The sequence below is a fragment of the Callospermophilus lateralis genome, chromosome Y (assembly GCF_048772815.1).
Source record: "Callospermophilus lateralis isolate mCalLat2 chromosome Y, mCalLat2.hap1, whole genome shotgun sequence".
NCBI classification, from domain to species: Eukaryota; Metazoa; Chordata; class Mammalia; order Rodentia; family Sciuridae; genus Callospermophilus; species Callospermophilus lateralis.
This window is the reverse complement of record NC_135326.1, coordinates 10,583,703-10,708,803: the sequence shown is the minus strand read 5'-3', so window position 1 is coordinate 10,708,803 and position 125,101 is coordinate 10,583,703. Positions and strand designations below refer to the sequence as shown.

The following is a 125,101-nucleotide window of genomic DNA, read 5'->3' as shown; positions in this document are numbered from 1 at the left end:
CCTCAACACAAATACAAAGCACAGCTTCTCAGGGAGGCTGAGGCTGGAGGAGCCCAAGGTCAGTGAGACCCTCTCTTAAAATAAAAGGAAAAGAGTGGGGGTGTAGCTCAGTGGTCCAGGTCAAGCCCCACTGGGTTTATTATATATATATATATATATATATATATATATATATATATATATATATATATATATATATACCTCAGGCAAATTAGAAAGACACTGTCTTCAAATTTTTGAAACACTCTTTAAAGCTATCATATATATCCCACATATATGTGATATCTACTAATGAAAACAGTTTGAAAATTATTTTAGTAATTCTCATTACCTCCTGGCCTCTGATCTTTGAGGAGGCAGCCTGAGCTATAAAAGGAAACATTTGGGGTTGAGGCTGTGGCTCAGTGTTCCATCCCCAGCAGAGAAAGGTGTGGGGTGGGGGGAGGCAGGCAGCCCTCTAAAACAGCAATGTGCAGTGGAAATAAAATGGGCACCTTGTGCTCAATGTAGATAGTCTACATTGTACTATTATCAGTTCTTATGTACAGACCTGACTCTGCTGATCCCACAAGTCTGGTCAGCTGTTTGCCCTAAAAGCAAAAACAAAAGTTGTTGATTCAAAGCAGGAAAGGAACTTTGACCAGTGCATCTACACCAAGGAGATAAGGAAACCCTGTCTTACCCTGTGTTTAGGTGCTGACAAGGGCTTTGAGATTTTCTAGAAAGGGAAATCATTGTCGTGAATGAATAGGGAAAATTGTATGTAGGAGTTAGTATTAATTGTAAAAGAATAATATTGTGTTATTATTGCAGTAGGTGATATGCAAATAATATTATAATATGTAAAATTGTATTAGGTTAGGCTTCAGGCATCTGTAGTCTCATAACATGTCTGTGAGCTCAAGCTCATTTGCCTCCTGGAAACATGTCATTCTATTGCACAGACTGACCTCATTATTTTCTCTCAGTATAAAGTCCCCCTCTTGTCTACACTTTCCATGTCAAGGTTCAGATGCACCAAGATTTTCCAGAAAAGCCACAAGCCCATCTGCATCCTGCCTAGGAAGCAATGTACCCCCAGAAGCTGACCCAGCACTCTCAGCTTCCTGGGTTTCAAATGATAGTCAAACCAGAAAGAAATAATAACCCAGCTCAGCCCTGTAAGAAAGCAAACATATAAAACATAAAAATTTGCCACGTGGGGCCAATACAGCCTGTCATATTAACCCCAATAATGGAAAGGATATACAATTTTATTCTCTTCTCTTAAGTTGGACTTTGTGAAGTCTTTCACATCCTGCACAGTGCATCACATTCATTCTACCAAACAATATTGCCCATGGACCAGGGGGGCTCTTGTGTAAAAAGTGTGGAAACATGGGCATATAGCTGCCCAGAGCTGTGAACTAAATCCCAGGTGCTTTTATTGTCCCCCATGTAGAGATTGAATTGAGGGCGGGGGCACTTTAGCACTGAGCTACATCCCCAGCCCTTCTTTTCATTGTGGTTCAAAGAAGGTGGGTGGGAGAATAACTGTGATGGATCTGAGAAAATAACCCCAGATGGTGACTCCAACCTGTTATCAGACCAATGAGGAAATAAGAAGTACAAACATGGTGGTACAGGACTGTAATCCCAGCCTCTCAGGAGGCTGAGACAGGAGGATTGCTTGCTCAAGTCAGCATCAGCAAAAATAGGGTGCTAAGCATCTCAGTGAGATTCTGACTCTAAATAAAATACAAAAAAGGGCTAGGGATGTGGTGAAGTGGCCAATTGCTCCTGGATGAATGGAAGGATGGGTGAATGGGTGGGAGGATGCATGGACTGATGGGAAGATGTATGTATGTCTGAATGGATGGCTGGATGAATGGGTAGATGGGTGGGCAAATAGACAAATCCATGATGCATGGGAGAGAAAATGGGCAGATGGGTGGAAGCAGGGATGGCTGGTACATAGACAGAAGGATAGATATATACACAGATGCATGCTGATGGATTTGAGTAATAATAGTGATTTGCTAATCCTGAGAATAAAGGGCTCAGAACAGAGTACAGTTCTACAAGCCTGTATGACATCATGTACACAGTTTAACAAGAACAAAAAAATTCGCCGCACTCTCTAAGGTCCTTTGCCCTTCAAAGTCCCCCACTCAGACCATCTCTTTTGCCCCATTTTGGCCCTGTCTCCCCCACACCCCACTAAGACATAATTTTTTCCCTAGTCCCCAGTCATACTGGGGATCAGGGTTTCTGTGAACTCAGGATATGCAAGTGTCTTTTGGACCCATAGCTTTCAAATCCTTTGGGTCCAAACCCAGCAGTGGCATTGCTGGGTCATATTGTGATTCAATCCTAACCTTTTGAGAGGCCACCACATTGTTCTGCCAAGGGCCACCTGGAGCCCCAGGAGCTGGGAGAGGCAGGAAGGAGCTTCCATGGAGCCAGTGGAGGGAGCTGGACACCATTGTAAGAGGTGGGTCCTGTCCACATCTGCCCCTTAGAACCCCTGAGTGGGATCTTGTGTGGAAACAGGGTCTCTGCAGAGGTAGTTAGTGAAAGGTCCTGAGATGGGTTCCTTCTGGGCCAGGGGGCCCTTATGCAATGGCAGTGTCCTCACAAGAGACAGAAGAGAGGACACAGACACAGAGATGGAGCCACATGGAGACAGAGGCAGAGACTGGAATTATGGGGCCACCTGTAGCCCCAGGAGCTGGGAGAGGCAGGCAGGAGCCTCCCTGGATCCTGTGGAGGGAGCTCATCCTTGTGACCACTGGTCTCAGTCCTTTGCTCTCCAGGGCTGGGGGAAGGAGTGGTGGTTCCTGGATCACTTTTGATTTCAGTCTCTTTGTTTTGGGTTATTTAATATAACAGTCCCAGGGAAACCCTCACAAACTCAGTATACTCTAGTTTTACAGTTGGAAAATTATCATTTCTGGAGCTGAGTTTTGCAGCACTAAGAAATTTTACCTGCACTGGTTGATTTTAAATACATTTTTCCAATAACTAGACACACAGCACCACCCCATCCACAAAACTGCACTGTATTTTAGTGTATCATTCCCATAGCAACCAACATCCCCAATGCTCAATTCATCAGCCAAGATTATCCTAGATTAGCTGCCCAGTAGGTTGTTTTATCTTCATTTTATTTTATTTTATTTTTTTTGGTACTGTAGATTGAACCCAGTGTGCCTAACCACTTAGCCACATCCCCTTTTTTATATCTTATATATAGAGTCTTGTCCAATTCCTTAGGCCCTCACTACATTGCTGAGACTGGCCCCCAAATTCAACCCTCCTGCCTCAGCCTCCCAAGCCACTGGGTTTACAGGCATGGCACACCACAGCAGATAACACTATGTTTTTTGAGGAGACCTTTCGTCCTGGGAGCAGAGATCTCTAAGATCACAGGAAGAAAGCAAGTTGGGTGCTGCTGGGCAGATTATCAAATAGACTGAGCACGATCATGGGTTAGAAATGGTCTAGGGCCATGGGAGTTGGCTTCCTGGGGAGCAGAGTTTGAGGGAGGTTGTGTGGGTAGGGGCAGCTGGGTGGGTCCTGATTCTGCTGTTTCTCATTGCTCCAGACAGGGAATACCCATAGAATGTTAAATAGAGTATATAACATAGAATTTCATTATTTAATAATAATGGTATAATTATAATGTAATAACAGATAAGCTCTAAATTATAATTTCCAACCTGTTAATGCACCTGTGTCAATATTCATTTGAAGTGGCACACACCTGTGATTCTGTGACTTGGGAGGTGAAGCAGGAGGATTGCTAGTTTGAGACCAGCCTCAGCAACTCAGAAAGTCCCTAAGAAACTTAGAGAGAGTCTGTGTCAAAATAAAATATAAAAAAAAGATTTAGGGATGTAGCTCAGTGGTTAAGCACCCCAGGTTGAATCTCCAGTACCAATAGTAATAATAATAATTAAAGTAATAATTTTGTTGATACATCTGCAGAATTGAAAGCTTGACACCTAAGAACATGGAGCTTCTGTGAGGACCTGGGCAACAAAGTCAACAGAGTCAAGGGTGTGGCTGGGTCTGAAGAAGGTGACCCAGCCCAGAGGATGCTGAAGAACTCAGAGGTTACAAGGGGGGCTGGTGACAAGGGACACAGCTGGCCCACTGTGCTGGCTTTCTGTTCCACACAGCATGAGTGATGGGAAGGAAGCAGGGCTCCTAGTGATGGCCAGCTGCCATCACTTTCCTTATCCCAAGATCCACTGGGCTTGAAATGGGTTTGGCCATCAGGCAGAGGTGGAGTTAGCTTGGGTGGTGGCCTGAGGTCATCAATGAGCAGTCAGGGTCTGTGGTCTGAAGGCCCCAGGCTGGGTGTTTTGTTACAGCAGCCCAGGAAGACTAATACAGTGACCAGCAGCCCTCTGACCAGTGCAATGACCTGAGTGTGTCTGGAGCTGCCACATTGGAACTGAGGGTCCCTTAGCTCTGAGTGATGAGCATGTGGAGATGTGGCAAGCCAGCCATGGGTGGGTGTGAACTATGAGCCTGCTGAAACCAGGGATCCGAGTCAGGCATGAGAATGTGGGTCTCCCAAGGGTCTCTGCAGAGGTCAAAGATTAAAGGCAGGTCAAGCTGGACCACTTGTCGCCAAAGTGTGGCAGACCCCTCCCCCTTGGCAGGCTCAGGTGCCCTCTGGCTGGAAGAGCAGGGTCAGGAAGTGCCTGTTCCACAGAGTTGCTCCTGTGGAGGGACAAGGATCACAGAGAGATGACTGAGGACAACAGCAGGACTCAGCCAGGTGTCCTCAGGTGGTGAACAGCACCAGGGGTGGTGGCCCGTGTGTGGGTGGGCATAAGCTGTTCTGTTCTCTCCAGAGCAGAGAGAAGGCGGCCTCCAATTAGATCCCCCCAGACACATTCACTACAATGAGACCTGAGAGTGTGACATCCAGAGAGCAGCTACTGCCTGAGGATCTACACCTCAGACAGGAAAAGCCACCCATCAGGATGGACCCCAGCCATGACTGACGTCTGTCTGTTCAGCCTGCTCTGTCCTGGCGCCCTCCATAAATAAATAAATAATATACAATACTATGAAAATAATAATAAAATAAATAATACTATGAAAAAACTGACCAAAAGAGCCCCCCCCCCCAAAGAAACCCTAGACACAGAGAAAACCTAACGTAGCTCACAAGCAAAAGTGATGGCATGTGACACCCTCTTCTGCAGGTGGGAAGTGATTGCTGTGGCAGAAGCTGACCTCACGCCCTGAGCATCTCCCCTCCTCCACGCCCTTCCTCCAAGGTGATGCTCTGCCCCCAAAGACCCACCCAGGGCAGTGGCCTTGGCTGGCCATGGACTAAGTCTCTGAAACCATGAGAACAAATTTGCGTTCCCCTTCTCAGTGGTTCTCGCCAGGTGTCATCACCACAGCATCCAAAAGGGAACGCAGTAGACTCAGGGGGCCTCCAGAGTGGGGTGACATGATGTACCCAGAACACGGATGAGGGTGCTGCATGCTGCAGTGAGGGACGGTGGCTGTGTGAGGACCGCACAAGGGGAACAGAACTGGGCCCATGGGCTGAGCCAGAGGAGGCCTTCAGGAGCCTCGGCCTTGGCCGACCCTTCCCACGTGGGTGCCTTGGAGAGAAAGAGGAATCAGCCCAACCTTGAGGCTCACCACAGGCCACCCTGAATTGTGACTCCAGGAGACCAAAGCAGGCCCCCAATATGCCCGCTGATTCCAAGGTTGTTCTTTTGGGCAACTGTGGGCACAGGAGTGGCTCTGAAGACCCCGTGTGTGAGGGCATCTGTGCTAGTGAAGGAGTCTCAGGAAGAGGGCTGCTCCCGCCAGCTCGGACACCCCGAGACCTGTCTGCACAGCAAGGCCCTCTCCTCCCCCACCCATCTCCCTTCCCTCCTGTCATCCTCTCCACCATCCTGACACCCGCTGGTTCCATTCTGTACTCCAGAGGCTCCGCAGTCCTCAGCAACCTGGCCCTTCTCTGGGTCTCTACTTGAGGGAGACGCCCCTGCACATGCAAAGGACTGAGTAGCTTCTCTCCCTGAATCCCTCTTACTGCCAATTTAATCCCTAGCTGGCCTACAGGCCCTTAATGGGGACAGTTTCCTTGCCAACACCTCCTGAGACCTCTCTTTCACGTCTCTGCAGTCACACTCTGCTCTCTGTACTGTCCTCCTGTGCAGAGGCTTCATCCAGTTTCCTGAGTTTACAATCCTGTCCTTGATGCAGGAGGGGTGGGGGTGTGTGTGCCTGTTTTCAACACTTTGCAGTGAGCAGAGTGCCCCCTGCTGGCCGACCTGCGTGATGACCGCTGGCTTTACAAGCCTCCTCTGTGGTGTTCAATCTTCAATCCCCACGTGGACGTGTAAGGTCTTTATAGTCTGATGCACTCTTCCAAGTGTGTGTCGTGCATTTGCTGCTGTACATGGCTTCCAGGGGAAATGGGCCCTTTTTTCGAGTTAATGGACCTGTATAGACATCTTCCTTTACCCAATGATGGTTGTAAAATGTTTTCTGTAAATTATTTCTCCATAAACTTTTATTTTTTTTAAGAGACAGACAGAGAGAGAGAGAGAGAGAGAGAGAGAGAGAGAGAGAGAGAGAAGTTTTTAATATTTATTTTTTAGTTTTAGGCAGACACAACATCTTTGTATGTATGTGGTGCTAAGGATCGAACTCGGGCCGCACACATGCCAGGCGAGCGCGCTACCACTTGAGCCACATCCCCAGCCCAATCTATAAACTTTTAAATTGTTAATAAATAATAAAGGGCCACTTGTAAGTGACACTGCATCTTTCCCCTTCCAGCTGTTCAGATCTTATATGGCATATTTTCTCCAGGGTCTCTGGGAGAAGGCTTTGATATTTTTTACATTATTTTTATGTCATTTACTGAGAAAAAAATATTCAATGATAGATATTAACGTGCTGTAGGAAAACAATAGACAAGGACCACTGTGCTGGGCCTCTGGACTCAGTCCTGAGAGGGAGTGCAGCACGTGGGGATGGAGTGGTGCAGGGCCAGTAGAGGAAGGTGGCTAAACCGAGCACCAGTCTCAGAGAGCTCTGCTAAATTGACCTGAAGCCTGCCCAGGATGGGTAGTTGCTGCCTGTGGGATGTGCAGGACAAGGACCCTGATAAGGGACTCGCCTGGGAATTTCTACAAAATAAAAAATGAGGTAGCAATGGTTCTTTGCTCTAAGTGTATTTCATAAAGGTGAGTCATTAGGTTGTTTAAAGTTTGGCCAAGCAAACATTTATGTCACCTTCAATGGAGCTGTAACATCGGGGCTTCACATCAAAGCTGAGCCCAGGGACAGCTTCACTGGCACACCTATGATCAACCCGACTTACACAACCTGTGGGCTTGCAGGAGAATGAAGAAAGCTAAGGGAAGGGTTCACTTCTTGAGCAGCGGTCCCCACCACTGTGTTCCTGATGACGCATCACAACTTCTAGGTCTGATCTGCATTAGAAAAGTGAGAAGGCAGATGGGGACAGGCAGCTACCTCCAAGTCACACCTGCTGGTGGTGGGATGAAGCGCTATCTTCACTGCTTCCTCCAGGGGGCAGTGTCGCACAGCTTCTGGCCACAGTCGTCCTCTCTGAGGGCCAGCGTGTCCATATGAATGCTTCTGAGTCTGGAGTGATGCAAATGTAAGTGTGAGGTCACAGCATTGTCTTTTTGTTCCTACTATGTGAAATCAAACTCTTTGCCACTTATTGCCCATGAGCAGGCAATAACTAATATTTATCAGTGTGCATGCATTACTCCACCCAAGTATAAGCTCTTTTATCCAATATGCTTGTCCATGTCCACAGAAGGCCTCCTTAAGTAGAGTCAAGTCCAGCCCTACAATAAAAATGTGGAGAAACATGAGGGCTTTTCTCACTTTTGCCTTAATTATCCTCATTTAGTAACTGGGATTCAAAATGCAGATGAGGTTATAATATTCTTTCAGCTGGTTCAAGTCAGACCTCTTTACCTGACACAAATTAGCCTTGATTTTATTTTCTTGGTGAGAAGAGCTTAGACGGCCCCAAACATTCGTTAGTCCTAAACTGGGATGCACTGGCTGTATGCACAGGTTTCTGCAGAGAAGCACAAATTTTAGGTTTTGGCCTCTAGTAGGCACAGCATATGTGCCCAGCTGGTTCAACATGTTCAACATTAGAGAAGCACACCAAGACAAGCATTTAAGAAAGGTTTATTTTAAAAGGAGGAGGTATACTGCTCCCAGTGAAGCCAGAAATAGACAGGCAGTTGGTCTACATAGGTAAACCAAGTCAGGTCAGGTCAAGGAGGCCAATTGGAGTGAGTCTGTGAAGTTGGAGAGAGCCCTTCCTCCACCCTCACCAAGGTAACCTGCCCCTGCTCCCACCTGTTGCTAAGGTAACCTGTCCCAGGAATTGCCTCTCCCTGCAGGGAGCTGGGAAGTTATTAATTAACCTGTCCTGCGCTGCTCCATCCTGCCCTTTCCTGTCCATCTGGTCCTCACATTTTGGCCACCTCATGGACAATCTCCTGGGCCTCATCACGTACACAGGATGGAGAGACAGACCAGGGGAAAGAGCCAGAGAACAAAGAAAGCCTAAGACCTATTAAAAAAAAAAGGCAGAACACCCCTTTCTTGGGATTCCAAGAAACCAGCTACGGCCCCCTCTCCCTCTTGGGAGAGGAACCTTTAGACTTATAGGTTACTTTTATTAACATAAACTCCACTTCACATGCTTGCCTTGGAGAGGTTCACTACTGTTATGTCTCAACACGTGAGGAAGCAGAACTCCTCACAGGTAAGTTGTTCTATCACCAGGAGGGCGAAGGGGGCCAGGACTTGTATCCTGGTGTCCCAAGAAGGGGGGTGCTCTGCTGTTTGTAGGGCTTAGGCTTGCTTTGTGCCTCTGCTCTGTCCCCCTCATCTCTCCTCCCTGTGTTATCTTGATAGGGTGGGGGAAGGGCTCTGAAGGCATTTCCATCCCTCAGGGGACAGCCTCCAACTTTCTGGACACACTCAAATTGGCCTCCTTGATGCCACCTGACTCAGTTTACCCACCTTCCCTGACTCCTGTCTAATTCTGGCTTCACTGCTACCTGCCTTGGCCATATATCTTGGCATCCCTCTGTCCCTACTACTGAAAGGACACTCACACAGTGTCCAAGGACCACGCAATGCACCTGAATCCCACTGGAGAGATTGATTGCTGAGTTTCTGTTCACAACTAAAAGGCTCAGGGGTCACTTCAGGTAAACTGGGCTGATTCAGATGCACAAAATTACCACACACAAGACACAAATACCTTTTTGTTTGGGGTCACTGTGATGGCTCCTCTGACCTTAAGGGTCCACAGGAAGAGAGAGAGAGAGAGAGAGAGAGAGAGAGAGAGAGAGAGAGAGAGAGAGAGCACTGATCCCTTTTATTGAGGAAAAGCCATTCAAATGAGGCAAGGGGTCAGGTTTCAGGGGGCTGAGTCTATCTTCCTGATGTCCACTGTCAGCAGGTTGACTGACAACTGGGTAAGCCACCCCCAAGGACACAGTAAGAGAAGGCGACCACCCAAGGCACTTCCATGGAAGATTCTATCCTAAACAGGGGAAGGGGTTATATTACAAAGGAACAGGTGAGTGTGGCTCCACCCATGGGGCTTTAGCAAGACACACCTAGCCACTGGAACCCTAGAAGAGCAGGGCAGTCTAGCAACATGGGTGTCTGACACCACATTGCCCAGCAAAAGAGTTAACTCACTCATGTACGAAGTTGGTCTCCCACAATTTATTGCTACAGCATGGGGCAAACTGACAAGGTTGTACCTTTGAGGAGAGCACCAGCCTGTGGGCACTCACAGGGCAGCTTTATGGCCTGCAAGAGGAATGTCACCAGCATACTTAGGGGTTATGTCATCTGCTGGAGTGAGGACAACTCTTTAGCAGGCACATGTTCTTAAGGGAGGCTAAGCAGCATTGCCTCAGGGTCTGCAGATCAAATGGCTCCTCCTAAAATGGTGGATCTGATGCCAACATTTGTCCCTTTTTGTTTTTATACATACCGAGGGTGAGGACAATGGTCTTTCTTCTGTTGCTTGTTTCTGCTGATTAGGGGCAAAGAATCTCACTCCTCTAAAGGGATAAGGTAGGGTTTTAGGTAGGGCTGAGTCTCTGGAGTCAGAGGACTTGACCATGAGTCGTAGGTCTTGGTGTTGGGCATCAGGGCTTGGAGTCTTGAAGGAGAAGTAGTTGATTGACTGGCTGATTGGTGAGTTTCTTTTTCTGATCTTGGCTGTAGGCAATTGAACAGGCATGGTCCTATTAGGAGAAACATAGAAAACTAAAAGGGGTTCTGTGGGGGGGAGGAGCCAAGGCCATACTTGACTGAATGCTCCCCAGAGGTCTGTATTCCTAGATGCTATCTAGCTGCTCTTGGACCTGTTTGATCCTGTCCTTTACTACCCCTGACTGGTTGACATAAAAACACCACTCCCTCTGTAGGTATAGGCAGAGGTCTCTTCTCTCTGCTGTTAATAGGTCCAGTCCATGGCGGTTTTGTATGACAAAAGTGGTTAATGAGTCCACTTCATTCTGGAGGACTAGTATAGACTTGGCTACCTGTTGGGTGTTCCCTATTAGCTGATAGGGGAGCTGAGGAACATAGGTAATGAACATGGTTATTCCCGGTGTTCCTGAGGTTGGGCCTGCTGTATCCCCAGAGCAGATACTAGGGAAAAAAATCAATAGCCAATTGTGTCAAGGGCTCATATGAGTCATAAGAGGGATAGGGACTTCCCCATTCCCTGAGACACTGTCTGTAGAAGGCAATAAGAGAACTAAAGCACATAGACCCTTCCATCTGGGGGCAGGCAATGATATATAGCTGTCCTGCACAGGAAGAAGGCCTTGGGGACTGGTCGGCAGTGTTTGAGATATTGTGTATGAGATGATCTGTCCACAATGACATTTCTGCAAGTCCCCAAAGGACATATTTCCATATGAGTTAAAACCAACTGGACAAATTGGAAGAGGGGTATTCCTGAAAGCTCAGGTGAAATGTCAGTGGAGTCTGGGGAGGTCTCATGGAGAATCAATGAGCTGTTCAGGCCTAGAGGACCTGCTATTCAATGAGAAAAACCAGCCTTTAGGCATATTCAACATCCCTGGGCCAGGAAGTCTTAGTAAGGTTTAGCAGATGGTGAGTGGTGTTAAGTATCTGAATTAAGAAACTCTCCTTACATCAGGGTTCCCATCTGATTGATAGCCTTAGGGCTCGGCCACCTTATAGGGAAGAACACATTAGAAAGTACTTGGGGCAGCTCAGTAAAGTGGTGTTCCTAGTGAGACTGATCCTGCACCCCACCCCCATGTGACATTCCCAAGTCAGTCTGGGCAGTCTAGCAGTATGTCTTGAGAGTGGCTTGATCTGACTAGGGACATTGAGATAGAATTTGACTGTCCTGTTTAATACTTAGCCTGATCTCATTTGCAGAGGGTTGGCTGATCATAGCATTCCTCAGGGACATGGCTATAGGCAGCAAATGAACCCTAGGAAGAGCAAGCCCTAGGACACTCTGGGAAATCAGCTAGATTTGGTTTAGGAGACACTGGGTCTGGCTAGAGGGTAAGTACAAAGGTTTCTGCCATGGGGGTAGAGGGGGAAGACCCATCTGGGTTTTTTATCCTTTGCAGTAGCCTGGCCTCCTCCGTCCGACAAGAGCCTCCATCAGGAATCCACCAGAAACTTTGGAAGGTTAAAAAGCCAAATTTTGGAAATGCCAAAGATAGAGGGGGTTGCCATAGAGTGAGATGGGGTGAACAGTTTGAGATGGGAGTTGTGAATCCAGTATGGAATGCCCTCGAGTTAGGCCACAGAGGGGTAGGTAAGATAACCCTGAATGGTCCCTTCCATTTGAGGTTAGTAAAGAGGAGGAGGTGTGGGGGGAGAGAAGAGGACTCAGTCTCCCGGAGTCAGAGAAGAGCATGAGGCCTTAGGATTGGGCAGCAGTGGGTCAGCATGGGCTCATGGGAAAGAGTGTAAGAGAGGGGTCTTTAGATAAGGTAGGAGGTGGGGGGAGGTGAGCTAGAGTAGGAGGGAGCATGGGGACGCCTGACATTAGCTTGAGGGGGAAATGGCCTCCTCTGTCTGACAAGAGCAGGGCTGCAACCCTAGTGGGGCCAAGGGAGGAGTTTGAGCCTGTCTAATGTAACTCTGTTGACAGCTTAGTCAAGGTTGGTCTTAGGGTTTAGTTTGTTCCACTTTTCCAGACAACTAAAGATGGTAGGGAATGTAAAAGTGCCCAGGAAGGTTTAGGGCCTTTGAAATAATTTGGGAGATTTGAAATGTAAATTCCGGGCCATTATCAGTCTGTGGTGAGCAATGTGACCACAAGTGGGATTTTTTTTTTTTTTCTATTAAGGTGTCAGCTACTTCTTGGGCCCTCTTATTAGCCTCTGTCCAGCTGCTGAAGGTTTCTAAAAAGATGTGGTACGCTAGACACCACGTAGTCCTGAAAAAGAGGCTTGGGGAGTGGAAGGACAGAAGCCACACTCAAGGTGAAGCAACTGCAACTTTATTCAGCCGTGCTGCATATTTATACAGTTTTCACACTAAGGAACCTTTGTGCACCATATGGTATTTTAAGATATCATAAACAGAAACAAAGCAAAGAATAGTTTACTTATGAGCTCCTTACAATGCACCGCCAAGTTTCCCAAGGACAGAATAACATCTCATTATCAAGAGAACATTACAGGGAAGAGCTATAATGAGAATCAGAGCTATGTTCCTCAAGCAATGAACTGACTGAACAGGCACATGTCCTTACAGGAACCCTGCAGGAGCAGGCAGCTCCAATTAACTCATTCCCAGACAGGCAGCTCCTCACAGAAAGACCAGAAGACATTTAAATGTCCTTACTGTGGGCATGTGGGTGAAGGCCATCTGGCAGTCAGATGCAGGCAAATGGCCTCAAGCCTGATGGACTGGGAAGGCAAGTGATGAAGTTTTATGTTGGGATTGGGCCTTGGGCAGATGTGGCAAGAGACAGAGAGGGTCTTTAGAAATTTTGCATCCTCTTGGAGAGGGGGATGGAGAATTAATGTGTTCTGGCAGGGCAGAGGTGTTGGTGTGGAGGAGGTTCTGTAGGTGAGGCAATATGTCTGGAGTGGTTGGGGTCGGGGTCTGGGTGGGGAAGAGAGTGTCACGATGGGGTCTCTGCAGGGGGACCCTAGGCTGCCTGCCTTGCTGCCTCCTCAGTTCTGTTATTTTCCTTGGAAATGGTGGCAGTACCCCTCTGATGGGGTCTGCAGTGAGTTTTCCAATCGCAGTGGGGAGGTGGCAGGCCCCAGCAGGGGGGCAATGTAGGAGGCATTAATGACTGAGGTCCCCGGGAGTGTGAGAAGAGAATGTGGAGAGCATACTTGGAGTTGGTAAAGATGTGAAGGGCGTAGCCCTGAGCTAGGGGAAAGGCCCTCGTGAGAACAGTGATTCCAGCTGTTGGTTGGAGGTGTTGGGGGTAGAGGCTTGGCCTCAGTGATTTCATGAAGGGGTACTATGACAAATCCAGGCCTGCAGGTGCCCTCAGTGAAGAAAAGAGCTTCAAACCAAGGGTAGGTGTCCTGTGGCAGGGGCACCTTTTGAATGTGAGTGGGGTGAGGGAGAGGGTCCTCTAGGGTCTCTGTACAGTAGTGGAGCAGAGGATGAGAGTGTTTTGAGGAAGAAAAGAGAAGACTGGCCAGATTAATTGATGGAAAGTGTTGAAATGTCAGTGCAGAATCCTCTACGAGGCATCTGGAGGGGAAGTCATCCTGGAGGGAGAAATATTTTGAAGACCTTTGTAGGTGAGGAGTTCAGGGAGGTGATGTGGAGACAGGACTGGGAGAGGAGATGCAGAGGTTTTCTTTTTAAATTTATTCCTGTTCAAGGAGGCCTCTGAGGCTAAAGCTCTCAAGCAGGGTCCCAACCTCGGATGGTTATGCCTAGATATTTTGACAGGTATGCCACTGGAGCAAAGGTGGGTCCCAGTGAGTTTCCCAAGTCTCCAGAGCGTACCCATCCTCTTCAATGATGGACGAAGAGAATGCTGAGGAAGGTCAGGAAGATGAGGGTAGGGGTTGGAAGAAGGGCTTAATGAAGCCTGTGGAAATGTGGTGTGACTGGATTCAGGAGGGTTCAGAGAGAGGGGGCTGTGTGCCGTGTCTTAGAGAGGGCAGGCCAAAATTCGAGAATCCACGAGTGGAGGAGTCCTGCCATCCCCTCAAAAGACAGGACTTCCTCTTTTGTAGTGGGAGATGATGGGAAAGAAATTACATTCCTTTATCAGTGTGATTGCCTCGTGGGGTGGCGTAATAAGAAAACACAGATAAGTGAGTTGGGGGGTCGAGAGCTGAAGCTGTGAAGGGGAGACCAGAGAGCCTGTGAGCTAGGAAGTGGAGGAGGATGTGGGGTTAGTGAGACTGATATGGAAAGAGGGGCTGTAGAGGAGGAGTCACCCCATATTTGATAAGTTTAGATTGGGGGAGGGAGGGGGAGGTGGACAGATCCCTAGACAGGGATTGACCAAAGAGATGGGGACTATCTCTAAATCCCTGGGGTAGGACAGTCCAAGTTAACAGGGTGGAGGTATGAGTTTCTGGGTCTTTCCAGGCAAAGGCAAAAATGTCCTGGGATTGGGGGTGTCAGGGAATGGAAAGAAGGCATCTTTTAAGCCCAAAACTGAAAAATGAGTGTTGTGTGAGGGAATGGCAGAGAGCAGAGTACACGGGTTGGGAAATACTGGGTGGATGGGGATTCCAGACATATTGATGTCCCCCACCTAGGCATACTGTTTGGGTTAAAAGACCTGGAGCCAGGGCCGAGAATCCTAAGGGGCTTAGCCCCAGCAATAGCCCTAAGCAGCAAGAACACCAGAGTGGTTACCTCCTCCTCATTTTGTATAAGAGAACACAGAGGGATGCCTCTCTTTGTTTCATGCAACCAATGCACGAAATAAAAAAAATCCCCAAATTTCAGACCAACATTTTACTATAGAGAACCATTCACTGTGTCACACAGGCTGCTGAACGGAGGTACAAAACTTGTGCCCAACTGTCAAAAATTTTCTCTTCGTGATTTTCAATGTGTTCTGATTATCAAAATAATTCCTTTTGAGATAAAATTGGATTTGGCAGGCACTTACATTACAGCCCTGAGCCTAACTTGTTTTGAAAGCTAAATAACTTATTTTTTCTTTATAGCTGTATTATTAAGAAAAATTACAGAAATAATGTAACAATTATAATACATGTGCTTCTTTACATTTTGCTTTTAATTTTGGAGATTATGAGGATGCATTTTCTTGCCACAGGAACAAAAGCCAGCAATGCTCCTGTGATGATCAAAAAACCTTTATTCTCATTCCTGACAATATAATTACAAAAAATCAATAAATGTATAGACAAGAATCTTATTTTGTAACATCACAATTATTAAAAAAAAAGTGCACTACTAATCCAAGGAAAATTAAAATGGTTGCAAATATATTAAGGACCACGTGGTGCCTGTGTTGGGGCACACCTGTAATCCCAGTGACTGCGAAGGCTGAGTCAGGAGGATCCTGAGTTCAAAGCCAGTCTCAGCAACTTAGCAAGGCATTATGCAACTCAGTGAGTCCCTGACTCTGAATAAAATACAAAATGTGCCTGGAGACGTGACTCAGTGGTTGAGGGGCCTGAGTTCAATCCCCAGTACTAAAAAAAAAAAAAAAAAAAAACCACAAAATAAAGTTTATGCAATTATAAGTTATGCCCTTATTCTTAGTACATATTTTTAAGGCATTTGAATAACCTATAGTTGTTAATGAATAAAAAATTAACATGCGTGTCCAATTGTTTAGTTTATATATACTTATATAATAATTTTCCTTCAACAGAAAACATATATATAATCTATATATACGTTTATGTAATGCTCTGCTTTTAGTAATTAGGAATATTTAAGATAAATGTATTTTACTATAAATTTACTTTCAAGAGATTATCAAGTAATTTTAATTTTCAATGATTGTACAAACTTTATAAAATAATAAACAAATATAATTCTGTGTATAGAAATATCCAAGGGCTTTAACTATATTCTCATTGAGATGTTTCTTCTTATCAAGGTTCAATAATATTTTTAGATTCTAAGATTTTCAGAAATTGTTCCAAAGTATAACAAGGAAGAATTCTAAAAAACAAAAGAAGATACTTCCACAGAGAGAAAACACATATTGGACGTCCTAAGCAGAACAAAGAAGTCATCTTTAGGTAAAATTTGATCTTTGTATTCTAGATTTTAATGATAAAGATATTTTTCTATATAGGAAACCTTTATACTATTATCTAGACAAATAATATTAAAAAGTTAAAATAATTATAAAATAGATTTATATATTACTGGACTGATTATTAAAAATTTGAACTTATTCATTCAAGGATATTTCAGGCTATTTCCCTGATTTTATTACCATGATATAAGCTAAGATTTTTGTCCACATTCTGACATGACAGAGCTTATTATTAAGCTTATATCTGATGACTCAAACTGTTTAAGAGAAGGATTAATTTTGGTAAATAAATTCACATCCTTGATTAAACACTAAATTTATTAAACTGCTGATTTAGATTCCAATTTTGACAGTTCTCCATAAATTTGATTGATTCAAAGACACTTCTGATTCTTGCATATTACTTTTGTCTGTTAAATAATTATGAGATTTGAAAAAAAAATTTTATTAAGATTGGTTTTCTGGGGCTGGGGTTGTGGCTCAGTGGTAGAGTGCTTGCCTAGCAAGTGCGAGGCCCTGAGTTCGATCCTCAGCACCACATATAAATGAATAAATAAAAAAAAAATAAAAGATTTAAAAAAAAAAAAAGATTGGTTTTCTCTAAATTAAAGTTCTGTTAGTCTGTTAAAAAGTCGGGATGGCGCCTGGCATTTTGCCAGGGGTAGTGGTTTGTGGGGTAGCGCCAGAGAGCCATTAAGTGTGGAGATTCCTTATTGGTTGACTGCTGTATCTAGACTATGTTAATTAAGATAAGCTGTTGGAGTGTATATATACCCCTCCTGGCCTACAATAAATGGCTCCCACTCCTGCTGTATCAATGTACACAAGTTCCTCGTAACCCCCTGGTTATTTTGCTGCAGCCGGACTGCGGCAAAGTTCTACATTGATTTTAAGCAATAAAGTTTGCAAAGCTAGTTGGAAATTCATTGGCATTATATAAGTTCTCTGAATGGACTTATTATTCATAAAAAATATGGTAAGAATTATATACTACTCTATCCACTGAGAATCCTACAGGTAAACAAAATGCCAAGAAAATAATTTTAGTAAGCTTTTAAAATATTCTACCATTTTCATGGAGAGACTTAAAAACACAGTATAGTATACTAATTTTAGAGGGGACTGCTCATTTTCAAAAGATGGGCTTATCATCCAGTTAGACCTAGGCATTCCAAGAGGTTTTCACAGGTTAATGGAATCCTAGCCAAGTTAGATATTACACCATAATTAAATGGAGCCCAAACAAACAAATAAATTAAAAAGGCAAATGTACAGAGAGAAATTAAAATGTTAATCTTATCCAATGAAAAATAAGCTTCCTAGTTAAAAATTTCAATCCACTTCTAAGTTATAAACAGATTTTAGAGATCTCTAAACATTGAAACAGGGCCTTACTTTGAGCCCCTGTCAACAGTTTATCACTGAGAAAAATAACCCTAAACATAATTACACCAAAAATAGTAGGCAAACAGCCACACACAAAAATCAGCTCAATAGCCAATAGCTCATTTCAATAAGAAACTTTTAACATGATAGATATTTTCTCAACTTTAATAATATGAGATAATGCCCTAGGTACATTGATATTCTTTTGTTTGTTTGTTTGTTTTACATTGATATTCTTGAAATCAGTAAAGTCACAAATTATACATGTAACAAGCTAATTTTGCTACATTATATAAATTTAGGAAAGATGCTCATAAAGCTGTTGCTTTCTACACAAAATTGTTTTAACATATATCCCTCAAGGTTACTGCTATTTGAATGCCATATAAAATTTTAATTAAATCACTATCTGAAACAATACTGTTGACTTATTTTTACTCATTGATATTTGAGACACAAACTCTCCTACTTACTAAGTTTGATAATTATAACAATAGTTGTTCATGGGTTCATAGAAAAAAGACTATTAATTTCTCTATTTCATTTTTTAATTAATGGTAAAAACCAAAATATCTATTCTAGGCTTATTTAACATATGGACTTTATATTTTAGATAGATGTTTATATTTTACTCATGCCCCTAGGAAAGATCGTGACTCCTAAGTTATAAAACTTGTCTTACTTCATTCCAAATTACAATAACTATTTAAGTTTATCTAGAACTAAATTCAAGGTACAAATTTTATATACAACTTACTGTATTTATTTTTGGTAATTCCATTTTTTAAATTTTTTTCTTTAATTTTTATTTTTTGGATGTTCAAAACATTACATAGTTCTTGACATATCATATTTCACACTTTGATTCAAGTGGGTTATGAACTCCCATTTTTACCCCATATACAGATTGCAGCATCACATCGGTTACACATCCACTGTTTTACATATTGCTATACTAGTGTCTGTTGTATTCTGCTGCCTTTCCTATCCTCTACTATCCCCCTTCCCCTCCCCTCACATCTTCTCTCTCTACCCCATCTACTGTAATTCATTTCTCCCTCTTGTTTTTTTCCCCTTTCCCCTCACTTCCTTTTGTATGTAATTTTGTATAACTATGAGGGTCTCCTTCCATTTCCATGCAATTTCCCTTCTCTTTCCTTTTCCCTCCCACCTCTCACCCCTGTTTAATGTTAATCTTCTTCTCATGCTCTTCCTCCCAACTCTGTTCTTAGTTTCTCTCCTTATGTCAAAGAAAACATTTGGCATTTGTTTTTTAGGGATTGGCTAGCTTCACTTAGCATAATCTGTTCTAATGCCATCCATTTCCCTGAACATTCTATGATTTTGTCATTTTTTAATGCAGAGTAATACTCCATTGTGTATAAATGCCACATTTTTTTTTATCCATTCGTCTATTGAAGGGCATCTAGGTTGGTTCCACAGTCTTCCTATTGTGAATTGTGCTGCTATGAACATCGATGGAGCAGTGTCCCTGTAGCATGCTCTTTTTAGGTCTTTAGGGAATAGACCAAGAAGGGGAATAGCTGGGTCAAATGGTGGTTCCATTCCCAGCTTTCCAAGAAATCTCCATACTGCTTTCCAAATTGGCTGCACCAATTTGCAGTCCCACCAGCAATGTACAAGTGTACCCTTTTCCCACATCCTCACCAGCACTTGTTGTTGTTTGACTTCATAATGGCTGCCAATCTTACTGGAGTGAGATGGTATCTTAGGGTGGTTTTGATTTGCATTTCTCTGACTGCTAGAGATGGTGAGCATTTTTTCATGTACTTATTGATTGATTGTATGTCCTCCTCTAAGAAGTGTTTGTTCAGGTCCTTGGCCCATTTGTTGATTGGGTTATTCGTTTTCTTATTGTTTAATTTTTTCAGTTCTTTGTATATTCTGGATATTAGGACTCTATCTGAAGTGTGAGGAGTAAAGATTTGTTCCCAGGATGTAGGCTCCCTTTTTACCTCTCTTATTGTTTCTTTTGCTGAGAAAAAACATTTTAGTTTGAGTAAGTCCCATTTGTTTATTCTAGTTATTAACTCTTGTGCTATGGGTGTCCTATTGAGAAATTTGGAGCCCGACCACACAGTATGTAGATTATAGCCAACTTTTTCTTCTATCAGACGCCGTGTCTCTGATTTGATATCAAGCTCCCTGATCCATTTTGAGTTAACTTTTGTGCACGCGAGAGAAAGGGATTCAGTTTCAATTTCTTGCATACGGATTTTCAGTTTTCCCAGCACCATTTGTTGAAGATGCTATCCTTCCTCCATTGCATGCTTTTAGCCCCATTATCAAATATAAGATAGTTGTAGTTTTGTGGATTGGTTATTTTTGGTAATTCAATTAAAGTCAAAATTAAATCTAATATTAGAAACAAAATGAATTTCTTTTTTGCCATAGTCCCTTTAAATAACTTTTGTCAAAATTAATGATGACAAATCTTTTCTTAGTATTTAAATACTTGTACTATTGTCTATAACTTAGCTGATGATACTATGGCTGATGGCAGGCCTTTACTCAATTTTATTAAATAAAAAAAGGGGAAAAAAAGAACCACATAGGATTCACTAGATCTTACAAATATTTCAAAAATTTTCTTAACTGTGATGCTGAGAGTCTTACTTCTACTGAATATGATTTAGTAAAGTATTCAGATTTTGTAAGAGAGGTTACAACTGTCATCATGATAATGATTGAAAAGTCTGACACAGAAAGGAAAATTTTCAGCTGCAAAATTTAGAGCCCTGAAGCTTCACAAGCTTGTCAGGTATGTAAAAATTATGACCAAAATCCTATGGACCCATTTCTCTCGTCCTCCTTTAATATGCTTTGCAGTGTATACTGGAAAAGTCCACCCATGTAACCAGATTAATTGTATAGCTTATAATGGTCAGTTATACTTATATGTTGATCCTATGGCAAAAAGACTCTCTGCAAGTATCTTTACAGAAGAGGACAGCATATAAAAAAAGTAAACCAGCAAATTATGCTGGTCTTCAGGAATTAAGACTATATATCTGCACAATTGTCAGAAAGATAATTAAAACAGATTTTTTCCTATACAGGAAAGTTATTTACATAACAGATCCAAGAAGGTATTGTTGCCCTAATCATTCTACAATAGAAATTGGTACCTTTCCTAAGTGGACCGATTGTGCAAATATCTTGCCAGTGCAACATAAAATGTCTAGAAATAATGGTCATATTTTAGAGTGGTCTCCCAGAACTGACAAAGATGATTAGACAAGGATGCCATAACACCTGGAGGTTTATTGGTAATACACTAACCCTCAGTGAGATGGCACTCAAAAGGATGTTTTGATGTTTGTCTTCAACCTTCAGAATGTTCACATCACTGACAGACCTAATAGACTCCTTAACTGTGAGAATTAACAGAAAGGATGATGAATATCCTGTAGCCTGTATGAATACAACTTATCTGATTATACACTAGTTATTGCGTGATGATATTTCAGAACTATAAAATGCTGAAGTTAATGTTCAGGTTTGAAACAGGTGAATGCCAATTGACCAGACCTAGTCCAGCTCCTAGTCTCATGATCCTTGAAGTGACTACTTTATATTATTCCTGGTTCCTACAATTACAGGCTTTATGGCTATATCTCAACTTACAACATATGGATTTTCTTAATAATTTACAGATAAATGCAGATAGAAGGATTGAAACTAAGTTAAAATGCTCTAGAATCCACTGTAATGAATATTGCAAAATAGCTCTCTGCTCCATGGATTGTGGAAAGGCTTAAATGCCATGCGAAATAAAAATGTCTATGTTACTATTGCCAAACACAATCTTCACAATAAAATTGAAAAAAAAGATTAAGAATCTTCTGATGAGTTTGATAGAAGAATAATAATAACTTGGATCTTCTAAAGTTATGTTATTGAAATCACATGTTTTCTACTAATTCTTTTTGTGTTTCAATAGTAGGTCATGATGACCTTGGTCCAAGAATCCAGTGGCTGAACGATACAATTCTTCAGTTCCCTTTTTTAATATGTATATGTATATATATATATATATATATATATATATATATATATATATATATATATACACAGAGAGAGAGAGAGAGAGAGAGAGAGAGAGAGAGAGAGAGAGAAAGGGGAGAAGCCACTTGGAATAATCACACCTTCCAGTCCTGAAGCAGCAGGTTCTAACCAATCACTACATTTTGTAGTGACTTGGGGTGTTGTCCCAGCTTGGATAGCAAAATGTGTCTTCAGGTGTAGTCACACAATAGGTTGAACGACACTCACCTGCTCTATTGTAATCCTACCCTTTTGCCCTTTGTGTGATAGAATGTTCCATGGACCCTACCCTTGTGTTTTCCCAATATGCATTTAAAGAGGTCCAGCAGTTCCCTCTCTTCCTAAGGATCCTTAATGTCACAGAGCCATGTCTGGAATATTGAAAATGGTTCTTCTGTATGGATGCATGCTTTCTTTGTTGTCTTGTTGAATTATTGGAAGAGTCAGATGTTGTGAACTCAGCATTAGGTCACCAGCGAGGAGAGTTGCAAAAACAGGGGTTGAAGATTCTCTGTCTTCCTGAAGATGACTGAATTCTGAACACAGCTCTGATCATGTGGCCATAGAAGACCAAGATGAAGACCAAGGGAGAGAGCAAGATGCCCATGGCCAGGATAAAGGTGATGCCCTCCACAGCAGTGCAGATGTAGGACAAGCGGACACAGGTGGGCATCTCACACAGGAAAGGAAGTGGTTCACCATGTTGTGCAAAGACATTGGGGAAATGATCAAAGAGTTGGCCACCACAGAGCCAAGGTAAGACCAGGCAGAGTTGTGGATGCATAATAGTCATATAGTGCAGAAACTTGCAGATGGCCACAAACCTGTCATAAGCCATGATGGCCACCCGTAGTCACTCCACTACATGAAGGCCCAGGAACAGGAAGAGCTGGACTTTGCAACCTCCATGTCTGAGTGTCCTGGCCACTCAGGTTGTGGAGCAGCTGGGGATGGAGCTGGTGGTGAAGATGAGGTCCAGGAAGGATGGGGAGATGGGAAAGAAGTATACAGGTGTGTGGAGGTGAGATTCAGCTGCGACACTAGGATGATGGTGTGTGGCCCAGTAGAGTCAACAGGTAGGCTACCAGGATGACCACAAAGAGGACCCTTTCCAGGTAGAGGGTGGTCAGAAAAACCCAGGAGGAGGAAGTGGCCCTGGGGGTGCCATTGTTTTCATCCATCTCTACTGCACCTGAGGAGAGGTGTCAACACCAGTAATGACAATGGCTGATGCTGCAGTATGGACTCCCAGCCAGGATTAAAGAAGCACAATATGGGTTTATGTACTCACAGTAAATAAACAGTGGTGTGGAGGCTCTGCTAGGGTTATTATTATTATTTCCAAGTTCCAGAAAGAAACAGGCACCCATGTGCTAAGTAAATGTCACCTGTAGAGAGGCAGAGTTGGTCAGCACGCAGGAAATGTGGCTGACATCTTCATTTTTATTCACACCTGGTATTCTGTCATTCCAGAGAGGTAAGACCCACACCTGCCAAGTTCCAACCTTTGCTTCTTCACGAGGCACCAATTTCTGAGCTCCTGTCAAAACCTCAGAGGCACAAAAGAAGACCCCAAACAACCTCCCAATAAGTAGTAGGAAACACCATATGCAGCTGATCTTTGAACATCATGGGTTTCAAGTACAAGGGCACACTCATACAGAAATCTTTTTAGTAAATTGAACATGTTTAGAGATTTGCAACTATTTGATAAACTCAAAGACAAAACATGCGACTAAATATATAAAGTTTTATCACAAATCTAGGATGTCATTATTGCATAACATCTGTGCAGTTATTATGGCATTTTATCATTTACTAATATAAAATATACAAAAAACTTATATAAAAAGTTAAAATGTATCAACATTTCCACCAACAGAGACCATGCATTGTTCCAGTTGTAAAGAAGAGAAATGGAAACCAAAGCAAAGCTGCAGCAGGCATCATCGCTGCAGGAGAGGAACTCAGGGAGCCTGGCCCTGTGCCCTGACCTCAGCCACCCCTGTGGTGGGAGACATGTGTCCTCCTCTTAAGCAATGGGGAGAGGATTCTAAACCTCTGGCACATGTGTAGAGGTTACCTGCTCAGGCTTCTGACTCCCAAAAGGAAACCCAGGCTCCTGGGAGCACCAACAGTCCTGACACCTGTGACTCTCCCCTCATAGTGGAGAGGAACTGGCCTAGCAAATACCCCCCACAAAATGCATCCTGCACATTGAACTTCACCTGCAGGATGCAGGGATGTGCTCAGAGGAGCTTCCTGGGTCCTCAACCCTAGGGAGCCCCTCACCCTCCTCACCCAGCATCCAGATTGTTCTGTTGTCAGATAAAATATTTAAAAATCTACCATAAAATCAAGTTAAAAATAATTCAAAAATGAGACATTTTCTATGGTAACACATTCACCATCATCTTATCCAATTTCCAAACTGGGAAGTAAATAGCAGTCATGTAGTTGTACTCAGAGTCTGAGCCTGAGATGGACAACTTCAAATAACACCCACTTAAAGCCTCTGATGTGCCCACCCTAGAGCTTGGACGGGGGGGGGGGGCGAAAAGCAATTTTTGCTTCTGTAGACCATGGGACAGTGGGGCCCAGTGAGCACTGCTGAACATGGACATTGTCTGCCTCATGTTCGTCCCACAGCTTTACCCAAGAGAAGTGATTGCATTTGTGCTGACTGCTCAGGAGACAGCCCCCTGGGGTGCTCTGACCACCATATGATTTGCAGCTGGCCTCCAGGTTCACCCTGAGCTGTGAATTCTGTTTATTTCTAGAAATCCTTCTCCTAGTGATTTAGGAGTTTAGGGAGCTGGTTGCAGGGAGGGTGCTGGTACAGAGGGAAGATCCAGCATGTAGGGCCATGGTGCCTGCTGCCCCCGACATCCATGGTACTAGTTTCCTTCAGAGGCTAGTGCTTGGTCCAGTTACTCAGCAGATCTGCTGAGAGCCTACTATGCCACAGCCCCTGAGCCAGGGGTTAGACAGGTGGTTCAGTAGGTCCCAGCTTGTCCCTAAACAGCACTCAGCCATGCTGATGGGCCCAGGCCTCAAGGGTTCCTAGTTGTTTGGGGTATTTTGCTAACGCCATGGAAGCCCCAGCTGTTCTCAGTCACCATTGTCCACTCTCCACCCTGGGCTCCTCTTCTCAGCTCTCTGCTCAACCTGAGCCCACTGTGGGAGCTCCAGAAAAGACATGGCCTCATGCCACACCCACTGTCCTCTCCCCTGGTCCAGACAGAGCCTGAGTCCTCAGTCCTCCCTACACACTTGCCAGGGGGCATGAGCTTCTGGAACCTTCTTCTCTCTGCTGCTGCCCTGATGACCCAGCAGGCTCCCTCCAGGGCTGGTCCTGCTGCTCAGTCTTTGCAGAGTGTTCCAGAGCCTGAGGGCTGCGGTAGCATCTCCTTGGAGTGACATCCTCAGTGCTGCTGCCCAGCTGTCCCTCTGTCCTTCCTCTCTGTTCTATTTCCCTTTCTGCTACTATTGCCTACATAACCTCATGGCATACATTTGATCTTATTCTAAATCAAATATAAAGAAGAGCTGGGCATGTGGATCAGTGGTTAAGTGCCCATAGGTTCAATACTTCATGCCAGAAAATTTAAATTAAAAAAAAAAATAAAAACAATGTTGCTGATTGTACCTTCAGTATAATTTCTAAGACACCTTTTTCTCTCCCAAGATCATCAACATTTCCTTTTTTTTCATGTTGCCCTGTGATTTTAGTAATTTCAGTATTTGCATCTATGTGTGCTTCATGAGCATATTGTTTTCTCACTTTTTAAAATGTGTTCATTTTTGATGTATGTGTCATTAGAGTACATTTTGACATATTATACATACATGGAGTATAATTTATTAGGAACCAGGGTTTTGGTTGTACATGATGTGATGTTACCCTGGTCTTTAGTCATATATTAACATAGAAATATTTTGTCCCATTCAGTCTACTCCCTTTTCTATGCCCTCTGCCTCCCATCCCATAATTTCCCTTTGTCTAATTCAATGGAATTTTATTTTTTCCTCCCCACCCTCCCGTGTGTGTGTTTGTGAGTGTGTGTGTGTGTATGTGTGTGTGTGACATTTTCTTTAACCATTCATCTGCTAAAGGTCACAAGAGCTACCATGAATTCAGCTGCTATAAACATCGATATGACTGAGCTACTGTAGTTTGCTGATTTTATTTCCTTTTAGTTATAAATTGAGGGGTGGAATAATTGGGTCAAATGATGTGTCTCTTCCAAGTTTTCGGAGGAATCTTCACACTCTTTTCCAGAGTGGTTGCACCAATCTGCAGTCCCACCTGTAATGTTTGAGTGAATCTTTTCCCCACATTCTCACCAATATTTACTGTTCCTTGAATTCCTGGTAAGTGCCTTCCTGACTGGAGTGAGATGGAATGGCAAGGTAGTTTTCATTTGCATATCTCTAATTGTTAGATATGTTGAACTTTTTTTTCTATATTTCTTGACCATGAATGACTGTATATTTAATGTGTGACTGGTGCTGGGACTCCAGCTTCATCATTTTGCAGGACAACTTTTGCATTTTATAGAAGCATTTTAGAAAATAATTCTCTCTTCATTGATGTTTTAAATCCATTTGCTTAAATGAACTGTTCAAACTGTGTGCTTCATTCTATCTTCAAATGTTTTCATTGGTTTATAAGAATCTTTTCTTATGGAAGAGCTTGGTGGGAGACACCTCATACCAAAACTTCATAAATTTTGGAGAATAAATCTGCCCAAATCATTAAAAATTGTTGCCAGTTTCATAAAAAGATGCTAAGAACAAAACACAGAGTCTTAAAGACAGCAGGCTGATTCTATGACCTGCTGGGAAAATTGCTGATAGAGTTGTTTGTTTTTCTTCTGGCATCTGAGGTCTAACTTAAGTGGGTATTAGAAGAGTCCAGTCTGCATGTTGTTTCAGTGGTGCCATTACTGATATTATGGGCAAGTGCTGACATTTGCTTTCAAGCAAACTAAGTTCAGAGAGATGCAAAAGTTCTCCAAGGAGATGGGTGTGTGAAAAAACAGTGCACCAGGGTTCTGGTTGCCTCCACCATTTGCAGCCTGGAATGAGGTCAGGGCCTGCACTCAGCACCTCTGATTAATTCAGTGTCCTTCAGGGCCTTTTCAGGGAAAGCAACTGACAAGAACAGCAGAGATTGTACCTGAGTGCATTCAATCTGTGATACCAAGGTACCTTAAGGTAGAAAGCGTATATAAAATGTAAACCTATTCCTACAGATTCAGTGTCTGGTGAGGGCTGCATTCTTGTTTAACATGGTGCCTTCTTCCGTGTCTTCACTCGGTGGAGGGTGAACAAACTCACTAGGAACCATTTTTCAAAGGTCCTGATCCAATTGAAGAGTCCCTACATTCATGACATGAGAGTCACTTTCCACAAGTTTTACCTCTTAAAACCATCAACACAAGGTGATGATTATGATTCATGAGTTTTTGGAGGGAACAGTCATTCCCCCCATCGCACATTCCCACCCATTTTCATATCTGAATTCTGCATTTTACCTCCTACACCCTGTACTCGCCTTCCCAGGGCTGCCTTGGTGAACAGACCTCTGCACATTCACAGAGTTCCAACGAGGCTATGCTGTGCTGTGTTGGCTAGTCATCATTTTATATCTGAGCATGCATGAAGGCTGAGGATCTTAGCAGGGGACAGCATTATTAGAGTTCAGTTTAGCAGCAGGGCTCACACATTTGCTCTATGTACAGGTTTGTACACAGAGATATTATTTTGTCCTTCTCACAAGGTGCAAACACACTTCTTGGACAAACTCAGGGTTCCTTGTTGCCAAGGGACCAAAGGATGGACTGAGTTCAGATACAGTAGTTATGGCAGCAGCAGCAGATGTAACAGAGGAGTCAAACATTTTCCCAGGAGAGATATGAAGCTCTGGTGGCAGTGGCCATGGAAGTAGCCAATGTGAGAAGCTAGTTTTCTCTCTTGTTTCAGAACACTTCCCTGTGGAATCTGCAACAGGCTTACCATCTCATATGAAAGACAGGATGTTCTTGGGAACTTAGGTATTAGGCTTCACTAGGTACTTATAACTAAAGAGAAGTTCTCACATGATCATTGCAAGAACACCTAACAAGGATGTATTGCAGATCACACATTTTGAATTCTAAGGATGGGAGCACTCTTCCTATGAGATGAATATTCACAGGTTGAGATACAGAAATAAAATTTAAAGTTTAATGAAAGATTTTAGAGATAAAAAGTAAGTAAGATTTGGCTTCAAAATGCTATTGTAAAGAGACAGATGAACCATTAAGAGTAGAAATCATTAAGACTAAAGAAAAAATCAAGGGTACTTTGTAATTCAAGATAAGATGTAAAACATAGCTAGGCTGAAGCATGCACACATTCAATTTTTTGTATAAATTTTACAAGTTAGAAATACTGTGAGAATCTTTTGAATGCTGTTGATACATTTTGTATTTAAATTTAAATGAGAGTATAACTTAGGGTGGGAAATTTGCCTTATAGGTGCATGTCTGTGGTTTGGACACTCAATACTGCCAAAAAAAGTGTGTGTGTGTGTGTGTTTCTTTCTTTATCAATTCTTTTTTTTAATGTTTAAACCCTGAATGATACAAAATTCATTTCCAGCAAGAGTTACATAGTATTTGAACATAAATTACTTCTTGAGAATTGTAAATTTTGCAGATTCATATAATTTTTATGAGAATATTATACCAAATCATTTTGAAAAACTGAAAAAAACTCAGTAAAAAGAGCTGAAATTTTTCTCAAGTAAATATTATTAACATCACCTTGTAATATGTGCTAAGTATGACTGAAACTCTTAGTGCATCATTGCTTTCCATAACCCATTTCAGTCACTGTATGAGATGTGGCAAGTAAAAAGGAAACCCTCATTTGGCAGACATTGTGGGATTCACTAGGAATAGAGGTCATGTGAGAAGTCAATGGCTTCTGTGTGGTGGGTGAGGAGGATGACAGAAAGGGCTTCATATTCCTAACTCCACTCATTAGACTGAACCCTGGCTTGTACATCTTATGGCTCACCTGTCCTCACCCTTGATCTCTGCTTGAACTTCCCAGTGCTCACTGATGTTTATTTCCTTAGGAATAAGCCCCTATAAAGTAGCATTAATTTGACATGTGATATTTAGAACGAAGACTTCAATATTCCAAATGAGTTCTCTGCTGTATCCTATAATAATTTTTTTAAAAGTTCAAAGAAAAATAACTGATGATTAGATTTATACAATGAGAGGAAGAATATACAAAATTTACTGCTTTTGATTATAGAGTTATTACTCAGAAAAAAATGATTCTTTGTTTTGAATTTGCACAAACAATAAATAGAAAAATATAAGAAGAAAAATTGAATAAAATTTTATTCTAATGCCCATCCAGGTAGACAATTTCCAATCTTGTTTCAAGAGACCAAGAAAAAAAATCTCCTTATTGATTGCAAATTAGCAGAAAATAAACACATTTATATTTAGTGGGCAATGCAAAATTAATGTCTTACTTCAAATTACACATGTTTATAAGACAATTTTATAAAGACCTCAGCAGGGTATTTATATTCTAGATTGATTTTAGTCTCTAAACTCTTGGTACAAAATAAACTTTTTCAATTACTACATATTGCTGAATGGACTTGCAGCTAAGTCCTGGGAAAAGAGGCAAAATGTTTATATACAGTACATAAAACAGATCCACTGAGTCTGTCTGTTCAGGTTCCAACCCCTCCTTGTTTCTCAGGCTGTAGAAGATGGAGTTGAGCATTGGGGTGAGGGTGATTTGAAAGACAGTCAAAATTTTGCCCTCTGCTGAAGACCAGAGGGATCTTTGCTGTGGGTTAGAGTTAGCAAAGTGTGCTTATCAGAAAGCCACCACAGTGAAGTGGGTGCTCCGTATAGAGTAGGCCCTTTTTCCTGCCATGAATATATAAGGCAGGGATCAAGAAAGACTTGACCACAGGAAGAAGTGATACCAGTTAATTCAAACCTAAGGTAAAGGGTGGTGCTCACAAACACTGTGTGCTTTTGGACCTAGATGTTTATTCAAGCCAAAGCCAACATGGTGAAAATATTGCAGAGAAAATGATTGATGGTCCTGAATCAGCAGCAAGAGATATGGAGTGCATATGTGGTGTGAGCATGTGATAGTAAAGCAAGAGTGACTCCATTTTGTAAAACACCATGCCAACTGTAAGGGTCATGACAGGGCAAGATGTTCTTTTCCTTTTGCTATAGAAACCTTTCAGAACAGAGAACTTGGGCTGGAGATATGGCTCAAATGGTAACACGCTCACCTGGCATGCAAGGAGCTTTGGATTTAATCTTCAGCACCACATAAAAATAAAATAAAGATGATCTGTCCACCAGAAACTAAAAAAAATAAATATTAAAAAATTCTCTCTCTCTCTCTCTCTTTAAAACAAAGAACACAGAACAACCTAATGGAACGTTGTTTCTGTAACCAGGGTAACAGTGCTGTTTCTGTAACTGGGTGACTGGACTAATTGTGATTGGCTAAGAATCCTTCCACATGACTACACTCCTCCGCTTCTGTAACCTGGCTTGATTGCATTGCCTAGACCCCCAAAGGTCCCTTTTGTGGTTTTCAGGCTTATAAGGAGTGCCATTGCACTTGTTCAGGGCTGATCAGGGGAACAGCTTTATTATCTGGTCAGTATCCACTGGTGTGTTTCAATAAAGGCTTGATTTGATTGTGAGTGGTGTGGAAGTCATTTGATGAAACCCTGGGATGATGTTTTAACTTTAACAAGCACAGAAGTTGATAAATCTCTTTATAAAAAGACCCAGTTTCATAGGATGCAGTCATGCAGGCTTGTAATCTTGAAAGCTCCAGAGGCTGAGATGGGAGTATCACCAGTTCAAAGCTAGCCTCAGGGAGATTGAAGTGCTAAGCTAGTCAGTGAGACCTTGTCTCTAAATAAAACAAAATTGGGCTGGGGATGTGGCTCAGTGACTGAGTGCCCTTGAGTTCAATACACAGTAAAAAAGCCACAGATATCAGGAATAGTGTGTCTCCACTTATTAAAGAAAAAAGAAGAAACACTAAACTCCACATTCAGTGAAATAGGAAAGCCAAAGTCATCTTGGGGACATTTGTGGAGATGTAACTTAGATCAATGGGCAACAGACAACTAAGCAGGGAATAGAGAAGTATGTGGAGGAGATGGATATCCAGGAGGATGAAAATGATCATGGATAGGTTGTCAATTATTGCGATTAGGAAGATGAGAATAATACAAACAAACAAAACCCACTAAATCTGTTTTTATATTTTTTTATTATTTTGAATTGGAGATTGAGCAGGAATGCACAACAACTGAGGATCATTTCCAGACCATTTAGTTTTTATTTTGACAATGGGTGTCCCTAAGTTGCTCAGGACCTCACAAAGTGATAAGGCTGTGAAAGGGCGCAATCCTTCTCCCTCAGCCTCTTGGACCAGTGGAAGTATATGTGAGTGACAGTGTGCCCAACAAGACTAACTCTTAATGAGGGAAACAATTGCAACAAGATGAAATCAGTTGACACTCATCATAAGATGCTACAGACCTTTAATATGGTTCAACATAAAGTGACCCACAAGAATCAGTATGTTAAGTAATGATTATTAAGTCAATTTTGAAAATTTCTTTGTGGAATCAGACTGTGTGTTATCCATTTAGGGTATACATCAGAAATGAAGAACCAGATTTATGCATTTGAGAAAAGGAAATCTCAAGTTCTTCCGTAGAGATTAATATTTTCTGAGATAAATTATGACAAAATTGTTTTGTAAGAAACTTCAAAATGTACAGAATAAAATTTTTCTAACTTCAGTAGAATAAGAATGTCTTATATCCATAAATAAACTTTCAAATTATTATATGCAATTGTTTTCCCAGAACATAGACATAAAAAATTTATGTAAATGCATCCTATAAAGGTCCATATTACAAAATTCTTTAAAAATGTTCACAGTGGGATCTATTTTTCCATATTTATTCATTAAGATTTATTACCAGAATTTCACTTTTCTTATTCACTGTAAGGAAATATGGTTTTTCCTCTGCAAGTGGTGCTTTCTCAGCACTTCCAGGTGCAGGACATCTTAAGTCAGGAAACATATTTTTTTTGTTCTAAAATTTATACTGAATTTTTACTGCCAAGACCTCACATATTTAGTCAGGAAATTCATACTCTGGCTTTTCACTGTTCACCTCCATCTAGTCTCCTTTTGGTCTTCATCCAATCTCCAGAGTGATGTAGAATGTCATTCCCATATCTGATATTTATCCCCATGTTCACTTCAGATTCCCAGCTGTGCCCAAGCTCTTCACAAACAGCATTTGTGTTATGTCTCTGTGCTTCTGTGATGCTTATGCACCAAAACCACAGATTTATGGGCCCTTCAAAAAAACATGTGACAGAAAACCTTTCATTTGCCTAAGTAGAAGAAGGAACTGTCATCCTGACAATATGCAGATCAGAGGACTATAGGGGATTTTGTTCTTCATGAAGTGGATCATTGGACAATTTTGAGAGGTACTCCCCAAAATTCTGTGATTTTTTGGCTTATGTATTATGTTAGAGCTGAAGTTTAACAGACTTGAGTAAAGCTCACATAATGAAACCTAAAGATGCAAACAATTAATCTTGTGTGCACATGCATGCACAAACACACACACTCTCTCTCTCTCTCTCTCACACACACACACACACACACACACACACACACACAAACGATACTCTCACTATCACCCAGCCACAAACAAGTGTATTTGCTAGGTTGGAAGTGACTGAAAGAATGCTCACTTTACAGGAAATTTCACAACTTTGGGGAAGAATCAGCTGTCATTAAATCAAAATACCATGTCTGTTTAATTTTTCCCTTTATTTTATTTATTCATATTTATATGCTGCTGAGGATTGATCACAGGGTCTCACGCATGCTAGGTGAATGATCTCCTGCTGAGCCACAATCCCAGCCCCATGTCTTTTTAATTTTAAGGGATAAAGAGAAAAGTCTATTGGAAAATTAATTACAATGATTGGCAAAAATATGAAATAAAATTTTATAGGTCAAACTGGATAAATCTAACAAAAGGAAGATGAGCCAGAAGCAACAGCATGAGATAATTGACGTTAAGAAAAAATAGAAAAGAGGAGCTGAGGCTGGGGCTCAGTGGTAGAGCACTCGCCTAGCACGTGTGAGGCCCTGGGTTCAATCCTCAGCACCACATAATAACAAATAAATAAAAGAAAACAGAAAAGAGAGAAATAATAAACGATAACTAATGGATGCTTTCAGACAATCATAGAAATATGTATAAAAATAATAATAGATTCTACACTGTAAAAGAAAAAAATTCTCAGAAATCAAATATCTTTGCTATTATATGAGAATAGCATAAAAACATCAACAATAAATGAGAAATGTTCTATTGAAAGTATTTTCATTAGAAATACTTCTTGGGTCCAAGATCCTAAAACATCTGAAAGAAAACTAATATTAATAATTAGCAGGATGGAGTCCACATGCCATTTGCAATGGGGAGGGATAGAGCACTTGAGAGACTAGGACGAGGGTGAGCACCAAGCAGTGTGATGTGGCCAGGAGTCACGGAAGGTAGGCAGAGTGTGAGAACTGAGGTAGAAGAGAAGCATTATCTATGAAAGAGTAAAACAGAAATTTTTCTAATACTGTATTTGACAGTGTACTAGGCAGTGACTTCCTGATATGACACCAAAATAAAAATAACATGCAAAATATCAGTTGGATATTATCAAAATTAAAACCTTTTTTTGCATCAATGGACACTACAAAGACAGAGAAGAGGCAGTACCTGTAAAGCAGGAGAAATATTTTCACAATCATACATATGATTAGAAATAATATGCAAATATGAAGGAGACCTACAGCTGAATCAAAAAGGCAACCAGAAAATGAGCAAAGAACTTGAAGTCTGAATTTCTACAAGGAGAATATCTAAGTGGATAACAGAAACATTACAACATGCTCTGCATCATCAGGGAAATGAAGATCAAACCCACAATTAGAAGTCATTTCACATCCACTAGAAAAACTGTGATTCAAAAATTAATCACAAAATGCATTTGGACAAGGAGTTGTATAACTTAAAGCTTTGCAAGATTTTGTGGCAATTTCAAACAGTGAGGTCACTGTGGAAAAATACACTGATTCCTCAAAAAAAAAATTATCCCTGAATGAATAAATGATTCAGCATTTCCACCACTGGTGTGCACACAAAGAAACAAAAAAATGCTAAAACAGCTATCTGAGTGCTACATCCACTCTGTTTTTCAGGTGAATGACAAACAAAATGTGATACATATATCCAATGATAAACTATCTGGGGTTACAAAAATGTAAATACAGACAGAATACAATAATGATGAACACTGAAGAGATACTTTGTGAAAGAAACCAGTCATTAATTAGCCACAAATGTCAACAGAGACAAGAATTGGAGAGGTCGTTGCCTGGGACTACGGGAAAAGAAGAAAAATTTTCATAAGGTATATTTTGTACAGACAATGCTTGGTGGTGATTGTTGTACATCAATGTGAATGCTCTTAAGAGCACAAAATTATGCACTCAAAAATGTCTGCAATGTTTATATATATGTATCTTTACTTAATATAAAAGCAAAAACTTTTAAATGAACTTCAGTTATTTTAAACTTGGATGGACAAATGTATTTTTTTGTTTGTTTAATTTGGTAGAAAGTCCTGAGTATTTATTGAGCAATAGATATTTAATTATGGTATGAACTTTAAAAATTGGTAAAAAAAAATTGAGAACAGTAAATTATTCTTTAAATATCATTTCAAACCAACATAAAAAGAACAGATTAGATTGATAACCTCATGTATCAGGATGTTGCAATAACTAAGTTATTAGCAAGTAAAAACATTCTATGTAAAATCACATGATACTACAATAATTTGTCATTAAGTCACATTAATTACTGAGAGCTCTCAGAGAAAGAACTGTCACTCATGGCCTTTGCAGTATTATTATTTTTTTTAAATCCAATACTTGCTTTTGACTGAACTTGGTCATTTCACAGCACTCTTGAACTGCTAAACCATGATTGAGAATCCAAAGAAGAAAATGGTATAATGGACAGTTCCAACCACCCATCAAACAGTTTATTAAAACCTGATCCATATGCAACTCATTGAGTTGCTTAGAAACTCTATTTCTGAAAGCTGGCTTTGAAATCACAATCCTCCTGTCTCAGCATCCTGACAAAATAAGATTTCAGCTGTGTACCACTACACCTGGTGATTGAAAAGCATTTTGAGAATTTTACAATTTTTCATAAAATTATAACAAGTGTTAAAATTTAAATCTGCTGCAGGTCTTGCAAATGTCAAGTACACTATGTCATTAAATAAATCTCTTTATATTCATCCCAGTTCATTCCACAAAAGCATCTCACTAAGGAATTTTGTGGGAAAATTCATGCGTGAAATAAAATGTGTCTCAAGGCCCAAGAGGTTATTTGTAATGGGGTTTGGCATCCAAATCATGTCATCAGTATAGCAAAGGATCTTTTAATTCTCATTTAATCAAATGATCTTTTAATTCTCTTCCCACTGGCTCAGATACTCACCTAAATACATCAAAAGGTGGCCATCCACCTGCCAGCTATATGCCTACACTATTGACCAGAAGTGGTAGGCACATCCTCACAGAAGATACTATGACTCTCCCAGAAGTCTGATTTCTGCACTGATGTACTCACCAGGACTAAACTCTACAGAGAATGTCCTCACCCCAGAAAAGTTCCATTCACTCATATGCTTCACACTGGGCAGTAGCAAGCATGCAACTCTTGCCTTTGGCAAATGGATTTTTCACATAAAAATTCTGACTGCATCAAGTGGTTACATGCCACTATGCAATATTTCTATTTAAACAGAAATATCAAATAGGCAATTGCCAAAACATCTTATTAGGTGGAATGAAAGTTTTCAGTACTCCTGGGGAGATTTCAAAACTATCTTTTAAAGACTAAGTGCATATTTGGTAGCTTAAGCTGCATTTATTGAAAACAAAAGTGCCAGAGCACTGTCTTTTGACCATTTGTTTCTAAATGAACACCATGAGATGTACCCCTAAAGGCTGGTAACAGAGATAGCAGTGACAATCACCCCATCTTTAGTATGTTTGATACATTTAATACTTGGACACAAGTACGTAAGAAACTTATCAATGACCACACAAGATCCATGACACTAGAATACTAGAGTGTGGGTGAGGTTTAACCCGGGACAGGCAGTAAAAACCGTACCCTGAGCAGAAATCGCTTTCTCCACAGCATGTACTGTACAATGAAGATCTGGTTGAAAGCTTTAGGTAGTACCTGAAGTAGAGCCACAGGCATCCTATGACACTTGTCAAAGGCCATTTGGTTCGACTCTATAGAGATTGGTGAATTCAGGAGCCATTTTTTTTAATTCTCATGCATATTCCAGCAATATGCTATGAAATTGTTCCAAGTCAAAGCAAAAATGGTCTTAATGTGGACCACCAAAAAAGCACTATGCAAATAAGAATTACTAAGAGATAAAAAAATCATTCCATTCTCAACCCTTTTTCCCACTTGATGGACGCATTTTTGGTTAAATATAATTTGTGGTAACCACAGACTACAACTAAAACCTTAAATTATAAATCACAGCCATTCATAGATGACATGAATACAGTTTATGTCATGGACATGGCAGGTTAATGTGGATCACTGAAATCTCACTCTTACAGCAGATGAGAAGCCAGGTTCTCTGCTGGAAGTCACGCTCTTTTTTCTTTGCAGGGTACCCGGGATAGGGGAAGAGTGTGGAAAGGCTCCACACATCAGGCAGAATTGCCAACCCTGTGGAACACACCTGGGAAATCTCAGGGCAGTGTACCATGGTTCCACAGTAAGGTAAGATGCCCTCACCATGGCATAAACCTGGGATCAGGTTTTCAGGAAACATACAGGATCTGGGCATGGTAGCATGTGTCTGTAATCTCAATGCTGATAGCATAAGAATTGAAATTTTAAACTAAGCCTCAGAAACACAGTGAGGCCCTCTATCAAAATAAAAAATAAAAAGTGCTAGGGATTGATTTCAGAGCTCAAGCACTTCAGACTTGATGATGTTGATGATGTAATTTTTCTCACCCCCTCCATTCTCTGACCCTAAGAATTATATCCAATACCTCTCACAATATTTCTTTTGTCACAACACATATAAAAGTCATAAAATATTTGAGGAGAAAATATCTGAACTAAACATGGGCCTGGAAAAATGTTTTTAAATTATGAGACCAGAATTTTAAATATCTTTTATTTGCTGAGTCCTTTATTGGAAAAAGTGGACTAAATGAGAGAACACATATTTAAGAAAAATAGAAAAATGAAAACTCTAAATTTTTTCCATATATTTCTATGTATAAAATTATACTGCATACAAGATTTTACACACAAGTGTATGCACAGTATATACAAGATTATGTCATAATGTTTGAGAGTTGACTAGAGATGCAAAAAAAAATACCCTAAAAAACAGAAAAATTGAATCTAATAATAAGAGAGATTTAACCCGGAAAAATATGAGGCTTTCTTGTCTTCATGCTGATGCCATCCTTATGCCCACTCCAGGGTGCATTTCATTACCTATAAATAGACAGAGTAGAAATGAAGGAACACACACTTTTCCACACCTACAATCATTTTCTCATAAAAAGTTGACTGCTGAAGGCACTGCATGACTACATCAGGGGGAGGAAGGAGGATCACAAGTTCAAATCTAGCCTCAGCAACTTAAGACCTAAGCAATCCAATTAGACCATGTCTCAAAATTTAAAATATATATATATAAAGAAGTGTGATTTGGCTCAGTGGTTAAGTATCTCCGGGTTGAATCTCTCATAACAAAACAAATAAATAAATAAAAGAAAAGAAAAATTTCTTCAAGTCTGAAAAAGTCCAACTGGATCTGAATCAACTGAAGGTCCCACTACATTTCTACATACAAGGCTTTTCTACACTGAGTTTTTCCATGATGCTCAAAGGGACATGAAAAGTTGAAAGTGTTACAACCTGTTTTAAAGAGCAGAAGTTTTGTCCCTGATATGAATAATTTTGTATTACAAAAACTGGGAAAGTTGAATACAACCCCACATTGCTTATCCACAGGATTTTTTACAGTATTAATGCATTCATAAAACTAAACAAATTAGAACACCTGAGCTTTTTATTTCTTACATGCATAGAATGTATTCATTTTGGCCTGATTCTTTCCAAAAGAATCTTCCCAGTCCATAGAGGAAACAGAAAATATAAGAACACTTTCCACATTTCTTACATTCACAGAGCTTCTCTACATGGGTAGTTTCATATGTGAGAAAAAAAAACTAGTCAGAAATATATTTTGATCAGTTGTAGAAAATCTCCCAGATTCAGAGGGCTTGTTTTCCAGTGTGAGGGAAGTGGCTTTAAAGGCAACAGAGAAAATGGATTGATTTGTCATATTTTTTTATATTTAAAGAGTTATTCAGTAAGATGTGGTGATATCTGCCTATAATCTCAGAGATTCGGGAGGCTAAGGCTGAAGGATCACAAGTTTGAGGCCAGTTTCAGCACCTTCACAAGACTCTAAGGAACACAGCACATAACTATCTCAAAATTAAAAAAAAAAAAAAAAAAAAAAAGAAATACCAATGTTGCTCAGTGATAGACTGCCACCAGACTAAAGCTCCATTACTATATATACACTTGGCAGTGTGACCTTTTTCTTGTCTTTGAAGGTGGAAAGAAATACTGATTTAACCACATTTAATAGTCAAAGGATTTTTCTCCAGTAAATTGTCTACATATTTATGAGTAAAACAGTAGTAACAATAGAATTTGCCAATTGTTTTCATGAGCAAAATCTCTCTACACTATGTGTTCTTCAATGTGTGTAAAGTTGAGGTGATGTAGCAAAGGCCTTTTCACATTTTTGATATTCATAGACCTTCTCTCCAGTATGCAATTTTTCATGTTGGTGAAGGTTAGAAGACGTAGCAAAGACTTTACCACATTGTTGACATTCATAGGGCTTCTCTCCAGTATGTGTTCTTAAATGATTTTGAAGGTAAGAAGACCGAGTGAACGCTTTGCCACACTGTTTACATTCATATGGCCTCTCTCCAGTATGAGTTCTTTTATGTGTTTGAAGGTGAGACGACTGAGTGAAGGCTTTTCCACACTGCTCACATTCATAGGGCCTCTCTCCAGTATGTGTTCTTAAATGATTTTGAAGGTAATAGGATTGAGTGAAGGCTTTTCCACACTGCTCACATTCATAAGGCTTCTCTCCAGTATGCGTTCTTCTATGTTTCTGAAGGTCAGAGAACTGAGTGAAGGCTTTGCCACACCGCTTACATTTATGGAGCTTCTCTCTTGTATGAGTTTTCACATGTACATGAAATTGACAGGATCTAGCAAAGGCTTTTCCACATTGTTTGCATTCATAGGACTTCTCTCCAGTATGTGTTCTTTTATGGTTTAGAAGACTAGAGGACTTAGTGTAGACTTTGCCACACTGATTACATGCATAGGGCTTCTCTCCAGTGTGAATTCCTCCATGTCTGTAAAGATCACAGGATCTAGCAAAGGCTTTTCCACACTGCTTACATTCATAGGGCTTATCTCCATTATGTGTTCTTTTATGGCTTAGCAGATAAGAGGACTGAGTGAAGGCTTTGCCACACTGATTACATGCATAGGGCTTCTCTCCAGTGTGAGTTCTTCCGTGTCTGTAAAGATCACTGGATGTAGCAAAGGCTTTTCCACACTGCTTACATTCATAGGGCTTCTCTCCAGTATGCGTTCTTCTATGTTTCTGAAGGTCAGAGAACTGAGTGAAGGCTTTGCCACATTGCTTACATTCATGGAGATTCTCTCTTGTATGAGTTCTTACATGTACTTGAAATTGACAGGATCTAGCAAAGGCTTTTCCACATTGTTTGCATTCATAGGACTTCTCTCCAGTATGTGTTCTTTTATGGTTTAGAAGATGAGAGGACTGAGTGAAGGCTTTGCCACACTGATTACATTCATAGGGCTTCTCTCCAGTGTGAATTCTTCCGTGTCTGTAAAGATCACAGGATCTAGCAAAGGCTTTTCCACACTGCTTACATTCATAGGGCCTATCTCCAGTATGTGTTCTTTTATGGCTTAGCAGATAAGAGGACTGAGTGAAGGATTTGCCACACTGCTTACATGCATAGGGCCTCTTTCCAGTGTGAGTTTTTCCATGTTTGTGAAGCTGATGGGATCTAGCAAAGGCTTTTCCACATTGTTTACATTCATAGGGTTTCTCTCCAGTATGTGTTCTCTGGTGTATTCTGAATAAAAAGGGATGATCAAATTGTTTCCCACATACCTTGCATTTAAAATGTGTATTCCCACTGTGCCTTATCGTGTGAGTTGGAAGACTTGTGAGTGTAATGAAGGTTTGATCATCTTGTTTATATTCATAGAATCTCTTTCCAGAATGAGTTTCTTCATGTCTCCTCAAAAAATATGGGAAAGGAATGGCTTTCCCAGATACCTCACATTTAAAAGGTTTGCCTCCACTGTGTGTTCTCATGTGTCTTTGAACAGCTGGGAGAGAAGAAAAGGCTTCACAACATTGTTGACCTTCATGGGGTTGCCATCCATGAGTTTTTTCATGTCTTTGAATGTCACTGGGACAACTGATGATTTTCCCACATACTGTACTTTCATAAGGTTCATCTGCAGATTGTATTAACATTTGTCTCTGAACACTTTCAAGAGAAACCAGAGATTGCCTGTACTGTTTAAATTCACATGGCTTCTCTTCACATTCCTCATGCTTGTAGAATTTGATTCCAGAGTGAGAATTGGTCTTCCTATAAAGGAAGGAAGGACATATGAAGTCTTTTGCACACATGATGCAGGCATTGGGACTTACTCTATTACACTATTTCTATTATCAGTGCTTATTTCATGCATGATTTTCTATTTATTTAGAGGTTTTAGACTGACATTACTACTAACATCAGGTAAAGGATAGAATAAGCTATCAATACTACTAACATCAGGAAAAGACTAGGTTTTCTGACTTGTACAAAGTGCCTAAATCTAAAGAAATTGAAATAAAGTAATCTTTTTCAACATAGCTTCCTTATGGCTAATATCCAAAGAGTGTTTTTCACATACACAATTTCATACCACTTTTTGCATGTGAACAACTTTGAAAAGACTGAACATCTTTTACAGTGATGTAAATATTTTTGGTAAAAAATTTAAGAAAATAAGTACATTTCAACTTGTGCATATATCTTTGGTTGGTTTGTTTTAAAATTTACATGATATTCTCAGATTCCCTCCAGGATTTCACTTGTGAGTATAATTACCTTAGATTGTTTCCAGAATTTTTGATCTGATCTTCAATGTCCTTGTCATTCCATTTGTTTTCTAAAATGACAAACCAGAAAAATCTTTTATAAATTTTGAGGAGCTAGTAATGCCTTTACGTGCTCTTTATGCTAAATAATTCACCAACTGATTGCCTTTTCAAATTCTACATAAATGACCAAAATCTTCATGAGTTCTCTAGTTGATTAATTAAAGAATCATCAATATTACCTATAAATGCCAGGTTTCTGAAGACTTCCAGCATCACGTCTATGTAAAGGTTCTTCTGAGATAGATCCAGCAAATCCCACTCTTCCACGGTGAAGTTCACAGCCACATCCTCAGAGGTCACTGAGATCTTAAAAATGTCACAAATGTGTATTGTAGTCCAGAATAGACTGACAGCTTGATAAATCTATACTTAACATGCATGCTATTCAGATGACTCTCTGACCTCTTGATTAATTCTATAATTTGGTTCATCAAATCTTTGTGGCACTCAATTCTTCTCAGACATTCCAATACTTGAACTGGGCCAATAGGAAGGCAAAAAGCAATGTGTTTTATACCCTTCCTTTGGTAAGTTCACAGTAAGTAAGGTGGGCTCCTGGGTCACCCCTCACTTCTGGGTTGGTTGCACCTCTATTACACATCCTAAAAATGTTCTGTGCAGTACAGAACTCATATTAGCACTCCTAATAGTACTTACACTTAGAAAAGAAAGACAACTTACTAGAAAATTGCTAGTGTCATGGAAAACAGCATGTGAGAGCAAATTATCCAACCACAGTGTTTCACTGCACCTACACAGTTAACATAGACAACATGGTATTTACTCATCTCTTGAAACTCTCTGAAAGTCCATTGTTCTACCTAAAAAGAGAATCCTAGAATCAGCCCCACTCAAAACTTCTAGGCATGGGTCACAAAGAAACTTCTCTCATAGACAACATGAAGACAAACTTTCAAACAGGTTGTCGGAATTTGTGAACTGGGGATTGAGCTCATCTATGTGATTACAGCAAGAGAGCAACAAGAAGGTTGAAGGTGCTTTATCCAGATAAAGACTTTAGTCAACTAGTAAACAAGTACAATAATTAATAAACACAAAAATTTGATAATTTCTTGTGGTCACTTTCAAAGCAGAATTGTGTAATGGAAAGAACGCAGGTGTCTTATAAATACCTCAATGGAACAAAGATGTCACCTTGTCCCAACAACAACCTTACAAAGTTTTATGAGACTCAAAACGGTCTTCTTAATAAACAACAGGAACTACTATTCTAAATCTCATAGCAACAATGAATGTCCAACAGTTGAAAAACTCTTATGAACAGCAGTCAGTTCACTACCATAGGAACATTCATGTACCTCACAGCCATGTTCTGAACAAAACTCTTTGAGCAAGGATGGACCACATGTACAATGGATGTCTGTTGTGAAAGAGTTTTCTCGTGCCTGTAATGATGCTGGTGCAAACAAAACTAAGGTAAAAGCATTTCCAGATTGTGGTAAAGCAGCAGGGTTGCAAACCAGAATCATCACATATCTAACACAGTTTGGGTGTGAAACAGGTCACTCCATGTACATGTGAGTATGCTGAGATGTCTGCACAATGACAGAAAAGCCAAAAAGATTATCTACCAGAATGTGCCCCTGCCACTGATACACAACCATACTCAAAGACTTACAACAGGTGACCTCCTGAGCAGCATAGTATCAGCAGAGGTGAGCAAGAGACCCAGAGGAAGCTTTCAATGTGCTGGCCTTCTAAGCATGAAAAGATCACAGACACCAGGTGTCTTGGATACAGATCACAATGATGGTCCAGGCAAACTGGAATCTAGTTGGCAAAGGGCATGACATACCACTATTCTGAAGAAAAAAGTCCATTTATTATACATTCACATGTGAAAGACTCAAACACTTTTTTTTTTAATATTTTTTTTTATTGGTTGTTCAAAACATTACAAAGCTCATGGCATATCATCTTCCATACATTTGATTCAAATGGGTTATCAGCTCCCATTTTTACCCCAAATACAAGTTGCAGAATCACATCGGTTACACATCCACATTTTTACATAATACCATATTAATGACTGTTGTATTCTGCTACCTTTCCTATCCCCTACTATCCCCCCTCCCCTTCCCTCTCCTCTTCCCTCTCTACCCCATCTGCTGTGGTTTAATTCTCTCCCTTTTTTTCCCCTTTCCCCTCACAAACTCTTATATGTAGTTTTATGTAACAGTGAGGGTCTCCTTCCATTTCCATACAGTTTCCCTTCTCTCTCCCTCTCTCCCACCCCACTCGTCTCTGTTAAATGTTAATCTTTTCCTCATGCTCTTCTTCCCTGTTCTGATCTTGGTTGCTCTCTTTATATCAAAGGAGTCATTTGGCATTTGTTTTTTAAGGATTGGCTAGCTTCACTTAGCATTATCTGCTCTAATGCCATCCATTTCCCTGCAAAATCCATGATTTTGTCATTTTTTAGTGCTGCGTAATACTCCATTGTGTATAGATGCCACAGTTTTTTAATCCATTTATCTACTGAAGGGCATCTAGGTTGATTCCAAAGTCTAGCTATTGTGAATTGTGCTGCTATAATCATTGAAGTGGCAGTATCCCTATAGTATGCTCTTTTGAGGTCCTCAGGGAATAGACCAAGAAGGGCAATAGCTGGGTCAAATGGTGGTTCCATTCCCAGCTTTCCTAGGTATCTCCATACTGCTTTCCATATTGGCCGCACCATTTTGCAGTCCCACCAGCAATGTACAAGTGTACCCTTTTCCCCACATCCTCGCCAGCACTTATTGTTACTTGACTTCCTAATGGCTGCCAATCTTACTGGAGTGAGATGGTATCTTAGGGTGGTTTTGATTTGCATTTCTCTGACTGCTAGAGATGGTGAGCATTTTTTCATATACTTATTGATTGACTGTATGTCTTCCTCTGAGAAGTGTCTGTTCAGGTCCCTGGCCCATTTGTTGATAGGGTTGTTTGTTATCTTATTGTTTAATTTTTTAAGTTCTTTGTATATTCTGGATATTAGGGCTCTATCTGAAGTGTGAGGAGTAAAAATTTGTTCCCAGGATGTAGGTTCCCTGTTTACCTCTCTTATTGTTTCTCTTGCTGAGAAAAAACTTTTTAGTTTCAGTAAGTCCCATTTGTTTATTCTTGTTATTAACTCTTGGGCTATGGGCGTCCTATTAAGGAATTTGGAGCCCGACCCCACAATATGTAGATTGGAGCCAACTTTTTCTTCTATCAGGTGCAGAGTCGCTGGTTTGATATCTAGCTCCTTAGACTCAAACACTTTTAAGATGCTTACAAAAGGTTTCAACTATTTATTCATTTATTTATTTTGGTAGGGCAAAATAAAAGAAAAAAAGATAAGCAGAGATTGAACCCATGGCACTTCACCACTGACATACATGCTCAGCATACTTTTCATTTTAAGGCAGTACTCACTAACTTGTTCAGGGCCTAGTAGGTGGTGGCGGCAGTTAGCATCTAAATTAATGATTCTCCTCCTTGAGCCTCCCCAGCTGCTGGGATTACAGGCAGGCACCCCTGCACCAGTGAAAATTTAGTTTTTTAAAACAATACGATAAACAATTTTGTAAAAATAATATGCAGTAAATACAAGGATAAGCATGCATACCAAAATGATACAACAGGGAGTCTGGAAATATCACAGTACTGCAATGAAATAAAACAGAACAGAAAGCCTGGAAATATTCTGATTCTGTCATAAGCTAGAAGGTAATACAACCCCAAAATAACCTAACACAAATATAGCCAATTGATCTTCAAAGAAAGAAAGTCATTTACACCCAAGATTGAAGTGGTTCCAGGGAGAGAGAGCTGCTCCACACATACCTCCAGAGAAAAGTGGAAACACAAGAAGAACCATCAGAACAAGAATTTCATCATGGCCAAAAGCGCTGAAAGGATCCCAACAGCTCCATAAAGCAGTCACAAGGAAGAATGGAGGAAGCAAAGTGTGACCTTCTCTAGCCCTTCAGAAGAGCAGCAAGCAAAGTGTGACCTTCTCTAGGCCTTCAGACTGACCCTCTCTGGTACAGGACAGGGGCCTGACATTCCAATGTGAGAGCATGGTCACTGTCTCCAGAGTGCACACAGCAGATCTGATGTAAGTTTGGCCAATTAATACTAAAATCATTATGGAACTATATTAATGTATAAAACAAACTCTCCCTCTTCTATTTCAGAAGTGATCATTTTGAAAAATAAGCAGAAATTCCTTAAAAGAAATTAAGTAAACAAACAGCCTGCATTAGAAAAGTATAGCAAATCATTGTTTACTCTCTCAACCATCAACTAAAATCTGATTAAAATGAAGCTTCAGAGAGAGACCAGACTCCAGAATTCCTGGGTTAAAGTTTATATTTATGTATTTGTTTGTTTATATTTTACACCAATGATTGAAACCAGGGGTACTTAACAAATGAGCAATTTTAAAATATTATTTCTAATTTGAGAAAAAAATTCTAAGTAGCTCAGCACCTAAGTTGTTGAGGATGGCTTTGAACTTGGGATCCTCTTGTGTAACACTATTCAGTGGCTGCGATTACATGTATGTATAACTGTGCCAGCCATAGGCTAAACTTTACAAATAATTGTCTGGAATTATTAATGTGCATGGACCTGAAACAAAACAGAAACATACAAAACTGTCCAGAACAAGGAAGACTCTGCAGTTACACTTTGAGACATCACCACAAGTCTGTAGGGTCTGACACCACACAGCAAAGCAGCAGACAGCAGGGCTTCACTGGCCATTCAACAACAGCAAAACACACAGCCTTCTCAGGATCACAGCAACACTCCCCAGAATAGGCCACATTCTGAGCCATAAGCCTCACCTCAGCAAGTGTGCAACACCAGTGAACTCCTAAGTATGCCCAAAGAACATGGGAGCTAAGCAGAAATGAGATCAGAAGCAGCTGGAAAGCCTCCAGGAAATGGGAGATGCAACACAGGACTCTAAACAGACTCAGGAGAAAGAGGTGATGCAAGGGAAAACTTGACCTTGTTTAGAAAAAAATGAAATGTAAAAGTCCAACATGGGAAACAGCACAGATGTTGTGTCAGTGGTATCTATAGTATCCAAAATATTATCTAAAAAGCAATCATTAAACCTCAACTTAAGAAAACCAGAGAATGAAAACCAAGGTAAGTGTAAATTAAGCACAGGCAAATAACATAAAGGGTATTGATGAAACCACAATCAGGAAGTCAGCAGTCTGCAAAACCAAGTTCTTCATGGAGATCAGCATCACTGATAAACTGATAGGAGGATAAGGAAACAGTGCACAAGGGTGAGGTTATGGCTCAGTAAAGAGCTTGCCTAGCACCAGTGAAGCACTGGGTTCAATCCTTACCACCACATCAAAGGAAGTAAATAAGACTAAGGTATGAGAAATACTATGACATTAAAGTAAGAAGACAACAGAGGACAGAGAAACTACACATTAGAATTAAAAGAACCATTGTTACCATTCATGGGCACTTCAAAAATATCATGAACATGTGCTCGATAAAATTAGATAACTTAGAGGAACTGGCCCAATACTTTGAGAGAAACAATCTCTCTCTTTTTCTTATTTTAAATTTTTTTTAATTGGTTGTTCAAAACATTACAAAGCTCATGATATATCATCTTTCATACATTTGACTCAATTGGGTTATGAACTCCCATTTTTACCCCAAATACAAATTGCAGAATCAATCCAGTGGCGCAATTGGTTAGCACGCGGTACTTATGAGAAACAATCTCTTATAACTTACACAGAAGTGCAAATACACAAAACAGATGAGCCCATGCCTACTGAAGAAACTGACTCAATAACTGATTGCTATCCAAAAGAAAACATAGGGACTCCCAGCGTCACCAGTTGCTGTGTGCACATGGAGGACTGAGCTAGCTTGCAATAAACACTTCTTTGCTGCTTAAAAACAAAAACAAAAACATAAGGCTCTGATACATCATACAGGCTTCCAAAAGGCAAATAGGAATAACCACCAATTTTCTACATTTCTTTTCTACCATGAAGAAGCAGAGAAAACAACTTCCAGTTTCTTCTGAGGCACATGTTACAATATTAACAAAATAAACACGATTAAATAAGGGAGCTATGAATTTCTCTCATGGTTATAAAAGCAAAATACCTCCACAAACATTACTTAACTAAATACAAAAATGAGTAAAAAGGATCATACAACAATTCCAAGAGAGAATTATTACACCTATGCAAGGTTGATTAAAAATTTAAAAACTAATTAACATCATCCATCACAATAGAAAGCTAAATAATAAATATCATGGTTATATCAATAGTAAAGAAAAAAGTCGAGAATAATGAAGAAATATACTGAAGCTCAGAAAATCACAAATTTCTCTAGAGAGAGACATGAACCTTTACTCTATGTGAAATAAATCAAAGAATCATGAACATCAACAAGATGATATCAGGGTTGTAAAGCACAAGGTTAACAAATAGGAAAATTGTTATACTGACGGCAGCAGCAAGCTGAGCACAGAGGCAATGCCGGGGATCCCTGAACTAGTTGAACTATCTACAGTGACAACAGCCAGGAGAATCCCAGCTTTGTGGCCAGCATGGGCTGTTTTACAAGACTGTCTCTAAATAAATAAATGAACAAATAAATAAATGTACTAAAAATGTAGGTTAATGATAGAGTACCCTTGAGTCCAACACCCAGCACCAGAAAACAAAATATTAGCATAAACATACACCAGTTACATAGCACACATACAAAGAAAGAAAGAAAGAAAGAAAGCAACATTCATATATAAAACTGAAAAAAAATCTGTATGACAAAAAGTGCAAGTTTTTAAAGAGAGAAGAAAAGACCAGGCAAATATGTGGAGATATTTCATGTTCATATTGGAGAAGCTTCAGTGTAATCATCAATTATTATCAATTTTGTTATGGATTCAATAAAATCAAAATAAAACACCTTTTATATTTCATTAACAGTCATAAGAGACCCATAACAAAATAAAATAATGAAAAATAATTCCATAGAATGGACATTATCTGAGGTTGAAACTACTAAAAGGCTACAATCATCAAGACAGTGGTATTTGGCACAGTAGAAATATACTCCACTGGTATTTAACAAATAAGCAAAGGAGAAATGCAAAATATACTTTCTAGAAAAGTGTTGGCAAAGCACCTGTACACTAGCATGAAAAGAAATGGAGAATAGTTCCTTCACAAATGTCACAAATTCAGCTCTCAGTGGAGACTCAGTTTACAAAAATGACACAGAGCTGGAGCTGCAGCTTTAGCAAAGCACCTGGCAGGCACTTAGGAGGCTGTGGATTCTCTACCTAGCACCAAAATATTGCCTATACATCCTCCAACTAAATTCAAAATTTAGAACTTTATAAAAATAACACAGAAGTACTTACAAACAAATGTGGACTTGGCATGAAAGCTTCATATGCAATATGAGAAACATGATCTGTGAGTGAAACACTAGTAAACAGAACTTTATCAAATTGATGTTTCCATTTTTCAAAAGATATACTTAAGAGAATAAGAAGACAAGCAGAAAAACTGGAAAAATGTTTTTAGAACACATAATAACAATGGACTGGTGTTCAACATACATGAACAACAACTTAGTAAGAAAGCAAGCAACCAACTTAAAACTGGGCAGAAGGTCTGAAGAGAACTCACACGGGCAGCACAGAAAGACAGTGAAAACATAAATCATCAAGAACTCTTTCCCTGCTCATGTGAATGGAAAGGGAACAGATACTTTGGAAGATACTCATGTGCTTACAAAATCAATATTGTGCACTCTACAATTAACTCAGGGGCACCTTTCAAGAAGTGAATGGAAAAACTACAATGTTACTACACAAAGAATATCACACATAAAATGAGCTCTCCAGCCTGGAAAGATACAGCACCCTTCAATGCAGACTGGTAAGTGAAAGAAGCCAGTCTCAAATGGCCAAATGCAGTAAGACTCCAAGTCGACATAGTTCCATACCTTATGGAGGAAATAGCATGACAATGGGTGCCAGAGACTTAAGGCATGTGTAGAGAGGAAATGTTGAAAAGTAAGAAGGGACAAAAAGAAGAATCACAAATTCTCAGAGCAGTGAATCTCTTCTGTACGACCTTGTCATGTAGAATACATGACACACACAAGGATATCACAAAGAGGAGGAAACCTAAGGTCATGTATGTTTTGGACTAATGATAATGTGTTGCTTCATTCCCACTCTTCATCAAATACACTCAACTGGATCATTAACTAACACACATCCTACACCAATGCCAGATGTTGAAAACAGTGGAGACTATAAGTTGGATACAAGGGGTGTATGATACTATGTGTAATGGTTCACCTGAATTGTCGCCTTGATTGGATTCAGAGATGCTGATGATAATGAAACTTTTGAGTGGTTCTATCAGGGTGTGGCTAGGAGTGCCTGCCATGAGGGATACCAAAGTGGAGAATTTCCTTAGATATGGGAAACATCAACTAAATAGGATGATGGCTTGGATGGAATAAAAGTTGGAAGAACAAGGCAGCAGCATCAAAGCAAGCTGGATTCTTTTCAGATGGCTTTTCCTCTGCTGCTGTGATCACCTGAAGATATCAGACTTTCCCTTCTTCACTCTTCCAAAGCAGATTCTGCCAGGATATTTCCAGGGAGTGTCCAAAAGCACTGGATCACAGACTAGGGTACCACCATCAAACCCTTTGGTTCTGAAGCTTAAGTATCTTGGACTGCACATCTTCTACTTCTATAGCTCTCAAGCCTGAAGATGGCCACTGTGGACTATCCAGCTTCTGGTCATGTAACACAATCTAATAAATATCCTTTTAAAATTATACTTCCTCTCCATTCTGTTCATCTAGAGAACCCACTACACTACAAAAGCCTACAACTACTCTAAGAAATGAACTTAATTTAATAAACAAGTGGATAAAACATCATACCATGGAATATTCACAAATTATACAAAAGAATTAATATTACATAATGGATACATTTTCCATAATAATGCAAGAACAAAGGAAAGTGGATCTCACACACACAGACACACACACACACACACACACACACACACACACAAACACACACACTATGGAGAAAAGAAATAAAATGGATTTTCAATACTGTTTTCATCTAGAGAAATGGATAATATATTTTCAAAAGTCATTATAATGGGATTCATCCCAGGGATGTAAGGCTGCTTCAACACACAGAAATCAAGAAACATAATTCATCCTATTAATAGAATTAAACACAAGAATCATATGATCTCTCAATATATGTAGAAAAAAGCAATTGACAAAATACAGCACAACTTCATGTTCAAAACACTACAGAAAATAGGGACAGTAGGAACACACCTCAACATTGTAAAACTATATCTGCTAAACACAAGGCCAGAATCATTCTAAATGGGAAAAAATGAAAGCATTATTGATGAAAACTGGAGAAAGATAAGCGTTTACTTTTTCACCACTTTTATTCAACATCATCCTTGAAACTCTAGTTAGAGCACTTAGAAGAAAAGAAATTAAAGGAATACAAATAGGTAAACAAGAACTCAAACTATCAATATTTGCTAATGATATGATTATATATCTAGAAGATCCAAAAAATTCCACGAGAAAATGTCTAGGTGTCATAAATGAATTCAGCAAAGTAGCAGGATATAAAATCAACACCCATAAATCAAATGCATTCCCATACATCAGCAATGAATCTTCTTAAAGAGAAATTAGAAAAACTACTCCACTCACCATAGCCTCAAAATTAAACAAAATACCTGGGAATCAATCTAACAAAAGAGGTGAAAAACCTCTGATTTAAAATATACAACACTAAAGAAAGAAATTGAAGAAAACCTCAGAAGATGGAGAGATATCCCAAGATCCTGGATAGGCAGAATTAATATTGTCATATGGCCATACTACCAAAAGTGTTATGCAGATTAATACAATTCCTATTAAAATCCTAATGAAATTCTTCATAGAAAAAGAAAAAGCAAACGTGAAATTTATTTGGAAAAATAAGAGACTCAGAATAGCTAAAGCAATGCTTAACAAGAAAAGTGAAGCAGGAGGCATCACAATACCAGACCTTAAAATACACTACAGAGCTACAGAAACAACAACAACAACAAAGCTGCAAAATATTGGCATCAAAATAGATTTGTAGACCAATGGTACAGAATTGAGGACACAGACACAAACCCACTTAAATATAGTTATCTCATACTAATCTAAGGTGCCAAAAACTTTCAGTGGAAAAAAACAGAGCCTATTCAACAAATTGTGCTGGCAAAAAGGGAAAAACATATGTAGCAAAATGAAATCAAACCACTATCACTCAATCTGCACAAAAATCAACTCAAAATGGATCAAAGACTTAGACACTAAATCAGAGATTTTGCACCTAACAGAAGGAAAAATAGGCCCAAATCTTCACACATTAGCCTAGGATCTGAGTTCCTTAACAAGAATCCTAAAGCACAAGAAGTGAAATCAAGAATCAATCAATGGAATGGATTCAAATTAAAAAGCTTCTTCTCAGCAAAGGAAACAATAATGTAAGAAGAGAGCCTACATGATTGGAGAAAATCTTTACCACATGCACCTCTGATAAAGAATTAATCTCTAGGATATATAAAGAACTCAAAAAACTTAACACCAAAAAGCCAATAACCAAATCAAAAAGGGCAAAGGAAAGGAACAGATATTTCACAGAGGAAGAAATACAACTGATCAACAAATATATGAAAAAAAGTTCAACATCCCAGGTAATTAGAGAAATGCAAATCAAAACTACTCTAAGATTTCATCTCAGTACTGTCAGAATGACAATCATCAAGAATGCAGGCAACAATAAATATTGGTGAGCATGTGGGGAAAAAGGTACACTCATACAATGCTGGTGGGACTGCAAATTGGTGCAACCACTATGGAAAGCAGAATGGAGATTCCTCAGACAACTAGGAATGGAACCACCATTTGACGCAGCTATCCCTCTCCTCAGTCTATACCCAAAGGACTTAAAATCACCATATAGAGAGTGATGCAGTCATGTCAACATTTATAGCAGCTCAATTCACAATAGCTAGATTATGGAACAACCTAGGTTTCCCTCAATAGATGAATGGATAAAGAAAATGAGGTACACATATTTAATGGAATATTACTGAACTTTAAAAAAGACTGAAATTATGCCTTTTGCCAGTAAATGGTTGAAGTTGGACAATATCATGTTAAGTGAAATTAGTCAATTCTATAAATCCAATGGCCAAATGTTTTCTCTAATATGTGGATGCTAATTTACAATAAAGTCAAGGGGGAGGGTGCTAGGGAAAAATAGTGTTACCTTAGATTAGGTAGAGGGAAGTGATGGGAGGGAAGAAGAGGGGATGTGGGGATGGGAAAGATAGTAGAAGAAAATAAACATTGTTATTGTATGTATATGTGTGACTACATGAACAATATGATCTGCAAGATGTACACCCAGAAAAATGAGAAGTTATTTCCCATCTATGTATAATACACCAAAGTATATAAATGCATCCTACTATCATGTATAATTAAAACAAATTTAAAAAAAAATTTAAAAATATATAAACTATTTTCTACAGATATGGTGGTCAGTGCTTTTAATGCTAACAGCTTGAGAAGCTGAGGCTGGAGGACCACAAATTTCAGGATAGGCTGGATAACATAGCCAGATGCTGTCTTATAATAAAATATATAAAAGGGCAGCTGATGAAGAACAGTAGAATAAATCAGACATTATTACCCTATGTGCATATATAACTACACGACTGGTATGAATATACATTATGTACAACCAGAAAATGAGAAGTCACACTCTATTTATGTATGATGTGTCAAATTGCATTTTACTGTCATGTATAAGTAATGAAAATCAAGTAAAATAAGTAAATAATTTTCTGCAAAAACCAACAAAACAAACAAAAAGGGCTGGGGATGCAGCCCAAGATTCAGTATCCCTAGTACAAGTAACCAACTGCTTTATTTTCTTTAAAACAGTTATTTTACCCATTCATGGGATGTGCCAAGTGATTATTCTTTACCCTCAATTATGATATTCAGAAACAGAAAACAAATGCTTTCAAAAGTGTTATTCTTGCCAGGGATACTGGAACAGGCCTATAATCTCAGGGACTCAGGAGGCTGAGGAAGGAGGATCACAAGTTGAAGGACAGTGTACAAAACACCTGGAATAAGATCTCAAAAATTTAAAAAGAGGGAAAAAAAAATGGGTGGCTGGGATGTCTCGGAGAAAGCTTCCCTAGTTTTGATCCCCAGTTCAAAAACAAAATATTCTTTCCAATATTTCTCTAGAGGAAAAGTGAAAATTAATAGACTGTGTCCATTTGAAACACAGGGGAAGACCAGATTTTTATGACGGGAAGTGGAAAAGATGGGGCATTTTAGAACGCAGGAGGCAACTGCAGTTTGAAAGACCTACAGCAGCTTTCGGAGGAACTAAACTGCGGGAAGGAAAGTGGATTTGGGATCCCGCTTCCTACACATTTGGAAGAGTGGGGGCGGGCCACCAGCAGGGAGGGGAGGGGAAGCTGGGGACCTGAGCCGCCCATTTAACAATGGAAGCCAAGGGACAGGTCCCAGGGCCACCTGCCAGCGGGAACTGGGCCTCATGCTCCACAACTGACCTCAGGGACTGGATACCCAGCTGAATCCTTGGGGCCAGAGAGCAGAAGCCCAGGGCCATGGCCATGGAGGACTAGGCTGCACCCTCTGCACCAACCTTGGGCGCCCAACATCCAGCTCACCCTGCGGGACCAGCGGCAGAGGCTTAGGGTCAGCCGCCAGGAGGTGACTTCAAGGTTCTTGCATCCAGCCCAACCCCCAGGACCAGGGGACAGAGACCAGGGCAACCTCCAGAGGAGACTCTGCCAGGCTCTGCAGCTCACCCGTTTGTGGGGCCCCAAGGCAGGTGCTGACCCCATACCTTCAGCTCTGGGCACAAACTCACCATTTTTGCCTTCCTTGGGGACCCAGAGTTGTCTCTAGGAACCTCCGGGAACCAGAGATGGAGGGGGCACAGGCTGCTCAGAGTCACCTAGGCCTTTTGGGCAGAGCACGTGGGGCCCGGAAAGGGAAGAGCGTACTTGGTCCGCAAGAAAAGCCCGTGAGATTTCCAAAGCCCGCCCTTTCCCATTGTTGTAGGATCTGATTGGACACTTCCACCCCAGCGTCTCTGATGGGCCGCCCTTAGGCACGCCTCTGCATTGTGACTGACAGCTGAGTTTATCCAATCACTACCCAAAACTGGCTAGAGTGGCAGATCCTTGGCCCCAGCCCTTTTCAGGTGCGACTTTTTAGCTAGGCTGAGAACTAATCCAGGTGGGAAACCTTTGATTGGAACCTGGTACAGTTGGTAACATCTGGGATTGAGCTCTGCCTCAGGGAGACTGCTTTCCCAGCATGGGTGATGCCCTGGGTTTTAACCTCACCACAGAAACAAACAACAATTAAAACAAACCAACAAACAAAAAAAAGTGACTTGGGGGAGGCGGAGGCAGGAGGAGCCCAAAGTTCAGGGTCAACATCTACAAACAGGGAGAACCTAGCTTAAATTAAAATAAAGAGGGTTGGGGATCTATTTCAAAGAGCGAGCCCCACAGGGATTATCCCACAGAACCTCAAAGAAAAAGAGACCTCTATGCATATATAGAATCAGCTGGTGCGACCTCAGGCAACTCAGCAAGACAGTCTCAAAATTTTTGAAACAATATTTAAAGTTATCACATATATCACACATGTATGATATCTAAAAATGAAACGAATTTGACAATTATTTCAGTAATTCTCCTCACTTCCTGGCCACTGATCTTAAGAGGAGAGAGCCTGAGCAATTGGTGTTGGTGATTTGGCTCAGTGTTCTCTCCCCAGCAGAATGGGGGTGGAAGGAAGGCAATGTGCCATGGAAATAAAATGGGTGCCTTGTTCTTAATGTAGGTGATCCACATGAAGACTTTGTGAAGTCTTCCACTGTTAGAGTCTGTAAACAAGTCTGGATGGCGCCTGGCAAAATGCCAGAGGGAGTGGTTTGTAAAGTAACAAAAGCGAGCCATTAAGTGTGGAGATTCCTGATTGGTTGACTGCTGTATCTAGTTTATGCTAATTAAGATAAGCTGTGCAAAATGTATAAATACCTCTGTTATCCTACAATAAACGGCTTCCATTCCTGCTGCATCAACGTACACAGTAGTTCGTCACCCCCCCCCCCCCCCCCCCCCCCCCCGTTATTCTGCTGCAGCCGGACTGCGGCATTCCACATGTGGCACACTGTCCCAAATTCATTCTACCTAACTATGTCACTCATGGATAATAGAGACAGGGGGCTAATTATGAAGAGTCATATTCCCACAGGTGTAGAAGAGTGGCCACATGCCAGTTGAGGGCTGAGAACTCAGGTGTTTATTTTTCCCCTCTGCAATGGGCATTGAATCCATGGCAGGGGCACTGTAACCCTGAGCCACATCCCCAGACCCCTTTTTTATTGTGGTACAAAGAAGGTGGGTGGGAGCATAAATGTAATGGGTTTGAGAATAAAACTCAGGATGGGGACTCCAATTTACTATTGACAAATGAAGCACAGACAAATAAAAAAGATCAGACTGGGCATGGTTGCACACATCTGCAATCCCAGTGGCTCCAGAAGCTGAGGATGGAGGATTGGCAGGTCAAAGCCAACATCAGCAATAGCGAGTCAGTAAGCAACTTAGTGAAAACATGTCTCTTAAACAAATACAAAATAGGGCTCGAGATGTGACTCAGTAGCCAAGGTGCTGTGAATTTAATTTCCAGTACCAAAAATAAATAAATAAATCCTAATTAAATCATTGGTCTCCTTTTAACTTTCTCAAAAGACATTGAATTACAGAATGCAATAAGTATTCTAGCCAGTTACTGTTTAATCTGGAATTTGACAGCTATATGACATATACAAAATAATATGCCAAAATTAAATTAAAAAAACGATTTTCAGCTGTCTGTGTAGGAGGGTGGATATATGTGTGTGTGTGTGTGTGTGTGCGCGTGTGTGTGTGTGTCTGTGTGTGTGTGTGTGTGTGTGTGTGTGTGTATATATATATACAATTTCTTTTTGAAACCAGGGATTAACCTGAGGTCTGCCTAAACACTGAGCCAAATTTTTAGCTCTTTTTAGTTTATTTCTTTTTCTTTTCTGTTTTTTTTTTTTTGGTTGTTGTTTTTTGAGACAGGGTCTTGCTAAATTGTTTAAGGCCTCACTAAGTTGTGAGGCTCGTTTTGAACTTCCAATCCTTCTAACTCAGCCTCCCAGGTCACTGGAATTACAGGGTGCACCACAGTGCCCGGCAGTGTATTTCTTTAAATGACCTAATGGAAGACGGTAAAACCCAGGTGATGATCCAGAAGAAGGTATACCCCCTAGTACTCAGGCAATGAGAAATGAAGGTGGGTAAAAGTACCTTGTTCACCAGAAAATAAAATGCTGACTGTACTGTTTTCTGTGTGCCTTCTCCCACAAACATTTCATCTTGAAAGACCTTCAATAAAACCCGTGCTTTCTCTGTACATTTGTCTCAGTCTTTTGTTATAGTTAAAGCTCATCTCAGAGTTTCATAAACTGACTTCCAGACCACTCATGTGTAATCAAATCAAGCCTTTCTTGAAGCACACCAGTGGCGGCTGACCACAACATAAAGCTGTTTTCCTGATAAGCCCTGAAGAATTGCAAGGGTGCTTCTTATAAACCTGAAAACTACAGAAGGGATGTCTGGGGGTCTGGCAATGCAACAAGCCAGGTTACAGAAGCGGGAGAGTGCAGTCAAGGGGCAGGAAGCCTAACCAATCATGGTTAGCCCAATCCCCCCAGTTACTGAAACAGAGCCTGTCACCCTAGTTACAGAAACAATGCCCCATTAGGCAGTTCCATGTTCTTAAAGGTTTCTCTAGCAAAAGGAAAAGAACATCTTGCCCCAGTCATGACCCTTCTACTTGGCACAGTTGTTTCACAGGATGAAGTCATGAAACACAATGGAGTCACATTTGCTCCTACTATCACACTTTTAGGGAACAGAAAGATGACAATGGTGGGAACAGAAGGTTAAAAGAATAATCCTATACTGGGCTGGGGATGTGGCTCAAGTGGTAGCGCACTCACCTGGTATGCGTGTGGCCCGGGTTCGATCGTCAGCACCACATACAAACAAAAGATGTTGTATCCGCCGATAACCAAAAAATAAATATTAAAAAAAATTCTCTCTCTCTCTCTCTCCTTCACCTCTGTCACTCTCTCTTTAAAAAAAAAGAAAAAAAATTAAAAAAAAAGAATAATCCTATAAAATGAGACAGCTGTGCTGACCCCCATATGCATTTTTTGCTACAAAGCGATTTACCTTCAACGCTGCCTGGTCTAAGGAGGTAGGTTACATCTCATTCCTCAGCAAACTACTTGTGATCTGCATAGGAAATGCAGGCAGGACTCACCCTAAGAGGAACCAGAGTTACTTTGCAGGGAGAGATTTTTTGAGACTTTTCACAGGCCAGATTTTGAAAGATAAGTTTAACTCGTTGGATAAGAATCCAATGAGAGGTGGCTGGAGTTGTGGCTCAGCCGTAGAGCACTCGCCTTGCATGTGCAAGGCCCTGGGTTTGATCCTCAGCACCACATATAAATAATAAATAAAATAAAGTTATTGTATACAGCTACAAAAAAATAAAGAATCCAATTAGAACTGCTCATCATGAGCCAAGGTGACATAGATTTAGTTGCCATTACAGTGGGTTCTTGAAGTTTGGATGTCACCCTGTGGTCAGTCAAAAGTTAAGTGGTGGACCTGGGCAGGACTCTCTGAAATCTTGTCTGGAACTCCAATAAAACTGGAGTTCAGAAGGGGAACACTCTCCCTCTCCTCTCTGAGAGGACCCAGTCTACACCTTTAGAGTGTCCCCTTCCCCTGTTTCTAGCCCTTCAGTAAGCTCATGCCTATTATTTGGCAACACGTCTCAAGTTTTTCTGACTTGATTCCAAGAATTGAGGTTTGAAGGGGGGTCTTCACACTGCTTCAATATCACAGAAGTTGCCAGGTCTGCAACAAGGTCATCTTTGTGTTAGAACAAGTGAGCATATTTGTCACACATGATGACACATCTCTAGGCCAATACATAGAGAACCAAAAGAAAATCATTGAAGAAATTCTGTAACCTCACTTGCAGTGGAAGCATAAATGAGTCAGACTCCATCATTCCTCCTGCATTAAGAAATCCTGCAGGAGGAGTGGGAAGTGTGTGGGAAGGGCGCCCCCTGCCTGGCTCCTGCGGGATCACACAGCTGCCCCACTCTCAGCACTCCTGTTAGCCTCAGACTGTGTCACCTGAGCAGGGAGCAGAGATGGGACCTCAGATTCCCCAGGCTTCAGAGGTGCTGGGTGTTTGCACAGAGCATGTGGATAACCTCGGGAAAACGGGTAGATAAAATAACACTGCCGGACTCAGTGATACCCAGTCTGTAAATAAAATACAAACATTTTCATTAGTGATCAGGCATTTTGATGATAAAAATCTGTGAGATTCCACAGCATCTGAGAATAAAGGGCAAAGGGACTTCACAGCTCCATCTGCATGAATGTTACCCTCTGTCAGAGGTCCAGGAATCTTCGTGTGGCTAGATATATCGGTGAAAATAATGTGGGATGTGTGATTGTGTAAAAGAGTTTAAAGGAGAGAGAGAGAGAGAGAGAGAGAGAGAGAGAGAAAGAGAGAGAGAGAGAATAAATTAGAATCCAAACGAGGGCATAACACAGCCATGGAAATATGAGGCACTAGCTTAGCTGTATACTGAGAATTTGTAATAACATTTAAAATAGTAGAAAACAATTTCAGCATTAGGATAATGGTAGCTAACTCAGCTTGCTATGGAAAAATCTGAGGTAGAGTATAAGAGTCACTTTATTTATCATTAATAAAAACAGACATTATTCCTCTTTGTTTACCTCCATCTGTATACACCACAATTTCATCTATAAGAGAAAGAGTAGAAATTAAGGAAAAAGGCTATAATGCAGGAACCACATACACCAAAGACAATTGTCCATCATGAGGCATGTGAAAACAATGGGCACTAAAATTTTAGTTAATACAGCTTGATAATAGGTTGAACTGTAAGTATTAAAGATATAGGGTGTTTTTTTATAAGTGTGGCATAAAACATGAATGTCCATACCTGTTAAGGATAAAATTTTAGTATGACCATTAGCAATTAGTTGAGCAAACATCTCAGCACAAGACAAAATATTACAGCCTTTAAAATGAGGAAAATATAACCATTTTATTATACACACTTTCTTATTATGAATGGCAACTATTGATAAAAAGCATAAGGTTTCCCAACAAAAACTATCAACGATAATGGCACATTAGATATAGGAAGTTGATCAACTATCACTGTCATTAACTTTTCATTAATTCTTTGTAAAGCCTGCTTTGAAGAAGTCAAATAAAGAAAGGAGGCAGCAACCTATTTCTTTAACAACTGGAAACAAAAGAGGAGATCAGCTTGGCATCAGCTATAATTTTTAATTTATTTATTTAAGAAAACATATTTATGAAGACTAATCCTATTTATGTTAAATTTAATTTACTCATTTTAATTGTAATAAAAACATAAGAAAAAAGATTAATAATATTTATCATCCTTTTTCTGTTGAAAAATTGAAGTAATGAATATTATATTTTACATATTTTTTGAAATTAATATTTTATTATTTGGCCACCTAGAAAAACCCATGAACCATAACCTTAAAGACATTTATATATTTATTTAATTACTTGATTTGCATTAAGTTATCTGGATCCATTTAATTCTTTGAATTTTAATAGATGAGTGTTCATTTGTCTAAATGTCAATTTAATACCAAGTATATAATGTATAATATGTAGCCATAAGACAGGCCTGTGTAATTGGAAATGTCAGGTATAAAATCCAAAAAACATGTTGGACATTGAAATCATTGGTTTCATATAGCTAGCATATTTGTCCTTGATATTATCAGACTTATTCCCAACATAACCTTGTTTATCTTTGTAAAATTTATTAAAAGAAAGATTTGAATGTGTTTAAGAGTTAACTCTATAGAAATTGGCCATTGCAGAAAGACATAATATAAAAACCTTTATAGTTAGATAAAACAAGACTAATCAGAAAAACACATCAACTTACATAGAACATTTAAAAACTTACATGGAGTAATATCAACATTTTTGTCAGGTCAGAATATATGTTTAATTCACAAGGATCAGTTGGAAACCTGTAAAATTCTTAAAAAAAAAAAACTTCTGAAAAAAGAAAACTTGCACATTTGAAATCTTTTTACTTCTTTTCTTTTTGAGTTGCAACATTAGAAAAGGGGAGGCTTGGATTTAAAAGATACACTTCTTTTGTCTAAACTGGTGTTTTACAACCCTAGTACAACATATAGTGTCTGTAATTCACATTTTAATATAAGGCTAGTAAAGTTAGAAATCCATCAGAAGTTAAAAGTAAGGACAACTGTAATACCATTCTTTTTTTATAAGATTATTTTCTTAAACATGGTGTTGCAGTTTATATTCTTTCTGGAGAGTTTTTTTTTTCTTTTTGTTTTCAACCTTGCAAATCTTGTAACATTTTCCACACATGGTTGCACATAAGCAATGATTTGTTGTGGATTGGAAGGGGCAGAGCATGGTAGCCACAGGGATGTTTGGGATACTTGTTTATTTTTGTTTTCTTTTTTTACAAACTGGTGTGGCCTCTTGAGGCCATGCATAAAGCCATACCATAAAAGTATTCATTACCATGACATCAGTACTTGTCTGATAATCCTGTAATCGACTCCTTAGTAGAAGAAAAAGTTTATTTAGGTCTACTTTCAGTAATTGACAAACATCTCCAGTAACAGAAGAGTCTAACATTTTATCTTCCCTTTCATTTAAAAGTTGTTGCTGGGGATTAAACCTGGGTGCTTGTGCATAGGAGGCAAACACTCTATCAATTGAGTTATGGCTCCTGTCCCTGTGACCCCTCATTGGATTTCTTTAGTAGTAATCAAGCGTATTTCAGCGCTTTCTCTAGTAGCGTGAAAGGACTTGTGAAATGAGGTTGAGAGGTCTCTGTTTAAATTGGAAAGACTTGCATCATGGGATCCTGAGGGGGCTGGAGAAATTAGTTCCTTCTCCTTTTGTCTTGCGTTTTAAGGCAGTGGCAGGCAAGTGGCTTTATGAGTTACCATTTTAGTGATTTTGGAATTTTCTAAAGCAGTACATTACAACTATTCAAATAGAACAGAAGGTCATTGCTAATGCTCTGGCTGACCAGCAAAATGTAACCCAGTGGAACAGAGAGCTAAATCATGAAACCCTCCTTCCTTCACAGCTTGTCCCAAACAGAGTTAACTTGAATTTAGCCAGGGGCGGGACATTAGCTGGAGGCAGTGCATGAAGAAAAAGGTCGTAAATCACCTAGGGGAGTCGCAGGTCGGGAGTGTACAGAACAAGCAGCGGCAGGTCCCTTAAGAGTCGTTGTGGCCAGGTACAGAAAGAGAAGAGCATGCAGTTTGAGAAGCTGAGACTTTATCAATTTCATCCCTACAAACAAACTCACTTTGCAAAAAGGTTATGGGTGCACGTGATTCCTCTGTATCATTCCACCCATCTTCTCCCCATCTTTCAAATGTAGTGATCCATTTTCTGGATAGAAGGGACTGCAAGAGCTTATCTCTGTTAGCAAGGCAGTAAGACTACGATCACTTACAGCATGTCCAGCCTTGCACAGTAGGAAAGAAAGTTCCTCTCTGTGGTGCAGCTGCATGTCAGAGGAAGAAGTCACCATGAGTTTCCGGGCCAGTGTGAGCCACACCTTCCTCTACCTGTCTAAACAGAAAAGGTCTCTGTCTGGGTTGATCTCCTAGTCCCAACCTCTCTGTGGACTGGGAGGACATGTGGGTTCTAGTGCCTCACGTTGGGCTCCAGCTGTAAAGGAACACTTGTGGAGAAATACCTGTGAGAAGACACAAAGACAGACACAGGCGCAAATACTGCAAGCAGACAGACAGGAGGAGTGGACAGGAGTGAAGCAAAGTGGTAAAGAAGAGGTGCCAAAGTGAAGCGTTTGCTCCTACCCACCTGGGAGTTTATTAATGCAAAGAAGACACACCTCTCATTTCTATGATTATATCCGGATTAGCATTTCTTTATTTTTTTACAGGTTTCATTCACTTTATGATTATTTTTGTATAAAAACCCTATATTGTAGCCACAACTGGAGCCTGGGCCCTCTGGACAGACTCTGGTGTGGATTTTCACAAGATGGTCAGTGAATTCCTGAAAGGAGACTTGGTGAACACAGACCCCTTCCAGAGATCCGTGGTCAAATATATTGAGGGCCACAGCCGAATCGGGATGACGCATGGCATTTTGCCAATAGTATTGGTTGAGAGGCGAGCCATTAAGATGATCCTGGATTGATTCAGTTGTATATTAGACCTTTACTGTCCACCTCAGCCTGCTACTTTGTAGTTCTCACGCAACTTTGCAGTTCTCAGGGGGATTCCTGGAGAGTTTGCATTGGTTGGGGAAGTGCCAGAGGAGGGATTTCTGGTTGGTGGTTCCTGGAGGAGCCGCGTGGCATTCGGGTGAGTTCCCAGGGAACATGTATGGAGTGTGTTGGTGGAGTTCAGAAATAAAGTTTGTTCCTGCTTGAGTGGCTCGTGATTTGTGCCCAGCCAGATTGTGGCACAAATAGCTGTAACTCTTGGAGATGACATCAAAGGTGGCCTTGGCAAAATTGCCCAAGGTGGCAGTGCAGCCCCTGGCAGAAGTGTAGCAGTCACCCATAGCAGCCTGCATCAGTAGCTTCTTGTGTACATGAGCTGAGACAATGCCAGTACCTCTGGGAGCAAGGTTGAACCATACCAGCACAGAACCACAACATCCTGTCACCTTGTAAGGGACAGTGTGAAGCTTGCTAATCTTGTCCCCCCAGTAGCCTCTTTGCACAGGAACAATGGAGATCTTTGACTTTTTCTGAAATCATTGATTTTTTTTTCTGAGATTATTAGCTTTTTCTTGGGGGCATCACTTAAGGATGAGGTTTCGAAGATCATGCCTGTACAGAAACAAACTCGTGCTGGCCAGAGGACCAGGTTCAAGGCATTTGTAGCTATTGGGGACTACTGTGGTCACGTTGGACTGGGAGTAAAGTGCTCCCAGGAGGTAGCTGCTGCTATCCAAGAGGCCATCACCCTGGCCAAACTGAGATAAGGTCCAGGTTAGAAGTAACACAGGGCTCCTTCCTACCAAGGGCATATCCATGGAAACCAGATAGTGCCTGCGTAGTTGGCTCCATAGCTCAGAGGGAGGAGGCTGGGCATCCCAGGTCTGGGAAGCAGGGAAAGTTGTAAAGGACAATGCTATGGCAGCCAGGCAGTGCATGCTCTTGCACAGGACTTTCCCATTTAGCAGGCATTACCAGCAGCCAGGCATTCTGTGTCTTTGCAAAGAAACTATCACAATCACAAAGTCTGTAGACCCCAATTTCAAACTCAGAATTTCTACACTGCAATACAAATCATGAGCAACATCTCTTTTTCTTAAGACAAAATAATTCTTCAAACAATACTGCAAGTATATCACTCAACAACAGAGCTCTATCCGAAGGGATTTCTTTAGAAAGAACAGATTTTTTTCCGATCTCTTGGGTAATTTAAATTTCTTCCCTACTCTTATTCTTCTGTATTTTTTTCTTTGTTTCAAAATCACAAATCAATGTGAGCCACCTATCCCATAATAACCAGGATGATCACATGCTACACTGAGAATTATAAAAATAAAATCAGCAGTGTCTCCATCGTTGATTCTATTCCTTTTATACAAAGATCTCAAAAGTATATTCTATATCATGAATCTTTTACTAATATTCCAACCACGGCAAATTTTCTGGTAAATTTTAAAAGCTCAAAAGGTATCATATGAAAAGATTTCTCAAAGTATTCAAGTCAAAATATTTGCTCCAGGACCAGTAAAAATGTTCTCCAAAGTTTCATTTTTATAAAAATAGATATATATTTTTTAAACCCAAATCAAAGAGGCTCTAATCTCTTTGGAAAGTTACTGCTTTACACAAAATTCTACAGTATTCTTACATTTGATAAACCACAACATAAAGAAAGACCACTGACTTCAATTGAAATCAAATTAAAGCAAGCTGGTAATTCCCACCAGCCAGGGCTGCCTCTCCCAAAACCTGTAGGAACAGAGGACAGCCTCGCGGCTTTCTAGGAGTGCAGCTTTCTAGCACAGAATGTTCCGGGGGGCGGGGGCATGTCTTGAGATCTTACAGATAACAGGATTTGACAAGCATAACACAAAGCATGTAGTAGGTTAATGGTCCATCACTTAGGGAGTAAATTTAGATCCCAAAATCAGAATTTATGAGGCACCATTAGAGCTTCAGAGAGGGTCATTATCTGGCCAGAGAAGGCCAGAATTTATGAGGTCCACTAAAGTTTCAGAGAGGGCTGCTATCTGGTCAGGGGAAGCCAGGCATGGGTAAGTTCAAGCCACGAACAGGCATTCCAAGCAAGTTTAGAAGTTGTGGTAATTTATAGTAAAGCGAAAATTAACTTTTCATGCCTTTGTGGTGAGATGGCTCCCAATCTAAAGAGGGAATTATCCTGGGTTTACCAATTTAGTGACAGGGTCTCACTGAGTTGCTCAGGGTCTCACTAAATTCCTGAGGCTGGCTTTGAACTCACAATCCTTCTGCCCCAGCCACCTAAGCCACTGGAATTATGGGCATGCACCACCTCACCAGCAAAAACAGAAAACTTAATAAAGAGTACCTCATCATATTAAAAAAAAATTATCTTCAAACATCATAAAGAATAAGAGAATAGTCTCTAGATTTAAGTATTCCAAAATGTATGTGTACAACAAAATATAATTAATACATAATTATATTTATTATAGTCATACATACAATTTGATGTGAAAATATGTTTTCTTTGTTTTAATTAGTTATACATGACATAGAATGTATTTATTCACTTTGATATATCATACATATATGGGATAGAATTTCTAATTTTTCTGAGTTTACATGTTGCAGAATCATATTAGTCACGTAGTCCAATATATACATACAGTAATAATGTCTGTTTCATTCTACTACTATCTTTCATATCCTCACATCCCTCTCTTTTTCCCTCCCATCACTTCCCTCAACCTAATCTAAGGTAATTGCTATTCTTCCCTAGTCACTCACCCCCCCATTCCAATTAGCATCCGCATATTAGAGAAAACATTCGGCCTTTGGTTTTGTAAGATTGGCTTATTTTGTTTAGAATGATATTTTCCAACTAAAACCAGTTACTAGCAAATGCCATAATTTTAGTCTAGTTGAAACCTGAGTGATATTCCATTGGTTATATATACCCTATTTTCTTTATCTGCTCCTCTATTGAGGGACACCTAAGTTGGTTCCATAGTCTAGCTATTGCGAATTGAGCTGCTATAAACATTGATGTGGCTGCTGAGGAGGTCACATATGTGAAAATTTTTTAAAAAAACAGAATGATGAGCAGGAGAAACCATTTCACATTACACATTTAATTAGTTTATAGTATCCAGACTAGATAAGGAACTCTAGTGAGTCCATTATAAAATGACAGTTGACCAATTAAACAATCAAGTCAGAACTGTGAAACCCTCAAAGAGATCTGCTGCCTTTTATGGTGTTTCCTGAGGATGATGTTCAATGTGCAAATTGTTAACCTTCACTCACCATCATCTGGATGATCCTAGAGAAAGGGCGCCCCTTTCCTTTATCAGGACTCGGTTCCTGAAGTCTTTCCCCACTCCTGGGATGGAGTGGAGGGCTACTGGGGAATGAACTCAGAGACTTTGACTACTAAGCCACATCCCCAGGCCATTATGTATTTTATTTATAGAGTGGGTCTCACTGAGTCCGACAGTGCTTTTTACCTTGCCTGTTTTCCCGAGGTTACTGACATGCTCTGTGAAAATATCCCACACCTGGGGAATCCTGTCTCTACTCTGAGTTCAGGTGACACAGTCTGAGGCTAACTTGAATGCTGAGAGCAGGGCAGTCGTGTGATCCCGCAGGAGCCAGGCAGGGGGCGCCCTTCCCACACACTTCCCACTCCTCCTGCAGGATTTCCTAATGCAGGAGGAATGATGGAGTCTGACTCTCATTTATGCTTCCACTGCAAGTGAGGTTACAGAACAACTCCAAACTGTAGAGGACACATTTTAGTATCATGTCCAACTACAGCATCAACTAGTTATGAAAACTAAAGGTTTCCCTGGCTCATCAGAATGAGAGGATCTGGGAAAGGGCTGTCAGGGATGAGGGATGGGGACATGTGCTCTTTTCATAACCTTCCTGGGATCCCAGGAAGAGGCTCCCAGTTTTCCCATCTCATCACAGCTGGAGGGACTCATTGGAGCTCCTTAGGCCGCAGCTTCACCTGCTGCTGAGGAAGAGGGTGCACCTGACCTTGTGTGAGGAGCTTCTTCCACTGACAGGACTTTGACCTGCAGGCCGTGAGCCAGTTTCCTCATCCCCACAACTCATTGTGCTCCAGCTGTCATCATTCAACAGTGACCACATGTGACCCTGTCATGTGGAAAAGGCTCCCAAGCATCACCTGCCAACAAGTGGAAGAGGCCACAAATCAACTAACCTGGGAAACCAAAAGGCCTGAGACTGAAGCCATCTGGGTCATTCTGACAGATGACACCCTGGGAAGGGCTTTGCAATTAGCAGAGTTCTGGTTTCCTCAGCCAGAGCACCACAGTGACATCTGTGCTGTCACCTCCTCCTCTGATCCTCCTCGAGTGGTTCCATAATGATGTACAAACCCAGATGACTAGGACGCTGGTGCACGGACACAGGTTCTAGGTGGACAGAATTTCTTTCTCCTAAGGATCATTCTCACTTGACCCAGGTAAACTCTGCCTTTCCACACCCATTGTGCCTCATTCTCCCGGCAGAAACACATTGATGACCACAGCATCGCCCCATTTACACAGAAAAGAAAAAAACAAGCCAACAAACAGACAAGCAAGTTTCTGGCAAGACACACCCATCACAGGGGCCAGGGATGGAGCCAGTCAGCTGTCTGACTCCTCGAATCCATGTGTAGTCTGAGCTTCCCTCAGACCAAGGCAGCCTCCCACACCCAGTCTCTTTAATTTTCACTTTAAAACTGAAACAAGGGCTCTTACAGGATTTGTTGGGGTGTTTTCTGGCCAGGCATCTAGTGTGGATGGGCTGGCACTGGGGTGGGCAGCAGAGTCTCAGTCCTCTCCTCCCACTCCAAATCCCCCTCCAGGGAAACTTCTGTGTCTAGGCTGTGGTGCTGCCCTTGCTGCCAGAGGACAGCCCCACCTCAACCCCAAGCCCTCTGTGGCTGTCCTGACATGGGAAAGCTGGTCATCCAGCAGGGCTACCTGACACCCATCTGGGTCTCACCTTCCTACTCGATTGTTTGAACAGGCCAGAGCTCAAGGCTGTACGCACCCAAACAGCCAGAACTGAGATCTGGGGCAGAGTTGGGTCCAATTCTCACCATATTTCTTGTTCTGGGTCCCAAGGGCTGATGAAACATGGGGATGAGGGACTTAGGCAGGCCTGGGATTGTCACTGTCCTGGAAATGGGTTTTGCAGAGGTCTGTGCAGAGCCCCAGATCACATCTGCAACCCACGTGGTCTGGGACTTGATCCCCAGTCCAAGACCTGTGTGTGTCCCTCCCCTTGGCAGGAGCAGCCTCCAGAACTCAGCCTTCACATGGAACGAAGATGTGGCATGTCTGTCATTCTGTCATTGCTTCACCACCCATTGTCCTCATGGTACCCCACTCTTCTGTTACACATGAGGCCCTCTTTTAGGTGCCAAAGTCAGCTTGTGTTTTCTGTTCACCCTGAAATCTTTCATATTTGTAAGAATGTGAAGGGATGTGATAGGATGCTTTCATATCTCAGGGAGGACATGAGGCCAGATCATCTAAGATTATGTGGACACTACCATCTTTTTGTCTACTGGAATGTGTTTTGGGCTCCTACAATAGCAAACTCAAACCAAATAGCTGAACTCTAAACTCTCATTTATATCAAAATAAGGATTTTCTATCTTATTAACAGAATATTTTGCTTTGTTCCAGGTGTGGTGGTGATGTCTGTAATCCCAGCCACTTGGGAGGCTGAGGCAGGAGGATTAAGAGTGCAAAGCCAGCCTCAGCAAAGGCGAGGTGCTAAGCAACTCAGTGAGATTCTGGCTCTAAATAAAATACAAAATGGGTTTGAGGATGTGGCTCAGTGGTAGAGTGGCCTGAGTTCAATCCATGAATCCCCCCACCCCAAGTGTCAACTGTTTCTTCTGATGTGCAGAATCACAGCCTCTTCCATAGGAGTCGCTGCACTGTGCTGCTCCTTTGCTAGCAAACCATTTTTTTCCCTGTAATCTCACAGCTGTGACCTCACTATTGATTGGCATTGGGAAAGAGGATGGAGCATTCAGTAACACCTTAAGCTCATGTGTCCCTGTCTCATGGCTGTTATCTCTCAATAAATTTTGGTTTTGAAATATTTTTTCCTGATGTCAGGGAGGTAGTATAGTAGAGCTCACTCATGGTGTCTGTTTTCATGGTGTAAGACTCACATCCTCTTATTTCCAGACTCTTTATACATTTGTATCCCAGCAGTGACCCCTGTACCTAGCATGGAATTGGACCTTGTTTTCATTCTGTCTGCTGATCTCTACCTTAGGATAGGATTGTCCAGTCAATTGCCATATAATGTCACTGTTGGTGTAGTTGGATTTATGTCTGCCCTTTCTCACTTTGCATTTCCTTATTTTTTTAAATATCTTTATCTCTCTTCATGGTGTTTTTCTTGGTGTTTTATTTTGTTGTGTTGTGTTCTGGGAATTGAGCCAAGCAGTGCTGTAACACTGAACTAAATCCCTTGCTCCTTTAGAAGTTTTATTCTGAGACAGTGAGGCTAAGATGCTGAGATTGGCCTAGTATTTTTGATCCCCCTGGCAGGGGGAGAGTCAGACTCCATCATTCCTCCACCATTCCAGGCTACTGTTCGATTTTTGCTTTGTTTTGTTTTTGTTTGCAAACAATAAATTTCTTCAATGATTTTCTTTCAGTTATTTTTATGTATTGGCCTAGAGATGTGTCATCATGTGTGACAAATATGCTCACTTGTTCTAACACAAAGATGACCTTGTTGCAGACCTGGCAACTTCTGTGATATTGAGGCAGTGTGAGACCTCCTTCAAACCTCAATTCTTGGAATCAAGTCAGAAAAACTTGAGACTTGTTGCCAAATAATAGACAGGAGCTTACTGAAGGGCTAGAAACAGAGGAAGGGGACACTCTAAAGGTGTAGACTGGGTCCTCTCAGAGAGGAGAGGGAGAGTGTTCCCCTTCTGAACTCCAGTTTTATTGGAGTTTCAGACAAGATTTCAGAAAGTCCTGCCCAGGTCCACCACTTAACTTTTGACTGAACACAGGGTGACATCCAAACTTCAAGAACCCACTGTAATGGCAACTAAATCTATGTCACCTTGGCTCATGATGAGCAGTTCTAATTGGATTCTTTATTTTTATTTTTTGTAGCTGTATACAATAACTTTATTTAATTTATTATTTATATGTGGTGCTGAGGATCAAACCCAGGGCCTTGCAAGGCAAGTGCTCTACTGCTGAGCCACAACCCCAGCCACCTCTCATTGGACTCTTATTCAACGAATTAAACTTCTTTAAAAATCTGGCCTGTGAAAAGTCTAAAAAAATCTCTCCTTGCAAAGTAACTGATTTCTCTTAGGGTGAGTCCTGCCTGCATTTCCTATGCAGATCACAAGTAGTTTGCTGAGGAATGTGATGTAACCTGCCTACTTAGACCAGGCAGGGTTGAAGGTAAATCGCTTTGTAGCAAAAAATGCATATGGGGGTCAGTACAGTTGTCTCATTTTGTAGGATTATTCTCTTAACCTTCTGTTCCCACCATTGTCATCTTTCTGTTCCCTAAAAGTGTGATAGTAGGAGCAAATGTGACTCCATTGTGTTTTATGACTTCATCCTGTGAAACAACCGTGCCAAGTAGAAGGGTCATGACTGGAGCAAGACGTTCTTTTCCTTTTGCTAGAGAAACCTTTAAGAACACGGAACTACCTAATGGGGCATTGTTTCTGTAACTAGGGTGACAGGCTCTGTTTCAGTAACTGGGGGGATTGGGCTAACCGTGATTGGTTAGGCTTCCTGCCCCTTGACTGCACTCTCCCGCTTCTGTAACCTGGCTTGTTGCATTGCCAGACCCCCAGACATCCCTTCTGTAGTTTTCAGGTTTATAAGAAGCACCCTTGCAATTCTTCAGGGCTTATCAGGAAAACAGCTTTATGTTGTGGTCAGCCGCCACTGGTGTGCTTCAAGAAAGGCTTGATTTGATTACACATGAGTGGTCTGGAAGTCAGTTTATGAAACTCTGAGATGAGCTTTAGCTATAACAAAAGACTGAGACAAATGTACAGAGAAAGCACAGGTTTTATTGAAGGTCTTTCAAGATGAAATGTTTGTGGGAGAAGGCACACAGAAAACAGTACAGTCAGCATTTTATTTTCTGGTGCACAAGGTCCTTTTACCAACCTTCATTTCTCATTGTCTGAGTACTATGAGGTATACCTTCTTCTGGATCAAAACCTGGGTTTTACTGTCTTCCATTGGGTCATTTAAAGAAATACACTGCCGGGAACTGTGGCACATCCTGTAATTCCAGTGACCAGGGAGGCTGAGTTAGAAGGAAAGCAAGTTCAAAACCAGCCTCACAACTTAGTGAGGCCCTAAACAATTTAGCAAGACCCTGTCTCAAAAAAAAAAAAAAAAAAAAAAAAAAAAAAAAAAAAAAAAACAGAAAAGAAATGAAGTAAAAAGAGCTAAAAATTTGGCTCAGTGTTTAGGCAGACCTCAGGTTAAACCCTGGTTTCAAAAACAAATTATATATATGAACCTTAGGCTCCTCCTGCCTCCGCCTACCCCAAGTCACTTTTTTTGTTTGTTGGTTTGTTTTAGTTGTTGTTTGTTTCTGTGGTGAGGTTAAAACCCAGGGCATCACCCATGCTGAGAAAGCAGTCTCCCTCAGTCAGAGCTCAATCCCAGATGTTACCAACGGTACCAGGTTCCAATCAAAGGTTTCCCACCTGGATTAGTTCTCAGCCTAGCTAAAAAGGCTCACCTGAAAAGCGCTGGGGCCAAGGATCTGCCACTCTAGCCAGTTTTAGGTAGTGATTGGATAAACTCAGCTGTCAGTCACAATGCAGAGGCGTGCCTAAGGGCGGCCCATCAGAGACGCTGGGGTGGAAGTGTCCAATCAGATCCTACAACAATGAAAAAGGGCGGGCTTTGGAAATCTCACAGGCTTTTCTTCCGGACCAAGTACGCTCCTCCCTTTCCGGGCTCCTCCCTTTCCGGGCCCCACGTGCTCTGCCCAAAAGGCCTAGGTGACCCTGAGCAGCCTGTGCCCCCTCCTTCTCTGGTCCCCGGAGGTTCCTAGAGACAACTCAGGGTCCCCAAGGAAGGCAAAAATGGTGAGTTTGTGTCCAGGGCTCAGCACCTGCCTTGGGGCCCCACAAACGGGTGAGCTGCAGAGCCTGGCGGAGTCTCCTCTGGAGGTTGCCCTGGGTCTCTGTCCCCTGGTCCTGGGGTTGGGCTGGATGCAAGAACCTTGAAGTCACCTCCTGGCGACTGACCCTAAGCTTCTGTCCACTGGTCCCGTGGAGTGAGCTGGGTGTTGGGTGCACGAGGTTGGTGCAGAGCGTGTAGCCTAGTCCTCCATGGCCATGGCCCTGGGCTTCTGCTCTCTGGTCCCTATGGGTGGGCTGGTCCCTGAGGTCAGCTGAGGAGTTTAGTTCCTCTGAAAGCTGCTGTAGGTCTTTCAAATTGCAGTTGCCTCCTGCATTTCTAAAATGCCACCATCTTTTCGACTTCCTGTCATAAATAATCACTTGGCACACCCCATGTCTGGATAAAATAACTTTATTTAAAGAAAATAAAGCAGGTGGTTATTTGTGCTAGGGCAACAATACCTTCTTGGATCTGTTATGTAAATAACTGGACTGTATCAGAAAAATCTGCTTTAATTATCTGTCTGACAATTGTGCAGATATATAGTCTTAATTCCTGAAGACCAGCATAATTTGCTGGTTTACTTATATGCTGTCCTCTTCTGTAAAGATACTTGCAGAGAGTCTGTTTACCATAGGATCAACATATAAGTATAACTGACCATTATAAGCCATACAATTAATCTGGTTACATGGGTGGACTTTTCCAGTCCACACTGCAAAGCATATTAAAGGTGGACCTGAGAAATGGGTCCATAGGACTTTGGTCATAATTTTTACATACCTGACAAGCCTGTGAAGCTTCAGGGCTCTAAATTTTGCAGCTGATAATTTACCTTTCTGTGTCAAGCTTTCCAATCATTATTATGATGAGAGGTGTAACCTCTCCTGCAAAATCTGATTACTTTACTAAATCATATGCAGTAGAAGTAAGACTCTCAGCATCACAGCTAAGAAAATTTTTGAAATATTTGTAAGATCTAGTGCGTCCTATGTGGTTCTTTCTCCCCCTTTTCTTTATTTAATAAAATTGAGTAAAGGCCTGGCATTGGCCACAGTATCATCAGCTAAGTAATAAACAAAAGTACAAGTATTTAAATACTAAGAAAAGATTTGTCATCATTAATTTTGACAAAAGTTATTTAAAGGGACTATGACAAAAAAGAAATTCATTTTGTATCTGATGTAAGATTTAATTTTGACTTTAATAGAATTACCAAAAATAAAAATAGTATGTTGTATATAAAATTTGTACCTTGAATTTAGTTCTAGATAAACTTAAATAGCTATTGTAATTTGGAATGAAGTAAGACAAGTTTTATAACTTAGGAATGGTGATTTTTCCTAGGGGCATGAGGAAAATATAAACATCTATCTAAAATACGAAGTTTATATGTTAAATAAGCCTAGAGTAGATATTTTGTTTTTTACCATTAATAAAAAATGAAATAGAGAAATTAATATCTTTTTTTCTATGAACCCGTGAACAAATATTGTTATTATCAAACTTAGTAAGTAGGAGAGTTAGTGTCTCAAATATCAATGAGTAAAAGTAAGTCAACAGTATTGTTTTAGATAGTGATATAATTAAAATTTTATGTGGCATTCAAATAGCAATAACCTTGAGGGATATATGTTAAAACAATTTTGTGAATAAAGCAATAGCTCTATGAGCATCTTTCATAAATTTATATAATGTAGCAAAATTAGCTTGTTACATGTATAATCTGTGACTTTACTGATTTCAAGAATATCAATGTACCTAGGGCATTATTTCATATTATTAAAGTTGAGAAAATATCTATCATGTTAAAAGTTTCTTATTGAAATTTGCTGTTGGCTGTTAAGATGATTTTTTTGTGGCTGTTTGCCTACTACTTTAGGTGGAATTATGTTTAGGGTTGTTTTTCTCAGTGATAAACTGTTGACAGGGGCTCAAAGTAAGGCCTTGTTTCAATGTTTCGAGATCTCTAAAATCTGTTTATAACTTAGAAGAGGATTGAAATTTTTAACTAGGAAGCTTATTTTTCTTTGGATAAGATTAACATTTTAATTTCTCTCTGTACATTTACCTTTTTTATTTATTTGTTTGTTTGGGCTCCATTTAATTATGGTGTAATATTTAAACTTGGCTAGAATTCCATTAACCTGTGTAAACCTCTTGGAATGCCTAGGTCTAACTGGATGATAAGCCCATCTTTTGAAAATGAGCAGTCCCCTCCAAAATTAGGATGCTACACTGTGTTTTTAAGTCTCTCCGTGAAAATGGTAGAATATTTTAAAAGCTTACTAAAATTATTTTCTTGGCATTTTTTTTACCTGTAGGATTCTATGTGTCCCTAGGGAATTTTTTATGTCCCAGACAAATCATTAGGCCCATTTTTACTAGTGTCACTGGGACATGGTTAAGATAAATTTTTAGAATTATTTTAAGATAGTCTTCTATTTCAAAGTTTAGTTAAGTAATCACATAATATTTTTCTAGGCATGATTATATATCCAACATAAATTTTGAATTAATAAATGAATTTGAAGTTTTTCAAAAATCTCCCTCAATTTATTCTGTTCTATATTAAGTTTGAGAGGTTCCCTTCAATCTTTGTTTCTAGTAGGCAGTTTTTAAAGGCCTTCTCTGCTAATAGTAATTGTGGCTAAATGTGAAAATGAGATACATTTTATTGATGATTTTAAATTCCCCATATACAAACTAGTATATTCATCCTAAAAATTTAAAAATAACCCTCAATTTTTTTGAGAGATGGTCTCAAAATATCTCTATATCTCAGAATATTATCATTTAAATAGTTGTCTCATAATTGTCTTTTAGAAAATATGATTAAGGTTAATTCTCAGTGCATAGAGTAGTATATAAATCTTACCATATTTTTAATGAATAATAGGTCCATTCAGAGAACTTATATAATACCAATGAATTTCCAACTAGCTTTGCAAACTTTATTGCTCAAAATCAACGTAGAACTTTAATTTAGAGAACATCAATCTTAATAAAATGTTTTTTTTTTCCTTTTTTTTAAAAAAAGAGAGTGGGGGGGGAGAGAGAGAGAGAGAGAGAGAGAGAATTTTTCAATATTTATTTTCTAGTTTTCGGTGGACACAACATCTTTGTATGTGGTGCTGAGGATCGAACCCGGGCCGCACGCATGCCAGACGAGCACGCTACCACTTGAGCCACATCCCCAGCCCCATAAAATGTTTTTTTCAAATCTCATAATTATTTAACAAACAAAAGTAATATACAAGAATCAGAAGTGTCTTTGAATCAATCAAATTTAAGGAGAAGTATCAAAATTGGAATCTAAGTCAGCAGCTTAATATATTTAGTGTTTAATCAAGGATGTGAGTCTATTTCCCAAAATTAATCCTTCTCTTAAGCAGCTTGAGTCATCAGATATAAGCTTAATAATAAGCTCTGTCATGTCAGAATGTGGACAAAAATCTTAGCTTACATCATCGTAATAAAATCAGGGAAATATCCTGAAATATCCTAGATTGAATAATTTCAGATTTTTAATAATCAGTCCAGTTACATATAAATCTATTTTGCAATTATTTTATTTTTAAATATTATCTGTCTAGATAATGGTATAAAGGTTTTCTATACAGAAAAATATCTTTATCATTAAAATCTAGAATACATTAATTATGTTTTACCTAAAGATGATTTCTTTCTTCTGCTTAGGACCTCCAATATGTGTTTTCTCTCTGTGGAACTATCATCTTTTGTTTTTTAGAATTATTCCTTGTTATACTTTGGAACAATTTCTGAAAACCTTAGAATCTAAAAATATTATTAATCTTTGATAAGAAGAAACATCTCAATGAAAATATAGTTAAAGGGCTGGGGATGTGGCTCAAGCAGTAGCGCGCTTGCCTGGCATGTGTGCGGCCCGGGTTCGATCCTCAGCACCACATACAAACAAAGATGTTGTGTCTGCCGATAACTAAAAAATAAATATTAAAATTCTCTCTCTCTCTCTCTCTCCCTTTCTCACTCTCTCTTTAAAAAAAAAAAAAGAAAAGAAAATATAGTTAAAGGGCTGGGGATGTGGCTCAAGCGGTAGCACGCTCACCTGGGTTCGATCCTCAGCACCACGTACAAACAAAGATGTTGTGTCCACTGAAAACTAAAAAATAAATATTAAAAAATTCTTTCTTTCTGTAAAATTCTCTCTCTTAAAAAAGTATATGTTATATTTATTAAAAAAAGAAGTATGAAATATGATATGTCAAGAGCTTTGTAATTTTGAACAAGCAATAAAAAAAATTTAAAAAAAGAAAATATAGTTAAAGCCCTTGGATATTTCTATACACAGAATTATATTTGTTTAGTATCTTATAAAGTGTGTACAATCATTTGAGAATTAAAATTACTTGATTATCTCTTGAAAGTAAATTTATAGTAAAATACATTTATCTTAAATATTTCTAATGACTAAAAGCAGAGCATTACATAAATGTTTATATAGATTATATATGTTATATATATTTTTTGTTGAAGGAAAATTATTATGTATGTATATATAAACTAAACATTTGGACACACATGTTAATTTTTTTATTCATTAACAACTATCGGTTATTCAAATGCCTAAAAAATATGTACTCAGAATAAATGCATAACTTATAATTGCATAAACTTTATTTTGTTTTTTGTTTGTTTGTTTGTTTGTTTTGTTTTGTTTTTGTACTGGGGATTGAAGTCAGGCCACTCAACAACTGAGCCACATCTCCAGCCACATTTTGTATTTTATTCACAGACAGGGAATCACTGAGTTGCAAAATGCCTTGCTAAGTTGCTGAGACTGGCTTTGAACTCAGGATCCTCCTCACTCAGCCTTCGCAGTCACTGGGATTACAGGTGTGCCCCATCAAAGGCACCATGTGGTTCTTAAGATATTTGGATCCATTTTAATATTACTTGGATTAGTAGTGCACTTTTTTTTTAATAATTGTGATGTTACAAAATAAGATTCTTGTCTATACATTCATTGATTTTTTTTGTAATTATACCGTCAGGAATGAGAATAAAGATTTTTTGATCATCACAGAAGCATTGCTGGCTTTTGTTCCTGTGGTGAGAAAATGCATCCTCATAATCTCCAAAATTAAAAGCAAAATGTAAAGAAGCACATGTATTTCTTATAATTGTTACATTATTTCTATAATTTTTCTTAATAATACAGCTATAAAGAAAAAATAAGTTATTTAGCTTTCAAAACAAGTTAGGCTCAGGGCTGTAATGTCGGTGTCTGCCAAGTCCAATTTTATCTCAAAAAAAATTATTTTGATAATTGGAACACATTAAAAATCACGAAGAGAAAAATTTTGACAATTGGGCACAAGTTTTGCACCTCCATTCAGCAGCCTGTGTGACACAGAGGGTATGGTTCTCCATAGTGAAAGCAACTTGTCTACTGAGTCACATCACTGGCCCTATTTTGTATTTGTTTAAGAGATATGTTTTCACTAAGTTGCTTACTGCCTCGCTATTGCTGATGTTGGCATGACCTGCCAATCCTCCTGCCTTAGCTTCTGGAGCCACTGGGATTACAGATGTGTGCAGCCATGCCCAGTCTAATCATCCTATTTGACTTGTTCTTCATTTGTCAATAGTAAATTGGAGTCCCTATCCTGAGTTTTATTCTCAAACCCATTACATTTATGCTCCCACCCACCTTCTTTGTACCACAATAAAAAGGGGGGCTGGGGATGGAGCTCAGGGTTACAGGGCCCCTGCTACGGATACAATACCCAGCGCAGAGGGGGAAAAAATGCACCTGGAGTTCTCAGCCCTCAACTGGCATGTGGCCACTCTTCTGCACTTGTGGGAATATGACTCTTCATAATTAGCTCCCTGCCTCTTTTATCCATGAGTGACATTGTTAGGTAGAATGATTTTGGGACAGTGTGCCACATGTGGAAGACTTCACAAAGTCTTAATGTGGATCACCTACATTAAGAACAAGGCACCCATTTTATTTCCATGGCACATTGCCTTCCTTCCACCCCCATTCTGCTGGGGAGAGAACACTGAGCCAAATCACCAACACCAATTGCTCAGGCTCTCTCCTCTTAAGATCAGTGGCCAGGAGGTGAGGAGAATTACTGAAATAATTGTCAATCTCGTTTCATTTTTAGATATCATACATGTGTGATATATTTGATAACTTTAAATATTGTTTCAAAAATTTTGAGACTGTCTTGCTGAGTTGCCTGAGGTCGCACCAGCTGATACTATATATGCATAGAGGTATCTTTTTCTTTGAGGTTCTGTGGGATAATCCCTGTGGGGCTCGCTCTTTGAAATAGATCCCCAACCTTCTTTATTTTATTTTAAGCTCGGATCTCTCTGTTTGTAGATGTTGACCCTGAACCTTGGGCTCCTCCTGCTTCCGCCTCCCCCAAGTCACTTTTTTTTGTCTTTTGGTTTGTTTTAATTGTTGTATGTTTCTGTGGTGAGGTTAAAACCCAGGGCATCACCCATGCTGGGAAAGCAGTCTCCCTGAGGCAGAGCTCAATCCCAGATGTTACCAACTGTACCAGGTTCCAATCAAAGGTTTCCCACCTGGATTAGTTCTCAGCCTAGCTAAAAAGTTGCACCTGAAAAGGGCTGGGGCCAAGGATCTGCCACTCTAGCCAGTTTGGGGTAGTGATTGGATAAACTCAGCTGTCAGTCACAATGCAGAGGCGTGCCTAAGGGCGGCCCATCAGAGATGCTGGGGTGGAAGTGTCCAATCAGATCCTACAACAATGAAAAGGGGCGGGCTTTGGAAATCTCACGGGCTTTTCTTCCGGACCAAGTACGCTCCTCCCTTTCCGGGCCCCACGTGCTCTGCCCAAAAGGCCTAGGTGACTCTGAGCAGCCTGTGCCCCCTCCTTCTCTGGTTCCCAGAGGTTCCTAGAGACAACTCTGGGTCCCCAAGGAAGGCAAAAATGGTGAGTTTGTACCCAGAGCTGAAGGTATGGGGTCAGCACCTGCCTTGGGGCCCCACAAACGGGTGAGTGGCAGAGCCTGGCAGAGTCTCCTCTGGAGGTTGCCCTGGTCTCTGTCCCCTGGTCCTGGGGGTTGGGCTGGATGCAAGAACCTTGAAGTCACCTCCTGGCGGCTGACCCTAAGCCTCTGCCGCTGGTCCCGCAGTGTGAGCTGGATGTTGGGTGCCCAAGGTTGGTGCAGAGGGTGCAGCCTAGTCCTCCATGGCCATGGCCCTGGGCTTCTGCTCTCTGGCCCCGAGGATTCGGCTGGGTATCCAGTCCCTGAGGTCAGCTGGGGAGCATGAGGCCCAGTTCCCGCTGGCAGGTGGCCCTGGGACCTGTCCCTTGGCTTTCATTGTTGAATGGGCGTCTCAGGTCCCCAGCTTCCCCTCCCCTCCCTGCTGGTGTCCCGCACCCACTCTTCCAAATGTGTAGGAAGCAGGATCCCAAATCCACTTTCCTTCCCCCAGTTTAGTTCCTCTGAAAGCTGCTGTAGGTCTTTCAAATTGCAGTTGCCTCCTGCGTTCTAAAATGCCCCATCTTTTCCACTTCCCATCATAAAAATCTGGTCTTCCCCTGTGTTTCAAATGGACACAGTCTATTAATTTTCACTTTTCCTCTAGAGAAATATTGGAAAGAATATTTTGTTTTTGAACTGGGGATCAAAACTAGGGAAGCTTTCTCCGAGACATCCCAGCCACCCATTTTTTTTCCCTCTTTTTAAATTTTTGAGATCTTATTCCAGGTGTTTTGTACACTGTCCTTCAACTTGTGATCCTCCTTCCTCAGCCTCCTGAGTCCCTGAGATTATAGGCCTGTTCCAGTATCCCTGGCAAGAATAACACTTTTGAAAGCATTTGTTTTCTGTTTCTGAATATCATACTTGAGGGTAAATAAAAATCACTTGGCACATCCCATGAATGGGTAAAATAACTGTTTTAAAGAAAATAAAGCAGTTGGTTACTTGTACTAGGGATACTGAATCTTGGGCTGCATCCCCAGCCCTTTTTGTTTGTTTTGTTGGTTTTTGCAGAAAATTATTTACTTATTTTACTTGATTTTCATTACTTATACATGACAGTAAAATGCATTTTGACACATCATACATAAATAGAGTGTAACTTCTCATTTTCTGGTAGTACATAATGTACATTCATACCGATCATGTAGTTATATATGCACATAGGGTAATAATGTCTGATTTATTCTACTGTTCTTCATCTCCTGCCCTTTTATATATTTTATTATAAGACAGCATCTGGCTATGTTACCCAGCCTATCCTGAAATTTGTGATCCTCCAGCCTCAGCTTCTCAAGCTGTTAGCATTAAAAGCACTGACCACCATATCTGTAGAAAGTAGTTTACATATTTTTTAATTTTTTAAAAATTTGTTTTAATTATACATGATAGTAGGATGCATTTATATACTTTGGTGTATTATACATAGATGGGAAATAACTTCTCATTTTTCTGGGTGTACATCTTGCAGAACATATTGTTCATGTAGTCACACATATACATACAATAACAATGTTTATTTTCTTCTATCTTTCCCATCCCCACATCCCCTCTTCTTCCCTCCCATCACTTCCCTCTACCTAATCTAAGGTAACACTATTTTTCCCTAGCACCACCCCCCCTTGACTTTATTGTAAATTAGCATCCACATATTAGAGAAAACATTTGGCCATTGGATTTATAGAATTGACTAATTTCACTTAACATGATATTGTCCAACTTCAACCATTTACTGGCAAAAGGCGTAATTTCAGTCTTCTTTAAAGTTCAGTAATATTCCATTAAATATGTGTACCTCGTTTTCTTTATCCATTCATCTATTGAGGGAAACCTAGGTTGTTCCATAATCTAGCTATTGTGAATTGAGCTGCTATAAACGTTGACATGACTGCATCACTCTCTATATGGTGATTTTAAGTCCTTTGGGTATAGACTGAGGAGAGGGATAGCTGGGTCAAATGGTGGTTCCATTCCCAGTTTTCAGGAATCTCCATTCCGCTTTCCATAGTGGTTGCACCAATTTGCAGTCCCACCAGCATTGTATGAGTGTACCTTTTTCCCCACATCCTCACCAATATTTATTGTTGCCTGAATTCTTGATGATTGTCATTCTGACAGTACTGAGATGAAATCTTAGAGTAGTTTTGATTTGAATTTCTCTAATTACCTGGGATGTTGAACTTTTTTTCATATATTTGGTGATCAGTTGCATTTCTTCCTCTGTGAAATATCTGTTCATTTCCTTTGCCCTTTTTGATTTGGTTATTGGTTTTTTGGTGTTTGTTATTATTGTTTCCTTTGCTGAGAAGAAGCTTTTTAATTTGAATCTATTCCATTGATTAATTCTTGATTTCACTTCTTGTGCTTTAGGATTCTTGTTAAGGAACTCAGATCCTAGGCTAATGTGTGAAGATTTGGGCCAATTTTTCCTTCAGTTAGGCGCAAAATCTCTGATTTAGTGTCTAAGTCTTTGATCCATTTTGAGTTGATTTTTGTGCAAATTGAGTGATAGTGGTTTGATTTCATTTTGCTACATATGTTTTTCCCTTTTTGCCAGCACAATTTGTTGAATAGGCTCTGTTTTTTCCACTGAAAGTTTTTGGCACCTTAGATTAGTATGAGATAACTATATTTAAGTGGGTTTGTGTCTGTGTCCTCAATTCTGTACCATTGGTCTACAAATCTATTTTGATGCCAATATTTTGCAGCTTTTTTTGTTGTTGTTGTTATTGTTTCTATAGCTCTGTAGTGTATTTTAAGGTCTGGTATTGTGATGCCTCCTGCTTCACTTTTCTTGTTAAGGATTGCTTTAGCTATTCTGAGTCTCTTATTTTTCCAAATAAATTTCACGTTTTCTTTTTCTTTTTCTATGAAGAATTCCATTAGGATTTTAATAGGAATTGTATTAATCTGCATAACACTTTTGGTAGTATGGCCATATGACAATATTAATTCTGCCTATCCAGGATCTTGGGATGTCTCTCCATCTTCTGAGGTTTTCTTCAATATCTTTCTTTAGTATTGTATATTTTAAATCAGAGGTTTTTCACCTCTTTTGTTAGATTGATTCCCAGGTATTTTGTTTAATTTTGAGGCTATGGTGAGTGGAGTAGTTTTTCTAATTTCTCTTTAAGAAGATTCATTGCTGATGTAAGGGAATGCATTTGATTTATGGGTGTTGATTTTATATCCTGCTACTTTGCTGAATTCATTTATTAAACCTAGACATTTTCTCGTGGAATTTTTTGGATCTTCTAGATATATAATCATATCATTAGCAAATATTGATAGTTTGAGTTCTTGTTTACCTATTTGTATTCCTTTAATTTCTTTTCTTCTAAGTGCTCTAACTAGAGTTTCAAGGATGATGTTGAATAAAAGTGGTGAAAAAGTAAACGCTTATCTTTCTCCAGTTTTCATCAATAATGCTTTCATTTTTTCCCATTTAGAATGATTCTGGCCTTGTGTTTAGCAGATATAGTTTTACAATGTTGAGGTGTGTTCCTACTGTCCCTATTTTCTGTAGTGTTTTGAACATGAAGTTGTGCTGTATTTTGTCAATTGCTTTTTTCTACATACATTGAGAGATCATATGATTCTTGTGTTTAATTCTATTAATAGGATGAATTATGTTTCTTGATTTCTGTGTGTTGAAGCAGCCTTACATCCCTGGGATGAATCCCATTATAATGACTTTTAAAAATATTTTATCCATTTTTCTAGATGAAAACAGTATTGAAACTCCATTTTATTTCTTTTCTCCATAGTGTGTGTTTGTGTGTGTGTGTGTCTGTGTGAGATCCACTTTCCTTTGTTCTTGCATTATTATGGAAAATGTATCTATTATGTAATATTAATTCTTTTGTATAATTTTTGAATACTCCATGGTATGATGTTTTATCCACTTGTTTATTAAATTAAGTTCATTTCTTAGAGTAGTTGTAGGCTTTTGTAGTGTAGTGGGTTCTCTAGATGAACAGAATGGAGAGGAAGTATAATTTTAAAAGGATATTTATTAGATTGTGTTACATGACCAGAAGCTGGATAGTCCACAGTGGTCATCTTCAGGCTTGAGAGCTATAGAAGTAGAAGATGTGTAGTCCAAGATACTTAAGCTTCAGAACCAAATGGTTTGATGGTGGTACCCTAGTCTGTGATCCAGTGATTTTGGACACCCCCTGGAAATATCCTGGCAGAATCTGCTTTGGAAGAGTGAAGAAGGGAAAGTCTGATATGTTCAGGTGATCACAGCAGCAGAGGAAAGCCATCCGAAAAGAATCCAGCTTGCTCTGATGCTGCTGCCTTGTTCTTCCAACTTTTATTCCATCCAAGCCATCATCCTATTTAGTTGACGTTGCCCACATCTAAGGAAATTCTCCACTTTGGTATCCCACATGGCAGTCACTCCTAGCCACACCCTGATAGAACCACTCAAAAGTTTCATTATCATCAGCATCTCTGAATCCAATCAAGGCGACAATTCAGGTGAACCATTACACATAGTATCATACACCCCTTGTATCCAACTTATAGTCTCCACTGTTTTCAACATCTGGCATTGGTGTAGGATGTTAATGATCCAGTTGAGTGTATTTGATGAAGAGTGGGAATGAAGCAACACATTATCATTAGTCCAAATCATACATGACCTTAGGTGTCCTCCTCTTTGTGATATCCTTGTGTGTGTCATGTATTCTACATGACAAGGTCATACAGAAGAGATTCACTGCTCTGAGAATTTGTGATTCTTCTTTTTATCACTTCTTACTTTTCAATATTTCCTCTCTACACATGCCCTAAGTCTCTGGCACCCATTGTCATGCTATTTCCTCCATAAGGTATGGAACTATGTCGACTTGGAGTCTTACTGCATTTGGCCATTTGAGACTGGCTTCTTTCACTTACCAGTCTGCATTGAAGGGTGCTGTATCTTTCCAGGCTGGAGAGCTCATTTTATGTGTGATATTCTTTGTGTAGTAACATTGTAGTTTTTCCATTCACTTCTTGAAAGGTGCCCCTGAGTTAATTGTAGAGTGCACAATATTGATTTTGTAAGCACATGAGTATCTTCCAAAGTATCTGTTCCCTTTCCATTCACATGAGCAGGGAAAGAGTTCTTGATGATTTATGTTTTCACTGTCTTTCTGTGCTGCCTGTGTGAGTTCTCTTCAGACCTTCTGCCCAGTTTTAAGTTGGTTGCTTGCTTTCTTACTAAGTTGTTGTTCATGTATGTTGAACACCAGTCCATTGTTATTATGTGTTCTAAAAACATTTTTCCAGTTTTTCTGCTTGTCTTCTTATTCTCTTAAGTTTATCTTTTGAAAAATGGAAACTTCAATTTGATAAAGTTCTGTTTACTAGTGTTTCACTCACAGATCATGTTTTTCATATTGCATATGAAGCTTTCATGCCAAGTCCATATTTGTTTGTAAGTACTTCTGTGTTATTTTTATGAAGTTCTAAATTTTGAATTTAGTTGGAGGATGTATAGGCAATATTTTGGTGCTAGGTAGAGAATCCACAGCCTCCTAAGTGCCTGCCAGGTGCTTTGCTAAAGCTGCAGCTCCAACTCTGTGTCATTTTTGTAAACTGAGTCTCCACTGAGAGCTGAATTTTTGACATTTGTGAAGGAACTATTCTCCATTTCTTTTCATGCTAATGTACAGGTGCTTTGCCAACACTTTTCTAGAAAGTATATTTTGCATTTCTCCTTGGCTTATTTGTTAAATACCAGTGGAGTATACTTCTACTGTGCAAAATACCACTGTCTTGATGATTGTAGCCTTTTAGTAGTTTCAACCTCAGATAATGTCCATTCTATGGAATTATTTTTCATTATTTTATTTTGTTATGGGTCTCTTATGACTGTTAATGAAACATAAAAGGTGTTTTATTTTTATTTTATTGAATCCATAACAAAATTGATAATAATTGATGATTACACTGAAGCTTCTCCAATATGAACATGAAATATCTCCACATATTTGCCTGGTCTTTTCTTCTCTCCTTAACAACTTGCACTTTTTGTCATACAGATTTTTTTTTCAGTTTTATATATGAATATTGCTTTCTTTCTTTCTTTGTGTGTATGTGTGCTATGTAACTGGTGTATGTTTGTGCTAATATTTTGTTTTCTGGTGCTGGGTGTTGGACTCAAGGGTACTCTATCATTAACCTACATTTTTAGTACATTTATTTATTTGTTTATTTATTTATTTAGAGACAGTCTTGTAAAACAGCCCATGCTGGCCACAAAGCTGGGATTCTCCTGGCTGTTGTCACTGTAGATAGTTCAACTAGTTCAGGGATCCCCGGCATTGCCTCTGTGCTCAGCTTGCTGCTGCCGTCAGTATAACAATTTTCCTATTTGTTAACCTTGTGCTTTACAACCCTGATATCATCTTGTTGATGTTCATGATTCTTTGATTTATTTCACATAGAGTAAAGGTTCATGTCTCTCTCTAGAGAAATTTGTGATTTTCTGAGCTTCAGTATATTTCTTCATTATTCTCGACTTTTTTCTTTACTATTGATATAACCATGATATTTATTATTTAGCTTTCTATTGTGATGGATGATGTTAATTAGTTTTTAAATTTTTAATCAACCTTGCATAGGTGTAATAATTCTCTCTTGGAATTGTTGTATGATCCTTTTTACTCATTTTGTATTTAGTTAAGTAATGTTTGTGGAGGTATTTTGCTTTTATAACCATGAGAGAAATTCATAGCTCCCTTATTTAATCGTGTTTATTTTGTTAGTATTGTAACATGTGCCTCAGAAGAAACTGGAGGTTGTTTTCTCTGCATCTTCATGGTAGAAAAGAAATGTAGAAAATTGGTGGTTATTCCTATTTGCCTTTTGGAAGCCTGTATGATGTATCAGAGCCTTATGTTTTTGTTTTTGTTTTTAAGCAGCAAAGAAGTGTTTATTGCAAGCTAGCTCAGTCCTCCATGTGCACACAGCAACTGGTGATGCTGGGAGTCCCTATGTTTTCTTTTGGATAGTAATCAGTTATTGAGTCAGTTTCTTCAGTAGGCATGGGCTCATCTGTTTTGTGTATTTGCACTTCTGTGTAAGTTATAAGAGATTGTTTCTCATAAGTACCACGCGCTAACCAATTGCGCCACTGGATTGATTCTGCAATTTGTATTTGGGGTAAAAATGGGAGTTCATAACCCAATTGAGTCAAATGTATGAAAGATGATATATCATGAGCTTTGTAATGTTTTGAACAACCAATTAAAAAAAATTTAAAATAAAAAAGGAGAGAGATTGTTTCTCTCAAAGTATTGGGCCAGTTCCTCTAAGTTATCTAATTTTATCGAGCACATGTTCATGATATTTTTGAAGTGCCCATGAATGGTAACAATGGCTCTTTTAATTCTAATGTGTAGTTTCTCTGTCCTCTGTTGTCTTCTTACTTTAATGTCATAGTATTTCTCATACCTTAGTCTTATTTACTTCCTTTGATGTGGTGGTAAGGATTGAACCCAGTGCTTCACTGGTGCTAGGCAAGCTCTTTACTGAGCCATAACCTCACCCTTGTGCACTGTTTCCTTATCCTCCTATCAGTTTATCAGTGATGCTGATCTCCATGAAGAATTTGGTTTTGCAGACTGCTGACTTCCTGATTGTGGTTTCATCAATACCCTTTATGTTATTTGCCTGTGCTTAATTTACACTTACCTTGGTTTTCATTCTCTGGTTTTCTTAAGTTGAGGTTTAATGATTGCTTTTTAGATAATGTTTTGGATACTGGAGATACCACTGACACAACATCTGTGCTGTTTCCCATGTTGGACTTTTACATTTCATTTTTTTCTAAACAAGGTCAAGTTTTCCCTTGCATCACCTCTTTCTCCTGAGTCTGTTTAGAGTCCTGTGTTGCATCTCCCATTTCCTGGAGGCTTTCCAGCTGCTTCTGATCTCATTTCTGCTTAGCTCCCCTGTTCTTTGGGCATACTTAGGAGTTCACTGGTGTTGCACACTTGCTGAGGTGAGGCTTATGGCTCAGAATGTGGCCTATTCTGGGGAGTGTTGCTGTGATCCTGAGAAGGCTGTGTGTTTTGCTGTTGTTGAATGGCCAGTGAAGCCCTGCTGTCTGCTGCTTTGCTGTGTGGTGTCAGACCCTACAGACTTGTGGTGATGTCTCAAAGTGTAACTGCAGAGTCTTCCTTGTTCTGGACAGTTTTGTATGTTTCTGCTTTGTTTCAGGTCCATGCACATTAATAATTCCAGACAATTATTTGTGAAGTTTAGCCTATGGCTGACACAGTGATACATACATGTAATCGCAGCCACTGAATAGTGTTACACAAGAGGATCCCAAGTTCAAAGCCATCCTCAACAACTTAGGTGCTGAGCTACTTAGAATTTTTTTCTCAAATTAGAAATAATATTTTAAAATTGCTCATTTGTTAAGTACCCCTGTTTTCAATCATTGGTATAAAATATAAACAAACAAATACATAAATATAAACTTTAACCCAGGAATTCTGGAGTCTGGTCTCCCTCTGAAGCTTCATTTTAATCAGATTTTAGTTGATGGTTGAGAGAGTAAACAATGATTTGCTATACTTTTCTAATGCAGGCTGTTTGTTTACTTAATTTCTTTTAAGGAATTTCTGCTTATTTTTCAAAATGATCACTTCTGAAATAGAAGAGGGAGAGTTTGTTTTATACATTAATATAGTTCCATAATGATTTTAGTATTAATTGGCCAAACTTACATCAGATCTGCTGTGTGCACTCTGGAGACAGTGACCATGCTCTCACATTGGGATGTCAGGCCTCTGTCCTGTACCCTAGAGGGTCAGTCTGAAGGGCTAGAGAAGGTCACACTTTGCTTGCTGCTCTTCTGAAGGGCTAGAGAAGGTCACACTTTGCTTCCTCCATTCTTCCTTGTGACTGCTTTATGGAGCTGTTGGGATCCTTTCAGGGCATTTGGCCATGATTAAATTCTTGTTCTGATGGTTCTTCTTGTGTTTCCACTTTTCTCTGGAGGTATGTGTGGAGCAGCTCTCTCTCCCTGGAACCACTTCAATCTTGGGTGTAAATGACTTTGTTTCTTTGAAGATCAATAGGCTATATTTGTGTTAGGTTATTTTGGGGTTGTATTACCTTCTAGCTTATGACAGAATCAGAATATTTCCAGGCTTTCTGTTCTGTTTTATTTCATTGCAGTACTGTGATATTTCCAGACTCCCTGTTGTATCATTGTGGTATGCATGCTTATCCTTCTATTTACTGCATATTATTTTTACAAAATTGTTTATCTTATTGTTCAAAAAAACTAAATTTTCACTGGTGCAGGGGTGCCTGCCTGTAATCCCAGCAGCTGGGGAGGCTCAAGGAGGAGAATCATTAATTTAGATGCTAACCGCCGCCACCTACTAGGCCCTGAACAAGTTAGTGAGTACTGCCTTAAAATGAAAAGTATGCTGAGCATGTATCTCAGTGGTTAAGTGCCATGGGTTCAATCTCTGCTTATCTTTTTTTCTTTTATTTTGCCCTAGCAAAATAAATAAATAAATAAATAAATAGTTTCATCCTTTTGTAAGCATCTTAAAAGTGTTTGAGTCTTTCACATGTGAATGTATAATAAATGGATTTTTTTCTTCAGAATAGTGGTATGTCATGCCTTTTGCCAACTAGATTCCAGTTTGCCTGGACCACCATTGTGATCTGTATCCAAGACACCTGGTGTCTGTGATCTTTTCATGCTTTGAAGGCCAGCACATTGAAAGCTTCCTCTGGGTCTCTTGCTCACCTCTGCTGATACTATGCTGCTCAGGAGGTCACCTGTTGTAAGTCTTTGAGTATGGTTGTGTATCAGTGGCAGGGGCACATTCTGGTAGATAATCTTTTTGGCTTTTCTGTCATTGTGCACTCATCACAGCATTCTCACAGATGTACATGGAGTGACCTGTTTCACACCCAAACTGTGTTAGATAGATGATGATTCTGGTTTGCAACCCTGCTGCTTTACCACAATCTGGAAATGCTTTTACCTTAGGTTTGTTTGCACCAGCATCATTACAGGCATGAGTAAACTGTTTCACAACAAACATCCATTTTACATGTATCCATCCTTGCTCAAAGAGTTTTGTTCAGAACGTGGCTGTGAGGTACATGAATGTTCCTATGGTAGTGAACTGACTGCTGTTCATAAGAGTTTTTCAACTGTTGGACATACATTGTTGCTATGAGATTTAGAATAGTAGTTCCTGTTGTTTATTAAGAAGACCGTTTTGAGTCTCATAAAACTTTATAAGGTTGTTGTTGGGACAAGGTGACATCTTTGTTCCATTGAGGTATTTATAAGACACCTGCGATCTTTCCATTACACAATTCTGCTTTGAAAGTGACCACAAGAAATTATCAAATTTTTGTGTTTATTAATTATTGTACTTGTTTACTAGTTGACTAAAGTCTTTATCTGGATAAAGCACCTTCAAACTTCCTGTTGCTCTCTTGCTGTAATCACATAGATGAGCTCAATCCCCAGTTCACAAATTCCGACAACCTGTTTGAAAGTTTGTCTTCATGTTGTCTATGAGAGAAGTTTCTTTGTGACCCATACCTAGAAGTTGTGAGTGGGGCTGATTCTAGGAATTTCTTTTTAGATAGAACAATGGACTTTCAGAGAGTTTCAAGAGATGAGTAAATACCATGTTGTCTATGTTAACTGTGTAGGTGCAGTGAAACACTGTGGTTGGATAATTTGCTCTCACATGCTGTTTTCCATGACTCTAGCAATTTTCTAGTAAGTTGTCTTTCTTTTCTAAGTGTAAGTGCTATTAGGAGTGCTAATATAAGTTCTGTATTTCACAGAACATTTTTAGGATGTGTAATAGAGGTTCAACCAACCCAGAAGTGAGGGGTGACCCAGGAGCCCACCTTACTTACTGTGAACTTACCAAAGGAAGGGTATAAAACACTTTCTTTTTGCCTTCCTAGTGGCCCAGTTCAAGTGGTGGAATGTCTGAGAAGAATTGAGTGCCACAAAGATTTGATGAACCAAATTATAGAATTAATCAGGAGGTCAGAGAATCATCTGAATAGCATGCATGTTAAGTATAGATTTATCAAGCTGTCAGTCTATTCTGGACTACAATACACATTTGTGACATTTTTAAGATCTCAGTGACCTCTGAGGATGTGGCTGTGAACTTCACCGTGGAAGAGTGGGATTTGCTGGATCTATCTCAGAAGAACCTTTACATAGACGTGATGCTGGAAGTCTTCAGAAACCTGGCATTTATAGGTAATATTGATGATTCTTTTATTAATCAACTAGAGAACTCATGAAGATTTTGGTCATTTATGTAGAATTTGAAAAGGCAATCAGTTGGTGAATTATTTAGCATAAAGAGCACGTAAAGGCATTACTAGCTCCTCAAAATTTATAAAAGATTTTTCTGGTTTGTCATTTTAGAAAACAGATGGAATGACAAGGACATTGAAGATCAGATCAAAAATTCTGGAAACAATCTAAGGTAATTATACTCACAAGTAAAATCCTGGAGGGAATCTGAGAATATCATATAAATTTTAAAACAAACCAACCAAAGATATATGCACAAGTTGAAATGTACATATTTTCTTAAATTTTTTACCAAAAATATTTACATCACTGTAAAAGATGTTCAGTGTTTTCAAAGTTGTTCACATGCAAAAAGTGGTATGAAATTGTGTATGTGAATAACACTCTTTGGATATTAGCCATAAGGAAGCTATGTTGAAAAAGATTACTTTATTTCAATTTCCTTAGATTTAGGCACTTTGTACAAGTCAGAAAACCTAGTCTTTTCCTGATGTTAGTAGTATTGATAGCTTATTCTATCCTTTACCTGATGTTAGTAGTAATGTCAGTCTAAAACCTCTAAATCAATAGAAAATCATGCATGAAATAAGCACTGATACTGTGAGTATCGTTCTTCAAAGAAGTTATATCTTGAAATTAAAAGGCAAAGAAGATAGTTTGAGGAAACTTTCAATGAGATTCCAATTTTCAACTGGACATAGAAATAGTTTAATAGAGTAAGTCCCAATGACTGCATCATGTGTGCAAAAGACTTCATATGTCCTTCATTCCTTTATAGGAAGACCAATTCTCACTCTGGAGTCAAATTCTACAAGCATGAGGAATGTGAAGAGAAGCCATGTGAATTTAAACAGTACAGGCAATCTCTGGTTTCTCTTGAAAGTGTTCAGAGACAAATGTTAATACAATCTGCAGATGAACCTTATGAAAGTACAGTATGTGGGAAAATCATCAGTTGTCCCAGGGACATTCAAAGACATGAAAAAACTCATGGATGGCAGCCCCATGAAGGTCAACAATGTTGTGAAGCCTTTTCTTCTCTCCCAGCTGTTCAAAGACACATGAGAACACACAGTGGAGGCAAATTTTTTAAATGTGAGGTATCTGGGAAAGCCTTTCCTTTCCCATATTTTTTGAGGAGACATGAAGAAACTCATTCTGGAAAGAAATTCTATGAATATAAACAAGATGATCAAACCTTCATTACACTCACAAGTCTTCCAACTCACACGATAAGGCACAGTGGGAATACACATTTTAAATGCAAGGTATGTGGGAAACAATTTGCTCATCCCTGTTTATTCAGAATACACCAGAGAACACATACTGGAGAGAAGCCTTATGAATGTAAGCAGTGTGTAAAAGCCTTTGCTACATCCAGTGATCTTTACAGACATGGAAGAACTCACACTGGAGAGAAGCCCTATGCATGTAATCACTGTGGCAAATTCTTCACACAGTCCTCTCATCTTCTAAACCATAAAAGAAAACATAATGGAGATAAGCCCTATGAATGTAAGCAGTGTGGAAAAGCCTTTGCTACATCCAGTGATCTTTACAAACACGGAAGAACTCACACTGGAGAGAAGCCCTATGAATGTAATCAGTGTGGCAAAGGCTTCACTCGGTCCTCTCATCTTCTAAACCATAAAAGAACACATACTGGAGAGAAGCCCTATGAATGTAAGCAGTGTGGAAAAGCCTTTGCTAGATCCTGTGATCTTTACAGACATGTAAGAATTCACACTGAAGAGAAGCCCTATGAATGTAATCAGTGTGGCAAAGGCTTCACTCGGTCCTCTCATCTTCTAAACCATAAAAGAACACATACTGGAGAGAAGCCCTATGAATGTAAGCAGTGTGGAAAAGCCTTTGCTAGATCCTGTGATCTTTACAGACATGTAAGAATTCACACTGAAGAGAAGCCCTATGAATGTAATCAGTGTGGCAAAGGCTTCACTCGGTCCTCTCATCTTCTAAACCATAAAAGAACACATACTGGAGAGAAGCCCTATGAATGCAAACAATGTGGAAAAGCCTTTGCTAGATCCTGTCAATTTCAAGTACATGTAAGAACTCATACAAGAGAGAATCTCCATGAATGTAAGCAGTGTGGCAAAGCCTTCACTCAGTTCTCTTACCTTCAGAAACATAGAAGAACACATACTGGAGAGAAGCCTTATGAATGTAAGCAGTGTGGAAAAGCCTTTGCTACATCCAGTGATCTTAACAGACACGGAAGAACTCACACTGGAGAGAAGCCCTATGCATGTAATCAGTGTGGCAAATCCTTCACTCAGTCCTCTCATCTTCTAAACCATAAAAGAACACATAATGGAGATAAGCCCTATGAATGTAAGCAGTGTGGAAAAGCCTTTGCTAGATCCTGTGATCTTTACAGACACGGAAGAATTCACACTGGAGAGAAGCCCTATGCATGTAATCAGTGTGGCAAAGTCTACACTAAGTCCTCTAGTCTTCTAAACCATAAAAGAACACATACTGGAGAGAAGTCCTATGAATACAAACAATGTGGAAAAGCCTTTTCTAGATCCTGTCAATTTCAAGTACATGTAAGAACTCATACAAGATAATCTCCATGAATGTAAGCAGTGTGGCAAAGCCTTCACTCAGTTCTCTGACCTTCAGAAACATAGAAGAACGCATACTGGAGAGAAGCCCTATGAATGTGAGCAGTGTGGAAAAGCCTTCACTCAGTCCTCTTACCTTCAAAATCATTTAAGAACACATACTGGAGAGAGGCCCTAAATGTGAGCAGTGTGGAAAAGCCTTCACTCAGTAGTCTCACCTTCAAACACATAAAAGAACTCATACTGGATAGAGGCCATATGAATGTAAACAGTGTGGCAAAGCCTTCACTCGGTCCTTTTACCTTCAAAATCATTTAAGAACACATACTGGAGAGAAGCCCTATGAATGTCAACAATGTGGTAAAGTCTTTGCTACATCCTCTAACCTTCACCAACATGAAAAATTGCATACTGGAGAGAAGCTGTATAAATATCAAAAATGTGAAATGGCCTTTGCTACATCACCTCAACTTTACACACATTGAAGAACACATAGTGTAGAGAGATTTTGCTCATGAAAACAATTGGCAAATTCTACTGTTACTACTGTTTTACTCATAAATATGTAGACAATTTACTTGAGAAAAATCCTTTGACTATTAAATGTGGTTAAATCAGTCAAAACCAAGTATTGGATTTAAAAAAGTATATATATTGCAAAGGCCATGAGTGACAGTTCCTTCTCTGGGAGCTCTCAGTAATTAATGTGAATTAATGACAAATTATTGTAGTATCGTGATTTTACATAGAATGTTTTTACTTGCTAATAACTTAGTTATTGCAACATCCTGATACATGAGGTTATCAATCTAATCTGTTCTTTTTATGTTGGTTTGAAATGATAGTTAAAGAATAATTTACTGTTCTCAATATTGTTTTTTTACCAATTTTTTAAAAAATATTTATTTATTTATTTTTTAGTTTTTGGCGGACACAACATCTTTGTTTGTATGTGGTGCTGAGGGTCAAACCCGGGCCGCACGCATGCCAGGCGAGCGCGCTACCACTTGAGCCACATCCCCAGCCCCATTTTTTACCATTTTTTAAAGTTCATGCCATAATTAAATATCTATTGCTCAATAAATACTCAGGATTCTACTTAACTAAACAAAAAAAATACATTTGTCCATCCAAGTTTAAAATAACTGAAGTTCATTTAAAAGTTTTTGTTTTTATATTAGGTAAAGATACATATATATAAACATTGCAGACATTTTTGAGTGCATAATTTTGTGCTCTTAAGAGCACTCACATTCATGTACAACAATCACCACCATGCATTGTCTGTCCAAACTAAACCTTATGAAAATTTTTCTTCTTTTCCCGTAGTCCCAGGCAACGACCTCTCCAATTCTTGTCTCTGTTGACATTTGTGGCTAATTAATGACTGGTTTCTTTCACAAAGTATCTCTTCAGTGTTCATCATTATTGTAATCTGTCTGTATTTCCATTTTTGTAACCCCAGATAGTTTATCATTGGATATATGTATCACATTTTGTTTGTCATTCATCTGATAAACAGAGTGGAAGTAGCACTCAGATAGCTGTTTTAGCATTTTTTTGTTTCTTTGTGTGCACACCAGTGGTGGAAATGCTGAATCATTTATTAATTCAGGGATAATTTTTTTGAGGAATCAGTGTATTTTTCCACAGTGACCTCATTGTTTGAAATTGCCACAAAATCTTGCAAAGCTTTAAGTTATAAAACTCCTTGTCCAAATACATTTTCTGATTAATTTTTGAATCACAGTTTTTCTAGTGGATGTGAAATGACTTCTAATTGTGGGTTTGATCTTCATTTCCCTGATGATACAGAGCATGTTGTAATGTTTCTGTTATCCACTTAGATATTCTCCTTGTAGAAATTGAGACTTCAAGTTCTTTGCTCATTTTCTGGTTGCCTTTTTGATTCAGCTGTAGGTCTCCTTCATATTTGCATATTATTTCTAATCATATGTATGATTGTGAAAATATTTCTCCTGCTTTACACGTACTGCCTCTTCTCTTTCTTTGTAGTGTTTATTGATGCAAAAAAAGGTTTTAATTTTGATAATGTCCAACTGATATTTTGCATGTTATTTTTATTTTGGTGTCATATCAGGAAGTCACTGCCTAGTACACTGTCAAATACAGTATTAGAAAAATTTCTCTTTTACTCTTTGATAGATAATGCTTCTCTTCTACCTCAGTTCTCACACTCTGCCTACCTTCCATGACTCAGAACTTGGAACCTGGCTCCTGGCCACATCACACTGCTTGTTGCTCACCCTCATCCTAGTCTCTCATGTGCTCTCCCTCCTCATTGCAAATGACATGTGGACTCCATCCTGCTAATTATTAATATTAGTTTTCTTTCAGATGTTTTAGGATCTTGGACCCAAGAAGTATTTCTAATGAAAATACTTTCAATAGAACATTTCTCATTTATTGCTGATGTTTTTATGCTATTCTCATATAATAGCAAAGATATTTGATTTCTGAGAATTTTTTTCTTTTACAGTGTAGAATCTATTATTATTTTTATACATATTTCTATGATTGTCTGAAAGCATCCATTAGTTGTCGTTTATTATTTCTCTCTTTTCTGTTTTCTTTTATTTATTTGTTATTATGTGGTGCTGAGGATTGAACCCAGGGCCTCACACGTGCTAGGCGAGTGCTGTACCACTGAGCCCCAGCCTCAGCCCCTCTTTTCTATTTTTTCTTAACGTCAATTATCTCATGCTGTTGCTTCTGGCTCATCTTCCTTTTGTTAGATTTATCCAGTTTGACCTATAAAATTCTATTTCATATTTTTGCCAATTATTGTCATTAATTTTCCAATAGACTTTTCTCTTTATCCCTTAAAATTAAAAAGACATGGGGCTGGGATTGTGGCTCAGCAGGAGAGCATTCACCTAGCATGCGTGAGACCCTGTGATCAATCCTCAGCAGCATATAAATATGAATAAATAAAATAAAGGGAAAAATTAAACAGACATGGTGTTTTGATTTAATGACAGCTGATTCTTCCCCAAAGTTGTGAAATTTCCTGTAAAGTGAGCATTCTTTCAGTCACTTCCAACCTAGCAAATACAATTGTTTGTGGCTGGGTGATAGAGTATCGTTTGTGTGTGTGTGTGTGTGTGTGTGTGTGTGTGTGTGTGTGAGTGTGTGTGTTTGTGCATGCATGTGCACACAAGATTAATTGTTTGCATCTTTAGGTTTCATTATGTGAGCTTTACTCAAGTCTGTTAAACTTCAGCTCTAACATAATACATAAGCCAAAAAATCACAGAAATTTGGGGAGTACCTCTCAAAATTGTCCAATGATCCACTTTATGAAGAACAAAATCCCCTATAGTCCTCTGATCTGAATATTGTCAGGATGACAGTTCCTTCTTCTACTTAGGCAAATGAAAGGTTTTCTGTCACATGTTTTTTTGAAGGGCCCATAAATCTGTGGTTTTGGTGCATAAGCATCACAGAAGCACAGAGACATAACACAAATGCTGTTTGTGAAGAGCTTGGGCACAGCTGGGAATCTGAAGTGAACATGGGGATAAATATCAGATATGGGAATGACATTCTACATCACTCTGGAGATTGGATGAAGACAAAAAGGAGACTAGATGGAGGTGAACAGTGAAAAGCCAGAGTATGAATTTCCTGACTAAATATGTGAGGTCTTGGCAATAAAAATTCAGTATAAATTTTAGAACAAAAAAAATATGTTTCCTGACTTAAGATATCCTGCACCTGGAAGTGCTGAGAAAGCACCACTTGCGGAGGAAAAACCATATTTCCTTACAGTGGATAAGAAAAGTGAAATTCTGGTAATAAATCTTAATAAATAAATACGGAAAAAATAGATCCCACTGTGAACATTTTTAAAGAATTTTGTAATATGGACCTTTATTGGATGCATTTACATAAATTTTTATGTCTATTTTCTGCGAAAGCAATTGCATATTATAATTTGTAAGTTTATTTATGGACATAAGACATTCTTATTCTACTGAAGTTAGAAAAATTTTATTGTTCTGTACATTTTAAAGTTTCTTACAAAACAATTTTGTCATAATTTATCTCAGAAAATATTAATCTCTATGGAAGAACTTGATTTCCTTTTCTCAAATGCATAAAACTGCTTCTTCATTTCTGATGTATACCTTAAATTGGATAACACACGGTCTGATTCCACAAAGAAATTTTCATTGACTTATTAATCATTACTTAACATACTGATTCTTGTGGGTCACTTATGTTGAACCATATTAAAGGTCTGTAGCATCTTATGATCAGTGTCAACTGATTTCATCTTGTTGCAATTGTTTCCATCATTAAGAGTTAGTCTTGTTGGGCACACTGTCACTCACATATACTTCCACTGGTCCAAGAGGCTGAGGGAGAAGAATTGCACCCTTTCACAGCCTTATCACTTTGTGAGGTCCTGAGCAACTTAGGGACACCCATTGTCAAAATAAAAACTAAATGGTCTGGAAATGATCCTCAGTTGTTGTGCATTCCTGCTCAATCTCCAGTACAAAATAATAAAAAATATAAAAACAGATTTAGTGTTTTTTCTTTGTTTGTATTATTCTCATCTTCCTAATCGCAATAATTGACAACCTATCCATGATCATTTTCATCCTCCTGGATATCCATCTGCTCCACATACTCCTCTATTCCCTGCTTAGTTGTCTGTCCCCCATTGATTTAAGTTACATCTCCACAAATGTCCCCAGGATGACTTTGGCTTTCCTATTTCACTGAATGTGGAGTTTAGTGTTTCTTCTTTTTTCTTTAGTAAGTGGAGACACACTATTCCTGGTATCTGTGGCTTTTTTATTGTGTATTGAACTCAAGGGCACTCAGTCACTGAGCCACATCCCCAGCCCAATTTTGTTTTATAGAGACAAGGTCTCACTGACTAGCTTAGCACTTCAATCTCGCTGAGGCTAGCTTTGAACTGGTGATACTCCCATCTCAGCCTCTGGAGCTTTCAAGATTACAAGCCTGCATGACTGCATCCTATGAAACTGGGTCTTTTTATAAAGAGATTTATCAACTTCTGTGCTTGTTAAAGTTAAAACATCATCCCAGGGTTTCATCAAATGACTTCCACACCACTCACAATCAAATCAAGCCTTTATTGAAACACACCAGTGGATACTGACCAGATAATAAAGCTGTTCCCCTGATCAGCCCTGAACAAGTGCAATGGCACTCCTTATAAGCCTGAAAACCACAAAAGGGACCTTTGGGGGTCTAGGCAATGCAATCAAGCCAGGTTACAGAAGCGGAGTAGTGCAGTCATGTGGAAGGATTCTTAGCCAATCACAATTAGTCCAGTCACCCAGTTACAGAAACAGCACTGTTACCCTGGTTACAGAAACAACGTTCCATTAGGTTGTTCTGTGTTCTTTGTTTTAAAGAGAGAGAGAGAGAGAGAATTTTTTAATATTTATTTTTTTTAGTTTCTGGTGGACAGATCATCTTTATTTTATTTTTATGTGGTGCTGAAGATTAAATCCAAAGCTCCTTGCATGCCAGGTGAGCGTGTTACCATTTGAGCCATATCTCCAGCCCAAGTTCTCTGTTCTGAAAGGTTTCTATAGCAAAAGGAAAAGAACATCTTGCCCTGTCATGACCCTTACAGTTGGCATGGTGTTTTACAAAATGGAGTCACTCTTGCTTTACTATCACATGCTCACACCACATATGCACTCCATATCTCTTGCTGCTGATTCAGGACCATCAATCATTTTCTCTGCAATATTTTCACCATGTTGGCTTTGGCTTGAATAAACATCTAGGTCCAAAAGCACACAGTGTTTGTGAGCACCACCCTTTACCTTAGGTTTGAATTAACTGGTATCACTTCTTCCTGTGGTCAAGTCTTTCTTGATCCCTGCCTTATATATTCATGGCAGGAAAAAGGGCCTACTCTATACGGAGCACCCACTTCACTGTGGTGGCTTTCTGCTAAGCACACTTTGCTAACTCTAACCCACAGCAAAGATCCCTCTGGTCTTCAGCAGAGGGCAAAATTTTGACTGTCTTTCAAATCACCCTCACCCCAATGCTCAACTCCATCTTCTACAGCCTGAGAAACAAGGAGGGGTTGGAACCTGAACAGACAGACTCAGTGGATCTGTTTTATGTACTGTATATAAACATTTTACCTCTTTTCCCAGGACTTAGCTGCAAGTCCATTCAGCAATATGTAGTAATTGAAAAAGTTTATTTTGTACCAAGAGTTTAGAGACTAAAATCAATCTAGAATATAAATACCCTGCTGAGGTCTTTATAAAATTGTCTTATAAACATGTGTAATTTGAAGTAAGACATTAATTGTGCATTGTCCACTAAATATAAATGTGTTTATTTTCTGCTAATTTGCAATCAATAAGGAGTTTTTTTTTCTTGGTCTCTTGAAACAAGATCGGAAATTGTCTACCTGAATGGGCATTAGAATAAAATTTCATTCAATTTTTCTTCTTATATTTTTCTATTTATTGTTTGTGCAAATTCAAAACAAAGAATCATTTTTTCTGAGTAATAACTCTATAATGAAAAGCAGTAAATTTTGTATATTCTTCCTCTCATTGTATAAATCTAATCATCAGTTATTTTTCTTTGAATTTAAAAAAATTATTATAGGATTCAGCAGAGAACTCATTTGGAATATTGAAGTCTTCATTCTAAATATCACATGTCAAATTAATGCTACTTTATAGGGGCTTATTCCTAAGGAAATAAACATCAGTGAGCACTGGGAAGTTCAAGCAGAGATCAAGGGTGAGGACAGGTGAGCCATAAGATGTACAAGCCAGGGCTCAGTCTAATGAGTGGAGTTAGGAATATGCAGCCCTTTCTGTCATCCTCCTCACCCACCACACAGAAGCCATTGACTTCTCACATGACCTCTATTCCTAGTGAATCCTACAATGTCTGTCAAATGAGGGTTTACTTTTTACTTGCCACATCTCATACAGTGACTGAAATGGGTTATGGAAAGCAATGATGCACTAAGAGCTTCAGTCATACTTAGCACATATTACAAGATGATGTTAATAATATTTACTTGAGAAATATTTCAGCTTATTTCATTGAGTTTTTTTCAGAATATTTCTAACTGAAAATGATTTGGTATAATTTTCTCATAAAATTATATGAATCTGCAAAATTTAGAATTCTCAAGAAGTAATTTATATTCAAATACTATGTAACTCTTGCTGGAAATGAATTTTGTATCATTCAGGGTTTAAACATTTAAAAAAGAATAAAGAAAGAAAGAAACACACACACACACACACACACACACACACACACACACATTTTTTTTGGCAGTATTGAGTGTCCAAACCACAGACATGCACCCATAAGGCAAATTTCCCACCCTAAGTTATGCTCTTATTTAAATTGAAATACAAATATATGAACAGCATTCAAAAGATTTCCACAGTATATCTAACTTGTTAAATTTATACAAGAAGGAGAATGTGTGCATGCTTCAGCTTAGCTATGTTTTACATCGTATTTTGAATTAGTAAGTACCCTTAATTTTTTCTTTGGTCTTAATGATTTCTACTCTTAATGGTTCATCTGTCTCTTTACAATAGCATTTTGAAGCCAAATCTTACTTACTTTTTATCTCTAAAATCTTTCAATAAACTTTAAATTTTATTTCTGTATCTCAACCTGTGAATATTCATCTCATAGGAAGAGTGCTCACATCCTTAGAATTCAAAATGTGTGATCTGCAATACATCCTTGTTAGGTGTTCTTGCAATGATCATGTGAGAACTTCTCTTTAGTTATAAGTACCTAGTGAAGCCTAATACCTAAGTTTCCAAGAACATCCTGTCTTTCATATGAGATGGTAAGCCTGTTGCAGATTCCACAGGGAAGTGTTCTGAAACAAGAGAGAAAACTAGCTTCTCACATTGGCTACTTCCATGGCCACTGCCACCAGAGCTTCATATCTCTCCTGGGAAAATGTTTGACTTCTCTGTTACATCTGCTGCTGCTGCCATAACTACTGTATCTGAACTCAGTCCATCCTTTGTTCCCTTGGCAACAAGGAACCATGAGTTTGTCCAAGAAGTGTGTTTGCACAATGTGAGAAAGACCAAATAATATCTCTGTGTACAAACCTGTACATAGAGCAAATGTATGAGCCCTGCTGCTAAACTGAACTCTGTAATAATGCTGTCCCCTGCTAAGATCCTCAGCCTTCATGCATGCTCAGATATAAAATGATGACTAGCCAACACAGCACAGCATAGCCTTGAAGCTCTCACAGGGCCCTCCTGGGACTGGAACTCTGTGAATGTGCAGAGGTCTGTGCACCAAAGCAGACCTGGGAAGGAGACTACAAGGGGATAGGAGGTAAAATGCAGAATTCAGATATGAAAATTGATGGAAATGTGCTATGGGAGGAATGTTTGTTTCCTCCAAAACTCACATATCATAATCATCACCTTGTGTTGATGGTTTTAAGAGGTAAAACTTGTGGAAAGTCACTATCATGTCATGAATGTAGGGACTCTTCAATTGAATCAGGACCTTTGAAAAATGCTTTTTAGTGAGTTTGTTCACCCTCCTCCAAGTGAAGACACAGAAGAAGGAACCATGTTAAACAAGAATGCAGCCCTCACCAGACACTGAATCTGTAGGAATAGGTTTACATTTTATATACGCTTTCTACCTTAAGGTACCTTGGTATCACAGATTGAATGCACTCAGGTACAATCTCTGCTGTTCTTGTCAGTTGCTTTCCCTGAAAAGGCCCTGAAGGACACTGAATTAATCAGAGGTGCTGAGTGCAGGCCCTGACCTCATTCCAGGCTGCAAATGGTGGAGGCAACCAGAACCCTGGTGCACTGTTTTTTCACACACCCATCTCCTTGGAGAACTTTTGCATCTCTCTGAACTTAGTTTGCTTGAAAGCAAATGTCAGCACTTGCCCATAATATCAGTAATGGCACCACTGAAACAACATGCAGACTGGACTCTTCTAATACCCACTTAAGTTAGACCTCAGATGCCAGAAGAAAAACAAACAACTCTATCAGCAATTTTCCCAGTAGATCATAGAATCAGCCTGCTGTCTTTAAGACTCTGTGTTTTGTTCTTAGCATCTTTTTATGGAATTGCCAACAATTTTTAATAATTTGGGCAGATTTATCTCCAAAATTTATGAGGTTTTGGTATGAGGTGTCAACCACCAAACTCTTTTATGAGAAAAGATTCTTATAAACCAATGAAAACATTTGAAGATAGAATGAAGCACACAGTTTAAACAGTTCATTTAAGCAAATGGATTAAAAACATCAATGAAGAGAGAATTATTTTTTAGGCATTGTGTAAATATTTATTACTTTTCCAGAGTTAAACAAAGTGAAAAACAAAATGCAAAAAAAAATCTGGAAAATTTTATTGCGAAAGAATAATGAATTACAACTTAATATTATAAACAATGTTCTTGGATCAAAATTAAATGGATTTTACAATTCAGTTGTAGTTTGGAGAGAATTATTTTCTAAAATGCTTCTATAAAATGCAAAAGTTGTCCTGCAAAATGATGAAGCTGGAGTCCAAGCACCAGTCACACATTAAATATACAGTCATTCATGGTCAAGAAATATAGAAAAAAAGTTCAACATATCTAACAATTAGAGATATGCAAATTAAAACTACCTTGCCATTCCATCTCACTCCAGTCAGGAAGGCACTTACCAGGAATTCAAGGAACAGTAAATATTGGTGAGAATGTGGGGAAAAGATTCACTCATACATTACAGGTGGGACTGCAGATTGGTGCAACCACTCTGGAAAAGAGTGTGAAGATTCGTCCGAAAACTTGGAAGAGAAACATCATTTGACCCAATTATTCCACCCCTCAATTTATAACTAAAAGGAATTAAAATCAGCAAACTACAGTAGCTCAGTCATATCAATGTTTATAGCAGCTGAATTAATGGTAGCTCTTGTGACCTTTAGCAGATGAATGGATAAAGAAAATGTCACACAAACACATACACACACACACTCACAAACACACACATGGGAGGGTGGGGAGGAAAAAATAAAATTCCATTGGATTAGACAAAGGGAAATTATGGGATGGGAGGCAGAGGGCATAGAAAAGGGAGTAGACTGAATGGGACAAAATATTTCTATGTTAATATATGACTAAAGACCAGGGTAACATCACATCATGTACAACCAAAACCCTGGTTCCTAATAAATTATACTCCATGTATGTATGTCAAAATGTACTCTAATGACACATATATCAAAAATGAACACATTTTAAAAAGTGAAAAAACAATATGCTCATGAAGCACACATAGATGCAAATAGTGAAATTACTAAAATCACAGGGCAACATGAAAAAAAGGAAATGTTGATGATCTTGGGAGAGAAAAAGGTGTCTTAGAAATTATACTGAAGGTACAATCAGAAACATTGTTTTTAATTTTTTTTTTAATTTTAATTTTCTGGCATGAAGTATTGAACCTATGGGCACTTAACCACTGATCCACATGCCCAGCTCTTCTTTATATTCGATTTAGAACAAGGTCAAATGTATGCCATGAGGTTATGTAGGCAATAGTAGCAGAAAGGGAAATAGAACAGAGAGGAAGGACAGAGGGACAGCTGGGCAGCAGCACTGAGGAGGTCACTTCAAGGAGATGCTACCGCAGCCCTCAGGCTCTGGAACACTCTGCAAAGACTGAGCAGCAGGACCAGCCCTGGAGGGAGCCTGCTGGGTCATCAGGGAAGTAGCAGAGAGAAGAAGGCTCCAGAAGCTCATGCCCCCTGGCAAGTGTGTAGGGAGGACTGAGGACTCAGGCTCTGTCTGGACCAGGGGAGAGGCCAGTGGGTGTGGCATGAGGCCATGTCTTTTCTGGAGCTCCCACAGTGGGCTCAGGTTGAGCAGAGAGCTGAGAGGAGGAGCCCAGGGTGGAGAGTGGACAATGGTGACTGAGAACAGCTGGGGCTTCCATGGCTTCATCAAAATACGCCAAACAACTAGGAACCCTTGAGGCCTGGGCCCATCAGCACGGCTGAGTGCTGTTTAGGGACAAGCTGGGACCTACTGAATCACCTGTCTAACCCCTGGCTCAGGGGCTGTGGCATAGTAGGCTCTCAGCAGATCTGCTGAGTAACTGGACCAAGCACTAGCCTCTGAAGGAAACTAGTACCATGGATGTCAGGGGCAGCAGGCACCATGGCCCTACGTGCTGGATCTTCCCTCTGTACCAGCACCCTCCCTGCAACCAGCTCCCTAAACTCCTAAATCACTAGGAGAGGGATTTCTAGAAATAAACAGAATTCACAGCTCAGGGTTAACCTCGAGGTCAGCTGCAAATCATATGGTGGTCAGAGCACCCCAGGGGGCTGTCTCCTGAGCAGTCAGCACAAATGCAATCACTTCTCTTGGGTAAAGCTGTGGGAGGAACGTGAGGCAGTCAGTGTGCGGGTCCAGCAGTGCTCACTGGGCCCCACTGTCCCATGGTCTACAGAAGCAAAAATTGCTTCTCCCCCCGCTGTCCAAGCTCTAGGGTGGGCACATCAGAGGCTTTAAGTGGGTGTTATTTGAAGTTGTCCATCTCAGGCTCAGACTCTGAGTACAACTACATGACTGCTATTTACTTCCCAGTTTGGAAATTGGATAAGATGATGGTGAATATGTTACAATAGAAAATGTCTCATTTTTATATTATTTTTAACTTGATTTTATGGTAGATTTTTAAATATTTTATCTGACAACAGAACAATCTGGATGCTGGGTGAGGAGGGTGAGGGGCTCCCTATGGTTGAGGACCCAGGAAGCTCCTCTGAGCACATCCCTGCATCCTGCAGGTGAAGTTCAATGTGCAGGGTGCATTTTGTGGGGGGTATTTGCTAGGTCAGTTCCTCTCCACTATGAGGGGAGAGTCACAGGTGTCAGGACTGTTGGTGCTCCCAGGAGTCTGGGTTTCCTTTTGGGAGTCAGAAGCCTGAGCAGGTAACCTCTACACATGTACCAGAGGTTTAGAATCCTCTCCCCATTGCTTAATTGAGGAGGACACATGTCTCCCACCACAGGGGTGGCTGAGGTCAGGGCACAGGGCCAGGCTCCCTGAGTTCCTCTCCTGCAGCGATGATGCCTGCTGCAGTTTTGCTTTGGTTTCCATTTCTCTTCTTTACAACTGGAACAATGCATGGTCTCTGTTGGTGGAAATGTTGATACATTTTAACTTTTTATATAAGTTTTTTGTATATTTTATATTAGTAAATGATAAAATGTCATAATAACTGCACAGATGTTATGCAATAATGACATCCTAGATTTGTGATAAAAATTTATATATTTAGTTGCATGTTTTGTCTTTGAGTTTATCAAATAGTTTCAAATGTCTAAACGTGTTTAATTTACTAAAAAAGATTTTTGTATGAGTGTGCCCTTGTACTTGAAACCCATGATGTTCAAAGATCAGCTGCATATGGTGTTTCCTACTACTTCTTGGGAGGTTGTTTGGGGTCTTCTTTTGTGCCTCTGAGGTTTTGACAGGAGCTCAGAAATTTGTGGCTCGTGAAGAAGCAAAGGTTGGAATTGGCAGGTGTGGGTCTTACCTCTCTGGAATGACAGAATACCAGGTGTGAATAAAAATGAAGATGTCAGCCACATTTCCTGCGTGCTGACCAACTCTGCCTCTCTACAGGTGACATTTACTTAGCACATGGGTGCCTGTTTCTTTCTGGAACTTGGAAATAATAATAATAACCATAGCAGAGCCTCCACACCACTGTTTATTTACTGTGAGTACATAAACCCATATTGTGCTTCTTTAATCCTGGCTGGGAGTCCATACTGCAGCATCCGCCATTGTCATTACTGGTGTTGACACCTCTCCTCAGGTGCAGTAGAGATGGATGAAAACAATGGCACCCCCAGGGCCACTTCCTCCTCCTGGGTTTTTCTGACCACCCTCTACCTGGAAAGGGTCCTCTTTGTGGTCATTCTGGTAGCCTACCTGTTGACTCTACTGGGCCACACACCATCATCCTAGTGTCGCAGCTGAATCTCACCTCCACACACCTGTATACTTCTTTCCCATCTCCCCATCCCTCCTGGACCTCATCTTCACCACCAGCTCCATCCCCAGCTGCTCCACAACCTGAGTGGCCAGGACACTCAGACATGGAGGTTGCAAAGTCCAGCTCTTCCTCTTCCTGGGCCTTCATGTAGTGGAGTGACTGCGGGGGGCCATCATGGCTTATGAGAGGTTTGTGGCCATTGCAAGTTTCTGCACTATATGACTATTATGCATCCACAACTCTGCCTGGTCTTACCTTGGCTCTGTGGTGGCCAACTCTTCGATCATTTCCCCAATGACTTTGCACAACATGGTGAACCACTTCCTTTCCTGTGTGAGATGCCCACCTGTGTTCGCTTGTCCTACATCTGCACTGCTGTGGTGGGCATCGCCTTCATCCTGGCCATGGGCATCTTGCTCTCTCCCTTGGTCTTCATCTTGGTCTTCTATGGCCACATCATCAGAGCTGTGTTCAGAATCCAGTCATCCTCAGGAAGACAGAGAATCTTCAACCCCTGTTTTTGCAACTCTCCTAGCTGGTGACCTAATGCTGAGTTCACAAAATCTGACTCTTCCAATAATTCAACAAGACAACAAAGAAAGCATGCATCCATACAGAAGAACCATTTTCAATATTCCAGACATGGCTCTGTAACCTTAAGGATCCTTAGAAAGAGAGGGAACTGCTGGATCTCTTTATATGCATATTGGGAACACACAAGGGTAGGGTCCATGGAACATTCTATCACACAAAGAGCAAAAGGGTAGGATTACAATAGAGCAGGTGAGTGTAGTTCAACCTATTGTGTGACTACACCTGAAGACACATTTTGCTATCCAAGCTGGGACAACACCCCAAGTCACTACAAAATGTAGTGATTGGTTAGAACCTGCTGCTTCAGGACTGGAAGGTGTGATTATTCCAAGTGGCTTCTCCCCTTTCTCTCTCTCTCTCTCTCTCTCTCTCTCTCTCTCTCTCTCTATATATATATATATATATATATATATATATATATATATATATATATGTTAAAAAAGGGAACTGAAGAATTGTATCGTTCAGCCACTGGATTCTTGGACCAAGGTCATCATGCCCTACTATTGAAACACAAAAAGAATTAGTAGAAAACATATGATTTTAATAACATAACTTTAGAAGATCCAAGTTATTATTATTCCTCTATCAAACTCATCAGAAGATTCTTAATCTTTTTTTTTTCAATTTTATTGTGAAGATTGTGTTTGGCAATAGTAACATAGACATTTTTATTTCGCATGGCATTTAAGCCTTTCCACAATCCATGGAACAGAGAGCTATTTTGCAATATTCATTACAGTGGATTCTAGAGCATTTTAAGTTAGTTTCAATCTTTCTATCTGCACTTATCTGTAAATTATTAAGAAAATCCATATGTTGTAAGTTGAGATATAGCCATAAAGCCTGTAATTGTAGGAACCAGGAATAATATAAAGTAGTCACTTCAAGGATCATGAGACTAGGAGCTGGACTAGGTCTGGTCAATTGGCATTCACCTGTTTCAAACCTGAACATTAACTTCAGCATTTTATAGTTCTGAAATATCATCAGGCAATAACTAGTGTATAATCAGATAAGTTGTATTCATACAGGCTATAGGATATTCATCATCCTTTCTCTTAATTCTCACAGTTAAGGAGTCTATTAGGTCTGTCAGTGATGTAAACATTCTGAAGGTTGAAGACAAACATCAAAACATCCTTTTGAGTGCCATCTCACTGAGGGTTAGTGTATTACCAATAAACCTCCAGGTGTTATGGCATCCTTGTATAATCATCTTTTTCAGTTCTGGGAGACCACTCTAAAATATGTCCATTATTTCTAGACATTTCATGTTGCACTGGCAAGATATTTGCACAATCGATCCACTTAGGAAAGTTACCAATTTCTATTGTAGAATGATTAGGGCAACAATATCTTCTTGGATCTGTTATGTAAATAACGTTCCTGTATAGGAAAAATCTGTTTTAATTATCTTTCTGACAATTGTGCAGATATATAGTCTTAATTCCTGAAGACCAGCATAATTTGTTGGTTTACTTTTCTTATATGCTGTCCTTTTCTGTAAAGATACTTGCAGAGAGTCTGTTTACCATAGGATCAACATATAAGTATAACTGACCATTATAAGCCATACAATCAATCTGGTTACATGGGTGGACTTTTCCAGTCCACACTGCAAAGCATATTAAAGGAGGACCAGAGAAATGGGTCCATAGGACTTTGGTCATAATTTTTACATACCTGACAAGCCTGTGAAGCTTCAGGGCTCTAAATTTTGCAGCTGAAAATTTTTCTTTCTGTGTCAGACTTTTCAATCATTATCATGATGACAGTTGTAACCTCTCTTACAAAATCTGAATACTTTACTAAATCATATTCAGTAGAAGTAAGACTCTCAGCATCACAGTTAAGAAAATTTTTGAAATATTTGTAAGATCTAGTGAATCTTTTGTGGTTCTTTTTTTCCCCTTTTTTTTATTTAATAAAATTGAGTAAAGGCCTGCCATCAGCCATAGTATCATCACCTAAGTTATAGACAATAGTACAAGTATTTAAATACTAAGAAAAGATTTGTCATCATTAATTTTGACAAAAGTTATTTAAAGGGACTATGGCAAAAAAGAAATTCATTTTGTTTCTAATATTAGATTTAATTTTGACTTTAATTGAATTACCAAAAATAACCAATCCACAAAACTACAACTATCTTATATTTGATAATGGGGCTAAAAGCATGCAATGGAGGAAGGATAGCATCTTCAACAAATGGTGCTGGGAAAACTGAAAATCCATATGCAAGAAATTGAAACTGAATCCCTTTCTCTCGCGTGCACAAAAGTTAACTCAAAATGGATCAGGGAGCTTGATATCAAATCAGAGACACGGCATCTGATAGAAGAAAAAGTTGGCTATGATCTACATACTGTGTGGTCGGGCTCCAAATTTCTCAATAGGACACCCATAGCACAAGAGTTAATAACTAGAATAAACAAATGGGACTTACTCAAACTAAAATGTTTTTTCTCAGCAAAAGAAACAGTAAGAGAGGTAAATAGGGAGCCTACATCCTGGGAACAAATCTTTACTCCTCACACTTCAGATAGAGTCCTAATATCCAGAGTATGTAAAGAACTGAAAAAATTAAACAATAAGAAAACGAATAACCCAATCAACAAATGGGCCAAGGACCTGAACAAACACTTCTTAGAGGAGGACATACAATCAATCAATAAGTACATGAAAAAATGCTCACCATCTCTAGCAGTCAGAGAAATGCAAATCAAAACCACCCTAAGATACCATCTCACTCCAGTAAGATTGGCAGCCATTATGAAGTCAAACAACAACAAGTGCTGGTGAGGATGTGGGAAAAGGGTACACTTGTACATTGCTGGTGGGACTGCAAATTGGTGCAGCCAATTTGGAAAGCAGTATGGAGATTTCTTGGAAAGCTGGGAATGGAACCACCATTTGACCCAGCTATTCCCCTTCTTGGTCTATTCCCTAAAGACCTAAAAAGAGCATGCTACAGGGACACTGCTCCATCGATGTTCATAGCAGCACAATTCACAATAGCAAGACTGTGGAACCAATCTAGATGCCCTTCAATAGATGAATGGATAAAAAAAATTTGGCATTTATACACAATGGAGTATTACTCTGCATTAAAAAATGACAAAATGATAGAATGTGCAGGGAAATGGATGGCATTAGAACAGATTATGCTAAGTGAAGCTAGCCAATCCCTAAAAAACAAATGCCAAATGTTTTCTTTGATATAAGGAGAGAAACTAAGAACAGAGTTGGGAGGAAGAGCATGAGAAGAAGATTAACATTAAACAGGGGTGAGAGGTGGGAGGGAAAAGGAAAGAGAAGGGAAATTGCATGGAAATGAAGGAGACCCTCATGGTTATACAAAATTACATACAAAAGGAATTGAGGGGAAAGGGGAAAAAACAAGAGGGAGAAATGAATTACAGTAGATGGGGTAGAGAGAGAAGATGGGAGGGGAGGGGAAGGGGGATAGTAGAGGATAGAAAAGGCAAATGGTGCTGGGAAAACTGAAAATCCGTATGCAAGAAATTGAAACTGAATCCCTTTCTCTCGCCATGCACAAAAGTTAACTCAAAATGGACACTAGTATAGCAGTATGTAAAACAGTGGATGTGTAACCGATGTGATGCTGCAATCTGTATATGGGGTAAAAATGGGAGTTCATAACCCACTTGAATCAAAGTGTGAAATATGATATGTCAAGAACTATGTAATGTTTTGAAAAACCAAAAATAAAAATTAAAGAAAAAAATTTAAAAAATGGAATTACCAAAAATAAATACAGTAAGTTGTATATAAAATTTGTACCTTGAATTTAGTTCTAGATAAACTTAAATAGTTATTGTAATTTGGAATGAAGTAAGACAAGTTTTATAACTTAGGAGTCACGATCTTTCCTAGGGGCATGAGTAAAATATAAACATCTATCTAAAATATAAAGTCCATATGTTAAATAAGCCTAGAGTAGATATTTTGGTTTTTACCATTAATTAAAAAATGAAATAGAGAAATTAATAGTCTTTTTTCTATGAACCCATGAACTATTGTTATAATTATCAAACTTAGTAAGTAGGAGAGTTAGTGTCTCAAATATCAATGAGTAAAAATAAGTCAACAGTATTGTTTCAGATAGTGATTTAATTAAAATTTTATATGGCATTCAAATAGCAGTAACCTTGAGGGATATATGTTAAAACAATTTTGTGTAGAAAGCAACAGCTTTATGAGCATCTTTCCTAAATTTATATAATGTAGCAAAATTAGCTTGTTACATGTATAATTTGTGACTTTACTGATTTCAAGAATATCAATGTAAAACAAACAAACAAACAAAAGAATATCAATGTACCTAGGGCATTATCTCATATTATTAAAGTTGAGAAAATATCTATCATGTTAAAAGTTTCTTATTGAAATGAGCTATTGGCTATTGAGCTGATTTTTGTGTGTGGCTGTTTGCCTACTGTTTTAGGTGGAATTATGTTTAGGGTTGTTTTTCTCAGTGATAAACTGTTGACAGGGGCTCAAAGTAAGGCCCTGTTTCAATGTTTAGAGATCTCTAAAATCTGTTTATAACTTAGAAGTGGATTGAAATTTTTAACTAGGAAGCTTATTTTTCATTGGATAAGATTAACATTTTAATTTCTCTCTGTACATTTGCCTTTTTAATTTATTTGTTTGTTTGGGCTCCATTTAATTATGGTGTAATATCTAACTTGGCTAGGATTCCATTAACCTGTGAAAACCTCTTGGAATGCCTAGGTCTAACTGGATGATAAACCCATCTTTTGAAAATGAGCAGTCCTCTCTAAAATTAGTATGCTATACTGTGTTTTTAAGTCTCTCCATGAAAATGGTAGAATATTTTAAAAGCTTACTAAAATTATTTTCTTGGCATTTTGTTTACCTGTAAGATTCTCAGTGGATAGAGTAGTATATAATTCTTACCATATTTTTTTTATGAATAATAAGTCCATTCAGAGAACTTATATAATGCCAATGAATTTCCAACTAGCTTTGCAAACTTTATTGCTTAAAATCAATGTAGAACTTTGCCGCAGTCCGGCTGCAGCAAAATAACCAGGGGGTTACGAGGAACTTGTGTACATTGATACAGCAGGAGTGGGAGCCATTTATTGTAGGCCAGGAGGGGTATATATACACTCCAACAGCTTATCTTAATTAACAGAGTCTAGATACAGCAGTCAACCAATAAGGAATCTCCACACTTAATGGCTCTCTGGCGCTACCCCACAAACCACTCCTCCTGGCAAAATGCCAGGCGCCATCCCGACTTTTTAACAGACTAACAGAACTTTAATTTAGAGAACACCAATCTTAATAAAATGTTTTTTTTCAAATCTCATAATTATTTAACAAACAAAAGTAATATGCAAGAATCAGAAGTGTCTTTGAATCAATCAAATTTATGGAGAACTGTCAAAATTGGAATCTAAATCAGCAGTTTAATAAATTTAGTGTTTAATCAAGGATGTGAATTTATTTACCAAAATTAATCCTTCTCTTAAACAGTTTGAGTCATCAGATATAAGCTTAATAATAAGCTCTGTCATGTCAGAATGTGAACAAAAATCTTAGCTTATATCATGGTAATCAAATCAGGGAAATAGCCTGAAATATCCTTGAATGAATAAGTTCAAATTTTTAATAATCAGTCCAGTTATATATAATTATTTTAACTTTTTAATATTATTTGTCTAGATAATGGTATAAAGGTTTCCTATACAGAAAAATATCTTTATCATTAAAATCTAGAATACAAAGATCATATTTTACCTAAAGATGATTTTTTTGTTCTGCTTAGGACCTCCAATATGTGTTTTCTCTCTGTGGAAGTATCTTCTTTTGTTTTTTAGAATTCTTCCTTGTTATACTTTGGAACAATTTCTGAAAATCTTAGAATCTAAAAATATTATTGAACCTTGATAAGAAGAAACATCTCAATGAGAATATAGTTAAAGCCCTTGGATATTTCTATACACAGAATTATATTTGTTTATTATTTTATAAAGTTTGTATAATCATTGAAAATTAAAATTACTTGATAATCTCTTGAAAGTAAATTTATAGTAAAATACATTTATCTTAAATATTCCTAATTACTAAAAGCAGAGCATTACATAAACGTATATATAGATTATATACATGTTTTCTGTTGAAGGAAAATTATCATATAAGTATATATAAACTAAACAATTGGACACGCATGTTAATTTTTTATTCATTAACAACTACAGGTTATTCAAATGCCTAAAAAATATGTACTAGGAATAAGGGCATATCTTATAATTGCATAAACTTTATTTTGTGGTTTTTTTTTTTTTTTTTTAGTACTGGGGATTGAACTCAGGCCCCTCAACCACTGAGTCACGTCTCCAGCCACATTTTGTATTTTATTCAGAGTCAGGGACTCACTGAGTTGCATAATGCCTTGCTAAGTTGCTGAGGCTGGCTTTGAACTCAGGATCCTCCTGACTCAGCCTCCCCAGCCACTGGGATTACAGGTGTGCCCCAACACAGGCACCACATGGTCCTTAATATATTTGGAACCATTTTAATTTTCCTTGGATTAGTAGTGCACTTTTTTTTAAATAATTGTGATGTTACAAAATAAGATTCTTGTCTATACATTTATTGATTTTTTGTAATTATACCGTCAGGAATGAGAATAAAGATTTTTTGATCATCACAGGAGCATTGCTGGCTTTTGTTCCTGTGGCAAGAAAATGCATCCTCATAATCTCCAAAATTAAAAGCAAAATGTAAAGAAGTACATGTATTATAATTGCTACATTATTTCTGTAATTTTTCTTAATAATACAGCTATAAAGAAAAAATAAGTTATTTAGCTTTCAAAACAAGTTAGGCTCAGGGCTGTAATGTAAGTGCCTGCCAAGTCCAATTTTATCTCAAAAGGAATTATTTTGATAATCAGAACACATTGAAAATCACGAAGAGAAAATTTTTGACAGTTGGGCAAAAGTTTTGTACCTCCATTCAGCAGCCTGTGTGACACAGAGGGAATGGTTCTCTATAGTAAAATGTTGGTCTGAAATTTGGGGATTTTTTTTATTTCGTGCATTGTTTGCATGAAACAAAGAGAGGCATCCCTTTGTGTTCTCTTATACAAAATGAGGAGGAGGTAACCGCTCTGGTGTTCTTGCTGCTTAGGGCTATTGCTGGGGCTAAGCCCCCTAGGATTCTCGGCCCTGGTTCCAGGTCTTTTAACCCAAACAGTATGCCTAGGTGGGGGACATCAATATGTCTGGAATCCCCATCCACCCAGTATTTCCCAACCCGTGTACCCTGCTCTCTGCCATTCCCTCACACAACACTCATTTTTCAGTTTTGGGCTTAAAAGATGCCTTCTTTCCATTCCCTCACACCCCCAATCCCAGGACATTTTTGCCTTTGCCTGGAAAGACCCAGAAACTCATACCTCCACCCTGTTAACTTGGACTGTCCTACCCCAGGGATTTAGAGATAGTCCCCATCTCTTTGGTCAATCCCTCTCTAGGGATCTGTCCACCTCCCCCTCCCTCCCCCAATCTAAACTTATCAAATATGGGGTGATTCCTCCTCTGCAGCCCCTCTTTCCAGATCAGTCTCACTAACCCCGCATCTTCCTCCACTTCCTAGCTCACAGGCTCTCGAGTCTCCTCCACACAGCTTCAGCTCTCGACCCCCCAACTCACTTATCTGTGTTTTCTTATTACGCCACCCCACGAGGCAATCACACTGATAAAGGAATGTAATTTTTTTCCCATCATCTCCCACTACAAAAGAGGAAGTCCTGTCTTTTAAGGGGATGGCAGGACTCCTCCACTCTTGGATTCTCGAATTTTGGCCTGCCTTCTCTAAGACACGGCACACGGCCCCCTCTCTCTGAACCCTCCTGAATCCAGTCACACCACATTTCCACAGGCTTCATTAAGCCCTTCTTCCAACCCCTACCCTCATCTTCCTGACCTTCCTCAGCATTCTCTTTGTACATCATTGAAGAGGATGGATACGCTCTGGAGACTTGGGAAACTCACTGGGACCCACCTTTGCTCCAGTGGCATACCTGTCAAAATATCTAGGTATAACCATCCGAGGCTGGGACCCTGCTTGAGAGCTTTAGCCACAGAGGCCTCCTTGAACAGGAATAAATTTAAAAAGAAAACCTCTGCATCTCCTATCCCAGTCCTGTCTCCACATCACCTCCCTGAACTCCTCACCTACAAAGGTCTTCAAAATATTTCTCCCTCCAGGATGACTTCCCCTCCAGATGCCTCGTAGAGGATTCTGCACTGACATTTCAACACTTTCCACCAATTAATGTGGCCAGTCTTCTCTTTTCTTCCTCAAAACACTCTCATCCTCTGCTCCACTACTGTACAGAGACCCTAGAGGACCCTCTCCCTCACCCCACCCACATTCAAAAGGTGCCCCTGCCACAGGACACCTACCCTTGGCTTGAAGCTCTTTTCTTCACTGAGGGCACCTGCAGGCCTGGATTTGTCATAGTACCCCTTCATGAAATCACCGAGGCCAAGCCTCTACCCCCAACACCTCCAACCAACAGGTGGAATCACTGTTCTCACGAGGGCCTTTCCCCTAGCTCAGGGCTACGCCCTTCACATCTTTACCAACTCCAAGTATGCTCTCCACATTCTCTTCTCACACTCCCGGGGACCTCAGTCATTAATGCCTCCTACATCGCACCCTGCAGGGGCCTCCCACCTCCCCACTGCGATTGGAAAACTCACTGCAGACCCCATCAGAGGGGTACTGCCACCATTTCCAAGGAAAATAACAGAACTGAGGAGGCAGCAAGACAGGCAGCCTAGGGTCCCCCTGCAGAGAGCCCATCATGACACTCTCTTCCCCACCCAGACCCCGACCCCAACCACTCCAGACATATTGCCTCACCTACAGAACCTCCCCCACACCAACACCTCTGCCCTGCCAGAACACAATAATCCTCCATCCCCCTCTCCAAGAGGACTCAAAATTTCTAAAGACCCTCTCTGTGTCTTGCCACATCTGCCCAAGGCCCAATCCCAACATAAAACTTCATCACTTGCCTTCCCAGCCCATCAGGCTTGAGGCCATTTGCCTGCATCTGACTGCCAGATGGCCTTCACCCACATGCCCACAGTAAGGACATTTAAAGGTTTTCTGGTCTTTCTGTGAGGAGCTGCCCGTCTGGGAATGAGTTAATTGGAGCTGCCTGCTCCTGCAGGGTTCCTGTAAGGACATGTGCCTGTTCAGTCAGCTCATTGCTTGAGGAACATAGCTCTGATTCTCATTATAGCTCTTCCCTGTAATGTTCTCTTGATAATGGGATGTTATTCTGTCCTTGGGAAACTTGGCGGTGCATTGTAAGGAGCTCATAAGTAAACTATTCTTTGCTTTGTTTCTGTTTATGATATCTTAAAATACCATATGGTGCACAAAGGTTCCTTAGGGTGAAAACTGTATAAATATGCAGCACGGCTGAATAAAGTTGCAGTTGCTTCACCTTGAGTGTGGCTTCTGTCCTTCCACTCCTTAAGCCTCTTTTTCAGGACTACGTGGTGTCTAGCGTACCACATCTTTCTAGAAACCTTCAGCAGCTGCACAGAGGCTAATAAGAGGGCCCAAGAAGTAGCTGACACCTTAATAAAAAAAAAAAAAAAAAAAAAAAAACATTCCCACTTGGTGTCACCTTGCTCACCAAAGACTGATAATGGTCCGGAATTTACATTTCAAATCTCCCAAATTATTTCAAAGGCCCTAAACCTTCCTGGGCACTTTTACATTCCCCATCTTTAGTTGTCTGGAAAAGTAGAACAAACTAAACCCTAAGATCAACCTTGACTAAGCTGTCAACAGAATTACATTAGACAGGCTCAAACTCCTCCCTTGGGCCCCACTAGGGTTGCAGCCCTGCTCTTGTCAGACAGAGGAGGCCATTTCCCCCTCAAGCTAATGTCAGATGTCCCCATGCTCCCTCCTACTCTAGCTCACCTCCCCCCACCTCCTACCTTATCTAAAGACCCCTCTCTTACACTCTTTCCCATGAGCCCATGCTGACCCACTGCTGCCCAATCCTAAGGCCTCATGCTCTTCTCTGACTCCGGGAGACTGAGTCCTCTTCTCTCCCCCCACACCTCCTCCTCTTTACTAACCTCAAATGGAAGGGACCATTCAGGGTTATCTTACCTACCCCTCTGTGGCCTAACTCGAGGGCATTCCATACTGGATTCACAACTCCCATCTCAAACTGTTCACCCCATCTCACTCTATGGAAACCCCCTCTATCTTTGGCATTTCCAAAATTTGGCTTTTTAACCTTCCAAAGTTTCTGGCGGATTCCTGATGGAGGCTGTTGTCACACGGAAGAGGCCAGGCTACTGCAAAGGATAAAAAACCCAGATGGCTCTTCCCCCTCTACCCCCATGGCAGGAACCTTTGTACTTACCCTCTAGCCAGACCCAGTGTCTCCTAAATCAAATCTAGCTGATTTCCCAGAGTGTCCTAGGGCTTGCTCTTCCTAGGGTTCATTTGCTGCCTATAGCCATGTCCCTGAGGAATGCTATGATCAGCCAACCCTCTGCAAATGAGATCAGGCTAGGTATTAAACAGGACAGTCAAATTCTATCTCAATGTCCCTAGCCGGATCAAGCCACTCTCAAGACATACTGCTAGACTGCCCAGACTGACTTGGGAATGTCACATGGGGGTGGGGTGCAGGATCAGTCTCACTAGGAACACCACTTTACTGAGCTGCCCCAAGTACTTTCTAATGTGTTCTTCCCTATAAGGTGGCTGAGCCCTAAGGCTATCAATCAGATGGGAACCCTGATGTAAGGAGAGTTTCTTAATTCAGATACTTAACACCACTCACCATCTGCTAAACCTTACTAAGACTTCCTGGCCCAGGGATGTTGAATGTGCCTAAAGGCTGGTTTTTCTCATTGAATAGCAGGTCCTCTAGGCCTGAACAGCTCATTGATTCTCCATGAGACCTCCCCAGACTCCACTGACATTACACCTGAGCTTTCAGGAATACCCCTCTTGCAATTTGTCCAGTTGGTTTTAACTCATACGGAAATATGTCCTTTGGGGACTGGCAGAAATGTCAGTGTGGACAGATCATCTCATTCAAAGTGTCTCAAACACTGCTCACATGTCCCCAAGGCCTCCTTCCTGTGCAGGACAGCTATATATAATTTCCTGCCCTTCCAGATGGAAGGGTCTATGTGCTTTAGTTCTTTTATTGCCATTTACAGACAGTGTCTCAGGGAATGGGGAAGTCTCTCTCTCTCTTATGACTCATATGAGCCCTTGCCACAAATGGGCTATTGAATTTTTTCCCCTAGTATCTGCTCTGGGAATACAGCAGGCCCAGCCTCTGGAACAGTGGATAACCACGTTCATTACCCATGTTCCTCGGCTCCCCAATCATCTAATAAGGGGACACCCAACAGGTAGCCAAGTCTATATAGCTCTCCAGAATCAACTGGACTCCTTAACCACTTTTGTTAACAAAACCGCCATGGACTGGACCTATTAACAGCAGAGAGAAGAGACCTCTGCCTATACCTACAGACGGAGTGGTGTTTTTATGTCAACCAGTCAGGGGTAGTAAAGGACAGGATCAAACAGGTCCAAGAGCAGCTAGATAGCATCTAGGACAACAGACCTCTGGAGATCATTTAGTCAAGTATGGCCTTGGCTCCTCCCCCCCACAGAACCCCTATTATCCTCTATGTTTCTCCTAATAGGACCATGCCTGTTCAATTGCCTACAGCCAAGATCAGAAAAAGAAACTCACCAATCAGCCAGTCAATCAACTACTTCTCCTTCAAGACTCCAAGCCCTGATGCCCAAGACCAAGACCTACGACTCATGGTCAAGTCCTCTGACTCCAGAGACTCAGCCCCACCTAACACCCTACCTCAACCCTTTAGAGGAGTGAGATTCTTTGCCCCTAATCAGCAGAAACAAGCAACAGAAGAAAGACCATTGTCCTCACCCTCGGTATGTATAAAAACAAAAAGGGAGAAATGTTGGCATCAGATCCACCATTTTAGGAGGAGCCATTTGATCTGCAGACCCTGAGGCAATGCTGCTTAGCCTCCCTTAAGAACATGTGCCTGCTAAAGAGTTGTCCTCACTCCAGCAGATGACATAATGTCTAAGTATGCTGGTGACATTCCTCTTGCAGGCCATAAAGCTGCCCTGTGAGTGCCCACAGGCTGCTGCTCTCCTCAAAGGTACAACCTTGTCAGTTTGCTCCAGGCTCTGCCCATAAATTGTGAAAGACCAACCTCACACATGACTGAGTTAACTCCCCTGCTGGGCAATGTGGTGTCAGGCACCCATGCTGCTAGACTGCCTTGCTCTTCTAGGGTTCCAGTGCCTGGGCATGTCTTCCTACAGCCCCATGGGGTAGCCACACTCACCTGTTCCTTTTTAATATAAGCCCTTGCCCTGTTTAAGATAGAATCTTCCATGGAAGTGCCTTGTGTGTGTCCCCTTCTCTTACTGTGCCCTTGGGTGTGGCCTACCCAGGTGTCAGTCAACCTGCTGACAGTGGACATCAGGAAGATAGACTCAGCCCCCTGAAACCTGACCCCTTGCCTCATCCTCATTTGAATAGCTTCTCCTCAATAAAAGGGGTCAGCATATGCCCTCTCTCTCTCTCTCTCTCTCTCTCTCTCTCTCTCTGTCTCTTCCTGTGGACACTTAAGGTCAGAGGAACCATCACAGTGACCCCAAAGAAAAAACTATTTGTGTCTTGTGTGTGGTAATTTTGTGCATCTGAATCAGCCCAGTTTACCTGGAGTGACCCCTGAGCCTTTTAGTTGTGAACAGAAACTCAGCAATAAATCTCTCCAGTGGGATTCAGGTGCATTGCGTGGTCCTTGGACACTGTGTGAGTGTCCTTTCACTAGTAGGGACAGAGGGATGCCAAGATATATGGCCAAGGCAGGTAGCAGTGAAGCCAGAATTAGACAGGAGTCAGGGAAGATGGGTAAACTGAGTCAGGTGGCATCAAGGAGGCCAATTTGAGTGTGTCCAGAAAGTTGGAGGCTGTCCCCTGAGGGATGGAAATGCCTTCAGAGCCCTTCCCCCACCCTATCAAGATAACACAGGAAGGAGAGATGAGGGGGACAGAGCAGGAGCACAAAGCAAGCCTAAGACCTACAAACAGCAGAGCACCCTCCTTCTTGGGACACCAGGATACCAGCCCTGGCCCCCTTCGCCCTCCTGGTGATAGAACAACTTACCTGTAAGGAGTTCTGCTTCCTCACGTGTTGAGACATAACAGTAGGGAACCTCTCCAAGGCAAGCATGTGAAGTGGAGTTTATGTTAATAAAAGTAACCATTAAGTCTAAAGGTTCCTCTCCCAAGAGGGAGAGGGGGCCATAGCTGGTTTCTTGGAATCCCAAGAAAGGGGTGTTCTGCCTTTTTTTTTTTTTTTAATAGGTCTTAGGCTTTCTTTGTTCTCTGGCTCTTTCCCCTGGTCTGTCTCTCCATCCTGTGTACGTGATGAGGCCCAGGAGATTATCCATGAGGTGGCCAAAATGTGAGGACCAGATGGACAGGAAAGGGCAGGATGGAGCAGCGCAGGACAGGTTAATTAATAACTTCCCAGCTCCCTGCAGGGAGAGGCAATTCCTGGGACAGGTTACCTTAGCAACAGGTGGGAGCAGGGGCAGGTTACCTTGGTGAGGGTGGAGGAAGGGCTCACTCCAACTTCACAGACTCACTCCAATTGGCCTCCTTGACCTGACCTGACTTGGTTTACCTATGTAGACCAACTGCCTGTCTATTTCTGGCTTCACTGGGAGCACTATACCTCCTCCTTTTAAAATAAACCTTTCTTAAATGGTTGTCTTGGTGTGCTTCTCTAATGTTGAACATGTTGAACCAGATGGGCACATATGCTATGCCTACTAGAAGCCCAAACCTAAAACCTGTGCTTCTCTGCAGAAACCTGTGCATACAGCCAGTGCATCCCAGTTTAGGACTAACGAATGTTTGGGGCCGTCTAAGCTCTTCTCACCAGGAAAATAAAATCAAGGCTAATTTGTGTCAGGTAAAGAGGTCTGACTTGAACCAGCTGATAGAATATTACAACCTTATCTGCATTTTGAATCCCAGTTACTAAATGAGGATAATTAAGGCAAAAGTGAGAAAAGCCCTCATGTTTCTCCACAGTTTTATTGTAGGGCTGGACTTGACTCTACTTAAGGAGGCCTTCTGTGGACATGGACAAGCATATTGGATAAAAGAGCTTATACTTGGGTGGAGTAATGCATGCACACACTGATAAATATTAGTTATTGCCTGCTCATGGGCATTAAGTGGCAACGAGTTTGATTTCACATAGTAGCAACAGAAAGACAATGCTGTGACCTCACACTTACATTTGCATCACTCCAGACTCAGAAGCATTCATATGGACACGCTGGCCCTCAGAGAGGACGATTGTGGCCAGAAGCTGTGCGACACTGCCCCCTGGAGGAAGCATGGAAGATAGCGCTTCATCCCACCCCCAGCAGGTGTGACTTGGAGGTAGCTGCCTGTCCCCATCTGCCTTCTCACTTTTCTAATGCAAATCAGACCTAGAAGTTGTGATGCGTCATCAGGAACACAGTGGTGGGGACCGCTGCTCAAGAAGTGAACCCTTCCCTTAGCTTTCTTCATTCTCCTGCAAGCCCACAGGTTGTGTAAGTCGGGTTGATCATAGGTGTGCCAGTGAAGCTGTCCCAGGGCTCAGCTTTGATGTGAAGCCCGGATGTTACAGCTCCATTGAAGGTGACATAAATGTTTGCTTGGCCAAACTTTAGACAACCTAATGACTCATCCTTAAGAAATGCACTTAGAGCAAAGAACCATTGCTACGTCATTTTTTGGTAGAAATTCCCGAGCGAGTCCCTTATCAGGGTCCTTGTCCTTCACCATCCCACAGGCAGCAACTACCCATCCTGGGCAGGCTTCAGGTCAATTTAGCAGAGCTCTCTGAGACTGGTGCTCGGTTTAGCCACCTTCCTCTACTGGCCCTGCACCACTCCATCCCCACGTGCTGCACTCCCTCTCAGGACTGAGTCCAGAGGCCCAGCACAGTGGTCCTTGTCTATTGTTTTCCTGCAGCACGTTAATATCTATCATTGAATATTTTTTTTCTCAGTAAAAGACATGAAAATAATGTAAAAAATATCAAAGCCTTCTCCCAGAGACCCTGGAGAAAATATGCCATATAAGATCTGAACAGCTGGAAGGGGAAAGATGCAGTGTCACTTACAAGTGGCCCTTTATTATTTATTAACAATTTAAAAGTTTATGGAGAAATAATTTACAGAAAACATTTTACAACGATCATTGGGTAAAGGAAGATGTCTGTACAGGTCCATTAACTCGAAAAAAAAAGGCCCATTTCCCCTGGAAGCCATGTACAGCAGCAAATGCACCGACACACACTTGGAAGAGTGCATCAGACTATAAAGACCTTACACGTCCACGTGGGGATTGAAGATTGAACACCACGGAGGAGGCTTGTAAAGCCAGCGGTCATCACGCAGGTCGGCCAGCAGGGGGCACTCTGCTCACTGCAAAGTGTTGAAAACAGGCACACACACCCCCACCCCTCCTGCATCAAGGACAGGATTGTAAACTCAGGAAACTGGATGAAGCCTCTGCACAGGAGCACAGCACAGAGAGCAGAGTGTGACTGCAGAGACGTGAAAGAGAGGTCTCAGGGCTGTTGGCAAGGAAGCTGTCCCCATTGCGGGCCTGTAGGCCAGCTAGGGATTAAATTGGCAGTAAGAGAGATTCAGGGAGAGAAGCTATTCAGTCCCTTGCATGTGCAGGGGCGTCTCCCTCAAGTAGAGACCCAGAGAAGGGCCAGGTTGCTGAAGACTGCGGAGCCTCTGGAGTACAGAATGGAACCAGCGGGTGTCAGGATGGTGGAGAGGATGACAGGAGGGAAGGGAGATGGGTGGAGGAGGCCTTGCTGTGCACACAGGTCTCGGGGTGTCCGAGCTGGCGGGAGCAGCCCTCTTCCTGAGACTCCTTCACTAGCACAGGTTCCCTCACACACGGGGTCTTCAGAGCCGCTCCTGTGCCCACAGTGGCTCATAAGAACAACCTTGGAACCAGCGGGCATATTGGGGGCCTGCTTTGGTCTCCTGGAGTCACAATTCAGGGTGGCCTGTGGTGAGCCTCAAGGTTGGGCTGATTCCTCTTTCTCTCCAAGGCACCCACGTGGGAAGGGTCGGCCAAGGCCGAGGCTCCTGAAGGCCTCCTCTGGCTCAGCCCATGGGCCCAGTTCTGTTCCCCTTGTGCGGTCCTCACACAGCCACCGTCCCTCACTGCAGCATGCAGCACCCTCATCCGTGTTCTGGGTACATCATGTCACCCCACTCTGGAGGCCCCCTGAGTCTACTGCGTTCCCTTTTGGATGCTGTGGTGATGACACCTGGCGAGAACCGCTGAGAGGGGAAACGCAAATTTGTTCTCATGGTTTCAGAGACTTAGTCCATGGCCAGCCAAGGCCACTGCCCTGGGTGGGTCTTTGGGGGCAGAGCATCACCTTGGAGGAAGGGCGTGGAGGAGGGGAGATGCTCAGGGCGTGAGGTCAGCTTCTGCCACAGCAATCACTTCCCACCCGCAGAAGAGGGTGTCACATGCCATCGCTTTTGCTTGTGAGCTACGTTAGGTTTTCTCTGTGTCTAGGGTTTCTTTGGGGGGGGGGCTCTTTTGGTCAGTTTTTTCATAGTATTATTTATTTTATTATTATTTTCATAGTATTATATATTATTTATTTATTTATTTATGGAGGGCGCCAGGACAGAGGAGGCTGAACAGACAGACGTCAGTCATGGCTGGGGTCCATCCTGATGGGTGGCTTTTCCTGTCTGAGGTGTAGATCCTCAGGCAGTAGCTGCTCTCTGGATGTCACACTCTCAGGTCTCATTGTAGTGAATGTGTCTGGGGGGGACCTAATTGGAGGCCACCTTCTCTCTGCTCTGGAGAGGACAGAACAGCTTATGCCCACCCTCACATGGGCCACCGCCCCTGGTGCTGTTCACCTCCTGAGGTCCCCTGGCTGAGTCCTGCTGTTGTCCTCAGTCATCTCTCTGTGATCCTTGTCCCTCCATAGGAGCAACCCGGTGGAACACGCACTTCCTGACCCTGCTCTTCCAGCCAGAGGGCGCCTGAGCCTGCCAAGGGGGAGGGGTCTGCCATGCTTTGGGAACAAGTGGTCCAGCTTGACCTGAATTTGATCCTTGACCTCTGCAGAGACCCTTGGGAGACCCGTGTCCTCATGCCTGACTCGGAGTCCTGGTTCCACGAGGTGGTGGGCAGAGTCCAGCAGGCTCATAGTTCACACCCAGCCCATGGCTGGCATGGCACATCTCCACATGCTCATCACTCAGAGCTAAGGGACCCTCAGTTCCAATGTGGCAGCTCCAGACACACTCAGGTCATTGCAGTGGTCAGAGGGCTGCTGGTCACTGTATTAGTCTTCCTGGGCTGCTGTAACAAAACACCCAGCCTGGGGCCTTCAGACCACAGACCCTGACTGCTCATTGATGACCTCAGGCCACCACCCAAGCTAACTCCACCTCTGCCTGATGGCCAAACCCGTTTCCAGCCCAGTGGATCTTGGGATAAGGAAATAGACGGCAGCTGGCCATCGCTAGGAGCCCTGCTTCCTTCCCATCACTCATGCTGTGTGGAACAGAAAGCCAGCACAGTGGGCCAGCTGTGTCCCTTGTCACCAGCCCCCCTTGTAACCTCTGAGTTCTTCAGCATCCTCTGGGCTGGGTCACCTTCTTCAGACCCAGCCACACCCTTGACTCTGTTGACTTTGTAGCCCAGGTCCTCACAGAAGCTCCATGTTCTTAGGTGTCAAGCTTTCAATTCTGCAGATGTATCAACAAAATTATTACTTTAATTATTATTATTACCCTTGGTACTGGGGATCCAACCTGAGGGGGTGCTTAACCACTGAGCTACATCCCTAAATCTTTTTTTATATTTTATTTTGACACAGACTCTCTCTAAGTTTCTTAGGGACTTTCTGAGTTGCTGAGGTTGGTCTCTAGCAATCCTCCTGCTTCAGCCTCCCAAGTCACAGAAGTACCGTGTGTGCCACTTCAAAATGAATATTGACACAGGCGCATTAACAAGGTTGGAAATTATAATTTAGAGCTTATTTATTATTACATTATAATTCTACTGTTATTAAATAATGAGATTTCATGTTATATAATCTATTTAGCATTCTATGGGTACTCCCTATCTGGAGCAATGAGACACAGCAGAATCAGGACCCACCCAGCTGCCCCTGCCCACACAACCTCCTGCAAACTCTGCTTCCCAGGAAGCCAGCTCCCATGGCCCTAGACCATTTCTAACCCATGATCGTGCTCAGTCTATTTGATAATCTGCCTAGCAGCACCCAACTTGCTTGCTTCCTGTGTTCTTAGA

General features: G+C 40.2%; 2 protein-coding genes and 2 pseudogenes across 2 annotated transcripts; 2 read left to right on the top strand and 2 right to left on the bottom strand.

The window, feature by feature from the left end:
• Positions 1 to 22,214: 22,214 nt before the first annotated feature.
• Positions 22,215 to 25,168, bottom strand: LOC143639728 (olfactory receptor 2W3-like; annotated as a pseudogene).
• A 13,583-nt stretch (positions 25,169 to 38,751) lies between these two features.
• LOC143639727 (uncharacterized) lies at positions 38,752 to 42,607 on the bottom strand. The gene is made up of 7 exons (XM_077107770.1): positions 42,578 to 42,607; positions 41,436 to 41,583; positions 41,225 to 41,285; positions 40,566 to 40,717; positions 40,396 to 40,448; positions 39,769 to 40,227; positions 38,752 to 39,684 (listed from the first exon to the last, which is right to left on the bottom strand). The coding sequence occupies exons 1-7, from the start codon at positions 42,605 to 42,607 to the stop codon at positions 38,752 to 38,754; spliced, it is 1,836 nt and encodes a 611-aa protein (XP_076963885.1).
• Positions 42,608 to 42,821: 214 nt separating this feature from the next.
• On the top strand, positions 42,822 to 93,112 carry LOC143639726 (uncharacterized). The gene is made up of 7 exons (XM_077107769.1): positions 42,822 to 42,953; positions 90,157 to 90,283; positions 90,455 to 90,515; positions 91,122 to 91,196; positions 91,650 to 92,406; positions 92,491 to 92,875; positions 92,934 to 93,112. The coding sequence occupies exons 1-7, from the start codon at positions 42,822 to 42,824 to the stop codon at positions 93,110 to 93,112; spliced, it is 1,716 nt and encodes a 571-aa protein (XP_076963884.1).
• An 11,631-nt stretch (positions 93,113 to 104,743) lies between these two features.
• On the top strand, positions 104,744 to 106,553 carry LOC143639725 (olfactory receptor 2W3-like; annotated as a pseudogene).
• The last annotated feature ends 18,548 nt before the right edge of the window (positions 106,554 to 125,101 follow it).

Bases quoted from the DNA above. Each gene is read 5' to 3' on its own strand.
- LOC143639727 (XM_077107770.1), bottom strand. From the start codon at position 42,607: ATGGCTGTGAGGTACATGAATGTTCCTATG. The intron at 41,584-42,577 runs GTAGTGAACTGA...GACATTTTTAAG, and splicing joins GGTACATGAATGTTCCTATG to ATCTCAGTGACCTCTGAGGA. The intron at 41,286-41,435 runs TTAATCAACTAG...TTGTCATTTTAG, and splicing joins TAATATTGATGATTCTTTAA to AAAACAAATGGAATGACAAG.
- LOC143639726 (XM_077107769.1), top strand. From the start codon at position 42,822: ATGCTGAGATGTCTGCACAATGACAGAAAAGCCAAAAAGATTATCTAC. The intron at 90,284-90,454 runs GTAATATTGATG...TTGTCATTTTAG, and splicing joins CAGAAACCTGGCATTTATAG to AAAACAGATGGAATGACAAG. The intron at 92,407-92,490 runs GTACATGTAAGA...TCTTACCTTCAG, and splicing joins CTAGATCCTGTCAATTTCAA to AAACATAGAAGAACACATAC.